This window comes from Ciconia boyciana, chromosome 7 (genome assembly GCF_034638445.1).
Source record: "Ciconia boyciana chromosome 7, ASM3463844v1, whole genome shotgun sequence".
Classification (NCBI taxonomy): Eukaryota; Metazoa; Chordata; class Aves; order Ciconiiformes; family Ciconiidae; genus Ciconia; species Ciconia boyciana.
In genome coordinates, this window is record NC_132940.1 from 16,467,533 (window position 1) to 16,579,224 (window position 111,692).

Consider the following 111,692-nt stretch of genomic DNA (forward strand, 5'->3'; position numbering starts at 1 on the left):
ACAACAGAGATTACGCAAAAATATCAGGATTTGTAGGTTGGCCTAACTTAGCTATAATTTACAGAGCCAGGAATCACCGACAGCATGCAAAGAATAGCAATGAAATATGAAATGGTAATTCATGTTACATTTCAGTTATATGCCTAAAAGCATTTTAAATGACTTCTGATCTTAGGAAGCTTTTCTGTATAAAACAAAAAGCCAAAATAATTTCATGAAAAATACCTAATATCATCTTACTGCTCACACGCTGTTTCGGGAACATGGTTACATCTTGTCAGGGGTGTGGCAGCAGTGTCCACATCCTGCCGCTGAGGGCACTGCAGAGCAACAACCAACCTCCAAATTCACATCCTACGTGGCTGGAAAGCTGCAGCTTCATTAACATTATTACGAGAAGCAGAAGTCTGAAGCCATCATCCACCACCAGCTGGATACTATAGATTTAAACAATTATTGTAAGTTCTGTATTGGTCAATTCTGATCTTCAAGTTCCGCAATTCCCATGCCCCTGCTGTGCTGTTTTAGACATCTCACCCTTACAGCAGGGGACCAGATGATGCAGAGCTGTTTAGGTGGTAAGAGCTACAGTACTGTGTTACACAAAAAAAAAAAAATCACAGAAGCAAACACAGCAAGAGCTGAATTGGAAGTTTCTCCCCTTCCAATAATTTCTCTCTCTTAGCAGCTGAAATCTACCTTTGCCAGAAATTGCATTACCAACTGCACAAAGCATTTTAGGCTCTGCTTTGCATAGACGGATGAGCAGAAAATAGGTGTCAATAGATGGAAACTAGAAAGAGGCAGACTAAAAATCAGCAAAGATCTGGAACACCACTGTAGCTCTGGATCACTAATAAATATGGCCAAAATATAGGGGGAACAGATGGCAGATTTTCTTTTTAATAAACCTCTGTGTGTGTGTGTGTGTGTGTGTATATATATATATATATATATATGTATAAAATTTCTCCCAAACCTGACCTTCACTGGAGCACAGTATGACCATGAAAAGTATTCCCTGCTCAGGGATCAACCCTAACTGGTTTTTTATGCTGACATTATCACAATTTGAAGCAACAGGGCTCCAGTCTTGAGCACTAGCCCATTACTCTCAAAGGGTGCAGGCTAAAGCAATAAACTTCTGTGCAGCTGCAGTATATTAGGGCACTTCCTGAGCACATGAAGCTCTCAGCATAGACACACTCATTTGCTTACCACTTCAGAAACATCATCCCACCTACACAGCAGCCCTCATTTTTTTAGTTTCCCCTACTTTCAGTGAGTGGGAACCTAAAGGCAACACGTTCTCAGCCACGCAAACTCATTTCACCAAAACTTCCCAGAACTTTTGGTCTAGGACTGGTAGTTTCACTGTTTCACTGTTTGCATTCCTGCAAACCAGAGCATCGTGAGCGGGAGGTTTCTACTGACAAAAGAACGGAGCAGCAACAATTGTGAAATTACAGACCTTGCTCTAAATAAGAATGGTTCAATAACAACATTGCAGATTATATTGACCAATACATAACTTGTTAGTAAAGGATAAGCACCTTTTGTTCACAGGAATTGTACAAACTTTGTTTGTAAACCTTGAATCATATTTTGTCTCTGTGTGTACCACAGAGACATTCACGCTGGCATTCACACTGAAGTCAGCTTAATTCACACTGATAACCTAAACAATTTAATAGTTAAAATACCATTCCCGATTGATTGTGTACATACAATTACCACTGCGAGTCAAAAGAACAGTCAGTTCAACAATTCAAGATTTTTCACAAAAAAATATTTCATAGGAAATATCCTTTTTTTGTCTAGAACTATGTACAAAAATATAGATTCAGAAATCCATGAGGGTGGCTCGTTTAGATGCCTCTTGTGCAAATGCTCCTTCCTCAGCTGGGTTCCCTAGCCTGGCTGTATAACCCATGATGAATCTCATTTATTCAGAAAGAGGGAATATTCTTGTCGCATATTGGAAGTCAGCATTAGGAAAGTGAGTTCAGTCTAAAACTAAGTGATCCCTAAGGTCCTCCAGCAGCCTTTTTGAATTCAGCTTTTTAAACTATGCTAAACACCTGTTATTTCTACAGAATCAGTATACCCCCACTCTGCATAAAACTAGCCAAGATTATTTTGCAAGAGCCCATACTTTTGAAACAGGAGGTTCAGAAATGCTCTATTTCAATCTCAGACGTGAAGCATCCAGAGTCCTAAGTCTTGAACGCTTCGGCAGCCTCAGAATTATTAGTCTATGCTTCTTTCAAATGCTTATTTAGTCCAAAATTATTTGGAAAAAGGATGATGTCTTGGCTAGTAGTCAGAAAAACATATTTTTATTGAACAATCTATTCTTCCAGAATTCTGGATTTAAATATTTTGAGCAAAATTCATGTGTGTACACGTATGTAGACCTGTAAATATATATACATTTTGTCTTTCTTACATGCAGTCCCTACATTTAGAGTTTGGGCAGCTTATGCAGACACCTCTTCTAGTGGGAGTGAAAAACAGGTTGAAACCAATGCTTATGCACAGCTGGCAAAGAGATGTGAGAGCGGCTCTTCAGGGGCAGAGTCTGCAGGGTCACTCTCTGTGCATGGAGGTCTCAGATGAAGAGCTCCTTATTCCAACAGACATACCACAACAAACACACACAGGCTCAAAGCCTCAGGCACAGCCAAATCTTGCTGTATCTTTGCTTGGCTCTCCAGAGCCCAACATACTCTCACTCCCACACTGAGCATCTATCAGAGCTACCCTTTTGTTCGTCGCAGGGAACTTTCCCAGAATACTGAACTTTGAAATTAACTATTTTTTATTTTTACGTAGAAGTAAATAGGGACACATGCATTCAAAAATCCAGGCCATAGAACAACATAATTTTCTTTCCAGTGACCCACACAGCTAGCACTTCCTGGCTCCAGCAAGCCTTTCATGTGAGGTTTCTAACTATTAAAAACATACTATCATTTGTGTTGCCCTCTGGCCTCATTTAGATTCAAACTCACTCCTATTTTACACACATCTCATGTTTCATTTCTGTTAGTATGCATCATCCACATTCCTAATAAACATGATGGGATGCTGGTTTTGCTGCAGCAATTCTTCAACATCTCAATTTTTCCAGTTTTCCTGCTCTCTGACCCCCTCCATCCTTCCACGGGCCTGAAGACGTTATTTAGCTGACATTTTGTTGGACCCCCTTAAGCATATCCTAGTAAAGCCAATTTGGACTACAGGATCTTTTCAAGAGTCTTTGCAGAGTTCGGGACTCACCTGAGGGCATCCATGCTGTTGAACCATGCACAGCCACTGGCACAAGCTGCGCATCGGACCTCCGGCACCACCACCGCCCGAGGGCCCCAGTTCACAGTATGTCCTCCCAAACACAGGTCTACTGTGTGCAGTCAGTGTTACTGTACTGAAGAAATGTCTATTATTGGGACATCGGAAGTCACTGGAAAGTTTACAGCACTGAGATTCTACTGGCTGAGCAGAAAAATAGCTGCAACAAACTTGGATCTGTTTTATTTCAACATCTGGACTACACAGGAAATAAAACAAGGAGAAGGGAGTCAAGCCATTAATTCTCTCCTGCGCACAAAAGGGAGGAGAAAACTGCCCTTTTCAGCCTGGCACGGGACAGACTTTGTTGCTTATCTCCCCCTTCCCCTTGCCTGCTGCAGTAAGAGCTACCCTTGTTTCAGCCTACACAGATCCTAGGACAGGATCTAGCACTGCTCTAAATGAGGTCACAAGACCATGCCCCCAACACCTTTATGCCAGCTAAGGACCACAAGGTATAGTAATATATAAACAATGTAAACACTAACTTGCTAATAACCAATCCCAAATCCAAGTTATGAGAAATGACACAGGTAGGTTTTGGACACCGCAGATAAGTACTTGTAGTCTGAAAACACCCTTGTGCATTACAAATCCCTTATTCTTTTATTTTGAGGATTGCTTATCTCAAGTTTTGCTTAAAAAAAAAAAAAATCACAGTTACTAACTTAAAATGGACATAATATTTTAGGAAAGAGACTTCAAGGAACTTTCACAGGCTTACCTAAATAAGTATCTTTACATATCTGAGTGCATTTATTAGCTTTGGGGCTAAAAGAATTATTCAGCAGAATGAAACTGAATGTGAAATAAAAACAGTCTCTACACACTCAGGATGGTGCCAATCATTAATACTAAAAAAAAATGCACATTTCTAGGCTTACAAGATTTTTTCTCCCAAGTCAATCAAAAATATAGCTGATATACCAAGGCATTTAAGAAAACTAAAAATGTTAAGTACATTTTAATGACTTTAGCCAAAGAAAATTCATGAATGCAAAGTCTGCTGTTGAAAAAAGTTTCTAACAGGAAAAAAAGCAGCAATGTTTCAGCAAATATATAAACATGTATCCTAAATGCAATCATAATGAATGTGGAAACATATTGTACATAAACATCTGAAAAACAAAAATATGATCCATAAAACATACATCATCAATAGCCATAAACCTAACTAATAATTGCACCACATCCATCACATTCAGAGGCAGGTAAAATACAGACTCTAAAACACAGGACAATATGTTCCTGCTTACAATGTAAAATGGCCACTTGCCTTAAGCACGTACAGTGTGCCTATGTTGCTCTCTTTTGGTGAATGTGCAGTACTGACACAAATTACTCTGAGCAACAATTCCAGCCCTTAAAAAATATTTATTCAACTCTAATTCCAAAACCGATCTTACAAAGAACCCTTAGTTTCTGATTTTAAATGCTTTTGAAAAGCTGATTATTTTTTCATCATTTCTTCAGCTAAGAAATGGCTAATGATGCAAAACGTTAGCTGCTTTTGTCCTAGCTCCTTCATCAGGTTTAAGTCTTATATGCTCCAGGCTACTTTACCAAAGTGATCAATACCACATGTACATGCACAAAAATATTAATCAAAAATACATATGTTGAAAGGGAAGAATAATTTTGGAAAAAAGATTGATAAGTTGTTTTGGTTCTTTCATATGGCAATGGCAGCCATACTTTACTACTCTTGAGGTTAAGGCAGGAACAGCAAAGACCAGCAAACAGTATTCACTGAAAATTTCAGGGTAAATACAGTTATTTGTGCATAGTGGCAGAATAAACAGGATATGACAATTAAAACAAACCAATCCATTCACTTCATGCTGTAGCTCACTGAGAGAACCCCATCACTGTTCATACAGAAGAGACCTAGCATGGCATCCTACGCTTCCCTAGCACAGTATCATAGCCCTTCCCACTTTGTATACTCTCTTGCATCTCACCCTCAGTGGGCCTTCCTACCCTCACAAACCACCTGGTTTAAATTCTTCCTCACCTGACACCTTCTCACCAGCGATATCTCTAGGTCCTTGTTTTCCTCAGCTGTTGTCCTATTTTGTCTCCTCTGTGTTAGACTGTTTGTGTGTACATCTGTTGTGCTATAAAAACGTTTAATAATAATCCCTGTCCTTTCCACCTGGGCTGCACAGAACTGCAGTAATAATGTTTATAACTAATTCCATGTGGTAGTTATACAGGGCCAAGTAACCTTCAGGCTATTTCTCATTTGGGGCAAATAATCTAAATTAAAGAGATTAATCCTTAGGGTACACATGGGCTTACAAGTACTAAAAGAGGGCAAATACTTTTTCTCCATTTATTTTTTTGAATAAGTCTAATCAACAAAGGACAATCTTCTTAAAATAAGCACCTAAAATAAAGCATTCAAAGCTACATGTGTAAAAATAGGTGAGAATTATTCCTTATTAACAGAGAACACTTACAGTTCTCTTGGATTTCAGTGGTGCAAAATGAAATGCTTAACACCTTTAAATCCTTTCTCTTTTACTGAGATGTATTAATATGTTTTTGGCATGTAATTTTAGTCACCACAGTTTGAAAGCTTTGTCCTTTTTCTGTGAACAAGAAATAAAGAAAACCACAGATTTTGCATAATCATACAGAAAAGTAGCTACTGAAAAACTTACTGATATTTAGAAAAAAACTCATCTTTTACTATCTTTCAAAATGCTGTTTATCCTGCATGATCCAGATGTATCCACCTAATCTCTAAATCAATGGAAATCACACCAGGAGATGAGAGAGTTAAATCAGATGAGAGTTTCTGAGTATTCTTAAAACTTTCCTAAAAATCTGTGAGAGAAATTGTGTAGCTCAATACTGCATCCATACACAGAAGAGAGTAATAGCAGAAGAATTGCTGTGCCCATGCCATTTGATCAGTATTCCCACTACAGCTGCTGCCCCAGGAGTAACCAGAAGACGTTATACTTAATGCAGCTATTCTGATGAGTGAAATTTTAAACTAATTATTACATATAAATAGTGAAGAGAGATTAATGGAGCCATACTTCAGTCAAAAAATTCTGCCAAAGTCACGAATGGTGAAAACAAACCGAGTAATTCATAAACAGCACCACATCTCTGGAACAGAAATTTAGCTGTTTTAACTAACTGCATCATGTGTATCTTTGCAACACACAACAAAATCAAAACAATAGTGTATTTTGGGGAAAGGATATCAGATAAGCTGCAATAATGGAAACTGTTTGATATCAAGAGCACCACAATGAAAATCTGATGATATGAAAAACTGAGGTTATAACATTATAGAAGACAAAAGATGATCGCCAGTAACACAGAGAAAGATAAATTATCACAGTGCAAGCAACAATTTTCACAGAATCATAGAATGCTTTGGATTGGAAGGGACCTTAACAGGCCCTCTAGTCCAACCCCCCTGCAAGAGCAGGGACATCTTTAACTAGATCAGGTTGCTCAGAGCCCCATCCAACCTGACCTTGAATGTTTCCAGGGATGGGGCCTCCACTACCTCTCTGGGCAACCCGTTCCAGTGCCTCACCACCCTCATTGTAAAAAAATTCTTTCTTAAATCCAGTCTAAATCTGCCCTCCCTTAGTTTAAAACCATTGCTCCTTGTCCTGTCACAACAGGCTTTGCTAAAAAGTTTGTCCCCATCTTTTCTATAGGCCCCCTTTAAGTACTGGAAGGCTGCTATAAGGTCTCCCCGCAGCCTTCTCTTCTCCAGGCTGAACAACCCCAACTCTCTCAGCCTGTCCTCGTAGGAGAGGTGCTCCAGCCCTCGGATCATTTTCGTGGCCCTCCTCTGGACTCCCTCCAACATCTCCATGTCCTTCTTGTGTTGAGGGCTCCAGACCTGGACGCAGTACTGCAGGTAAGGTCTCACCAGAGCAGTGTAGAGGGGCAGAATCACCTCCCTCGACCTGCTGGCCACGCTTCTTTTGATGCAGCCCAGGATACGGTCGGCCTTCTGGGCTGCGAGCACACATTGTTGGCTCATGTCCAGCTTTTCGTCCATCAGTACCCCCAAGTCCTTTTCTGCAGGGCTGCTCTTGATCACATCATCCCCCAGCCTGTACTGAAACCGAGGACTGCCCTGACCCTGTAGGACCCTGCACCTGGCCTTGTTGAACCTCATGAGGTTCACACAGGCCCACTTCTCCAGCTTGTCCTTAGATTTTAAGATCTAACTATTGCTTATTTAAAGTATTATCTGCATTAAATAAAAATTAAAAAATCAGTTACTGATAATTCAAAAGTTTGAATTGGATATCAAACAAGCACATCTAGCATGAAACTTAAAACTGGCCCCAAATCAATAAATGTGAAGAGTTATGGGAGGACCCCGAGAAAGGGTCTGCTGCAGCCCTTCTCAGCCCCCTCCTCCTGCAAGCAGTTTCAGAACTCTGTCCATGAGGATGCAGCTGTAGGACCACATCTTGGATAGCAAAATGTACAGAGGAAACAATTCGAGTCAGCCCTAGTATTAAATCGCTACTACTTCAGAGTACCTCAGGGCAAAAACCAAGGAGGAGATACATGGGCTCAGTGCAAGGATGAACCTTGTGGATCACAGATGAAGAGTTTGGCATCTACGCTCACTGCTCATATGCTTTCACTGGGTACTCTTGCAATTTGCTATACAGCCATAATTCTTTGTTCCTCACTTGAATACTGCCTGCCAGCACCTCGACAAGGCTTGTGCAATCACTTTAAGTCAGGCAGAAGACAGTGCTGGAAAAAGTATATGAATCCCCACAAACTATTTGCAGAACAAACATTTTTAGCTTTCTGCTGCCCTCAGATACAGACTTGTCACTTGTGAGATCAACTACAACACAAGCAAGGACATTTTAAAATTGCACTGCAACATGCAAGAGCTCAATCTTTCAAACACTTGACAAGTTTAGGTCTAATGCTTGCTAACATGGGAAGAGTCACAGTGACGTCTATGCATCCCACCCTGAGTTTCGAAAACCACTTGTTCCACAGAATACCACCCACTGCTGCATCTCTCTGGAAATCAGCCCCGACAAACTGCAAGACAATTTTCAATTTTCTACTCAACACTATTAATTGTCTCTTGATTCCCTGGAAGGACCACCCCGTACAGCTCAGCATCCCAGCCCTCCTCCATTTCTGCCATCCTGCAAGCTAGCTCTAGAGAGCGGGAGAGAAACTGCCACAGCCCAGAGACCATGGGGAAGGGAGAATTACGGCTCCGTTCACCCTTTCAGGTTGGAGCTCTCTGCAGCTGGCAGGATGCAGCCTGTTACATCCATGACCCTTCACAGTTCAGACCGGTTAATACACTGTTGCTGATCTGAACTACACCTTAACTGAAACAATTTCAGTTACAGTTGAGCCCAAATGTGAACACAAGGCAGAAATTTGCTGGTTACAGTCCCTCGACACAGCTGATGTATCTGAGAGCAACTTTCTACCACTGAGGTTTTGTTAAGGGTCACACAGATTATTTAGCCTTTTAATTTACAGCTTACAGAATAAATGCAAGGTTAAATACCAAATCCCAATAACCCATAGTAAGTGGGGAAAAAATATCCTGAATACTGAGCTTTAAAAATTCAATTAAAAATATACATAAATAAATAGCCAATCACTGTTTTTGTAATTATTTTAACTTTGATATTTAAAATCTGCAAGTTGACTTATACCCTATTGCTACGGAAATCAAATCATTTTTACAGTTGATAAATACTCAAGTTTACTAGTTAATTAAATCCTTTTTGGATTTTTTTTTTCCTCTTTCAATTTTAAAGGAGAAAAAGTTTAAGCTTTTAATAGCAAAATGAAGCAGCATTATATAATTCTTTTACTTGATGTTCTTAATTGCAATTACTGGTTTAAGCTAGAGAACTCCTTTGGGGGGAGCCTGAGAAGAGTTTGAGTTTTTCTTCCTTAACTAGAGCAGTAATTAGAAAATACTTGGCTTTTCTATACCTCTGATAATCTGCCATTTTCTCTTCCAAACAACTGCAAACTACCCATAGCGCTAAGATTACATGAATTAGGTTTGCAAGTTAATCCCCAAATTATCTGTGACATACTTAGTTCATACAAGTTACATGTTAGTGTCGTTTCAGACTCCTAAGTAACACTAATATTTTATGTTGCATTATAAAAAGATACTAAAAAAGCAATCTTCATGTGATACCACACAACGCAAAATATGTAGGAAAAGCAAACTGCTTTTAAAAATTAATAAACTTAAGGATGCCACCTTTGATTTGTATTTTTGTGTGTGACAATTATAGGCTTGATCCTGAAAGTATTTTTTACTAAGTGCCACTCACTGTGCTTTGAAAAGAAGCCCCCATATTAGCAACTACTCAGCCTGAGAAATATTACAACCCAGTGGAGCCTGACTGAACTCGATTCAAAGCATACAGTTTTCCAGAAACCATCATGACAGATTTCCTTGCAACCTGACAGCCTAATACTGATAGCTTAAACCCATTCACTCCTGCTGCCCAGGCCCATCTCCTCAGCAGCTTGACTGACCACAGCTCTCAGCCTCCCAGAGCTCCCAGGAAGGGACAGCGGGGCAGTTGCAGAGCAGGGTTGGGTTTGCCTTTGGTTACCTCTGAGGGCAGAGACACCAACTCTGAAGGGCTTGGTGCATGCCTAGTTGTCTCGTAGTTCCTGTAGATGAATGCTTCTCAAACTACTGTCTGACAACATCTGATTGCACAAATGCTGCTGGCCCTTATATTCCACCTGCTAAAATAACATAAGATTTTTTTTAAAAAAATAATAATCCTTACTTGATATTAATTTGTAGAAAACTACTGTTATCTTAAGAATTGCTCCTCAGTTAACTAGGGCTAGGGTCGTTTGTACCATTTGATTAAAAACAGTGTCCACAGGAATTAAAGCTTTCAGAAGAAATTTTTCCCAGTAACCAATAAATATGAGTACAAAAAGGCTGGGGTCATTATTTCTAGACTGCTCTCTCACTTGACCTTGGCAACAAGAAAAAGGGAAGTTGGGAAAAATCTCCCTCCCTTCCCCAGCGATTTTGCAGAAAACAGTAATAATAATAATAGTTAAGAAAAATCATCATCAGTAGTGCTGAAGCAATTCCTTTATTGCCATGGCACCACAAAACCTTAGTCCTTTGTGCTGAAGGGCTTGAGGTTTGAAATGAATTATTTCACTGGTGTTTTGAACAAGCATATCCTGCACACTGAGACAGCTCTCCCTTCTCAGAAAGGAGAATTATTTTTTATAAGCTTGCCCATGCAGACTTACAGAACCAAAATACAAATGAAGACCAGCATTAGAGAGATGGAAGGAAGGGGACTTCCTACAGATGACAAACTCTCCCTGACGCAGGCCCTGCTATCAGTGCCTTTGCTATTGGAAATGCTGGCTACCATGTGCAGCAATACGGGTGACATTACTGACATCTGCTGAGGGCCAGAGGCGAGACAGAATGCTACGTAGGCAGTATGACTGCCTACAGTCTGCGGTACCTACAGGCTGCATTGGTGCTTTGCCGTATGGCTCAGTTGCTTTCAGATTTCCATATACAGTTCCCAGAACTAGAAATAATCTCAAAACTCAGTAGTCTAAGACTGACACAACCAACCTGTGAAACCATTTCTCCCCACAGCATAGCAAAACTTGGTATTAAATTTTATGGGGTACAGACCCAAGAAGGGAGTATTGCTAGACTCCAATTACTACACTATATTGAAGAGTGATGGTTCACCAGTAGATGTGCAATGAAAGTGAAGTTGTTTCTGAAAGATACAATGTTTTCTTTAAAAAGAGTAAAGCACAATGGCACAACACAGTAAAGTACAATTTATTGTTGATTAAATAATTACAGTACAGTGCTATACTTCCTGCTGACAATCTGCAAGCTAAACTGCAACTCAGGTGAGATATAAATTTCTAAATAACAAAAATGCTGACACAACAATATGCATATTAGCGTTACTGGATGTTGTTACCATTGTTGATACAAAAAAAGATATACAGTTGTCCTCCTAGAATTGTAAAACAGGTTATATGGCAGCCAACTAAAAAGTGCATACCAGTTTTACTTACTTGACTTGACTGCAATAGCCAGTAAAGCTATCCCCACCATGTTGTTGCAGCCTGTACAGGAGAAAAAAATTACTGTGAAATAGATCCCATCATTCTAAAAGCTCATCTGAGAGCCAAGCTTCTTCCAAACATGCATGTTTCTCAAGTAAGTGTAGCCATCCAATTACTTCAGCTTTCTAATCCTAAGTAGGTTTCCTATTATCGCTAATAATACATGTATTTGTGCACTTGAAAGAAGATATATAACAGGCAGAGATGTTACAAAGTATATTAATTGGATAGTGTTTGGGCAAATCAAACATTTTCTATAAAAATATTTGTATCCAAACACAGTTAAGAACATATACTGGGATAATTTGAACACTGATTCACATTAGATGATCATTCATATCACTATTAAAGCTTTTTCCTCAAACCCAGATTTGTTAACATTTGGAAATTACAAGACGTACAATGCTCACTGTTTCCTCCACCTGAGCAGGCTGGGGGTGGGGGAAGGAAGGGAAGAAAAACTGCACACTTTCACAGTTCAGAAAGAACAGTCTGTGTTAGCGGCACCTTCCTCTACCACAGCAAACAGCCACACTACTCCGACAGCTCTAATGACGCGCGCAAGCAAGGTACCAGCAGCTTGTGAGCTGGTAAGTATAGAACTACTGCACTGCACACTGCTTTTTCAAAAAAATTCTCTTGCTACCTATGTTCCCATTATTCACCAGTTGTGACCAGTGCTGTCATACTCAGTGGGACACTTGTGGAGCAAAGCATTTAGCTTCTTGGTATGTCAAAAGGCATGTCAAGGCTGAAGGAAGTTAGGGAGCTGTCTCCAGTTCACGTCCCCTGTTTCAAAACAAAACCAGAGGATGCGGTGACCGGAGAGGAATGCACACTCTGAAACCACTACCAACAAAAATAAAGGTATGCACAAACTCTGTGCTTGGCGTGCAACGCAGCAAAGTTTAGTGCACCCCAAGTGTAACCCAACCACACAGCTGCAGGCAATCATGCTGATTAATCTGGCAAATCATCCCACAAATTAAGTAAACTAAAGATCGGAAAGATGCTGTCGGGTCCAGCTTACCAATGCTGGTAGAAATTATTTTAAGTGCCGGATAAACTTATTTTTCACTATGCCAGTAAGCTTTCTCAATTGCTTCTGGTTGTATAATGTATTAAACACCAAAGCAACCAACAACGTGACTAAACTTAAACCGCCCTATAGCATATTTGTCTAGTACTATGTCATCTTGATGCAGCTACTTTATTCATTCTCTGAATCAGAATAAAAGAAATCAGATGGCTCAAACCCTACACAATTGTGAAAAAAAGCTCACTCCCATGAACAGCACAGCCCCTGCACAGGGAGGGAAGAGGCTGTGTGCCCAATGACCTTACTCAGCAGAACGCCCACAACCACCTAATAGGGCTGAACAGAAAAGGCTAGCTGGGCTGGAAGAAAGTCCAACTCTTCCAAGCCTCGTGTATCTCTGAGATTGCTGACTATTTATCCACATGGTCAGTTACTAAAAATATGTCTATACTGCACAATGCCCCCTAATTCATTAGGTACCAGAGAAAGTACAGATCTCTGAACAGAACTATTTACCCTACTTCTCATTAGTAATATTTAGTCATTTGACTAATTTACTGCCTTTGTAAGCGATATTGCATATTGGTTATTTTACCAAACACACACTTGTACTACTGAAACCTGCAGCTGTACGTGGCCCACAAGTCTCTGGCAGAGCAAGCAATGTCAGAACCACAAGGAATTGACTTCAGCAAGAGCCGAGACCATTCGGCACTCAGCAGAGAGGACCCTACACGCAAGGGCTGCTTGGGGCACAGGTGCACGCTCCTGGAAGCACATACTGAGTTCTCATCTCTGTCTATTCTTGTGCTAGATGCACCATGGATGAGTATCGCCAAGTCCACTTGTGTGTCACTCAGAGCTCTATTTCTCTTTGCAAAGTAAATTAATCCCATCCCTCTTGTGCAATGACAACTAGAGTGCTTCTCATAGCTGAGTCAGGTCAAGAAATCTGTGCCCTGCATAGAAGTTCGCAATGCAGGTACTGCATGACTTTTTTTTAATCTTGAAATGGAAAGCTTCTATTTAGAAAATACAGTCCTCTATGTCCTTCTGAGAAGCTTCTAAGAGAGACAGTGGTTTGTGGGGAATTGTGGCAGGAACACCTGCATGGGTATAATGCTATAAATGGTCAGATGACACTATGCCACTCAGTTAAAAATCATGCATAGCATTACATGAAACAGTCTTTTGTTCTGCTGTGACAGAGCAAATCATTTCCACAAAGATGGGCACAAGGAAAACCTTTAATGTGAAACCTACTCCAGGATAATGTATTTTCTTACCAGCTGTCTTGACTTCTCACAGACTTTTTAGGCTCTGCTCTACTTCATGATTGCCACCCTCAGCCTTCAAAGCCAGTGCTTCGCAGCGAGTGAACTGCCTATGCTGCCAAACCCCGCTGCAGCAGGACAGTGCGTGACGATGCTCAGCAAAACCACCTGTTTTGCCTGACAGCAGCCGTGAGCAGTGGTTTGATGAGGGTGCAGCAGGAAAGGCAGGTATGGGTCACTTGCCCATGCTCAGACTGTTGTGCAGCCACCTGAGCCAGTATGGCATACTGAGTAGATTCTGGACATCCGTGTCAGCCACCATTTCAGCCAGGTACAGGCTTCACTTGGCCCTGTGGTGCTAAGAGCAGGCAGGCCTGTTCAGAGGGCACTGAGGGGCCATACGCAGCAGTTTTAACTGTATTATATTATCGTATGAGTAATAACATCTGTGGTGAAAGGAGGGTAGTTCTCCTTACTAAGTAAATGTTGCCTTTTGTTTTAAAAGAAGAAATGAAGATACATTAAAAAAACCACCAAGAATGTATCTGTCTTGCTCCCCCACGAGCAGAATCTTCTCCTGTTCCATATACGTAAATGGTAAAATTATCCCTGATTTCCTTGAGTCCTAAAGTGCTACAGGTATTTACACACCAACAAAGACTCTTCTACATTAACAAGCAATTTCAACAACATAGGGAACTGCACAGAGGTGGCTGGCAGAGAACAAAGAACGCAGATACAGAATAACAACTAATGCATGGGAATTTTACCACATACAGAAAAAATTACAAATGTTTTTAGCAAATGCTGGAGTGAAAGATTTCCCAATAAGTATGCCATTTAACCGCAAATTATTTTCTCCTGAAAATGGGAAGAAATGCAACAGCTTTGAGTTAACTATTTTAACACTGCATGCAAAGCTAACTTACAAATACTCACATTTGCTAACACTGAAATTAGATGTTACAACCGTCAATACAATTCAGCCTTTTCACTTGAATACACAGGAAAAGTCAAAAACTGTAAACTTATGGTTTTATATTTAAAAGTGAATTTGTTCTAGAACTCCTAGCCCAGCTAAGGAACCACTCAGATGTAGTTTTAAAAGCTGATTAATTTGTTTACTTTCCTGTACAGACAATCAACAATTAGGGACTAATTTTCCCATAAGAAGGATAAGATATTCCTTTTGAGACAGGACATTAACCCAAGGCTGAGGTCTACCAAATGGGTATCCTTATGAGGTATTTTAAGCAACATTTCCTTTAACATTACTTCAGCAAAGCAATGCTTTTGGAAAACTATTTTCCTTGCTCTTCGGACTTTGTATTTGGACTCCCAAGCTTGTTACCAAGACCCAGAGAAGCACTTTCTTTTAAGCAGAAAACTCCACATCCTCAGGCACAGAACAGGTCCAGCTGCGTTGAGAACATGGCAAGGTACAGATTTACACAGGCAAGGTACAGATTTGGACCTGCAGCATCCCGCTGTGGAAAGCCACGCCCTTTCTGGTCAGCCCTGGAAGCCCGTTTCACAGTCCCAATGAACACAACTTCTGCAGACTTCAGCAGGTATTTTTCTCCAGTAAAGACGAGAAGAGCAGATGCCATCAGGCCATGCTCTCACAAGAGCAGAGCTGTTTTGCACCACAAATAAAGCATGAAGTCTTTGTAAGGCTTCATAATCAGCATTTCTGAGCCCATCCCTACAGCTGCTCATCCTGCCCTCGCACTAGCGCAGTATGAGAACTGGGGCACGAAGCAGCGAAACAGCATCCACACTGCGATGGTCGCTCCAGAGCAGGCTCCTTCTACTCAACACATGAGCTTGCCGTAACTGCGCCATTATCAACGTGAGTTTATTTCAGGACAGCAGACGTGGGGGACAGGCATCTTTTATGGCGATTACGGTTACCCACAGCCCCGCGCTTCATGCTCTCGTGCTACCCAAGGAGCTGCGGTAGAAGTTGCCACCACACCAACGAAGCCCAGTGACTGAAGCCCCCCGGAGCCTTACCGCCGCTCCGCAGCTGCCCCTTACCTGCTGCTGCCTCCCGCAGCCACGCGGGGCCGGCGGCAGCCCGGGGAATGGAGGGGAGCGCCCGCGCTCGGCTGTCGGGCTCCGCTCCCGCCACCAGGCGGCAGGAAGGCCCGGCGACGCCAGGCCGGCGGGCCGCCACTGCCTACGCTTCCAGTCCGCTCTGAACAAAGTAATTATAACAACAACGTAACAGAAAACAAACATCTCCAGCAAAGGGCAGTACCTTCGACGAGTACCAAACGCCAGCGGGTTTCTGGAAGGTCAGTTATTAACCAAACTTAGCGAGGGAACCCAACCGCTCTCCGCTTTCCTCACAGGCGCCGCGAGGAAGCCAACCTCACACCTCCGCGGCAGCCAGCGGGGCGCTTCCCGCCGAGGGCGGGGCTGCCGGCGGGGGGCAGGGCTGCCGGCGGGGGGCGGGGCTGCCGGCGGGGGGCGGGGCTGCCGGCGCAGGTGCGCTGGTGCTCCCGCCCCGTTTCCCAGGGAGGCCGCAGCAGGCACCCACCGGCTTTTGTTACCTCCAAACGCACCGCTCCTACGCTTAGCTTAGCTTAGCGCTACCGAGCATCTTATTTCTGCATTGCAGGGATACTTGTTAAGGTACTAAGATTGTCGGGCACCCTTACAGAATGCATTACCTTACTTCATTCCTGTCTTCAACGGGTAAAGATCACCCTATGGTAAAAATATTATCTATGTTCTTTTCCTTACAATTACAACTCTCATACGACTTGGAAATACACTTGAGATCCTGTTGTACCATGGAAGGCATTTAGGAGGTTGGTCTCACCGCCATGTTTGATTAATTAGTTGCTTCCTGAGTAAAGGTTTGATAGTGGGGCTAAGACCAGGGATCAGCAGATCTGCTGGTCATCAGGCTGAAGGTTCGGCCGCAGTGGTGCTTGCAAAAGCCCAAGGCAGAAATAATTACTATTTAAAGGCACATTTACTGGGACCCCTTATCTGATCAGAAGGAAAGGAGTAAATGCTTCCACCTACAGCACTATCTGGAGTCGGACCGTAGGTGCAGCCCATAATTCACCCGCAGACCATACGCACTTGTTCTGAGGAGCTGGCAGGAAAGTGCAGCATTACATTTATTGAAAGTATTGATTCACACGTTACTAGGAACACAGTACCACTTTAGGAAAGGTTATCAGAAATATGAATATATTAAGTAACGTCAGACATAAACCAAGCATCTGGTCCACTTTTGTACATGCTAAATGTATTTTTTTTTCTAGATCTGTCCATACCACACAGGTATGGCTAGTAGCCCTCGTTCTGCTGGCAGAGTATTCTATACAGATCAACCTGTCCGAGCACTGGCTTCTGAGAACAGAGATCATAATGTAGTTTAAAAGAAGAAAAAGAGTTTAAAAAAAAAGGCATGTGAACCTACTATCCTAAGGCTCTGTTTGAGTCTGGCAAGCTAAGCTGGAAGCTGGTTTTATCCTTACAGCCAAAAGCAGAATACAATGGAAGCATCCCCCAAGAAGAGAGAATTTACAGCTTTTATTAGGTCTTACAGCTGACCATAGTATGCTTTATCAGTAGTCACTGTATGGACCAAGAGAGATACACAATTAATGTGAACATACTATATTACTAAACTAGTATTACCACAAAAATGAAAAATACTTTTCCAGACCAGAAGACTGCTTAAATCTGGCTAATCTCAAGAGGTGTTTTTAAATTGTTTACAAATAGTCTCATTATCATATATCCTGCAGTTCTAGAGCTGAGGCACTACAGCACAGGCATCAAAAATCTCACCCAAATTCCCAGTTTTATATATGCTATGAGTAAAATCTAAAAAAATCATTTCCAGACAACTTCAGTCTCAAATCTCTTAAGTCTCTTAAATTTGTCTTAAATCTCTGGATATCAAAAACCTCTAACATACTTGGCTCCTGAGGATAATTAGCCCCCAAATTATTTTTCTAAGTATATCTGAAATATATTGATAATTTACAAACACGTTTCAGGGTTACATGATTGGTAAGTAAACAAGTCTTTGGTAAATAATAACTACTCTGTTCATTACTCAGTTAAAAAACTTAATTCATTTTTAAATCTAGATTAACTGATTTTTTTCAATAATTATTTCTATAATGAATAAGGCTCATATGGCACAATGCTGAGTGGGATGAATGGGTGTATGTAGCAAAACCTGAATGATGTTTTCAGGTTACAAGTCCTGTTAATAGTAGGTTCCTGCTCTGGCTCATTTTCTTTTTGTGCCCTTCAGCCAGGCCCAGGAAGCTGAATCTGAATGACAGCTTTCTAATGAATTAGATTTCCAACATTTAAAGGTGTCAGCAATCTAGAAAATACTGTCCATTGCAAGGATACATTCTACAGTAGGGACTGGATTGTATGCTAAAAACTACAACAAACCAATTAGATTAAGGTTGAAATAATACATTATAGCTGCAGTATTTCCTAAAAATGTCTGCTTTACCACTTGTGCAGTAAAACAGAAAAACTATGCACTATGCCTGCTTGTGCAAGTTGGAGATGACTGCTTGCTCCCAAAGGAAACCTAAAGGCACAGGACATAGGTAATGTGAATGAAAATCTGGTAGCAAAAAATGGCTTCTGTTTTATTACAAGAATCCAATTAGAAACTGAATGCCTAAACTGATATTTTTACTGTTTGTGTACTAAATGCCTTCACTTTGGCTAAAAGATACTATACCATGTCCTTTAAGAAAAACAGCAGCATTAAATAGATCTTGTAATTTCAGAGGAGAAATAAAAATATGTCTGCTTTAGGTTTGGTTTACAGAGTTTTGGGGATTATTTTAAACATGTCCAAGAAACGATCAGATTATTTTTGATGACTGTTGCAGTTTTACTGTTCTACTACAGTTTTTTTAATCATCTTCCTTGTTAAAGGATCAATTACATTTCAGACAATAAATAGTATACTTTACAATAAATAATATTCAAGTCAAAGTATTGTACTTATAAAATAATGTAACACTGTAATAGGATCTTCAAGATCAATTCAATTTTATATATTCTGCAGCAAAAATAACATTTCTAGTAGGAATTACTTATAAACCTAGCAAGATCTACACATTCACATGTGTGTGTAAACAACTTAACAAGGTTTATTATGTTTCCAGAAAAGCTATGCTTTTACAGTAGGTTTTCAGCTAAATGTTTTATCATAATATGGTAGTAAATATATAACAGTGCTTATATTTAGCTTCATCACAAATTTTAATTTGAAAAAAAAAATGGAGTGTGGTTATTTACAAAGAACAGCAACTTTCCTTTTGCTTCACAAGTGACTGTATCTGTGTGTAAACAAAATGTTAGGGCGAGGCATTCCAGACGAACTGCAGCTAAGGTTGGATGAGGATGATTTCATGATGAACAGTGAAGGTCCTGGCAATAAATACCTAGAAAGGATAGGAAAAATATAGCAGAGTTTACAGGTAAAGTGACATTCAAGAGCAAAAGAATTAGTTGTTCATGCACCATACCTTAAAATCATTGTATGCAAGAAATTATGTACAATAAATAGTATTTATAAAACACACAAGGCATTAGGCATTAGCTAACTCAGGAAACAGATCTAAACTCAGGGAAACTCTTAGCAAAATTTTGAGATGTTGTATGAGGATCAAGCATCTTTCCAGTCCTTTATGTTTAAAGCAAGCAGATAAATAAAACAATGGCATCCTGTGTAACACCCATTAATACTTCACCCATTGTTCTCTGTTACTATAGTACTATTTATTCAATTTAAACTGGGTAAAAACTGCAGTTGATGTTAACCAGCTTATAAAAAGTTAAGTTGTAAAAAAAGTGGATTAGGGAAAAAACAGAAATTTTCAGCTTTGGTTTCCAGCTCTCATTCTCTAAAAATAGACACGTTATCATCACTACTCTAGTAAAGCAAGAAACAATGATGCTACAACCTAGTAAGTCACATTAGTGACTATTTACTTTTTAAATTCAGGCAACTATATAGCCTGTATGTTATGTAATACTACAAACAATAATTTATCATATACCTAATATTTATTCTTAAATCTTTTTTCATGTTATCATTTCCTAATAGTTAATTGCAGAAGTCATTAGATGAGCACAGTAAGTGTCCAAAAATAACATCCACACTAAATCAGAATTTCATAATGAATTATGTCAATGTTAGGATGGACTAACACAACATATTGTATAAATTATTGCTTAAAAATTGTTGCATCATTCTAGTGAATCATACTGATTAATGATGAATAAAAGACTGATCCTACTAATCACATGGATAGAAACAGCATCACACTGTCAATGGGAGACAATCTATATAAGAAAGTACACACACTTGGTTTGTTTAAGCTTTGAGAAAAGCTGCTATTATAAAAATATTATCACCAATATATTTTTTAACCAATTTACAAAAAAATAAAGTCTGACTTGGTATGCGCTGGTGGTGAGCTTGACAGTTCACTATGTCACCAGACTGAGTCCTACGTTTGCTTGACGATACAGTAAAAAAAACTAATGCTTCCCAGAGAATATGCCATGTAATAGATAAGATTATTTAGCAAGCTGTAAGGATCTAGCAGTAGATGGTATTTTTTTAAATTTTGTAACACAGGTGAATTTATCAAAACATTAAAAGTCTGACTTTTTACATGGTTTGACTTTAGCTATTATTTTAAAGATATTTTGGTATAGTTTTTGAGCTCTCTTATTGTTTTCTTTACACTTTTAATTTTGTGAGGAAAAAAACAACATTAATACACATTTACATTAATACTCCTATTCATTCTCTTCATGACATATAGTGGATTTACAGTTAGGAGACGGGACTGAGAACAAAATTGAAAAGTGAAAAAAGAACTCTGTGTCTGCTTTCATTATCTTTTTCTCTCTCCCTGTAAAAATAATTTTTGCCAGCTAAAGAGGTATCTATTTGTAATCTTTGAAAGCTTTAGTTTCACAAACATTTGTTTCGTAAACACAAACAAAACAAAAAATTGGTTTGTGCTCAGAAAAAACAAAGTTCTTCAAATTAGATTTTTTTAAAGTCTTGAAAAAAATTGACTCCTTGTACATTCATTAAATTATACTCTGATGTCTTCTTGCACCTCACACAACTTTACAGAGTCAAGAAAACTATTATTAGTAGTGCAGATTCTTATAACATTTAAAAACAGAAACCTATAAGAAAAGTGAAATAGCATTGTGGTTCTCCCATTTCTAGAAAAATAGTTCATTACCTTACAATTGTGGGGCATAATGGGCAAGAGCACTTATTTCCATACGTATCTTTCATTTCACAAATTCAGAATATCATAGTTAACTACCATATTGCTGTATCCACAGTATAGATATAACATTTGTGGAGATTAATATAAAAACCTGTTACTTCAATCAGAGTTGTCATGACACTCCATTGCTGAAGACATACTGATATTTAGAATATAGAGGGCTTAGATTCCTCTAGCCTGTGAAATTTATGAATAAACTTCTATTCAGCATCCAAAGAAACACAGAAACTGGAGATGAGAAAGTTCTCTTGGACCATCCCTTTCACTGCTTTCCAAATGCAAGCCTGTTAGCTGCAGCACATTAGAGTAATCCGATCAGTTTGAATAGTTTGTGGTTGGTCATGATGAAAAATTTTCTGCAGTATTAACAGTAAAAGCAATAAAAACTTCAAGGTTGAAGATTTTCTAGTCTTAGCTAATCCAGATGACTTTACCATACTCCTGCTATAGCTCAGAAGATGTTAATATTGAATATGATTTGTTTTGTGGCTAACATACCTCTCCTTTTGCTGTGACCAAACAAATTCAGTTTCTGGTTGGTTTTAAATTACGTTAGAGTGCCTTAAGATCCATATGACAAAAACAAATGGGTTCAGTGTATCAAATAACTAGTCTGAGATACAGTAAGTAAGAGATTAGGTCATAAAATAAGTTTAACAGATAATATATCAAAGGTTTGCTTTTCACATAATATTTAACTCGTAAAGCCCTCCTATGAAATAATGTCTGTAAGATTTTTTTATATAAACAAAGCAATTGTAAGTTTATATACATAATCATTCAAATTGCCATTATGGATAGAATTTGGAACCTAAGTAATTTGAAACTTACATTTAATTCTCCACCTACGACTGTTAAATTGCAGACCATTGACTCCCACAGTTGGAGCATGTTCAGTAATCCCTATACTGACAATATTATAATCCCTATTGTATCCGGTTGGAGAACTAAACCAGCCAATGGAGAATCACGTAAGTGCCAAATAATTTTTTTACTATATGATGCTGTTTTGCAAGGTTTGAAAATACATTTATGCTCTGTAAGATGAAATAATAAAATTTTCAATCTGTAGGTTTTGGAAATCAACTTTGCAAAACTGTGCAATACAGTAAATCAGATGGCACTTACCTGACCCTTGACTGGAGCTGTACCCCTACAGCATCCCACTGTGAATGTGAAGTCAGAAGTATCGTACATGTTAGGATACCTCTAGGAATGCAAATCTGGAATCAGTGACTTTGAGGGATCTGAGAAGGGGAAGAAAGGAAATTTTCAGTTCACTTGATGGAAAGCCTTTGCTGCAGCTACTTGGGCAGTAGGCAACGAAGACTTTAATAAGTGTAGTTTCACGCAAAATGCGTATATCTAGTCTTCTTTAGTAGCACTTCATGAGTGGGCTAGAAAGATGAGAACAATAGAAACTCAGGATCAAGGGAAATGTTGGGAGTTTTGCCTTTTTTTTTTTTAAATACATAGTGAACTAGGCTAAGAGAAGTGTAGGGGTAGCGACATAGACTGAAACCTGTTCTAATATTATCCTTTATACTTATAATTTAGGAAAAGAATACTGAAATGTATACCTTGTATCATCCCAGTGGGGGCTAATCCCAGTTGGGGATCCTCTTGAATCTGATGAATATTTGTAAACCACCAGCAGGCAGTGTTTACAAAGCTGTACTATTCGTTGGCAACACTGGAGTTGCTCAGGAGTCACCACCTCTGTGCTTTTACTGAATATGGTTTCCCAAGAGCTCCTGTTATGGAAAAAGACACCACTTCATGTCTTCTATCACAGATTGCAATCTGAGTGCTTTACTGCTTTATATCAGATTTAACAACAGAGGAACAAGAGAAAAAGCATGACCTTGCCTGTTTACAGGAAAGGTCTATACTATTTAACACAAAAATGCTGGCAGATGCTGAGTCCAAAACACAAATTAAGAAGTTAATCTTCATATGTGAAAGGTCCACAGACATTTTTCACTTGGTTTGCTCCCTAAAGCTTTTTATAGGGCCATTACTTAGGTTTAGCACGTAAAGATTTACTGTCAGATAATTGTATATGTGTCTTACAACAGGAATAACAAAAAACACTTATTATTTTTAACAGGCTACCACCTGAATGCGAATGTGATGTGATATTAAAGGAATTAATAAAAATGATAAATTATTTCTAAATGTCTACACAGCATAATAATACTCATCTTCTAATTAAAGTACATGATACTAAGAAACAACTATGAAATCAATTTACAGGAGGTTAGTATGTGCTCTGCTTCCTTATCCAAATAATCATATGAGGAGAGTTTCTCAGTTTAGTCATTCAAATACTACTTACTATTCCATCTGGTCAGATGGGGTTGATCTTCTACAATTAAGTGCAACTTGAGAAGTGTATCTATAGAAGCATTCCTTTTTGAAATGCAGACCATCACAGAATCATAGAATCGTTTAGGATGGAAAAGACCTTTAAGATCATCAAGTCCAACCATGAACCTAGCACTGCCAAGTCCACCACTAAACCATGTCCCTAAGCACACAGAAGTAGTACCAGTCCTATGAAGGAAAGCAGCTGGAAGACACTCTGATTTGTTAGCATTTACTATAAATCTCCTTGTAAACCCCTGCTACCTGCTAGCAGCAGAAGGTGCTTTTGTTTTCTTAAAAAGCCATTTCTCTTCCCAAAAAAACCCAAACCCTACCATACCAATGTAAACCAGGTATGTTTTACCACAGAAGATGACAATAGTTCTTTGCATACACCTTAACACTTCTGTTTGTGCAAAATTCTGACCAGATTACAGATCATTACATCTGTTTTAAAGGCAACATCGTCCCTGCGAAGACTTTTTTTTAGTCAAAACATTGTCCAGTAGCACAGATGGTTTGTAAGCTTGAGGTTTTTTCTTTGTTTATGGAAGCAGCACTTCATAGAGTGAGGAAAATTTACTGCATCTGGCTTCAACATAACATCCAGGATTATTTAGCCTTGTCCACTGAGATCAGCAGTAGATTTCACATCCCTGGTGTAGGAAGTTTGTCCTTAAAACGTCAAAGAATCAGCAAGCTTACTTCTGCCTAGTGAGACTTTTAAAATTACGCTGTATTAGGATGGAATTATGAAATTTAATGACTAAAAGATAAGCTGTATGTATAGCTAACTGATTTTTCAGCCTGGCTCCGCAGTCTAGCTAATACGTTCCAGCTGAAACTGTTCAGTCCTGCAGAATTTCCACTGCCCACATAATTTTCAAGTGATGCAAGCATTTCTCATTAACTATTACCCATTTAATGAATTGTTTAAGAAATATTTGTTTATAAAGCATCAAAACTATTTCATAAACAGCATAATTCTACTACTTGAAGAGCTACTGTTTTCTTTAATATATTTTTCTCAGTATTGTTTCCTGTCTGGAAATTTTCCACATGTATTTGGAAATCCTTTTTACATGGAAATTAATCTATTGTCTTCATTCTTTCCTCATGAAGTCATGTGATAGTTGGTAGAAAGCAGCAAGATGAAGTTCTAAGTATTACATTCATTCAACAGATTCATAGTGCTACACATAATTATATTCTAATGCAATCCATGTATTTCCAAAATCTTGTGGAAGAAACTCTCCTGATAAATTCCTTAAGTTCTGGGCTTTGAGGTCTGTGATCACTTTCCTACAGTTATGAGGGATTTTATGACTGAAGAATAATATGTGACCTGCCGTAACTATGGCCGATTATGAACATAGTGGTATACAGTTACCCTAATAACAAAGATTGAGATTTGGAAATACATATGTGAATTTTAATGAGCTTTCATATAAATGTGCCTGTGCAACCTCCTCCATGTGCTACACAGATTCAGTTCATACTCCATTATACTGCAGTCAACAGGGATCAGAGTACTGTTACCTAAGGAAGCTTAATTTGTTATGCTGTAACTTTAGTTTCCATACATTAGTAAGAAATCATGGAGCCCTCACCAGATTCAAAAAAAGAGTATTATGCTGGATTGTGCAATATTGTCAATTATATATTATTCTTTTTATAACCATCTGAAGTCAGCTGGTTCTACCAGTTTTCTCTTATTAATTTTAATTGTTTATTATACAGTAAAACAAATGTAGCTTTATGAAACCATATACCTCGCGGTTATTTCACTGAGGTTTTCTTTGTTTCTTTGTTCATTCTTTTTGCTAAAATAGCATATGCCTAGCAGAGATCTAACCAGCAAGAGGAAACCTTAAGGCTATTAGCTCTGTTCTTCTCCCAAGACATGTATCTTGCAAATACTCAAAGTACTATACTCAGTATATTTTCATATACTCATGTTGTTTCTGAATTAGTACCTTAATACCCCTTCCCAACATGTTTCCTCAAATTCTACACATGCCCTATGTTTATCCCAATCTGTTCTTTAAAATGGCACAATGAACTCTAAGGAAGAGCGATGAGAAGTTGGCCCCTCTGCTACAGAGGTGCTGTCACGAGTTGTCTGTTGTGTATTACATGGCGAGAAGGATGCTTCTAACTGAATAAATAACATACTGGGAAGGTACAAACAGCCTTTCTGTTTTCTTCTGTGAATTCTGTATTAAGTATATTACATGCAGAGTGATCTCTACACATACTAGATATTTGTGTATTACTTTTACAGTATTTTTAGAATCTTTTACATAGCAACTCCTCTTACAAGGGACTGGAGCTTTGTCAAAGAATTTAGCTCCACTTTGGAGTCAGCAGAGTCTTGTTCTGCATGAATGAAATTATTGCAAGATAAGAAATCCTACTCTACATCGAACTCTTCTGCTGGCTCAAAAACTCCTCCCAAGCCAAGTGAGCAGCAGAGTTGTTAAAGGCTTTGAACAAAAAACATTATTTGTAGAGGAAAAAAAATCCAAAATAAAAATTTTCATGCATATTAGAAGATTTGCACACTTAAATTCAAAATAATAACAGCATTATTAAAAGGGAAGGTAATTATTATATTTTATGACAATAAAAATTGAGCTTGGATTCAAGAATTCACACACCTCTGCTGGCATGAAGAAGGGACCCTGCAGCTGCTGAGGATTACACGAAAAAGTGTTTCAGATTGGAAACACAGAAACCTTTTCTCACCCTACTTTAACTTCTGGAGTGTGCTACATTCCCAATACCTACATCTAGCAAATCTTAAGGCTGACATCTGCATGTTCCCACAGCCTGTCTCAGTGAAAAAAATGTGAAGACTCCTAATGGCTTGCACAACAACAAGCCTTCATCGGTGAGAAGGTAATGGTAAAAAAGCCCAAAAAACTGATGACGTTCTGGATACTCTCAGATCCCTCTTCTTCTTGTTATCCATTTTGTTGGGAAACCATTAACAAGTGCATTACATACATTCTCTACATATGACAAATATGTGAAGTACATACTGACCTGATTCTTTTGTACATACAATATCCATCAGCATACTATGTGTATTTGTTGTTCCTTTTCAATAAATCTCTTAGAACACCTTATGCAAGCTAATCAAAACCCCTCCTATTCTTTATACACTGTAGATACTTACAGAGAAAATGACTTTTTGTATGCAATGTATTACATATTTACACATTTGTATTCTTATTTTATGAAGAAATTTGGTGGGTGGGGTGGGGAGGGGGAGATTATTTTATACCTATGATCTGATCCTCCAAACCTATCCTTACATGAATGCCTTTGATTTCAGGAATGGAAATTTTGAAGTGTAGGATATTGAACTTCTAATATATGGCCTGATCTTTTTTCCCCCATAGAAAACTTGTATTTGCTACCCAAAGCAAAAACATCTGCTTACCTCAGTGTGGCCATTTCCCATTCTGCATATACTTAAATTCCTACCAGTGTGAGAAACAGTGAATGTAATCAAGCACAGAAATTTGAACTCATTATTTGTAAATCACAGAACTGATATTGCGTTTGGCATGAGATATCAGCTGCACTTGTGACTGAATTCTTCCCTTGTAAGTCTTGAGCTCAAATAGATATGACAATGATTTCTGTTGATGGTAAGTCCACATTTGACACAGTGGTCTGGCCTCAAAATTGTGCACCATCCAATGAAAGAGTTGACCTAAAGCTCAAGATATTTTGAAAATTAGATTTTTTTTCCTTAGATTATTATATTTTTAAATACATTACTAAATGTCTGATTCCATTACTGAAATGGTTGGCCTAGATTATTAGATTTCTAATCATACTATATCTTTAGATGGTTTTAAAACAAGTTCAATGTATTACAGCATTTTCTTGAATGAAAATGAGAAACAAAGTATGCTAGCATTGATTGTGAATTTATGAAGAAGACTAAGATAAGAAAAATAGGCTTACCCTGAATTACAGAAACAGTTCCATAGACCTTGACCATGGCTCCAAAGCAAGCGATTAAATACACGGTTAAAGAGACGGTACAGATGTAAATTTTCAATGTCTGGAGCCTTCCAGACATGCTGTAGAACTGCACGAACACTTGTCTTGACTATATCCAAAACCTAGGAAAGAGTATTCCAAGCAAATCAAAGCAAAAGCATATTGCAAAGCCTAAAACCAACTGTTTGCTGATTCACTGCACACACACACAAACCCACGCACACAGATGACTGCATAGCTATAAATTCCCACAGATGTCTATGTTTCATTTCCATGCATTCATCAAACTTTTATGATACGCTTCTTCTGTCAATAACATTTTGCAAAACCAAATCAAAATATTTCATTTTTATTACAGAAAAGTTGATTTCTACTTTTGTCAGTCTGTTCAATACTAGCTCATTTAAATGACAAAAAGAGTTTTAAAAGAAACAAAATGGACACAATTACAGACTAGAAGCAACATAATTAACAACCCAAATATTATATACTTGAAGATTATTTCTTCTTTTCCCCCTCCCTTTTAAAATATCATCTATTTTATAAAGATCTAAAATGTCCTGAAAAGCTACAAGCTGCTTTTGATTTAAAGTCTGTTCAATCTCAGTGTTACCCTAGATCAAACCATTTTAGTTTACGTTTCATGCAGGAAACAGTGTAGTGAAATCAATAAGTAAGAAAATAACCACCCAGATACTTAAAACAGCAATGTTTATAGAAATGCAATGGATTTATTATATATGGACTACATTTAAATGCAAATGTGTAAAGATGTGGGTAAACAAAACGTTAAGCTGCATTCAGTATAGTACTGAGACTTTTACCCAGTCAGTCTTAGCTACTCAGTGCACACACACACTTATAGGCAGTTGCGCATCCAACTCATCAGAATCCTCTTTGATGCACCTTTGCACATCCCACTGAATTGGGACATGGAAGGTGAGATTCATCTTGCCTGCTTTTAAACGTCTCTATGTTCTCTCAAGTCAGGCCTCTAGGTTCCCTCCATAATCACTGGAGAGAAGCAGGCTCCAGAGTGTCTTGGCTTCGGTCTATTTAGATACTATCAGTACAACGGGGAATAGTTTTGTGACCGAAGTAGTATTTAGGCCCCATATTGGCACTCTGAACAGTGTAAAATCTGTCCTAAAAAAAGTCTATGGTGCATGTAACCTATTAACAAAAAAGTCAACATGATTTCCTGTAAAGGAGACACCCTTGCTGTCTCTTTTGCAAAACAGCAACTTCCAAAAAACCAGTCAGACTCAAGTGGGTGGTGAACCGATGGAGGTATTCATTTGCTTGGTGTAAGATGTTGCAAATTCTAAGATTTAGAAGGTACAATACTTGCCCAGGAAACTTTCAGATGTGCATGACAAACTGATTCACACTTTAAACATCTGACTCTGAAACGGTGAAGAGGATTTACTAAAACAGTAAAGTATGGAAGCATGGTGTAGAACTTCGATTTTTTGGTCCTGCATAACAAACTGGTTTTTGTAAACAGTCTGATTAGACATGATGAAGGAAACAAAGCATAAATAAACAAAATGCTTGCAATAGCACAATGGAGCTGTGTAGTAAAGACAAATGCTTAATGGGCAGAAAATCTATAGATGCCTAAAAATGACAACCTCGATGAAATATGTCATTTACATGTTATTTAAGCTCTTTTTTGAAGACCTAAAATTAGTCTGCATGCATAGGTCTTGCACTAATTCCATTCACTTATGCACCCAGTGTGAACACAATGCTGTGCTTTCTGTTAGGAATCTTTACGAATGCAGGTGTCTAACAAACTAAAACCACACCCATGGTCTCTTCCCCCCAAAGAGTGAGATAAAAAGAGTAGTAAATTGTAACCTAAGAATAGTGATCTTGTTTAGTGACTACAGGAGCTAAACCCAGCTTTTGGACTGCCCCACACTTGTGGAACGGGTCCAGATTTTCAGACATTCCCTTAGCAGTGTTAGCCTGCTGTCGTAATGCTTCTCAAGCAGCCTTTTCCTTGTGTCTTGCCTGATTAAGGCTTTCCCACACAAATGGCCAGTAGCTGTGATTGTATACATCCATTTGAAACAACTAAGTCCCTAAATTACATAAAGGATCGACCATACATTTCTTTGCAATGTTACACTGACTAACAGCAATTTATCTCCCTGTGTAAAACAGAACAATTCTACCCCTTATAGATTCTCTCACTAGTACAAAAGACACGTACAAAGAACTATGATGCCAACGTGCAGCATTTTCTTTTACTTTAGCACCTGCAGCTGAAGAAAACTAAGGACTGAACCTTGCATCTTGGAGCAAGCTGCAGACTGCCAGGTACTCTGGAAAAAAAACTTTCTTGCTGTTTTCACTGCATTGATATTGCCAATATGCCAGAGGGGAAAACATCTCAGTTAATTGTTCTTAATTTGCAAACATGGCTTCAATCACCCATTTAAGAAAAGAGACAAGGCATTGCACAAGAGCTGGAACTTCATGAAACCTACATCCCCATTTTTCTAAGTTAATTTCCCTAGTTTGCCTTCATCTTTTTGTTTACTTTAAGTTACATCATTTACTTTAACATAACCAATTATCTAGGTGTAACAGAACAAGATGTTATGGAAGAGCGTATTCAAAACAAGATGTACAGACTCTCTGGTAACCATCAAAACACTTTTAAAGAAATTATGTAAAGTGATGTAACACAAAGCAGTCACAACTCCTCCCATAGAAAAGTCTCTTTTTCCTAAAAGTCTTGGGAGACTAAATTTCATTTTAGCATGTATCGATTTCATCAGTTTACTCTGAACTTGCTTCTAAATGCCTCCTGTACCGCTGCTATAATGCCGGAATATTAGACACTAAGAATATGAGCAGGAGTTTAATTTTTCTACATCATGTTGAATAATTCTTAAGAAAATATACCTGTCAGAGATTAACATTGTGAAATCTAGTACATTGCCCAGGTATTTTCTTCTCGTGTTTTAGAACGTCCCAGTAAGTATAGTGAAGGGGACTGAGTTTCTGGTTTGTATTTCACAAAGTTGCAGAAGGTACCTTTGAGACAGATTCCTTACTTGCATAAATACTCTCCACCTTGAGCTCGCTTCTCCTTTAACTGCCTCACTGGAATATAAAACATACTTCTTTCAAATCAACAAAAGCTTACACATTTGGCAGCCCTGAGCTGCAATGTCATTGTCAAATTTAATCCATTTTTACAAACCACCCTTCTAAGAATAACTATCTGATTGCTTGAAGGGACTGAGGTTAAAAGCAGTTTCCAAAAAAAAAAAAGGGGGGGGCGGGCACAAATCATTTCCACTGCAAGCAAAGGTGAAGGGCCCACTACTGCTTCAGGAATTATAAGTCTCCTAAATTGTAAAAGATGCCCTTACAAGAAGAGCCAAGAAATCCACATTTCTGATTGTGCAGCTTTTGCTAATAATGACCTGGCATATCAACCTGTATCATCCTGACTTTGTACATGTGCCCTTGGTTTTACATGACTGTCAGTCAAATAAAGGACAGAACCACCCTTTATTGCAGGCTTTCTGAAATAATGCTTAAAGGAAAAAATTCTGACTAGATTAAAAAAAAAACAAACCAAACCAAACAAACAAAAACCCAGACAGACACAGGTAAATTAAGCCAGATGGCCAAAAGGAGAGGATTTATCACTCTCCCTGTGACAATTCCTCCCCATAGTTTTGGGGAATGACCTATGGGAAACAGTTGAAAGAGACACTTTAACCAGTCTTGTGTGAAAGCCCTGTATCTCAATTGCAACGATGGGCCCACTCTGGTGACTTCTTTCCACACCTGTGGCATCACAGATGCCACAAGTAATTCTAAAGAAAGTATTCACAAGTAAAAAAAGTAATTCTAGCAACACAACCCCCACCAGTTCCAACTGTCCCAAAGATTCCTGCTGAGAAAATGAGATCTCCATTGCAGCAGCAGTGTGAATTTTGGGCCCTGTTATCTAGGTATGTATACAACTACCTATCCCTCCCTCCCTCCCTCCTAGCAGCTCCTCCTCCACAGCACCATTTTCTACAAGCCCCCAGTAACTCTCTTTGGTTTTGGGCAAAAGGCTACAACTGCCATATACACACCACAGAAAAGACCTATGTGCATGTATATTGGGATTACAGCATTCTTTCCTGTAATTAAAAAGAAATATGAGATCATTTTAAACAAAGGACTATTCAGCAGAATGGCTGTAGGTATCAAACAAAATTACACAATTTCAGCCAATGAAGTTGGTTGCTCTACTGATTCATGTCAATGGCACAAGAAATAATTCTGCTAAATTATCGATCTGTGCTGCCATTTGACATGGTTTGAAAAGAATTTTGATTAAACTATAGCCTCCCACATTTCCAAATTCTTCTTCAGTTTGCAATGTCAAATTTAGTTTTAGAAAGCTGTGTGGACACATTTTCCATTTAATATCTGAATAGTCAAACTTGAATAGTTTGAATAGTTAGAATAGAATTTGAATAGTTTGAATAGAAAGAATAGTTAACTTGAATAGTCAAATATATATCTATCATATGACATCACATTAAATGGACATGTTGCCTCTGTCCACTATGAAAATACAAGCATTTAATGCAATATTCAATAAAATACAGTTTGAAAGACTGAGGATCATACTGCTGATTTTATAAAAAGTAATTTGAGATGAGGATCTGAAAGCATTCTTCCTTTCTTCTATAACAATCTACCAACCTTTTACAATTATAATATTTATCATGTATGCAGCATTTTGATTAAGTTACTTTCTTTCATGGTCTATAAAAATAGATTGTGAAATTGAGACACACAGAGATTAAATGCCTGGAACTGATATGCTAATCCACATAATGTGTCAGTGACTGAGGCAGAGAAAGACCCAAATTACTGCTTTAGGGGCACCAAAGTATTAATAATAGATATAATTTCTGCTACATTAAGGAAAATAAATATTACACTGGGAAGATGATTTTGACTGACATACGACATACAGATATAACTGACATACTACCGTATGTCAGGTTTTAAACAGATTAAAAACTCTTTAGATGCACAACAGTAGCTCCTAGATAGCAGGCGAGTGAAGACAGAACAATAAACAAATATAATTAGTCCTTTGCAAGACTAAACAGTTACTTCAACATGAGAACAATGTCAATAATCTTTGCTTGGCAGGTCTATTTTTTATTCAACATGATCTGTTGCAATACTGTGGGTCAAAGACTCAAATAATCAAGTGCAGTATCACTAACTCTAATGGACTTTTAATATGCCTGGTCTGAAACTGCTGACTGGTTTATCCCTTATCAATCAAATCTGCTGAATCAATACACTTCTAAGAATGTTTGCTAAAAATTACGTACGTGAGCACTAATCATTTATTTGTTTGCTTTTCTTTCAAGAGACTAATTTTTTAAGAAATTGTTTTTGAAATTATATTCCAGGATAATTATCCTTGTCTAAATATGGAGCAACATAATTTCTTGCAATGGAATTAATTCATATATATGTTAGTATTAACAGCCAGTATTTTAGCATCTCAAGTCACTCCCAGCTACTGCTAAACACCACTAGAAACACTGCTGTGCGTCTACTTCGGATGATCTTCAGAAAACGAAATATATGTCACTTACTTTTCGTTGCTTTACAGAATCCAGTTTTACCAACCAATAGGATGCCACTTTTGTTTTATGATACTTCCAATTATCCATAATCTGTAGTCATTGCGAAACACAGATAAAAAATACACATAAAAACAACTGAAATCTGGCATTTCATTCATGAACGTTCCTAACGCTAAAAAGCATGAGCATCTAAAAGACCTCTGTGAAAATAACTTTTCTCTAAAAGAAATAAAAAAATATTTGCAAATTTATGTGGGGCAACATTTGCAAAGACGTGCAATCTTTCAGTTTAATCCTACTCTCTTTTCCACCTGATTCTGACAGTCATACACTACAAAGTAAGTAGAAATTTGCCTTGACTGATTCAGCTCAGATTCCCTGAATACAGCAGTAAGTTCAATAATGCATAACTGTTAATCTATTTAAATAGTGAGGTTTTTTGCTGCAGAAAGGACATCAGACATACCTTGAAAACATCCTTTCTATAAATGATCATATACAAACTGCAATACTCTCCTTTTATGATGTCTAAGTGCTTTCAAAATAGCTCGAGCTATGAACATACATTTTTATTTTCATTTTGTTGTTTTATCTTTCTATTCCATTCCAGACCTACGACAAGTTCTGCCTCACTTACAACTAATATACCATTACTTGTTTCCTTCCATGATGAAATGTTGTTTCCCATCAGAAACTGCTTAAGGCCAAATTTATAAAATAATTCTGCAGTAAGAAAGTGCATTTATAACCATGCTAACATTGTATAAGAAAGCACCACTAGATGGAGTGCATACACACACACTCCCATACATACAGAAATGCACACACACTCTCATGTGTCTGAAGGAGAAAATTTTAATGAAGCATTTTATTTCTGATTCTGAGAAACTAAATATGCTAGTTATTAATGCTATCTTCCAGAATCACCCAAATCAACCGTCATTACAGGAGAATTCCTTTCCACTGGGATGAAGTTGCACAGATTACTAGAGACACAATCAACATTTTGAAAGCTCACAGAGCAAAGGACACTTCTGACCAGATAATGAATGAGATTAATTTTAACACACTGCGGACTGTGCTTACTACATCAGAATACAGGTGTTAATTTAAATTACTAGATCCCTCCATATCTCTACGAGACAGAAAAGAACTCTCTTCATTTTTTTTTTCTTTTCCAAGCTGGTGTTAGTTTCTTTGCACTAGATATTTAAAAGGGATTTAGATACCATGTATTTTCTGCTTATATATCTGAATATTAGGTGTTGCTTTTTAATTGCCCTTTAATTGCCCTTGGGCATTGTTTCACAAGTCTTTGATACCAAATGATGAGACTCACGACAATGCTGGACATAAGAAAGGGTAAGCTGGCAAACTAGAAGAGCCAAAAAGAGTCTAACTGGTGTTCTTTATGACTAGCAAACTTCCAATTTGCCTTGCAGCATACCATTCTGAGTTCTCTAGTATGCCTATTCAAGAGCAAGTTAAACATGTCAGGATCTGTTCTAACAATATCAGATGAAATATAAACTGTTAATGAATTGTAACATTCTCCTTAGCTTACTTAAAAGTTTGAACTTTCTCCACAATGAAAAACTGAATTTTCCTAACCTTCCTGATTGTTTCTCATGTATTTTATAAAGACATAGGAATGTTCTCAGTGCTGCTCTTCTAAGGTCAGAAAGTATGCAAAGCTCCAAGGCTTTTGAAATCTTTTTAATTATCCTGAGTTATGGAAGTTTCAAGGCCACAGGAGCTCATGAATCATAACTTGAGCTTTCTACTTTCCTTCATTTTAGTGGCCTAAACAGTGTAATTCTTCTTTTTTATTTATAGATACTTACATCTTCTATAATTAATTCTGATTCTTCATCTGTTTTACCTGGGAACTTCATTCTCATGTCATTGATAATGAGAAGAGTCTCTTTTGTCAAAGCAACTTCTTGCTCTTTTGTTTTCTGTTGCAGCAAAGACTCACTCTAAAAACCAATATGAGGCAGAGGAAAAATTTCAGGCGTGTCATTAGATCACATTACAAAGATGTTTCCTTGACAAAAATAAATTCTAAATAGGGTGACATAAAATACATTATTAAAGTGGATAGACCTAACTAATATACACACATATGCCTCATGTACACTAGTGCATCACCACTACTTACAGTTGTCAAGAAATTCAGGAAAAACAGTTCAAATGTACGTTTGTTTGAAACAGAATGAGCAAATATATATTTGCTATTTATGATGCACACCATTTAAAATACAAATTTCAACTTTAGAAAACAGACTTTCAATTTAAATTCAACATAATGAAAAGAAATTATTAGTCATAAAAAACTTCCTTTCAGTTCTTCACTGCAACAATTTAACAGAAACTGCCAATTATATGTCATTGTGCCAAGAATTCAGGAAGCATTAAAAAGTAAGGACACTGCTCCTACTTTGGTCAGTGGGGGTTCTGACAGTGTCTTTGACTGTCTAGGATTTTGTTTAAAATATCAGTGCTTTTTATACCAACACCAACTTGAACCTCTACAGTGTCTGTGTAAGACCATCTCTGGAGGGGTTTGGGGTTTTCTTTAAATCTTAGACACTAGTTAGAAGTATTTCTGATCCTCTTTCTTTACTTTTGCGTACTTCTGCATTTGCAAGATCAAGTGGGCTTAATTTTATGTTTTTTTCAAGAGTGAAATGCAAAATTTTTAGGCATTTTAAATCTTTGTATTTTGTAAGAACTACAATACTTACTTAAGGATATTTTTGCTTAAGTAAGTGATAAATATTTTCAAGCATAATAAAATATTTTGCTATACGATATATAATAATGTGGCTGAAATAAGATAGCAAATATTTCCAAATCCACTTTTGTTTATAACTGGTGTAATAACGTGTCTGTAATTCCCAACTGTAAATGGCTTATTCTAAACTTAGTTTCCATACCTTTAGTACATTTGGATCTCAGCAGCCTCCAAAAACGGCAATACACTGCTCTTTTCTTGCCCGAAGGATAGATAAACTAATACTTTATTAAGCATAAATGATTTCTTCTTAGTAAGTTACAGTTTATCAATTTTAATTTTATTCTAGCAGTAATATATAGTATATTATTCTTAGTTGCAAAAATAATTATGAACAGAGTCCCATTCACAATACAGTGCTAAATTACAAGTAGTTCTTATCCATTCTGTAAGTAATTTTAGTCACATTATTTTAAGAAGCATAATCTAAGCTCTATCACCTCACATAGTTGTTCTGCATATCAAGATCATTTCTGTGGTGAAGCTTTCTCAATGGAAAAGAGAGTATGGTTTCTTACTAATGTTAATTTAAGTGAGTAGACCATTTTTAATGTCAGATGGTAAGAGACTTTTTAATCTTTCAGTAATTTGTATTTGATATAGAGTTAATGTGAATAGAAAAATCTATATTAGCCCTGTCTCATTAAACTCTCAGAGTACATCTTGATGATAAAAGGGTACTTTTTAAACTTGAGATAGCTAATGTGATAAAAAATACGTTTAACACGTTGTGGTGAAGACACAATCTTAATGTCTTCCCAATTCTATTAGCTGACTTTAAAGATGGAAAACCATGTTAAGGAGTATTTCACAAGATGTCAGCACACAATTTTAAAAGGATCCTTTTTCATCATTTAGACAAAGCCTCACAGGCAAAGCAGACAATGAGTGTTCTACCAGATAAAAATGATTATTAGAGATAGTAAATACTATGAAGCAAGTTAATTATCATTACAAAAGGATTTCTCACAATCAAAGCTCAGCACAATAGAGAAAGGCTGCAAATACGGATTAAAAGTGCCAATTTGTTTTGCCCCATCTCCAGATGAATTATTTGGGTGTTGAAATATACAGGTCAGGCACCAAAGCATGAATGCACTGGCACCAACACCCAGTACAATACTGAATGAGGTTGGGGACCAATCCCAGCAAATGCTGCGTAGGGATAAGCGGGTATGTGGTCCACCATGCAAATACAAAAGCATAAATGCCTGGGTTGTGAAGGAGATACCAAAGATTATGACAGTCTGGTCACAAAAGGAAAAAGTATATGGTTCAGAAGTACATTGTGAAATTACAACTAACCACATAAATTCCAAACACCTAAAGGTTTTTAATCTGATCTATTTATTCTATTAATTATTTAGTTAGACCACGTGAGTCTAAATGCTTGTCTGTCTCAGGGACAGGCTTCAAAATGAAAGAAGTTTTATCTTCACTTTAAAAAAAATGATGGCTTCCAAGACAGTTATTTTAGTGGCAAATCCTAAAGACAGCAAGAACTATCTATAAATTTTAAATTGTTCTCTTTGGAAGTAGAGCTCTACTGCAGTGGTATAGTATGTGCAAATTAGGTACAGTAGGTTGAAAATTAATTACATCTTCTTCTACAATGGACACCCATACAAAGTCTTACTGATGTTTTATTCTGGTACAATGTATTTACCCTTGGAGTATATACTGGTTTTGAAATATTTATGTATTTTTGTTACTGTAAAGATTTTGAAGGTAGGTACATCCTTATTTCAGAACCAGCAGTCCCCAGACAAACCACAGAAACTTTTTAGAAGAGATAAAAATTCTTTCTATCTTCAAAAAACTATTTAGGAGAGCAGGTTTCCAGTGACAAAAATGCTAAGATTTCCATTTGCACAAAATATCACATGTGTATTGCTGCACCAGAAACACTGAAACATCACAGCTAGCACTCACTGTAAGTCATATGCAGGTCTAGAGATCTTATATTCCTGAGTTTCCATCAAAATAGCATTGACTACAGTACCTCAGATTTTCCCAACATTGTAAAAATTAGTAATGTATTTATTGCGTTTTAGAGAAATGCGACACATTTTGAATGTAACTGCTATGTTAACTCACCCCTGAAGTGTTCATAGTTCCCAAGCTGGGTGTCTGAGAGACTCTGGCTGAAGATGGGCTGCGATTTAAAGAATGAGACCTATTCACTGAGGATGCACGCTGGATTTGCAGAGATGCTTTGGCTGAAAAGGGACGTTGCTCAGCTGCTTGAGACTGCATAGTCAATATTGATATTGAACGAGGGCAGCTTACAGAACGCCTTATTGGACCTGTGGATGATGTGGGGGACGAATATGATGGAGATTTTATATTTTTAATCGAAGGTTTCCAGTTCATTCTACCTGCAGACAAATTAATTGAATTATGCAATTACTTATTATTCTTTTAACACCCATTTTTCAGTCTTTGTCACTAACAACATGTATGACCAACGTGTGTGCATATATGTTGTACTATAATGTATGTTGACTAACAATGATATATGTAGCAGTCAGTCATGTCAGATCCTCTAATAATATATACTTTACATACTCTATAAGAACATTTATTTCTTCCTCATAGTAAGCTTTAATCAGGTAGACTCCAGTCCTCTATAACATGCATCAGATTTATGACAGAGTCCATATGCCCTATAGGTCAAAAAGTACATGGCTACTGTGTGTGGCTTCCTGACTGTAAGAATATGGAAGCAGGAGAGAAAATTTGATTGATGGATCCCACATTTGCAGATCTGGTCTCCCTCATCTGCTCCTGCATAGCTGTACAGTTTTTTAATTCAGTCTTCTGCTAAATAAAGGACGTTGCTATGAAAAATAAAATTTCAGAAGCAGTGTTATATGTGTGCAATTACATGATGAAATTCTTTGAGACAATACACTGCTAAAAAATAATATGCTGTATCTACCATGTTCAACAGAACACACTCACACTATCCTCTGAAGCAAGCAAGAAAACAATCACAAAAAAAATCTGTAGAGGGATCTCTTCTGGAATATATTACCTTCTATGTCTCCAGATATATTTCTTTATCCTTTCTACATTCCAGCAAATTCAAGCTTAATAGGACTACCTTTTACAGGGAAAAAATAACAACCTGCTCAAAAAAAAAAAAATATCTAAGAGCAAAGAGGAACATTCACACCATTTCCAAGTGTAGCCCGAGTGTATTTTTCTCTTTAGCATTCTTGGCAAAAGAATATTCATTTTTTCCTTTTTTTAAAATTAATTTTCATTAATTTAGAAAAGATTTGAAAGAAGATGAAACAAGCAAACTAGTATTTAACCCTGAGTTACAAATGTTGATACATTCTAAAATACTGAAGCATTTTATATAATTCATCGTGAATGCCAGACTTACTTGGAAAAGTGATCATTTAACTTACCTGATCGTTCTAAAGATTTGTATTTATTTTCTTCAAGATCATATGAAACTTTTTTCTCTTTTTTTTCATTGTGATCTTCCTTTTCAGTTTCTTCTCCTGATTCTGACATACTGCTACCACTATCACAGCTACTATCACTATTGTAGTTCTTCAGTTTTCTTAAGGGCTGTGCACTTTCTGGCATTGAACACAAGGGCTAAAGAAAAAGAAAAAAAAAAAAGAAAAACCACCCAAGAAATTAAATTCCTTCATAATCCCAAAATAACACTTTACTATCACACTAGGTCCCTGATTTAGGCAGGTTCATTTGTACATATTTAAACCCTTCCAAATTAGATTGGAAGTTTGTCCTTAATTTTCAAACAAATGCTTAAATATTTCATTAAATTCACTACACAGTAATCCTAATCTTTCTCACATGAAGAGCAGCATAACATAGTAAGGGGAAAAAAATCATTTTATTTCAAGTATGACTTACACTACCAGACATATTGAACTATATTTTCACATCATAAGTCAAGGGATACAGAATACCATTTACAATCAGTTTCAATCCCTCACTGATATTTGCAATAACTGAAGCTATAGTTCAACAATGATCAATGTGAAGTAAAGAAATATATCAGGGAACTTTGGCTGGTACACTTGTGAAAGAGAAAGTGATTAACCCACATCCTGCAGAAAGCAGAAACTGGAAGAATATAGCAAGCTATGCGAGGTGTATTTGGCGTCCCATATGCACATGGGATTCAGTGTCATTAGGTAATTAATCTTGCGCTATTATTACCAGGGATACTGCATGACAAAAAGCAAAAAGTAGGAGACAGAGAAACTGATGCAAGAACATAAACTACAAATGAAAATTTTTCTTCTTCCATCTACCATCAGGCAGACAAGAAAAATGCAGTATCCTCCATTATGTCTATTACCCTAAGAAGGCTCATGTGGTCACTGTTTTTTCCTACATTTTCTTTCTTTCCAGTAACTCTCAGCTATAAGAAGCTATGGTGATGGCCTCATCTTCCTAGTCATCTAATGGACTGCAATTAAAACTCGGACTTAAAAAAATTAATATCGTAATTTCTGAACATATTTTGGGCCAGAGTGAAATAGAAGAACTCTCAGGGTGAATTTAAATTGCCCTATTATCTTAGCATAATGTAATGTATCAAGATTTATTGTGAAGGGCAATAGAACAAAGCCCCAAAGACACTAGTTCTGCAAGATACACTTTATGACTAAACATAGTCTACCTAAACTTCTGTTCCAGCCAAGGAAGAAAAGAGATTTCTGCCACTAACTTAAAAGCGACAGTATGTTTATGCAAGCCCCAGCTGTTAGACCAGATAAGGAAGAGTTGAAGAAGTACAGTGCATTGAGGAGAGCCCTGGCAATTGTCCAGATTACACAAAGAATATTTTGATATCTATTTACCTGCCAAAAGGACAAATTAAGGTGCCTCAACACTTACTGCTTTCTCAAAAATAGCTGTCCTAATCATGAAATGCTGTGTATCATGGAGATATATTGATCAGACATTCCTCATGAGTTATACAAAGTATAATAAACACTTTCAATCAAAACTCACAGGGGCTTTAAGGTAAATCTCATTCCCACTTATCATATGCATGTTCCTTACACATTCTACACTAAACAATAAGAACATCCTGACCAAGACTTCACATCAACTAACAAAGAAGAACAAAAAGGTCAAAGAAATTACAAAAAGCAATAATGACAAATAATAGCTAGATCTGGGTTTAAACTGACCTCTTAAAATAAGAGATATTTGATTGCTTAGCAATTCTAATCACCTTGATTCTTCCCTTACACTAACCTCATTTTTGTTTGATTAAACTCATCTGATTTTATATCAGAAGAATAAAAATAAAAGTAATTGCTCATTTCCTCTAAAATATGTTATTTTATTTCCTTAGTTCTTTTTTCTGCACAAACAGGTGCAATGCAATAAACACGTGTAAACCTTACCGTGTGTAAGGATAAGGTGCCCTCTAGAGGCTACAAATAAACCAGACATTTCCAGAATGTATTTCTCAATGTAAGTAGAATTCAGTAGTATTTTAATTGCGGCAAAAATGCCTTCATTCTGGGAAATTCTTGACTTGTTTTCTACTCTGAGCTCCTAATCACGTTCATATAAAAATAAGGCTGAAATTCCTAGCAAATATGGAATAGTTGTTATATGCAAAGCTTATTTATACACACACACCACTCTACCCCTCAGATACATGTAGGTATGTATATATGTATAGATACGTTTCTACGTATGGAGGAGGATGAGGAGGAACATCCCTCTCTCTCCTAACTATTCCAGCTGTTCTGTATAGAGTTTTCTGAGTCCCAATTGTTCCTTTTTCCAAGGAAGAGAGTGCGCCCAAGGCAGAGCATCTGAATTCCTAACAGTAGCTTCTGTCAGCAGGCCAGCCACTGACTTTTAAGAGAGGACAGGACTTTATGACCTTCTGAAAGAACTTTCATGTTGGGTAACATGACGTGAAAAGTACTGTTCCTTCAGGTTCGTTTTCTCTATCAGATCTTACATGTGTTACTTTTTTGATACATTAATGAATCTTTATTTGTAGGATTTTATGATTACAAGAAGATGAGTTTTACAGCCTTCCTTTTGATTTCATCAATTTTATGGCAAAAAAAAAAAAGTGGAAATTTTGGTCATACGCAATTTTCTTTCTCCCGTAAGTGCAAACAATATTGTACTAGTAGAGCAGCTTGTAAGCTATGGAATCCATTTGCCTGCTATAAAAGAAAACCAAGTCATGTAGTCTCACTCATAAATTGATCAAACTTCATATTAAAACTAATTAAGACAGACTTCTCAATTTGGGCTCAGTACCCTATTAAATGTTTATGGCCTCCAGCTTGGGAGTGGCTCATGTGCAACCAGTGTAGCTATAGTATAGATCAAGTCTGTGTGCATACAGTCAACCAGATAGATGCTCTCTGAGGGCTGCTGGGAAAAGACAGGCTTCTGGAAAAAGGAAAAACGTGACTGAGATGTTGAACTTGAATTAAGTGACCCATGTTAAAGAACTGAAAACAAAACCTCAAGAAAAAGAATCCCTGAAGAATGTGGGTTGAGCGTGTTACTAGGGTGGACTGGATTTTTTTTTTTCTCTTCTTTAAATGAATCCATCACTGTTAAAGCACTGGCTCACAAAATCCCCATATTTGTAATGAGGTTCCTGCAAATCTATCTTAATACCAGATTGGGTACGCAGATCCTCTTTCCAGTATGCACATCTGTAATAAGATGTAGCTCGTTGGATTCTTGCACATATATAAAGTACCCCTGCAAGCTCAGGACAATTGTCAGCTTTCATTTCGTACAGAAATTCCCAGATTTGTACACCATGTTCTCAGAAACGTAAAATGCTGTAAAAAATTTACATGCATCCATAAACAAATCCATCAGAGCTCAGGAACATAAATTCAGGCTCTTCTAAGCAGACTTGACCTAAAACGTTTGCAGGATATAAGAAACTTACTTATTTTAGCCAAGCCCGAACTATTTATCTTTACCGGCTTACAGAGATATGCAGTGTATTTAAGGCAAAGACTTGCATGAGCTATGCACACAACCAGAAAGAATTAAGCTAAAAATAATATACATTTACTTTAAAAGCAGGTTTTGGATACGAAACAGGCTCCAAGATATACTGTACAACCCTTTTAGTAAGTAAGCAAGCTATAGATACATCATAATTATAATTAATCCTTTGAGCTTCCATAGTGCCTCTTATCCCATCTCAAAATTCCTTAGTGGAACTAATCAATTAAAGATGCAAGCATTCTTTTGAGATAGGCTATGGATATAAAAATCATTTCACACACTGAAATCAAGCAATCTCTTGTACAACAGTTGTTACCATGCTCGACAATTCCTCAAAATAGCTTAGAGAAGAAAAGAAGGATCTCATATCCAGTTAAAATTTTAATGGGATTTAGTTGGACAAATGGTAGTTATGCTCCTCTTCATACTTCAAAAATAACCAGGCTAACAACAGTCTGAGGAAGAAAACTTCCACCAGGATCAACTAACTAAATTCCCCACTTAAAATTCTCAGATTACTTCTGTACAGAGTGAAATAAAAAATTGGTATCTAAAAGTCAAATACCTTAGGTCCTCGCTGCCTGGTGCATTTTCCCATTAGTTTTTCATCATCTATTTCACATTGCTCCAGAAGATCCAAAATGTCCTCCTCCTAGAAAAGGGAATTTTGCTACAATTAATTCAAAGCAGAACATATCCTATCCTTCCAAAGTTCAAGCACCAACTGGTAGGAATTTGAAATTACTTTGATTACTAATTCCTGAAATAAGACTATGAATTCCTCCACAGGAGGATATAAAAGTATTTCTTCTGATGCATGCATCTCTGCTTGCAATCAACATGAAATTGAAAGTTAAAATCAAGTGTTAACATTTATTAAAGTCTGAAGAAAGGGTTGAACAAAGATTCCTGTAAAACTGCTGGATGATGCCAACTACAAAGACAGGAAATTATTTCTCAGATTTCAAATTAAGTCACATTAGTTGGTTATTTTAAATGTAGCCATTTTCCTACTGTTTATCTCTGACTACATAAGTAGACAATCAGGCAGAGTTTTTGGATGCCTTAAATTAGTGGAGCTGGTTTTATGAATCTCTCATTCCAGTCCATACGAGTGGATGAATAGGCTGGGGACATTACTGGAGGAAGAAGGAGGCAATTACCAGCTCAAAAGCAGTTTCTGCCAACCTCTGGTTTGGCCAGGGGTAAGGCTGAGGATCAGGGAAATGGTAAAGTAGCTTAAAGCCATCTAGCCTGTCTCCACCCTGGGTCCACTGCAGTTCATCCAGATTCAAGGATCTGGCCCACAAGCTGCACAAAGAATAATAATAAAATGATGGAAACATTATCAAATGCTATTTATTAGCCATCACACGTGATTATCATGAAACTAATCCACAAGGTCATGAATTCCAAGATAAATAACTCCTAAAGCCAATACTTTTTGTGCTTCAGTACCTTCATTCTTTTTAAAGGGTTATTCATTTCTCGCTGAAGGGAAGCTGCTCTCCCAGCAAGAAACGTCTGGAAAGCAGTGGCTAACAAACTCTCATACTTTTCAAGTAATGTCTTATCATCAGGAGGGTAAATTCGCCTAAAATAGGAAAAAAAAAAAAAAATGAGTTTAAGATAGAAGCTGAGCTACTTATCACACTAGGAACAAAAGTAATGCAGCTAATTCACAGTCTCTTCTATAATGCATACGCATCCCATCTATAATAATTATATAATATCGTATCATAAAATATATACTCTGAACATTGCTCTTTAAATCTAATTTTAACTCAGTGAACACATTCATGTTTAAACCAGCAATTAGCCAGTCAAAAGAAATACCATGCAGGTCATTCCAGGGATATACCAAAACTGTTTTGCAGTACCCTGAAATTTCAGTGGGTGTGAATGACACATGCAGGTGGGAATGATTCATGAAATATTAACAAAATATTGCATGTAAAACGCAGAGCCATAAAATAATTTGTATTAGCAATAAAAGGACACAAAACAGGGAAAATCTGAACAATTGCTTTGAGTTAATGGGCATGATGTAAATTAAAGATTGAATATGTACTGCACTTGAATGCTAAATCCTCCAAAAAAATGAACAGGAAGAAATAGATACTATAAGAAAAAATAATTGTTCTGGTACACGGACGTACAGGGTGACTTGATTTTCCATTAGAGCAGCTATGCCATTATTCTCTAAAATCACAGGTAAGGAGATTATGACAATATCAGAAGCAGGACTTGGTGATTTATTCATGCTCATCAAGCAACAATGGGCTTTGAAGACAATCACTCCAATCCATTTGTCATGAATGCCTGAAACACAGCCAGAAATGATGAAGGTGGAAGACTAATTTCTAATGTGTTGTAAGGAGTAATCCCTAAGTTAATGCTGCCTGCACTGTACAAAGCATAGGAACCATTTATATATTGACTGGCCTTATGTGACTTTTATGTTTCTGTGGATCTTTTGTGAACTTTTTACAAGGCTCCTTCTCCTTCTTCCTTTTCAGTCTTTTCCTCCTTGAAAAGGTATCTTTCATGATTATTTTGTTGCAATGAAAAAAGGATGGTTATGATCCGATTAGACTCAGGGCAGTTCTACAGCAAACTGAAGATGGTTCCAGTTTGCATAAAATACCTGTAGGAGCTCTAATCTAGTTGCAGTTAACACTTTTTAATGGTGTTGATTCTACTGCTGAAAAAGTGCCATTGAACAATACTTTAAAGAAACGATATTCATTTTAATATATGTAGAAATATACTGCAGCTAAGGGCCATTTCAAAGTCATATACATCCTTTTCAGTTCCTCATAAATTCACAAATGCTTGAAAGCATGGCTCCTACTTTGACCACCCCAGGACTCCTACTGGAATCAGTGGGCTAGTTGTGCTTGCAGACAGACACTTGACTAAGCCAACTGCTGAACTTGACATCCATAGATTAAATCAAAGCCTGCTGAGGTTGATGGAGGTTTCTCTGGATTTTTATTCAGAAAGCAATATTAATCCATGCAGCAATACTAGCACCCAAAATTTCCATGATTCTATGCCAATGCCCAACAGAAGCTAGTCCTGCTCTGCAGGAGAACATCACAAGGAGAAAATACTGTATAATGCTTAGATAAAATTTCTCTGCATCTCTAGCCAAGATTCCTTTACTTCTCAGGCTCTGCTGATTCTTCAGCCTTTTTGCAAACACATGGTAATAAGAAAACACAAAGCTGTTCTGCCCTTTTACATGTGCACATTCCTCAAGAAACAACACCACTTTTTCCTGAGGGAAAAAAAAAAAAATATTTTTCTATTTTTATTGATTTACATTAACCAAAAAGCTAAGTAAAGAGAACACTTGGCTCATTTTCAGTCAAGAACTGAATAAGCAACCTAAAATGTGATCACTTAAAAAGTTAGACTTTAAAGTTATCAAAAAAGCAAAACGTATTAAAGCATCATGACATTTTTCTTTCTTATAGTCTAAGTAGCATGAAAATAACTGCTTCATCGGGGGGGGGTATTTACTAGTTCAGCTCCACATATGTCAAGAAAGGATATAATTAAAACTGGGAATGTTAAAGAAAGACTTTTTGTAAGCAAAATATTAATTCATCAAAAATGAAAATTTCACAGAAACATCCATCTGTTTAAATGAGAACTTTACTGGGAATTATAGAACATCTGCTCAAAAAAGCAGAAATGAAGAACAGCAGTAAAGGCATTCTGACTAATTCAAAATAAAAGATGTGAACCCAGACGTCCCACGTCCTGGATGAAAGTTATAAAGAGTGGGCAAACGCTCCCACCATCTCTTCCTAGCCATACTCCACTCCCTTTCATCAAATACTCATAGGCCTTACTTTCACTTCTCACTGAAGCAAATACCAAGAAATAATAATAATAATAAAAACGTCATAAAACAAAAATCTTGTTTTCTAGCCAATGCCTATTACAACCAGTAAGTTATAACCTCCTTTTGAATGAATTTTACCGAGGAATCTGAAGATACTGATGTTTAAGCCTACTAAAATCCAAAATCAAAGTGCAGAAATATGAATATAGTATTTCAAATGCCATTCTATCAAAAATGATGGAAGCACCAATAAAGTTTCTTAACTTTTGGCAAGCCTCATAGATAACATTCAGATTTGAATTTTTATAGGGGAATACTCACACCCCTATATAGTCCCCTGCTAGAGATAAGAATCATCATATGTGATTATAGAACAGGTCCATAATGACAGTCATGGTTCTTGGTACACTGAATGTGAACAATCATGTCTTTCAAGCAAATGTCTTGCACAAACACTAGAGTGATTGACATCATATAAATTCCCAAGTGCATGCAAAAATTTGAAATCAAAAAAACAACTATCTGAAAAAAAAAACTTTACTACCTGGTGTACATGTATCTATTTTCTATAAATGCCTACACATTTTTGGCAGAAAATCACCATCTACCATAAATACTTGTTTCCATTATTCCTAAAGAATGCATTGAATACTTCCTATTAATACAGTCAAAAATAGATACCTGTAGTTCCCCATGTGTCTATTTTCATGCTCCTCTTTGGAAATCTGTTTACGTACTTGTGCAAGTCTTTCCTTCTACAAATCAAGAAAATTACAATTAAAAGAATGAGAGCATAAGCCCTGGGCAAGAAACAGCACATTTTTTCCTTCCTACCAGTTCTTCTTTTCTTCTTTCCAGTGTGTGGCGCTGCTTCTCCCAGTCTGAGGAACCTGGCAACAGTTTTTTCATTGAACCTTGACCATACAGTCTTTTTTGAGCCTCAGCCTTCTGTTGAGCTAAATTTCTCCTTTTATCACTTGTCCTGAAACACAGATTATATTAAGGTATGTCAATCCAATGCAGCTGAGATGAGATGCACTTTCACCTCAAGTATATCATCTGCATTTTTCAGTCAGTCATGTGTGGTTTATGATATAAAATTGGAATTGAAACACTCATTGAGAATTTTTTTAAAATATTAACTTTTATGGCCACAATACTTTCACACTTTAAGGCGTACTGTAATGACTCTGTACCATAATTTAATGTACAAACATGGCTGTATCTATTTTCCTGAAGTGTAGATTTTCTCCAACATATCCCAACTACAATGTTTTCCTGTAGAGGGCTATGCAGTTGAGTGTATTGAGGGCATTGAGGTGCTGGAGCGTGTCCAGAGAAGTGCAACGAAGCTGGTGAAGGGTGTAGAGCACAAGTCTTATGAGGAGCACCTGAGGGAACTGGGGTTGTTTAGTCTGGAGAAGTGGAGGCTGTGGGGAGACCTTATCATTCTCTACAACTGCCTGAAAGGAGGTTGTAGTGAGGTGGGTGTCGGTCTCTTCTCCCAAGTTACTAGCGATAGGACAAGAGGAAATGGCCTCAAGTTGTGTCAGGAGAGGTTTAGATTGGATATTAGGAAAAATTTCTTTACTGAAAAGGTGGTCAAGCATTGGAACAGGCTGCCCAGAGAGGTGGTGGAGTCACCATCCCCGGAGGAGTTCAAAAAACGTGTAGATGTGGACTTGAGGACATGGTTTAGTAGTCATGGAGGTGCTGGGTTGACGGTTGGACTAGATGATCTTAGAGGTCTTTTCCAACCTGAATGATTCTATGATTCTATGGCTTTTGACTGTATGTGAAACTATTGCCAAAGCAAATTTCCTGTGTGGCCACGTGCCCATGACTGCACTCATATCCCCACTTTGAGACCTGTTGGAAAAATCATTAAAAAAAGTACAAAAGTGACTATTACCACTCATTTTTTGCAAGCATATGAGCAAGAAGAAAAAATAATTTGGGTTAATTTCAATAGCACAACTGACAGCAAGGGAAACATTTACATTTTGAAAATATGAAGCTGGAAAAAAAGGTCTTCATTTCTCCTAGTCCAGTTCAAATTAAAAAAAAAAATAATAATAATCAAAGCAACAGAGAGAGAGCCAGACTGAAGAAAAGACGACAAGTTTACCGTATGTTGAGAAGCTTTAATGCATTTAGCAGAACACCTCTTTTTACATCATAGTCTATTTTTTGATCAGTTCCAAAGCTTGGGGCACGATTAATCTGAAAAAAAATGAGATACAGCAGACTCAGGAATGTTCACCTTCACTGGGAACACATCTATTGTAACAGGCTTTGGAGAAACCATTCTTTCAAATATAGCAGAGATTAAGAGCATACATGTTGAGAAGCTCATTTCCATTTGTATTTTTTAAAAAATAGAGCACTGAGTATCACACATACTGGCAGCCAGGCAATGTACCTTTCAGCCACCAAGCCATCCAGACACTTACAACGAACACCATTCAAGTACTGGCACTGTAAATCCAGTCTAATCTATTCTTGGTTGCTGCAACCAGAAAATTTACCACACAAAGTGCTGTTAAACACGTTATAACAGACTATGTGCCATGCTATGGTAGTCCAGCACAGGAAAAGTTAAAACTCTTCCCTAGTTCCCAGTCTGAAAGCAACTTTGAATACTTCTCTAAAAGGTAACAATTATATAAGGACAGACAGAGGCTCTAATTCAAGGTCTTCTCAAGTATATTTAAATAACTATTCAGATAGATCTCCGGGTGTTGCTGTAAAGTGTAAGTTATTAAATCAGTACATAGTGTGAAAACATAAAATCATTAACAGTCTCTGTAACAAACAGCTTATAAGCTAAGTACAAGATAAGACATTAAAAATGTTACCATAAATATTGAGGAACAAGGGAAATGCAACTTGCAATCAGTGAGACCAAATCACACACTTAACAGCCAGGAGTCTCAACCAACCACCATATAACCACTGCCAAGCTTTGGAGCCCCTGCAGAAGAACATCAGCTTTTGGAAAGCTTTGAGGAGGGATAATGAAGTAGCTGCATGAACACTTCTAGGAACACCTTCCAGGCTGGTATAAAAATTTACACATAACCAATGGGTGCTAATGAGAGGCAGGAAACTCACCTTGAAAGTGAATGAGCAGCGCTGGTTACAGAAGGGACAGACACTAAAGAGCTGCAGAAGTGAAAACTAACACCTTGTGACCCATGCAAATAAGAAGTGGGATACAGAGACAGCATGTTCAAAGCAGAGGGCACAAGCAGTTCATTAAAATTGTGTTTTAACACTTTTGATACATTAGAGTATTGTAGAGCCTCTACAGTTGTTGGGCAAAGAACTATTCTGGCTGGTGAGCCACCAACTGTCCTATTGCTGAGTCCCAGCTTCCCCATCACTTATGCTTATAGCCAAAGGACACCTTTTGGCTTTGAGAATCAGCTTGTTTGCTGGTTTTGCAGACAGGCTGGCAAAGTGAGCAATGAGATCTGATGCTGAAAGAAAAATTACGAAAATTCAGCAGAAATAGTGAAAAAGTGTATACATTTTTTTTTTTTAAGACTTTCATCCAAATATTTAATTGACCAACCTCCTTAGATTGACCTGTTTGTCTCCTATCACATCACAAAGGCTAAATTTTTTTTTCTATACTGTGATAGTACAAACATTTATCGATATTAATTTTTTTAAAAATGTGAATGTTCCAGTTTCAGCTAAGCAAACATGTAAACATTCAGCGAAACGAACACAAAGATTAAAAACCCAGTTCTCCAGCATTCATTAGAGAATACTGGCAGTTGACAAGACCACAGACACATTGCGTCTCATTTTCAATATGCAGTTTAAACAAAACACTTTAACTAGAGCTGCATTTATTAAATACAGCTGATAACTGAAATAACTTGGAAATTATTTTAAGTTGGAAATGATTGATTAAATTGGAATGATTGATTAAGTTGGAAATGATTGATTAAATACAGCTGATAACTGAAATAAATTGGAAATTATTATAAATTGGAAATTATTTTGAGATATCACATTGTCTAATCCAGGAAGGGTTTATGTACGTTTAAAAACATATGCATGAAGATCCAATATGGAGCCTTACGCTTCAGTCCAGCAAATACCTAAGTACACAAAAAGCTCACTGGACTGAAAACAGAGACATAAAATCAAGCCCCAACTCCTTATTCAGGAGAAATGTTAGGTATTGAACAAAATTATATTCTGTACCATGTACTGAATTTTTTTACTCCGTATAAACATGTAGCAACTAACAATACTCTACTTTGAAATAATGTTTTGTATGCATTAAAAATAGGGGAACAGACAGAAATATATTTATTAAAACTTCCAATAAATTAATTTCTAATTTTTTATGTACACAGAATCCTTAAATCCAGTGAGACTACGGTTAGATAGGAGGACTTATTTGGAACATGTAAAATGCTGTATTGGTCCAATACTGAATTCGTAGAGATGCACAGACACATGTTTACACAGCGCTGAAGCATCCAACTTGAGAGCATACAAAAGTGCACACTGTTGTATTTATATTTGGTTTAGGTACTTCCTAGATCTACAACAATTTGAAGTACAATATTTGGCATAAATTCTGCATTAATAAAAATGTTATAAATATGTGTTACTTATATGAGCACCAGTGAGAATTACCACTATGAAAGGTGTAAAATAATTTAAATAACAGTTTCTCTCCTACAGGGTGAATTTTGCCAAAAATCTACATCTGGCACTTCTGAACAAACAAAACCATACTGACTGTGTTTATTAAGCAGAAAATTAAAGTGGGGGTAGGAAAGATGTAAGAAGGCATTTGAAATGCTATTATGAAGCAAAATGCTATTATGAGACATTACACAACTACTCCACACTAAGGTCACTTTAATGCAGTCATTTAAGGGGCTGAAAAGCTATGGCATTCATAGTTAAAACTGGAGCACTGCTGTACCACCTGCATCCTCAATTTTTTGACATACCATTCATAACTAATGTTTGAGATCCCAATCCTGCTGTGACCTCAGTCCTGAAGAGTAACCAGCAGGGCAGTAAAAACAGTGATCCAGTTCTGGATAGCTATTGCAGACTTGGCTTAGTGCAATATGTTCCAGGTAGCAGTAGATGCAGGTCCAGTACAAATAAAATCCGAGCCACTGGGTACATCAGAAAGTTAATACATAGAAAGCAGGGGTGAATTTAAAGTTCATTAGCTATTCCATACTAATTGTCTATGTGTATACTTCAACTGCCTCTTGATTTAGTATGATGATGTGCAAGAATGCTTCACTAACAAACTTCTCTCTTTAACCCTCTTCATCTGTTCCATGCATCTCCCTTCTCACAACAGAAACTTCAAGAGGCAGTCTTGACAGCTGACCTTAAATTTCAGCTGAAAAGTTTACTTATCGCTAAGCGTAGATGGAGTTATGGGAGGTATAAAAATGGGGAATATCTTAATCCAGCATTGCTACCCAAAACTTCATAACCTGAACCCACTGTGTAAGTCTCTGATGTGCAAAACCACCCATACTCTTGATGTAGATCTGCAAGAAATCATAATTGAATCACAAAACAAAGGGGTTAATCCACAAATAACATTTTTAGAGCAGAAAAACCCTCTTCAATGCCAGAGAAAAACCAAGCAGCAGATAATCTAATCTCCAGAGCATACAGATAATATGTTCCCTGCAAAGAGCACAACTAACTAAACTGGCTACCACATTTTACAGTCTCAACACACTATGCCTTTTCAAGGCTCCACTCACTTGTTCTCAGAGGTAACTAATGCCTTTTTCCTTAACAGCGTCTCCATATTATAGACTACCTGGGACCCCACTCGAAGGAATAAAATACCTACATGCTTCTTCTAGCTGAATACCTTCCATGATCAGCACTACTCTTAAACTAGCAGCTATCTAGTGGAATCTACTCATGACAGATTTTATAACACTTATTCTGGAGCTATGGCAGTGTCATCCATTAGGTTTCTTTGGATAAACTATGTTCAAAACTTCAAATTTTCTAATCTGTTGTATACAGCAATGCACAGAAAAGAAAAATTGCTTAATAAACAAATACAGTATTCCTCTATATAGACTCCTGGACTCAATGTTTCTCACATCTATTATTTTTACAATATCACACTTTATCTCCCAAATACCTGCTTTACTGGTGACGATACTTTAGCTTCTTTACTTTCTATGACTTTTCAATAGCTATAGAACTAAATTGTTCACATAGGTTTTTAATTCCTCCAATTGAAATCTTCAATGTTGGTTTCATAATTAAAATTTCACTGAATATAGCACATACAATTAATCAAACTGCTTGTAAGCACAGCAATTGTGTAGCTCAGTGTATTTCATAATTACATACTTGTCAGTAGAGGACCTCATATCTGTAATGCTTAAATTAAGCTGCATAAGTTGAAGTACCTCCTGTCAAGGCTCCCATCCACAGTTACATTTGTAAAGAATTCTGATTTTACAAAAATTAAACTCTGTAAACGTGTAAGAGACACTATTTTCTTCTTCACCAAGACATAGGATAAATTTCAGCCTGGCATTTCACCTCTTTACTAAAACAGTCGAAGAGCATATTCTCACCACCCACTGCTGCAGCCTACTAGTATGGAGTAGGAAAAGAAATTTTCCACTATCTGTCACGCATACCTATTGAGAAAACCTTTCAAATATAGAGAGAGATTACATGAATGACTTTATAAACCTAAAATCAATTGAATAAAATATCACATCCTTTCAATAACAGGGATTTAATCTCTGTTCAATCTGTAGGACAGCATGAATGTTTTGGAAGGGATCTCATTCTTTATTAAAGTGATTGAGATTGCTAACAATAGAATTCAAAAAGCAAAAGAAATTTATAAGCCATAAAAAGCCTATTACACAGAATGCTGTTAGTGGCTATCATTGAGCCAATCTTTGATTAGAGACAATCATGAAGTTCATTCTAATCACTTATTTCTAAACTTTACAAATTGTGAGAGTGCCAACCCCTTTTCTTAGCTTAAGCAGAAGGCTGTTTTTCCATGGCAGTTTAATACAAACCCAAGCTGTCATACTCTGCCTACTTCATTGTCTTGGCACCAGGTTCACAGAGAGTGAGGAAGCCTATCCCAATAATCCACATTAAGATTAACCTCATCAAACATTATTTTTCATTGGTCCTTGATCATCTCAGGAAGGAATCCTACAAGCACCAGTGCCATCACAGGGAGGGGGCAGGGAGCACGCCTTCCACAAGGTCAGGAGGAAGGCAGAGATCTTGCAGCCAGTACATTGATCAGTTTAAGCACCACAGAATTGCCTCATACAGATGCCGTTTCACATTTAACCTAGACCAGTGCGACTGCAGGCTGCCAGAACGGACTGGTGCTGCCCCTCTCTTAGTCCTGCCTTCATGCCACTTCCTCTTCCCTGCACCAGAGCAAGCACTGTGAAGTCCCTACGTGAGGAAGTTCTGCAGGCTGACTCAGTGTAAAATTATGGTTTGCTTGGAATGCTAAATGAGACATTCATCCAAACAGCAACCAGAAACATCTCATCCAATAGACATGACCACCAGATAGAGGCAAGTTGCTAGGCCAGATCTGTGGGCAACTGCCCACAGTAATACAATATTATATGTTAAATCAAACTGCAGTCTTTTTCACTCTTTCCTGGAAAAGTGGGAAGAGTAGGAGTTACTACTGAAGGCAAATATTGAGCCAGTTAAACCCATGTGTGCTTAGTGGATTCACTGCTACTGTTTGAGAGCAAAGAGAACCCATGTACAAGTGTCAGAGAGAGGAAAAAGCCAGCAGACAGCAGGAGAAGGAGCCCCAAAAACGGCTCTCCAAGGCAACAGAGGGAGAGGCTGCCTGGGCACAAAAATCACTGAAAGGAAGTCATCTTTGTTACACACACATAAAATTAAAAAGAAGGAAAGGATTGAACGAAAGAGCTTGATGAGTAGTCTCATCAGTTGCTCTTCCTAAGGGTAACTGGAAAGGTTCTAAATATTGCTAAACTCTTAGGTCAAGGAACAATTGAGCTTTTACAGCTTTTATTTTATACATATGTATATATACACTCACTACATAATTTAAATGCTGACCTTGCTGAAGACCATGGGAGGGCAGCATTAATGGTGCTCTGTGCTCACCTAACTGACTGTTAATGCCTATACGCCGCTCCTTTGTTAACACTGCCTCATTGACTGATATAAAAGTGCTTTGTGAAACACATACAGGTTTTACTGAAGAATATGAGTAAAACAGGTGCTCTCCATTGCAAACCTACAAAGAAAATAAATTGTTCCTTTTCAGACTTACAATAAGCTGCAATAGAGGTTTTAAGAAAATGTTAGCTAAATATTTGAAAAATCCAACGCTTTTATAGAGATGTATTTTCAGGTTCATTATGTTTTCACAGACTCTTGCAAGTAGAAGAATGGGAATTTCCCACACTTAAAATTTATATTTACAAAGCTCAGAATTCCTTTGTTAAAGTTATTAAGTACTTATTTCTGCACATACTGTTAACAATTCTACTTTACACAATAATGTAACTATTGTAATATTACTTTTCATACTATTCTTATTTGGACTTCATATAACTTAAGCGAGACACTGGAGTGAGAAGTGAGCCCTTCTTCTCAACAGAGTAACAGGGCAGGCTGCTCACCCTGGCATCAGAGATTGCTGGACTGTGATTCAGTAAGAAACAACGTGAACTCTCAGGTTCTCTACTTATTTTAAATAAGCCGAAATTTGATTTACAACATTTTTATGTATTTTGAAATGTGCCAGAAAATAGAATACTTTGAGTTTCTGTTCTGTTCAGAGCAAAGAAAACATCACAGTCTTCCCAGTAGATATTCGTATAATAAATACACATACTCTTGAAACAGCAGTCCAAGAGCTGTGCCTGATCATGTAAGGTGAACACTTCCTTCAAACAGAATGCTTCTAAATCCTCTTAACTCTTGTGACTGTTAAAAGCAACCTGAATATCGCAGGGGATTGTCTGTACCTGACAAAATTACTCAAAATGTTCTCCATCCACTGTCTGAATATAATTCATGTGCTCTGTGGAAAGCTGACACATTATGCAGGTGGCAGAGTATTTTATTTTTTTTTACAGTTCTAAATTATAAAGGAACAATGGCCAGCCTACAGTAAAATCCAAATGGGCTTATATCTGTGTGGAAACCACAGGGGCATAACAAATTTGGGGGCCCACAATGCCAGTTCAGTTACTTTTCTGATGAGAATCTCACCTTAAGTTCTTTGTATGAAGAAAAGTTTAAGCTTTTTCCCCTTGACAAGTAATTTGCAGCACATCTGCTTTGCATAGTCATCTATGTGCATTTATCAGAGCATCAACAAGAGACATATTTCCCAATTTTGAAACAATAACAGAAATCCCAAAAGATCATGCAGAAAGGTCTTCTAGGTATTTGTTTCTCTTATTCTCTTTTTCTTCATTCAGACAACCTTTTGACATCATGCCCCTATGCACTATTCCTGAATTTTTCCAGACATTTCACTGTGCATCTCTGAGGAGAGCCTGATTGTCTTCTCTCAAAGCCCACTTCAGGTCTGCAGTTAGATCACACAAAGCCCTCCCTTTCCAGGTGAAGCAAACCTAGTTCACCCTCATACAGCATGTGCTCCAGCCCTCTAAGCACCTTAGGACCTTTCCGCTGAACTCACTCCAGTTTGTCCATGTCTCTCCCTTACTCTGGGGGATAAAACCGGACAGAATATTCCAGATGTGGCATCACAGGTACCAAATAGATCATTGCCATCAACATGCAGGTCCAGTTAGCCAACATCACTGTAAGTACACATTGTTGACTCATGCTCAACACTTTGAGAGAGATAAAGGTGTGACTGAATCTGGTTTATTTTGCTGAAGGTTGGTCATTTTCTACAAGCCATGTTGCTGACTGAGATGCAGAACTTTATCTCAAAAAAAAAAGATTAAATTTATGCAGCAACTTTATGAAAAATGGTATCACAGAAACAATTCAAGTGCCAATGAAATGCAATGAGATACATTTGAAATGTATTTCCTCATGGCAGTAGTCTAAGTAGTACAAGAAATGCAAATACCACTGCCCTATATATTCAGCTGTTTGATATCTGCATATAATTTTACTCATGTAAGGGGCTAAATACTGGCTATATGGAACAAAGTGTCTTGCTTTGTCAAACGTGATCATGGGTGAGAAATCTTGGGCAAAAACACTGTGTTAAGAAAATTGTTTTTCCCTTAAAATATCCCTTAAAAGAAACTACTGTCCCTTATTTTTTCATGTGGCTATCCTTTATTTCCAGACAAGAAATATAGTTGCTGACTAATCTGTAAGACAGCAGCGTTGTAAAGGGATCTTGATAACATACCAGTGATACTGTCACAATAGGTATTCATAATAACTGGCTACCAAACCATTGTATATGTCTGCCGAGAGATGATAATTTAGAGTTCAATGACCCGAGAACCAGAACAGACACATGACTAGGTTGTGTTAATATAACATCAGTAATTTTATCAGGAAGGCACATCTTGAAGATTGTTGTCAAAAACAGGATTGTATGAGCGGCCCCAAAAGTACAAGCAAATGATGATAGCGAAGGCCTTGAAAATCCAGAGACTCTGAGATATACACTGATCACAGTGGCCAAGTAGCGTTCACTACAGGAATGCAACCTTGTGAACTAGATAACAGCGGGTTTAGGAGAATCCACAGAGCAGAATCCAGGAAATGTAAAACAAACCACTTATGGTAAAACTTGGAGACAACGCAAAATTGCTGGCCAGTGAATGAACAGCCAGTAAGTGAATGTTGGCAGCAAATGAATAAAAACAACCTTATGCGAAGCTAAGGGCAAAGAGGAAGAAACCTTCACCATCAACAATGTGTTCCTCCTGGTACACAAGACACTGACAACTTGCTGTAACCACCTACCCACCTTTTTTTGGAGAAGTAGATCTCTCCCGCCCCTTGTTGGCCTTTGGATCTACAGAGGCACAGGCAGGGTAAGCATAACACAAGAGAAAGGAGTAGATAACACAAAGCTTGTGTATGTGAGCTTTAACTACTTTATTAATAGGAATTAGCAGTAATTGGATACTTTGGCCTAAGATGTCCAAAGTCCTTTTAACTGGATGGATAACAAAGTTTTGAATAGATTTTGCTAGTTCAGTTACACTAAATAATAAATTTGTGGATCTGTTTATAAGGTGAGTTTCTCTCACCCACATAAATCACAAGGGAAGTTGGATACCCTGCACTTGAAGCAGTTATTAAAATGGGATCTTTCATCCAAGGATCACAACTTTGTGACCCCAACTGGACATAATGAGGTTGAACAAGGCTGGAGTCCATCCAAGAACTTCAACTGTATGATTTTCCTATGTACATAAAGTAAACTAGCTTGGAAATTTTGGTCAAAAAGAGGAAAACTGGATTTTCTGGGTACAGAAGGGAGATCTAGGTAGTAGTTGCTACTCAAAAAGGATGGAGGCTGCTGGGACTGCACAGATGCTTGCCAGAAACATTTGGTGCCACAAGAGGGCAATCACGCATTTCCCACAGCCCTCACTTCGGTAGAAGGTTCCGGAAGTTCAGTAGCATCAAGGAGCAGGAGAGCTACATTGCATCAGGGCAACATAAACAGAAGTCATCTCAGGAAAGCAGAGTCATTATAATGTTGCACAATTTATTTCTTATAATAGTTTATTAAGCTATCTTTATAACAGAAAAGCTACATGAGCTACGGAAACATGAAACTAGATTTACCATCCTAATCCTATTTTGGCAATTTTCCCATAACACTGGGAACATTCGGAGCCTTGTGATTAGTACTTGTTACCACTGTTAGAAGGAATGATTCACTCCCCTAAGGGGGGTTTGGCAAGAAGGAAATGGTGGAAAAAGAAAAGGATGGAAAGCTGAGGAAGAAGCCAGAACTGGCTTAGAAAAAAAAATAATTAGATACACATATATACACCCACACTGTGTATATATTATGTATAGTGTGTATGTATATACACTGCATATTTGATCTTTACTACACTACAAATACTATACATACAGTGTGCATACATATACATACTGTGTGTGTGTTCTGAGTGTGCTGCAAAAAACATGAACAAGCACAGTAAAATTTAGTGGATGAGTATAGAAACTGAATTACTAAGTTTCAAAGTTTGAAATTTCTGTTAGTTTAGTTCAATGTCTGGCAAAATAACTTGAAGGATACCTGTATCACCAAAAGCAGAAAAGGAAGTAACTAGACTTCGGTATTTAAAAAAAGAATAACCAGGTACACAACTCCAAGTCCTGAAGTATTCTCCAGCAACCCAAAACACCAGAGCAGCATTTACTACTTTATGAGATCACCCCCTCACAAACAAGGCATCTGGGATAGTATGATTCTCCTCTGAGACCCATTATCATAAATGGTGACTCAAACCCCCTAAAATCTCCATACTGCATGTAAACATCCATGGAGACAGAGGGGTGTCCTTCAGAACAGATTCACTATACAGGTTGATTCACCAGCTCTCATAGAAGAGGTCTGTCACCATTTGCTACAAGGCTGGATGAAATGCATACACAGACCAACTTCAGTCTGTACTTAAACAACTACATACACTTATATGCAATCTACAGGCAACCTATAGATGATAATCTGGAAGTGCAGAGCTAAATCAAAGGGACAGTAGGCTTTGCTTGACAAAAGGAGAATATGTCAACACAGTACAGACCAAGTTCATGTCATGTGCTGCTTTTGGCTAGCACATCAAAGCCAGCAAATATGCCTAATGTCTGCATGGCAACAGTGAAGGAATTTATATTTTTCTAATTAAAATTATACTGAACCCCTGAGAGAAATAATCATGACAAAACAACTGTTGACAGTATTCATGGCTGGAGAACAAGGTTATAATTCAATAAATTAATTGTGTACGTTTTGCTCATCAGTAGCCAAATCATATTTATGATTTATTGTCAATAGACAGATTTTTAATACATTTTGCTTTTTTCCTCCAGCTGTACAGCCTCCCAACCAGTTAACATAATGATGTAAGACAATCTGAAAAAAGGCAAGTGAACTCCACGTATATGTTATTAATAGTGTAATTAAAGAGACACAACAGACAAACCTCCAGCGTTCCTGGTTGAAAATGTGTTCAAGCACCACTTAAGCTTAACTGTACCACTAACATGTCAGAGGAGAAACATTGCTTCCAGTCCATTCATGCCAACTGTTTGACAGTGTTTCATGTATACTGAATTAGTTTCCTCTGTTTATGTGGGTGCTTTTAAAAGCCACAGAAGAGGAAAAGAACACATATCCCAAAAAATAAAATTAAGACCATACATTCACAAAAGTTGCCAGAGCCATATACAGAGCCATACTCATGAAGGAAATCTACGTAGCACCCAATTGCTATAAACAAAGTCCTTCAGCTACAATTACAACTGGATTAACATCATATTTCTCATTAAAACTTTCAAAAACATCTGAAATGCAACATTCCTCCAGGAAGACAATTACCTTTATCTGAGTCTCCAAAAATCACTACAAGGCAGTGTTTCCATATGGATGCTGCAGAAAAAGCACCATCTATGTACTCGACAACAGTACCTCCTCCAATGCACAGATTTTCTTCTGAAGTTTTCTTACACAGATAGGGATTCAGCTGGGGCTTAGTTAACTTTACTCTTAAAAATTTACTTTACATTTGTTTAAAGAGGTTTACCTCTAGGAGCCATGGTTTTAGTTTTCTGTCCAGCAGAATATCAAATCCCAGGACTTCAAAGCAGACACTGTCACTTCCTGGTGCTTGCCCTGGCCTGCACATGCGATAAGCATGAAGAACATGTGGCTCTGCAACTATGAGAGTCTTCACTACTAACTCCTGTAGGGATTTTTTTCAGAAAAATTCATCAGGAGAGAAGACACCAGTATATATTGAATTAATGAGTTTCACACTTTAATCTTTTAAATTTCATTAAAGTATCTACTAAAAAAAGATTTAAAATACCAAATAAATGGTCTATAATAATTAAACTATTCCTATGGAGTAACAGATACATTTTTTAATATAGCTTTAAATTATATTGTTATACTTCCCACAGTACCTACGTACTTTTAGATATGTAATCAATGCTAAGGGTATATTGGGAACAAAGTATAGTATAGCAAATCTTCACCACTTCATTTTGCACTATAGTTTTCAATAAATATTCTCAGAATCATGTACGGATGATGCCTAAGCTCTAACTATCTTAGGCCTATTCCTCACCTAAAGATGCCTGTAACATAACCACTGACTTCAATGGCGCAGGTTCCAGTCCACAGATATATGCAATGCTGACTGCAATTTTGTAAATATTCACAGATAAAATTCACTTTATACTCTAGAAAAGTCTCCAAGAATTTAAATGGGATGGTTCATTTGTATCATACTACTAATGTGAACAACTCTTTGAAAGTGCTTTTGTTCCTCAGAAAAAGTTTAACATTAAATTTCTCATCAAACTCTGAACTTAGCCTTCCAAAAACCATAATCATCATTTATAGTATGTCCTTTGTGACATGCATTGCTGAGAATTCGGATTAATAAAGTTTCAAAAATGATTCTGGATTCCACTAAAGCAGATGGCAGAAGCAATTAATTTTCTAAGAATATACATACACAAAATAAAGAAAAGTGTATTAATTTTATCTTACTGAAATATCACTCCAGAATTTGGAGACATCAAGATTATTTGTTTCTAGAAACTCAGTAAACCATTTTATGGAGCGTTTGCTTCCTTTGTCTTCTGTTTCATCCCGTTCAAAGCGTTCGTTATGTTTATTGACAGAGTAGTTAGTCAGATGCATATACAATTGACTCTAAAAAAAGGGAGAAAATACATTAAAAAACCCCCTTAAATACAACTCTAGAATGGTCAATTCAAAAGAATTAGAAGAAAAAAAAAAATGAGAATTCAATAATGACATAGTCAAACAGTTCATATTTGCAAATAACACTATGTGAAGATTTAGTGTTTCTGATTCTCGGAGATTTCATCTACTGAAAGTTCTAGCCTTCTTAGAACAAAACCTGTGCTCCTATTTAAGCCAGTTGCAGTCAAGTGATCAACATCTGGTTAGGCAATATATCTGCCATTTTTACAGGTCTGTATGTAAACAACTACCTAAAAAAGTGAAGAGCAATTATCATAACTTACAGAATGATTACATTCCACAAGAAGCAAACAATAAAGATGGTATTTTGAAGTGCTACTTTAAAAGTGCTAAAAAATACTCTGGCATCTGTTTCATAGACAATCCCACATTTCAGTTTTCACTGTAGTTTATTTATGAGAAATGTTCTCATGATAGTGATACTTTAAAATATCTTTTACATATAAACTCATCTGCCATGTTGATATCTGCCAAAATTGCTCATTTTTGACTGGCTGGTAGCCATACAGAGAGAGGTAAATTTCAAGATATACATTACATAAAGGAGTGAGTGCTATAGTTCCTTCATGGAGCAAAATGTCATCAGCAATAGATTCATGTTATCAGTTGCATTTAAAAAAAAAAAAAATTTACTTTTCCAAGGCCAATTTATAAATCATGATTTATATGTTTACATTACCTCCCAGTACAGATATTAATTCAGCTTTCCACCTATACTACCATGATGACTTTCCTCATCACAGTGACAGTTCTCTGTCATGTTTGATTCCTTACTTGAGTGTAGTTGATATTCTAAGCTGACCATAAGCCTTCTGTGACAATTCCTTTTTGATAAGATAGCCAATAGATAACACAAGCCTTCTGCTGTCATTTATCTCACTGCACTTACTTATGTTTAAAAAACTTAATGAAATCAACAAAACCAATCAACTTAATTGCAGGCTAGTTAACAAATATATTGTATTTGATATGTCCCATGGCTTCCAATTACTGCTTTGAGAATCATTCTGAAACCTATTGGTTTTGAGTCGTTAAAAATGTCATCTTTCCATGAAATTCAAATTATTTTAGACAAAAGCAATTACTTTTTCAGACTACAAAAAATGAAGGGGTTTTTTTTTTTAATAACATTTGTTAAACATCTGAACTAATCTTTAGTCTGAAGTTATCTGGAACAATGTCACTGTGGAACAATGTCATCCAAAGAACAATGTCATTAGTGATAAGCCAGGTTATTTCATACAATAGACAAACTACAACATGAACAGTTGTGAGAACACAGAAACAACTGCCTGTTCTGTTTATCCACTCAGAGCATATTTCAGTGCTGCTAATGCTGAGATCAGTAACAACAAAAAAATATTAAAAGCAAACTATTCCAAATATAATATTGGAACTCTTCCAAATATACCATTTGTACTGGCCTCCAAATTATACCTGCATTGTTCAAAGGAGCACTAAAAGACAGTCACAATTTTAAGTGACAAGTAAGGAAAAAAGCTTTCCATGTGTTGTCTATCGCATAATTACACTGAAGCAGCTCTAAAAGTATATGGTATGGAAAGGGAAAGGTACAGTGGCAACAGAGTACAGAGTGAGGTATAAAAACTTCAAATCTACTGATGCTTCCTAATGCTTCAAATCTGCTTCTTTCTTAACAGACATCTGCATTTTGGTCTGTGCCAGAAGAGAGCGGTTACACATCTCAACAGGCAAAGATGTTATACAGTGAACAGGACGATTAAAGTGTCCAAAAACTTTAGCATGTCCCTTACCACTTCTTGGTTCTCTGCAACTTTATAGGCAGCCCTGCTGTACCATCCTAAAGTTGCCAACTACTTACTTCTTTCCCTGCTGATGCAGTCACTGATAAACAGCACCAGCAGCAGATTCCCTCACGTTCAAGGATTGTAGTGACCACTCTCAAGAACTGGTCTTTATATCACTGTTTTTCTGTTTTCTGCATAGGTTCCCAACACAATGGCTGAAACACTGCAGGTTCCTCAGCAGAAGCTCTAAACTTCAGGGATGTTAAACAATGATCTAGCAGGAGATAAACCTTATCCTCCCTGCTACTCCACCCCAAACTGAGTCTCAGATAAATATAAAAGCAATGTAACTGTTCTTGAAGTGATTATCTTTACTTCATTTTTTCTGGGTCAAATGTCAATAATTGACATCTTTTGCTTTCTTTCAGGAAATATTTAAGCTCTTTAGCATACATACATGCAAAGTCATATAAAATTTTTATACATAAGCAATAATATGGCTATACTTGTGATTTTGATAGAAAAGCATGAGTTAAATAAGTTTCATTTTCATTTTTTCTCTTCAATGACAACACAAAAAGTCAGCCAGATGAATACCAAATTAAATCTCATGTCACAATTTATTTTATTTTACCTCCTCCAAACACTACACAGGTAAAACTCTACATGCACAAGCAATAAATTGGAATGAACTCCAACTTACCAAATTTGAGTCACTGGGGGGATGATACTTTTCTGTGCCCATTCTCACCAGTCCATCATGATATAAAAATACTTTTAATGGATCACAGGAGGTTACAAGAATATACACACGTAAATCAAACTTGTAGCCTTCCATAAGAAATGGTTTGTCAAGGTATTCCTGAACAATCAAGTGATCTTGAGCTTGTAACTTTTCTCCATTTCTTATTAAAGAGATCCTGGTAAAAACAAAAGTTATTTTGAAAAGATGGAACTTTGACATTACTCGTTGAAATAGATTTTCATGGTCACCCAGCCACGTAGTCAGGCTAAAGTCTACCTGGAGAAAGAGACTTGCATATCTGATTTGTAGGGCAGAGAAAAAGTGCCATGGCTTTTGGTTTCCCGTACTTTATGGTGCTTCACTGGATGAAAAAAGGCAATGAGCCATTTCAAAATAAGTTTCTGCTTCCTTTGATTCAACAATTTGTAATAATGGGTTCCCTCTACACTTAGAAATTGTTTGGCAGAATGACCAGCCTCCAGCTTTTGTGATTATTCTTCCCCAAGCAGCTCTAAAAATAGGCTTCCAGTCTTTCTTTGTCACAACTTCTGCCCAGGTACAGGCTGCAAAGAACTTTCAGTGCTAACCTGACTCGTGATGATGTTTGCAAAGCAGGACACTGATCAGTACAACTAAGGATGGCATAGATTAAGCTTGGTATTTCTGTATTCCAGTTTCCCCACATCAGAATGAAAAATGGTTTATATACAGACTATAAACTGGCAGCACCTAACTACACAGACTTTTAAATAACTGTAATAGCTAATATTTTTCAGTGTATCGTTATTAACCCTGAATTCCCAGACATCCCCTGTTGCCTTAATCTTACCCTCTATTATTTATGATACATTTCAGTGTTCTGGTGCTGAATACTCCTAATACACTGAAGTACTTTCCAGGCATTTCTCTGAAATATGCTGCTACCTCTCCATTCAGCTTATCTTTGCCCTTATCAAGAGGATTGAAAAATAAGGAAATGGAAAAGTTTGCGGGCTTTACTTTTACAGTAATTCTGATATATTTTTAATAACTAAAAGCTTTACTATACTGTATAATCCAAATTGATATTAAAAGCAATAAAAGTTCAAACTGAAATATCTAAAAACAAGAACAGAGTTAAGAATGAAATTGGGATATTTATCTCGTCGTTTTTTCCTGTGCAGCCCTGTCACAGGCTAAGCCATTTCAACTCAACTGCAGGTTGCAGTCTCTGCAGGGGTGTCCCTCCACCATGGGTGTCACCTCTTGCCAAGACCGCACCTCCAGCCGCATCCCCAACAGTGTCTCCTCTGTTTCTCCTACACCTCGTGACTGCCACTCTTAAACATGTTTGTGCTTCTCTGACTGGCTACAGTTTTGGCATGCAATGGGGTGGTGGGGCTGGTTTCAGAGCTGTGGAAGATCCTGACTTTCTCCCATACATGACACCCCTGTAGCCCCCAGCCACCAAAACCCTGCCATTTATGCCCAATACAATCTCACCCCGTAAGTCTAAGCACAACAGATTAATAAATATATTCTTTAGATAAATTTGCAATAAAAATAATCTGACCTTAAGAATTATTTGAGCCTCATCAGAAAATGCATTCTCTAATTATGCCACCTTTGGAACAACATTAAAATACTACTTCCATTTAGCTTTGTATTTTAGCTGTTTCTGCTTGTTAAGCCTTCATCCAGTACATGAACTTTCTTACACTGATCATACAACTTTAACTACAAACTTCTGACTAACACACAGCTTCTGCTAATGTAAATAGCACTGGATTTCACCTTTAATGGGTAAGAAGACTGAAGTTAGCATGCAACTTACCCATGTCCCATTGCACCATTAGCTGGTTTGACTATGAAAGTTTTCTGTCTACGTTTCTTCTTCAGTTCTTTTACATAGTTCTGAAACTGTGTGTATTCTGCAGGGAAGATCCATGTTCGAGGAATAAAACTATACTCCTGAGGCTGACTCTTGATCATTCTGCAAAAAAGTGTAACTGAGTTAAAATCTTTTAACTATTTTGATGTATCAATCCTCAGGATTAAAAAGCATTTACAATAATTTGGCAAGGAAATTTTTTTAGCAAAATGCTGTAATATGAAACCAAACTTCTGCTGCTGTTTAAGAATAGTTAGAGGTCTATATCATACTCATATGCATACTTTAAGAAAAACAAAACCAGACTATCTTGTGCATTTTTGCTTATTATCATATCATATTTGCTTATTATGTTACTGCCATCCATCTCACTTCTTGGCATCCATCTCACCTGTTATAGTTTTTGTCCAGTTACTCAGCTGATTTAATGCTATTCCTATTCTTAGAAATATTAAACTTACAATAGACCATGTGATTATAGATCTTTTCCTACCTAATAGACTCCTGGACTCCTGTATTCCTCTTTTTATTCTTTTTTTTTCCCCCTGGGAGGGGTGAGGATATCTGGCAAGTTTCATATTGGTATGTATTTGGGGATGTATGAGGATCAACACAGATTAAAAAAAGATGACCTGGGATATTTGGAGTTTCTTCATGGGCACAAAGAAATATTAATAACAAGGAATGAATTTAAAATTAAAATGGAAGCAAGTTAAGAAGAGTTTTTTGTTTCTTTCTAGTCTTTTGAAAGAATTTCAAAAGTAAGGAATTGTAGTAAATATACTTTGACACAGACCAAGCAACTGCTCATGCACCTCCAATATAGGGCAAAACACAGAAGCTTGGATTTGTGTTTGGTACCAACGTATTGTGACTGAGATTCCCTGAGCACCTTATTTAGTCAAAAGAAAGCAAAGAAATGCAAAGCAAGACAAGGGGGGAAAAAAAAGAAGAACTAAAACAAAAGTAAGGTTAAGATATCATAGGGAACAATCTCTGAAACTGAATCTTGTTAAAGGATGCAGCAAGGTCCTGATCTCCCTACTTTAATAGCTGTGGCAGCTGAGGTAGTGAGCGTATGTCGTTTTATAGCTCTGCTGTCTGAATACAGAAAAGAAATAGAAGAGGAAAAATGGTAGAGAATTCAGTTAGCAGAAGTTTATCACCCAAACCTGTGTATCTGGCAGATAGGAAGCATATACCCACACCAGACTGGCAGTATGGGCTACATACCTATGGGTTAGCTTTAAACAAAGTAGCTGTAATACTGGTTAACAGCCAAGTTATAGGAGCAATGTGGACTTGGTGGTACTATGCAACTAGTACACCATAGTTCCCAGCAGAATAAATTTAGTCTTTGCTGAGTTAAATACTGGCGCAGCTAGCTTGTTTCAGGTACTCAGAATACCTGAAACTTCATACATAACCTCATATGAAATTACTTCAGGTAACTCAAAACTATTCTGTAACATAGGGTGGACATATCTAAAATACAAATATCCACAGACCAACAGAAAGTGACTGGTTGTTTAAAAAGAAATTAAGTGAAATAGGAAGCTCCCCAACTTTGATTTAAAAAAAAAAAAGGCACTGATGAATTTTAATACTTTTTAATTAATTACAGATTTAGGTATACTTCTACTTTTGTAATGGAAACTAATAGCATCGGGATAACTTAAATGTAAGAGACTTACAATATCATTTTGATTTTTCATTTCTACTATGAGCCTACATAATACTCCTGATGCAGCATAAGACACTTTTTAAGTAGCTCAAACACTAATGGAAAAAACAGAGCTGCCAACCACATCTGTAAGGCTAGGACTGTAGCCAAGCCCTACTGGTATAATAGATACACTGTCACCAAATTGTTTAGCCAACTACCCAACAAAGACTCTGCAGAAACCACAATAGCTGTAGTAGTCTTGAAGTACTGCATGCGGTTCAGTGCTTCTGCAGCTTCATTGTAACTATTATTTTTACAAATCTGGTTTGATGAAAGCCACCAAATATTCACAAAAAAGTTTTAAAAAACATAAACAGATATTATAATTCATGGTTCATGCATATTTTTAAACTACTCTCCATCTGCTATATATTTACAAATGTTATTACCTTGCTAACTGAATAGCTTACCTAGCCAGAAATTATCCTATTTTCAGGCAGAAAGCAATTTCTGTGTTAGTTTCCACCCCTCTGCAAATTATTCATCATATGCATCTTGAAGTGTTACATGATAGAGCCTTGCCATTTAACTTACTCACACGTTTCAATACACATACTCCCTACTCAATGAATATAGCCTCATGGTATTCTAGATATATTAATATTTTGTGACTGCAAGTACATCAGTTTATATGCCTTCTTCTATCTTATGCATAACTGGTAGACTACAAACACTTAATAATATGAAGCGGAACACTTAACTATTGTTTAGAAGTTCTGGTGCTCACTAAAACTTTCAACAAAAGAATTCAGCTCTGTTCTTTCCCTGCTTGGCCCTATTCAGAAATGGCTTAGAAAGATCATCAAGTAGCTTGCGGAATCAAGACCTACTCCATTACAATAGCCCTATTTTCCAGCACATCTGCTATCCACTACTATGGGTAACCACTTCTTCACTGTGCTGCTCTATCCTTTAGCCTTTGCAGTCCTTACCAGGAGGTCTGAGAATTAAACAGCAAGTTATTGTTCTTCTGAGTGCTATTTTAGCTCATGGATGTGGTCAGACTGTGCTCTTGTTTCTCAAAGTGCTTTTTGTGCAAAAGAATCAAAGGTGTTGAACAAAACAGAGGTTACTGAAGACATGACTTGTCAGTCTAATAACGCAGGTTCCCCTGCCTAGGTTTCACGATCCTCTGACTTTTAAAGTATGAAAGGAGGTTAGTGGGTAGATATGGATGAGAACGATTCTTGGTCCATGATCAGTTCACAAACCTTTTAAATGTAAACAACAAAGGTGTTGCAAAAAAGACCATCTCATACATGGGTCTGTTCCCCTTCTCATTCATCCTGTACACCTTCTCCCCCACTTACTGGTATTACAGTATTCATTCTGTAACCACACTTATCCTGCACATGAGGAGATCTCATCTAAGAGACCATTTACAGAAATTAAGATCTAGGTGGCCCTACAATGGCACCTCTATTTTTTTTTCTTTTCTGTGTTCTGATTATTCCCCTTGAAAACGATGCTTGTGCCTCCTTTTGTTCTCAATTACATTCCTGCTTCTATCTGTTCCATTACTCTGTGTCCCTACACTTTTTGTGCTGTGTTGTCTTCTTTCGTAATTACACACGCTACATATTACACTGCTCCCTTCCATCCTTCTGCATGTGAAAACCACATTGACCCATGATCCAGAGTGCCTGGATATTGGCTGTAAGAGGAATTCCTGAAGTGCAAGTCCTCCTGAATAGCATTTGCCTCTCAGAGTCCAGTAGATTTGTTCTTTTGCTCCGTTCCCAACAGCTTGCATAAAATGGAAGGGTGAGATCAGTGTAACAACAAAGGTAGAAGTAGAAGAAAAAGAAGAGTCTACTCTCCACCAATTCTCAGCAGTTGTTTCATGAACTCTCAACAGTACAAAGCCCACGGCTACTCTGTACGAGTCACTATCAGGAATAGAAAAGATTGCATGCAGCAGAAAAGCAAGAGAACAGAATTAGTGTTTCTGCACTGTCTAGTTCAAATAAATGTTAAGACAGAACAGCAGCTGTATGGAACAAAATCCTCCACTCTACAGACAAGAGCCTGCCCAACCACGTATCACAACTGACTTGTGATTTCATATACATATGTCTGTTTCTCAAGCAGTCTCAAGGCATATCATTTTGATTTTTATAAATTATGAATACTAAGTATTGAATTGTGAGGCTTGTACTGTGAAAAACAGACTGATTAAAACCCTGCTATATCTACTGATATTAAGTGAAGTCACAACATAGACATATTTGACCCAGAGTTATTGTATCAGAGAAATTATTCCCATCTTATCTGTAATATGTGCAATCTGTGTATTGAGTACCTTTAAACTGTGTTTCAAACTCAGAATTCAGTAGGTTGAGAAAGGTATAATCAGACTGTATTTGAAAACAATGTGTGCATGATAACAATAGCCTTTTGTCCATTCTGCACATTTTTTTAAAATCACAGAACTGTAGCAATACACAGGGATACTACCGCCTACCAAGCTGACCAATGTTGTCCCACTGTTTCCAGGACCTCTCCAAACAGCCGTTTGCCTCCATGTACTATCTCTATGTTTTTACTTAAAGTCTGGAAGGGGCAGTGAAAAGTGCTTGTGTAGCATGTATTGACACAAGGGAGTTCTGGCCCACACATAGGACATGTAGACACCATAGCAATGCACATAGTATTTTCATCATAATAGTTGCATACATTCTACGTGCTATGTGTTGCAGTTACAAAACAGAAAAGAGAGAGAGACAGATGAGATATCACATAAATTACATTAACATATGAAAATAAATTCTGTTCTGGTAACAGGAAATGCAGTGTAGGTAATGTTGGAGGCCAAAAGATTAACTATATTAATAATTGCTCTTTAAACTAATTTAGATTAGAAGAATTAAATATTCACACACATTTATCCCTAAACTTTTCCTATTACCAGGCTGTTGAATCATTATTTAGTATTGTTTTCTTACAGGTCTTACTCACAGATTCTCAGCTAGGATAATTCCTCAGAACTCAGTTATTCCACTAGAGTGAGGAGAATTTATAATTAGACAAATGAGCCTCTCTGACTTATTTCTTACATAAACAGTAAGATGCTTCACATTTTTTAAATTTGATATACACAAAAATATAGTCATTAATTATTTTAAACAACTAATATCCATCCACATACTAATTATTTTTTCTGTTCTACCATTACAGGATATATGCTTCAGTGTATTATGTATTAAGGGTATTATACAATAATTTAAGGCTCTCCTACATTCTGCAATGTGTAGACAGAGAACTGAACCCACATCATTTTCCACTGAAGTCAGTTGGAGAGATACAGTAGCCCACTCCGATGCTACAGATCCAGAACCAAAGCCAAAGTTATTAAGGAACTTTGGAAATTATTCTTGATCCTCTCATAGCCCCTTAGTAGAAATAAACAAACCTTACAAGCAATAATTCAGTATTGTACTGCATTAAGCACTGGCTGAAAAACTTCTTAATATTAAAAGAAAGATTACTTAGTCATGTTTCTTGCCAGAAAATCCTTTCTGCAGATCTCTCCCATTCCTGGAAAATGGTTGATTCTCTGAGGAAGGAGAAAAGAAAGAAAGTTAGTTGGTTGGTACTTCTTAGTTTTCCTGGCATACCTAATACAATAATTTAAAATGTTCAACTGCATGCTCAGGCAAACATAGTCAGCGTTATACATAAATTATTTAAGATAATATCTTACATTATACTATGTATTCTTGGCAATACTAAAGATACTGTAAGTTGTATTCTCCTCCACCAACATGAGTATGCCCATTGATTTCATTTCAGACATGAAAGGAGACTATTATAATCTTATTCACAAAGCTATCTAGGAAAAAAGAATGCTATCACAAAGTAGTGGTAAAAAAGGGAATTATTTATTCACAGAAACTGTGGAGAGAGCTCTGCTTGTTAACTTACTGCTTAAAAGCTTATAAGCAACTTATAAATGATGTTTTGCACCTTCTTTCAAACTCTGATCACTCACAACACCCACTGGCAGACAAAAACTTGAAAGAACAGCCCCAAATATTTAAACACCAGATTCCAAGTGGTGTGAACAAATAACTCTGGAAAAGAGAATAGGATTTTAAAATATGCAGTGGTATAGCCTGATTGCAGTCTGGTTGGTGGTGTTTTGTTGGGTTTTTTTTTCTCTCCATACAAATGTAACCGACCAAACATGACACGTTACTGAACGCTTCAGAGTGAAGCGGTTCACTGAAACATGTCAGAAATCCTAACTACCACTCTACCTGATAGTTCCGAAGTTCAGCAATCTTTTCTTGTTGCACAGCAGAATCACTCCATATAAGGTTAGCCGTTTCATCTTCATCACGCGTTTTCACAAATCCCATTTCTCGTATTACTACACGTACTACAGAGAAACAACATACTTAAGGAATATTTTGAATCTCTAAAATAGATTAATTTTCAAAATTTAAAAAAATCAATTAAGATTTTAAACACTTCCAATATTCAACCCTTTGTCAGAGAACAATGGTAGCATACAAGCTATTACTTATCCTGCAATATTTCCATCAGTCTATTGCAAACCTGTCATTACAACATTGCAGCACCTTGCACTGAGGCTGGAATCAGAGCACAATCACTGACAGGAACTGTAAAGAGCTTCAGGGCCTATCACAATCATCTAGTAAAAGTCCACTTGCACAGCTTTTAGACTTAATCTTGGCTATCACATATGTTAATTTTAAAACAGTGATGACTATAAATGTCACTGCAGACAGGCAACAAGAATGCCTCCTTAGTCAAGGTACAGTAGTTACAAAAGCAAGTGCATATGTTATTTTAATATAAAAAAAGATAAAAGACTGATTATATGCCAGGCATAACTCAGATTCTAGGAAAAAAGATTTTTCTGAAGTAGTCCCAAGCATCAAAATACAAAACTTTACTAAAGTTTGAGAAACCTCTGTATAATAATCAGAGTATTTAACATTAAATTTACACTGTTCATCTTTCAAGGCTTTAAGTAAACTTCCAAACACATGCATAATTCTTAATTAGAGGGTTTTTCCACAGCCTTCTTGATTACTTAAGCTTTTGCATTTCAAGGCCCTTCCCTGAGTAACAAACGGGGAGTAATAGATGCACAGTGTTCAAAGCTATCAACAAAATGTTACAAAAAAACCCCAAAGGTTTCTTACAAAAGAAAACCTTCTGGAAATGTCTCACCGTCAGCTTGATGCCAAGTCCATTAATTCACCCCATTAGTTAGTAATTCACTCATGTCAATGGCTATTAGGATGTAAACAAAATATGTAACTTCCTACCAATTTCATATTTTGTGCCAGCGACATTTGCAGTGATGACTCCATTCTTCTTCTTTCTGACTTTTCTTTTAATTGTGCTTTGATAGGGTAGTTCCGAACTCAAAGTCAGAGAAGCAGTTCCATGGTTATCTTTGAAAAATAATGTTGTAATTATCAACATCTTTATATCTCAAATAACGTATACAAATGAACTAAGAATACAAACATTGACTTCGTTGCAACTTAGCGGTACAAGCATACTGAATAATTAATAGGCTATATTAAAAATCCAAGACTAGCATACCTCCCTCATTAGGCAAGGATGGCATTATAACCTAGGATAGTGCAGAAGCGGGGCCCAAATTCCGTTCCAAGTTCCCAGAAAATGATGGAGCTGTCAAAGCCAAATTATTTAAAGCTCCAGTCATACCATTTCAGTCTCTGGTTGTAGCAAATACTAGTTCTGGAATGGATAGATATCTGTGTTAAAAAAATATAAGAGAAACTTTGTTACAGAGAAATCCTGAAAAAATATAAACAGCAGAAAACAAAATATGGAAATGCTTTTAATAAAAAGTCAAAAGTAATGCTTATTTTAAAAGATTGATCAAGTTATTGTAAATACAAAACTTTGCTCATTACAATTCAATTGTTTTGTTTCTGGGAAAAATAATTTTGCGGTATTCATTTTCAAAATGAGACTTTTTCAAAATTTCATTCATTTTCAAAATTTTCTTATTTTCATTTGTGTATGGGAGATTTTGGACATGAAAATAGGTAACACTGAATTCAATCAATACTGCAAACTTTTACCTCCACAAAGCTCTCTGAATTTATAGCAATTTTAAACCATATTTTAATTAAAAATTTAAAGTCATACACACTGTATTATGTGTTTTCAGGTACCAAATGGGAAATAACTAAAATCACCTTAAAAATCTTTTTCCGCTTTTTCATTTTTCAACATTTTTTAAAGCAATTCTCCAATAATCACTTGGTAACACATGGCTGCAGTTTCATGACCACTTCATGACACAACGGACATCATTTCAAAGACATTTTGGGTTGGCAAGTATGTAAACTGTCAGTTTCTAAAATTAGTAATTATTTGCATAAACTGGTATTTTTCACGTCTACACTGATGCAAAAGTTCAAATTTTTTTCTCAACGAACACACTACGACATGTGAAAGTCACACATATTAAAAAGTTTTTTAGGTCCAGCTTAAGCACATAAGAACAATGGGCTTAACTATTAGGAAAAAACAACAGGAATAAAATTCCTTTGAACACACTGCTACATGACTTCAGGTGTGCAGCACTGTTACAACAAAGTCTGCAAGGAAACAAATACTGTCTTTGGCAGGCTGCCTTAAACAAATCTACAAGTTTTCAAAACATATACAATATAAGTTACTGATTTTTAAATGCTTTCCTTTCTTTTCTGCAATTATATGTGTGGCTAAAGTTCCTCACACTAGCTTTAGATTAGCTTATATTGCCACTTGTCGTAATTGCAAAACTTATTTAAAATAGCTTTATATAGAGCACAAGGAATTTATTCTGCTATAAATAGCAGCAAATTACAGTAGTGTCAAATTCAGACATGACTTATGATGGGAAACATATTTGGTCATAAGATTGGACAAGATGTGCATTAGCAAAATTACCAAAACATTACCTATAAATCCTCATTTTTTATTTGTGTGTGTGTGTACACATGTCAGAGAAAGAGAGAGATACAATTATATGCTGGACAAGTCACCCTCTTGGTAAGAAAATATAAAAGCAGATACCTTGAGCTGCAAGATCTTATTTCCTTTCAAGACAGAAATTTACCCTTAACAGTCCATTAACACAAAAGGATAAAAAGAACAGATTATGGTTCTTTCATGACTGTTACCAATGCACTAGGGGCCAAATTCTGCTTTATAATAAGACAACCGAATCTCCCTCATGTGCATTTAGTGGAGGGCCACAAATTAACACTAAAACATGACCCTGTGTATTTATCTAGAAAGTAAGAACAGGAGGTGTTTTATACACAGATACAACGTTCGACAGCATAGTAGTAACTCCCAGCCACACCTATTTGCAATATACTTTGCTGAACCAGAACTCCCTAAGAAAATCCCCTCAAATTGAACTAAAACTGGCAGGTCATTTTGAAGCGTTAATGTTTTGGATGCCATCACCTGAGAAGGTGGCCTGAAAGTCCTCCTGCCCCTTGGCCTACTAAAATTAGACACAGAGATGGGAAAGCAAAGCATTCATCCTCCTTAAAACCACTGTGAAGGAAAAGCAGTGCTGAGCACAACGACTCACTGAATATTGCATGTTATCTGTTTCTCAAGCTAAGAATACCACCAGAGTACAAGACATGTTTAATTCCTGGGAATTATACTGAAGTACGTCTGTTAGCCAATTAAGGACTCCTATGCACATACACAAATGCCTAGCAGTTGTTCCTCTGCTGTACTGGCTAAAAACTTTTAACAAATTTGGAAGAATGTCAAGACAACTAATATTTCCCTGGGAGAAACGCCAGCCCTTACTAATACAGCATGATTTAGAAGCTATGACATGGTAATAAAAACCAAGCAGCTCATGGAGCTTTCATTCAGCTTATAATCACAGAAAAGTATCTGCCCAAAGTTACAATAACACGTTGTATTCTGAAGGTGGACCATAAAGCTCCAAATGGCACTGAGTTGTTGAATTACTGGTTTTCTTTATATAGAAACTATTCTACTCTTTAGAGAAGACTACTCTTTCAGGTTTAAATAGAAAGCACCAACACTCAAGGTCTGTGACTTTCAACCAGTCAACTTTTTAGCACACATACATGAGTTGATGGTAAAGATTTATGGTCAACTTTAGAGTATTCTATGGACAATTAGTAGTTTGGCCATATGGAAAACAAAGTAATTGGACTAACTCTCACAAAAATCTCTGCAAACTGATCATTGAAGTAACACTTCTTGACAAGATTATGGATGACAATTTTCATTATCACAGCTGAAGCATGCACTCCTCGAATTATGTCAAATCTTGTTACAAAGACACACGCAGTCTATTTGTCAAATCCTGATTTAAATGGAATTCTTCAACGACAAAAGGGATCATTACTATACTCGGTATTCAAACTTACTCTAGGATTTTGACTGTTCACAGCACTGTACTATGCCAATAAACTGTAGTCTGCCTTAAGCTTGTATATAATAATTCAAAATTGTTTTACAGTTGCTTCACTTCTCTCAAGTCATCCATCTCCAAACAACTATTTCACTGAATACCAAAACACCAGCAGTTCTAAATTAGAAGTAGTTTTCCAAAACATTTTACACAGGATGCAGTCCTTTCCTTTGTTCCTACAGGAACCATCTCCTTTCCAAAGGGCAAATACAGGTCCAATGAAATTGGACAGTCTCGGCTTTTCTTCCCATCATGTCAAGTGCCAGATGAGAGGTACAGCATCTCATCTGGGGGAATACATTGCCCAGAGCACTAGCTGTGAGTTGTAGGCTAAGCCATGGGAGCAGCAGACTTGCTCCTGCGTAGACCTCCATGCTTCATATGTCCCCAGTGCAATACCACGAGAAGTTCCAATTGTGCAGCAAGAAAAGCTAAGACCAGGCTACTGAGGAAGCTGCAGTCCTCCCAAGTAAACTGCAACTGTTCCTCAGACTACACTTTAGATGAGCAGTTCTCTAACTAGGGGAATGGGTCACTTTGGAGAGACAGGAATACATCTCAGAGCAACAAATGAAGGGCTGTTGCTGAGGGGAGGGAGCTGGAAGGAGAGGGGCGCACACTGAGAGAGCACTGCGATGCCACACTGCAATGCCACAGGCCCTGGCAGCCACGAGCTCCCACATATCTTTCCTCTTCTTGACTTCTGTACAGCAGAAATCACCCCAGAGTTACTTCGTTCTCTGACCCAGGTCCTCCCCAGGCACCTTTTTCTAGTTCACATCTCTTGATTTGTTATTATTGCCCAGCCCTACTCCCAGTCAGAGCACAGTTGTCTCAGGCATGCTGAAGGAAAAAGATTAGCAGCGCAGACCACTTTGCGGGCAGCCTCTGCCGCTCCTACGGCGTCACCAGTTACAGGGCAAAGCTTATTGCAGGGCCCACCGGATCATGCAACAGTAATAGCAGCAGCATTGTCGGGTTATGAATACACCAAATTCCAAGTCAGTTCTTATAACCGTGACAAGCTTTTACTTACAAGCATAACCTATAACCTGCATTCAGCTACAACAACGTAGAGGCGTCTCTCTCTAAGAGATTGCTTTTAATAACATGGAAGAAAGTATTTGATTTCCAAAGTGGGACTGATGGAGCTTGCTTAACCTTGGCAAGTCAGCTATCAGGAATCTCTGAATTCACTCTCAGACAGAAAAGGATCACAGTTCCTGCTGTATATACCATTTCCCTCCTGAAATCATGATACACAGAAACTGGTGAAGGTTTGTTGCTCACCCATACTGATTCAAGGGATGCTGAACAAAAGTGGTTAACCTATACATGGAGAAAGCCTTGTGAAGAAGAAATGAATGCATCTTCATCAGGTTAGCATATTCTTATACAAACAAGCACTTTGAATAGAAGTGTTCTACAGGGAAAAAAGATGAGATGTTATCTTTACTGTTGCCTGGCAAAGGTGTGACAGCGCCAGCAAGAGATACACTGCATGCAATCCTGTCCTAGAAAGAGACAGAAAACAACAAGGAAAAAAAAAGGGAAAAAAAAAAAAAGATGGTTTTTTCCTCCAGGGACAGTGGAGGTAGGGTGCTCTTGCTGGAGAGGGAAGTGTTGCACACAGGCAGGGACCAAAGCAGACACTTGAGTCCATCTAAGGGAACAGTCTGAGCAAGGTACGAGGGTGCCTGGGTGAAGAGCAGGGGACAGTGGGAAGAAGTGGTTTCATAGTTAATGGAATGATCCATGTTTATTTTATAAAAAGTTGTAATATGTTGTACAAAGGAAAGAATTAAGAGTATTTTTTGCTGTTACACAAATTAAGTGTATAATAAGAAGTTAGTAAATTGCCTGAAAAGTATTATTCTGGCCTAGATTATATAGAAGTATTTTTTAACAAACCCCTCTCTTATTACCTAAGTTATTTGCTCCATACTGCTCACAAGTGACCTCAGCCTTTCATGATCCTTCACTTTACATCCTGATGCAGTGTGGAGCTGAAAAGGTCATTTTTAACCTCTAAATAGGAATTGCATGCCATCAGACCCTTTTTTTTCCCCAAAGAGTAAGCATCCCAGAAAAAGGTTGAATTAATCAGATCAAAATAGAGAAGGGGGAGTCAAATTCAAACTTAAAATAAAGTGGTGCAACTTGAGAATCTATTCCAAAGAAGACTCAAGTCAATGAGATTCTTCAAGCTAACTTGGATCATACCAGTAACTATGAAACCACTACTGTGTACCCTGACAAAAAGAGACTAGATTGCATATGCACATTTAAAATAGATTTAATCTAATAGATTCTACCATTCTTAATGCTTAAATCATTTACTATCAAAATACTCTATGTTCCAAAGCAGAGACAACACTGTATCACTCAATGCGCTGTTTTTAATGTGAAACTCTTCCTTCCTTCTAGCTATTGTGACACTACTGGTGACCAGTTTGAAAAGCTCCATGGGTTATGCATGTGCTTAACTTTACATATATGAACTGAAAATGTGGCTTCAGAGCTTAAGCCATGGCACATACAACAAGACCCCCAAAGACAACTAACATCTCTTAAGTGTCTTCATATTCACCTAGGTGAAATGCTACAAAAACTAGATTGTCAGTTTTATTTTAATTTCCTGCATTCTTTGTGTACAGACAAGTAATCACTCACCAACAGTGGAATATTTTAGAATAGATTTTAAAACCAGCAGACTGCTTTCCTCTGAGCCTATTAATGTAATTTACTCAGTGCTGTCAAAAGTGTCTGGAAACGCACAGTAGCTGGGAAGAAATCCACAAAGCTCCTGACATAAGGAGCTTTCACTCTGAAATGGAGACACACTGAAGATACAGTTACAGAACTTGGCAGAGGACCACAGGGATGGAAGGACAACATTTACAGCACTGCAATCCCCACTCCCCAATTAGCTGGAAAATTAAAATAACAAAAATTTCACAGAAACATGAAAAAGAAAGAAGTGAAAATAGTCTTCAGAGCATTGACCTAGCAAACATCCAAGCTCTGTTTTTTTCAGCCTGACCTAAATAATTAAGTTTTTTGCTCCCTTAGATCTTAAGAGTGTGAAAGTCTGGATACACCATAGTGAGGGGTCTGCTATTTATTACAGTTATACAAAACTATAATCTACTGTTGATCTGGAATTAAGCTATAAAATGCAGATTCAAAATGAGATTAAGACATTAACACAAATTATAATAGAGAAAAATGCCTTCTTCACTACCACCCTCAAATAGCAAGGTAATAACACCTTGCAATAATTAAACTGCAGAATTAAAAGCATCATAACCTTTCATGATTTTTTTAAATATGTGTCTTGACAAAAAGTATGTTGAAGTGTTCGTGCTACAACCAAGCATAGCTGAGCAGTTTTATTGTAACATGCTAAAAAAACAATTTGGTGGCAAATTCTCACTCCTACAGAGAAATGCAAAAAGCAATCCTCATTTTGAGGCTCAATGTGTCAAAGTGATAAGCTTGTTTTCAAAAGGCTATCTGTCAGCTGGCTTAAAAATGCATACACATTAGGGTTTGGTTCAAAATATTCTGAAGTCAAAGGAAATTATTAATTTTAACAGCCTTTGCTCTCGCCATCAAATGAGATGAGATGTTTATTCAGCAGTTCTTTCAGATAAAGTGAATGTACAGAGCTCTCAGGTGCTTGATTTACTAAATGAACAGCTACAAGCTACACAAGAATACAAACAGCATGATTTACACAACTTAAAACTTTTTTAAATCATGCAGTTCTGTAAAACAATGAAATAGTTTATCCAAATGGACAGTATTTCTAAAACTTCCAAAATTTCTCTAAACTACCAAACAAACTACCAAAACAACCAAACCAAGCTACAGTAACAGCACTCTACCTCTGATTCTGTAAGTTACAGTCACTTAGTGTAGTTTAACCTTACAGCTGCCATTTCCCATTCAAGATCCCAATCAGTAAAGGCCCTAGAATCAATCTTAGCCTTCTGCAACACAGCTTATATAATAAACATAATTTTACAACACCTATTTAGTAATACTCAAAGCATAAACTATCCTGACCCTTCCAGTCTATCTTCAAAACACAATGCAAAACAGAGTCTGCGTCACAGTTGTGAACCTGTATCTTTTGCTGGAGAACAAAAAAAGTGTGTTATCTGAAACGGTTGGAGTCTGGTCAGAAGACCACCCTCTCAGTGCCAGCTCCGAGACCCAGCCACATGCGTTGGCACAGAGCCTTGGGAACTTTGCAGTCTCAGCTCATGGGAGATTTTCTTTTGGTCTTTCCTGACTTTGCACTTCACAGCTTTGGGTTGGGTTTTTTCATTGTTTATTATCACAAAAGGTCTATGAAATGATAAGTATATATCCCTGATTCAGAAAACAGGAAATGTATTAGAAGCTGTTAAGATGGTGAAAGTGTCACAACATAAGTGTTTCAAAGGAATTAATCACTTCGTACCCATCATATACAGAGATCAGAATTGGGCACAGAAGCAATTTGTTTTTCTTTTCAGCGTTGCCTTGAAGCAATATTGCTTCTTTTTGCATTCATCCATTTTCCAAAAGGAAACTTCAAGTCCTTGGCCAAATTTAAATCAATGTCAAAGCTTTCAAAGCTGAAGATTGATTTTTCTCTTTAAAAAATGACCTCCAAAGTGTCTTTCATAGCAGAGCACACAATGTTGGCTCATTCTCACCCTTCAAAAGCCCTTTCTAATGTGATAACATATTTCAGACTGTTAGCAAATTGAGTAGTATAGACTTTCATAGTTATGTTCTGAATATCGAGAGGGCCATCATAGAAAGCAAGACAGAATTAGAAGACTACAATAAAAAGACTTCAAAAAATGCTTGAACCTTTTTCTTGCTCAGTAAAACACAGGAAATATATTCATTGACAAGGCAAGTGAAAAGAACCCGTATGAGTTGCAAATTCATAATTCATAAATAATATGCAGGGAACTTTTAATAAACATCATTTAGCATTCATAATGGCAAGGAAAAATATTAACAAAATAGCCCAAACAACCCAAAGTGCAACTGTTTTTATACAGTAAAATCTTAATTTCAGAAAATATATATCTGCATCACTCAACACTATAAAAATATCAGCTTTAATGTTCTACTCTGTCAGCAAAAAGCATAGACAATGCATAGGTCTCGTACTACTGTTCACCACTTCAGTAAGTGTTGGTAACACCATAAATCTGTCAGCAGGACAGCATTTCACTAACTCTAGAACAGAAAGTATTCCTAGCCCTTGATCACAGTAAGTTCCACTGAACACTGCTGAATGGAAACCCATCTCTATTTATTGTAACTACCCACCCTCAGCAACACCAACAATCATTCCACCTTCATTTAAAATAGTGTTGGAGTTATCTAGGCATTTTGAGCCTAGAAACATACACTATGTTAGAGTGCATTGGCCACATCAGCTCTGCAAGCAACAGCTGAGTGGCACGATACCTACCACCCACAGGAGGGCTGGACCCCTATCACCTCAAATTAAGCATTCCCTTGAAAACAAACAGCTGAAGGACCCTTGTTTGATTTGTCTTGGGGACCATGAGTGCAGGAAGCTATGCTGACTGCCAGACTGCCCCACGCTAAGGGTCAATGCTCTTTGTGGTGAGGCAGCCATGGCCGCTAATGAGAGAAACAGAGATGATAATGTGCAATAAAGACTATGTGTAATGGTAATATTGAAGTCTGACATTAGCAGTGTGGTTTCGGTAGGGGAAAGGGTAAACAAGAGAGAGTTAGGAGAGGAATTGAGTTGCGGCACCTGTGGGAACATCTGTGCTCTGCTTCTGACTTTGCGGTGTGCCATCCATGCTCTTCATTACAGCAAGTCAACATACACCAACATGTATCACAGGGTGTTTTAAATTGTGTACACCACACACTAATCACTGTTGGAATTAAACTATTCCTTTCTTTTTCTATCATTCTCTTCTCAAAAGATTTATTTCTCTAGCAAGAGCTAGAGATCTTAGGCATCTACAAGATAGGACAATTTAACATTTTACATATATCAGCATAGTTGTCTTAGTAGAACAGAAAAAGCACTAATAGTTTAATGAAGCTGATACATTTGCAATGATTCCTTATATTATAAATAGCCCTTGGGGGGAGATTTACTAAGGATCTTGGAGAAGAAAAAAAAAAAAAAGGTGGGGGGGTATCTTTAGAAGGTTCTCCCTCACACATCCAAGTCTCCCTCCCTTGCTTCAAGTTGGTGGCATTGGCTTGGTGTGAAAACAGCCTCAAGTTCAGGAATACAAGAACACAAATATGGTTAAAATCATTTCTACAGACCTCTGGGTATTGCAAGAGCCACATGTTAGCCCCACATGAAGTATGCCCCATTACATCTCATATTTTACAGGCCTACTATTCATAGATCTATTTCAGCATCTCTAGATGAGGACTGCAGTCATCACACATGGCCCACTATGACTCTGATTGAGGATTACATCACCCTAATTCACATGCTGCCACATAACAATGTTTTCTAGTTTAGCAACAAGGACCACGCTCCCACAGCAGCCTGAAATGTAAGTCAGCAGACATTAGCCTGCAGTTTCAGCACCTGATGTGAAAACGTTAGACAAAAATCAGGCCCTGAATAAGCTACCAAGTGCACTCACAAGAAACATCTATTCAAAGTCTTCTTGACCATGAAAGTACAGGAAAGATGCTCATACATGATCACCGAATTGTTTATCATATTATACTGACACTTCCAATCAATTTGCTCAGCTCCACTGAGAATACTCATATGCTTGTATGAGAGTAGGTAGACCTCTAATATTTTAATGACCGTGCCATATACTTCTACTCTGTAAAGAATAAATGACAGTCAGAAATACTCGCGGTTGGCCTACAGTACCACTAAGACTACTGCAACCAACACCCAGTGCTAGTAGTATTTTACAAACAACTGAAAGCCAGCCAGAAACTCCAGCAGCTACAAAACATTTCAGCAAAAACGTGCTTTCCTCCCCACAGCTAAGTATGTGGGGCTCAATGGAGTACCACTGATTTGAAATTATTTTTGCAAATGAAAACAGGAGAAAATCAGCAGTTTCAAAAGGATGCAAGTCCTCAGAAGCTTCTCTAACTGGAATTGACCCAATTTATAAAAATTCCTTTAAAAGGCTGGATTGGCTCCAAACCCTCCATGTCACGCTATTTTTATCCATTGCAGGGGATCTAAATAGAGTCACTATCCTCATCAGTAATGAGACAAGACTCCAGCATGCTAGTATAGGAATATTTTGTGTTTATATTCCTTACCTGTAGAGAAATACAGCATGTAGTCAGAAAGCCTAGAAAAATAACAGGCCTTAAATATTGACCCTAAACTGAACACTTTGAATACCCAAAACAAGAGAGAAAAATGAAGTGCATCAGACTTTATACACACTAGCTTTAATTTTTGCTTAAAAGAACAAAGCATGAGAATAGCCTATCAAAAAGTAATTTTCCGGGATATGCTTGAACTCAGAGGATCAGAATAACGTACAGAATGAATGATATGTACAGCATTACTAATGCAACCCTGTAGTATTGAACCGTTTATTTATTGAGTAATCATACATTGCCTCTGAGGTACAGAGACCATACTGACATTGGCATCATAGCTTTTAATGCAGTTTAAAACAACTCCAGAATTTGTGGAGATAACTGCCCCAAGTATGCCTATTTGCCTTCATGACTTTAATCACAGCAGCAGCACAGTTCCAAGTTTGGAACAATATCACAGTTAGCCCTGTCCTCATCCATCTTGGTCAGCTCCCAAAAAGCAACACGTAAAAGCAATTGGCTCTGGATTGTGTGTTTAGTTGGTTTTTTGTTTTGGTTTTTTTTTTAAAAAAAAAAAGGGCATTGTGTGTTGGTTAAGAGCTACACTTGAGAAATGTACTGAAATAAAAGCCTTCAGCCACAAGCTAGGGCAGTGGGATATTCAATTCATTTAGCAGGGCTCAGTTTGATTTTTCACTGCTTTAATCTTGTTTTTTTTAAAGGTGCATTCTTAATGAAGCAGAAAGGCATAAACTTATACAGTCAAATACATGTTGGCTGCAAAGTTAACTGGTTTTCAAATATTCAAAAGAAACAAAGACATTAATTTCTTACCATGTTATAGCAACACATACCACCCCCACCCAAAATAAAACATGACTGAGAACTGATCCACACACTCTTTTTTTTAATCATCATATTATCTTAGGCTGAAAATTATGTTTATGGTTTTGTGCTTCTGACTCTCTCAGACGTATCATACCCTTCATATTATAAAAGATTTTTTTGTAGCCAGAGAGTATTATATTTACCTGATGACCACAAGATAAGGAAAAAAGAAACGCACCAAACTGAGCCAAATGCATTTATAAATACAAAGGTATGGAAAAGTTACAACACGCCTATTAACCAAAAGAATAAATCTTTCAGTAAATATTTAATGCAAAGTGTTAGTACAAATGAGAATGAAGGAGAAGACCACTGATAACCCAAACAGAAAGAAATGGAGAATAAACTGGGATTCATAGCTGGTTATTGATCCAGGACTCTGAATATTATTTCACAAATATGAAACTTCTTCCCAATTTTTTATGCTCCTTTGATTGAAAAGAAAGAGCTTTTCTCCAGGAAATTTCACAGTTCCATCATTCAGAAGGAATGTACACAAAGTACAAAATTTGTCTCAAGTCTATAGTGTAAATGAGATCACGCCATATGTAACAGGATCTTCTCAGTAGCCCAGTGAAGTAAATAGACATTTTTATTGACTTGTGTGGACTTTATATCATAGTGTTTCAGTTCCAGAACAGCCTTGCTGGTGGCACAATTCAGGAATATAATTAAGACACAGACTCACTTGGTAACAAGACCAACCCATGTCTCATCCATGTCAAAACTACAGTCCATTTAAATCAAACCTTCAGCACAGTAGAGATTACAGCTAAAAATAACTGAGTTGCCTTTGAATTTCTCTCTTTCTCGACAAAGATTATAAGCTCCAAGTATCACTTTCAGAACTGCTTGGCTGTCTAGCGGCAGTGCTTCATATTTCATAGCTCGTGTAGGATGCACAGGGTCAGAAACAGAAATTACTGTGCAGGCGATATATAGATATATCGGCACAGAAAAAGCTTCATGCTGTTCTCCAGAAGCATATTTTCTCTAGCTAATGGATCAAGATTTCAGAAGTTGCTCCTGAATCTAGTTCTCTTTATTATAAGGGAAGATAAACTGCAAGCTCAAGGATGGATAAGAACATAAAAACAGAGAAAAGGTGCAAGAATCCTGGAAAAAGAACTCATTCCAAAATATGTTGTGGACAGAATGCATAAGCATTCAAACTAAAGGTAATGTATTTCAATTAACATATTCTGCAATAGAGAGCAACAGTGAAAAAAGAAACAACTTAGCAGCAGCATGTGGCAGGATGATATACCAAATTCTTCGGCATACAAATTACTGATAAGAGTGCAAAATGTTTATTTATCATGGATTTAACTGACAAGATTACATACTGCAGAATAAACAGTCATACCAGGACCTCCCACTGATATGGAAACAGATTTAAAATAATTCTGCAGTAGAAATAGCAAAATGAAATCACTTACCGTTAGTGTTGCACTGCTGAAACTATCTGAAGAGTCAGCCCTCTGGAAACAGATTTTTCTATCAATAATTGACAGCTGATACAGTTTCAGGCAGCGCTGGTACACCAGGGAAAGACATGCTGCAGCAGCAGCTCCTTCCCATTTAGCCTATCCCTAGCACTTTTTATATCTCTTTCTTAACCCTTTCTAGGTATTTTCCCCCTGTGTTTTGGGTGAAAAGAGAAAGGCATGATACATGATATAAGAAAAGAATGCATTATTTCCCACTTTACTTAGAGTGTGACAAGAGCCGTGGGAAGAAAGTCAGTAGGATTTAGTCATAACAATAAGCTAAAATGAAGTAAAATCTAAAAACAGAAAATGACTCAGTGACTGGGAAGGAGTTATACCAGAGACATGAGGTACTGTAACCAGAACAATGATTTCTCCAAATGTAGAATTAAGAGGTCAAGACCACAATAATATAAAATAGTAGCAGAGAAGTAAGCTAAAGAAGATGAATAGTTCATAAATTGCTATAAGAAAAATGGTTATGATTCTCTTCCAGCCTTGGACAAATGAGATTCAGGTTTTGAAATCAAACCTATTTGGTTTCAGTGAGGCCATGATTAAAACCTTATAGGACAATTTTTAAACCAAATGAAATCTTAAGTGAAGTGATAGAAAGAGAAATGTTACTTCCTTTCCTGGGATAACTCTTTCTGCAGTATTCTGAAACCGTTCACATTTCTTAAATTTGGTTGTTTTCTTTTACAATGTCCATTTATATCAGTGAGAAATTGTTTTCTGACATCAGTTCACAAGATGACTTTTCTTTGTCGTATTATTTTTCTTTTTCCTTAAGAAAAGGTTGGTCTGATCTGACAGCTCAGTACATTTTAATAAGGGTGGACTGTGGACCACGGAGGCCATATGACAATAAAAAGTTTGGAAGATTCTTTTGTTCAAAGGGGTTGTTTCTCCTCACAGAAAAAAACTGGAGAAAACTCTGGAGAAATCAACTGCATTCCATTATGTTGTGTCAGTTTTACAGCAGTCAGGCCCATTACATGTGCCAGACAAGACCAACTGCACCGCCGCTACTGGCACACCTGTCCTACAAAGACAAAGTATGGTGGAGAGGCAGATTCTAGTGAGATGGAGAAGGATATATTCACATAAAGTGGTTGTAGTCCCACTAGCTGTAATGCCATCCTTCAGGAATCATATACAGGTAGAATGAAGCTGGGAGCAGAATGTGCAAAGGCTACAATATATGTAAATGACATTTCCTCTTACTTCCTCTCCCCTTAGTTTACAGATTGTAAGAGTAGATGTTCTCTCTGAACAACAGAGAATGCCTCTCTTGCTTGCCCATTCAAGTGAAATAGAAAATCAAACAAATGTGCATATTTGCACCATGAGTACAAAGAAATAAGGCTCTGAAAATTCAATAGCTCTACCACAGTTCGTTGCCGTTTTCCCCAGTTCATAAGAATTATGGTTCTCCCTTTCACACAAATCAGTAGGGGAAAAACACTACAATGAAATCCCACAGATGACATTGCAAGCACATTTATTCCTCAAATATAAAGACACAACAGTGGATTCATCTGTATAAATGTAGACCCCTACAATGTAAATTTTGAGCTGGTTTCTCTGGGGTGCCTTCACAGGTAGCCTACATATAGCCAGTGTAGGCAGCTGCAGGTATCTGGATTGTAGATGTATAAACATTGGTGAGATTAATCCCATCCAAGTTGCTCAGCGTGAAAATCTCACTCTACATAAACAAAAACCGACCAAACAAATGAAAAAAACAACCCATCAAGGATTAAGGCCTCTACTTGGGCCATGATTGGACAGGTATATCTTCCAAAACTGAAGAGATTAATTCAAGGACTTTGAAACAGTGGGAAATTATAGGAGGAAACTCAGTGCAACCAACTGAGACACAATTTCCTGTGGAAGCACAGAACTGGTAGTGAAATCTGGACATCTCTCCTGAAGTCTCTTCCCACAGACTCCTCATACTGTCTTGGTTCCAATTTTCTTACATCCAGCTGTTGTAGATAATCAGCCTCAACTGGACCATTAATCCGTTATCCTCAAACAGCTGGAACAGCATTATGCATGCATGTCCCACGACTGACTGAGAGGTATTTCTTCTTTATCAATGAAACTAAACCGTGTGTTGACTATCTGTATCAGACATTCCCAACCACCTACTCGCAAGAATATATATTTTTATTTTCATTTCTCATAAATTTTCTTCGGTGTTTTCTGAGAAAATTAAATACTTGCTTCCTATATGTGTTTGTATTCCTGAGTGTTGCTTTTGGCAGAAAGGCCACAATGTCCTTTCATTTTCTCTTCATACCTAGAGACAACAGAAGAAGTAATACATAGGCTTTTTTAAGCGACTGCTTGGGATCATTAACTGCATCATTTCTCAACTGGTGTCCAGAATTTCAAATCTAATGCTGTATTGTTCCCTCACTTTTCTTCTATTTCTTCACTTGCGGACGTTGCTCTGGGTCAATATCCTACAAGATTCCCAACTCTACTAAAGATCTTGCCACAGTCCAAAACAGCACTGATTCCTGTCTCATCATGCAGTAACGCTTTATTTTACTTACTGAATATATCCTCTCCATCCTCAGAAGCATTCTTTTCAGAAAATGCTTCCATTTTTAAAATGGTACAAAACGTACCAAAGTCATGTTCTAATATGACTCTTGTTCATTTTTAAGCAAAAAATCTTTTATTCAAATTAATGCCTTATTGTTAATGCTCACTAGTAATTTATAATCTTTCAAAGACTTCAGGTTGACATAAAGATAAAAAGTTAGGATAATATTATATCCCTCTAAAAAGCCACATGAAATAAAATGCAATAAAAAAGGGTGTTTCTTCCTCGGTGAATAAACTGCACATCTTTCAGATCTCTTCCATCAATAATTCATTTAAAGTGTTTTAGCACAGTTCTCCCACCCCGCACCCCACCAAGATAAGCTTGGAAGGATAAAACAATATAACAAATTCACAGAAATTTAATGTTCAACAAACACTAAACACATGACAATCACCCACAAAAGCAAAGAAAATGCAGACTTCCATCACATAGCTCTGTTCTATACTTTTCAAGAAAAGTCCATTCTGAGCAAGCAAATAAGAGCAATTTCCCCATCAAATCTCACAATCCTCTGCCCTGTCAGTCCACTCTTTTTTGTGTTCATAAACAGTATCTAGATCTTTGCCTCTTCACCTGCATGAATTCAGTACCAAGATTCTGATTTCATTTTCTCATGCTATACTCCAATGCTTCCACTGCACCCTATAGGTATATTACTGTGCTGGTTTTCAAGTGCTAAAAATAAAACAAACACATGTCAACCCAAGGACAAAGCTGGAAGGAAACATACTTTAATGTAACCAAAGAAGAATATATTTAGCATTTTGCTACTAAGCAAGGATGAAAATAAACTTGTCAACACATCGCTGTGTCTAACTGTGAAGCCCATACCCCCCTCAATTCTTTCTGTAGCATTTATTATATATGAAAAGTGGATATAGTCTTTCTTTCTTCTTAAGAGTGACTGTTAGTACTCTGTTACTACTGCTGGCCAGAAGGGGCTTCTGAACTGCAGCATAAAGCACTTCCATCCTTTTAGGCAGTCAGTTTTTCTATCAATTAGCAGTAATGCAGCCATCTAAGGTGCATTTGAGCAGTGGTGCATATTAGACTTCAATCTGATAACCTTCCAAAACCAAATACAAGCATAAGTGGGAATTGGCATGCCACTTACTCCACAGAAAGGAAAGTGAAAAGTGAGTCCTAAATCAGACTGTTATTTTATTTTGTACATCTTTCATTATTATTGTTAATTTGGGCTGTCCATAAAGCAGTATTGTTTCTGTGTCCCCAGAGATGAATGCTCTTCAAAAAACATGTGATTATATTCTTAAATATTGCCTTTGAAGCAAATATTTTTTTTAAATTAATACCTATATTTTTAACATTTTAAACTACTTGGACTTATATTTTTAACATTGGGAAAATAAATATTACAACTATATACATTGGTCTTCATTTTGGAGACCCTGTATTCGGACTAAAACTGATACTGCAGGCAAGAACCATTATGCCTGCTTCATTTAGTCCTTTAAAACACAAAACCAAAAATCTATTCTATTATGTTAGAGCTTGTTTCCTGCCTGGTGTATGGAATTCAAGGCAAGAGCAAAAATGTCAATAAGCGAGTATAAATTGATGTGGTAGCATTTTAAAACTATTTTGTACAGCTGTATGAACATTTCAGAGAGAAGGCAAGGAAGAACATCGGGAACAAGCAAAAAGCTAAGATTTTAACCCCTACAGAACCTGCATCCACCACCACAAAGAAGAGTATCCAGTAGATTGAGGCACTAGAGAACCTCCTGGTCTGAAAAAGCTTCTGGGTCCAAGAGGGGTGCTACTGTGGAACAGGAAGATTTGCTCTAATACCCAACAGATTCAAAGGTGTGACCGTATGTCTCAACATTTTTTCTCCCATATCTGTTCTCAATTACAGATGATTCTCTTACCCATCAGTGTAGTAGATAGTGAATTCCATTATAAATTTAAAATACATTAGTATTTTAAATATTAATGTTAAAAAGGCTCTTTGGTTCCAGTAAACTTTAAAGGAAGCTCGTAATGTCTGCAAAAGGAGTAGTTGCAAAGTACCATTCTGGCAGGGTTTTAGTTGAGTGTTAATGGAGCTCTAAAGAGCTTCCTCATGCTTAATAAGGGCCATTTGAATCCTACTGCCGAAGTCAAACGGCCTCAGTTAACTTCCTAGGTGCGTACAAAATAAAAGTGAATCTGAGGCTAAATATTCTAAAGTTCACAAGGGAAAACCAGAATCCAGCTAATATCCCCCAATACGTATGCTGTGGTACTTGCAACAAATTTTCTTAACTTTGACAGTTTGCATGCATCTTTCCAAATAAATGAACTCCCACTATCTTCATACAGACTCTAGCCTAGGGAAAATACCACTATTCCCTCCCCCTCAGATCATTATAGAGTCACTGTGTCAACTCTGGATAATGGAAATACCTCATCAAAAAGGTAGAAGACTGACAAGCATTCATCTTTTTCTTCAGGGACTGATACAAAGCATATCTATACAATTCAGTGTTTTTATGATTTAGGATTGGCTCAAAAGTCACAACACTTCAAGGCAGCAATAATGCTCAAAATTTTCTGAAGGTTTGCAGAAACTTACAGATATGAGAAATAAGCATTGTTGATTTCAATAAGCTGTCTTTACAGTGATAAAATTATAGCGCAAAACCAAAAAACATTAGTGACTCACATATCAAAAAATTATCTTGCAACATGTTGTCATGCTCATTTTTTAAGACAAGACAGAAGCTTTATAAAAGTAGATGCAAGGTAGCTTGGGAAATGTTATCAATTTCTCTATTTCAGACGTAAAGTTTTCGTTTCAAGTTTCTTGGTTTTCTAAGAGTTTCCATCCTTAAATTAATAATGTGTTCTCAATTTGTATGAGACATCTGCAAGTATCTATTAAATGTAAAAATACTCCTTAATACAACATTAAAACACAGGGAAGAAAAAAAGAAAAAAAACTCAGAACGTTAGAAAATGGGGAAGTTCAAGAAATTACTCATTTGCCATATGTATTCTACAGAGATTTTTAAAACTTATAATAAATATCCACAGATGGAGATTCAAATCAAGAAATCATATTTCAGTCTTTCTTGATGCTGACAATTCAGAGCAAGCACATTTAGCAGTCAGCATTACTCTGCCACATTTCACCTTCAAAAATATATTTATGGCTTTCATTATCAATGTGCAGTATTATAAAGATCTTATAAAAAATCCTAACTATACAAAAGATGGTTTAGTGTCTTAACTGCTTGTTGACCAATTCATCTCCTAGTTCTTCAGACTTGTCCACAACTTAATCTACATTGCCAATTTAACACTGTCAGCTTTGGCAAAGCACGGGAACAAACCCTTATTTGATTGCAAACCTGAGCCTCAGATTAATAAAATGATTGCTAGATTACTGGAATAATTACCTAATAACTGCTGACAGGCTTGATCTCCTGGTCTCTTCTAACACTCCCAAATTGGTGGGCAGATCCTTTTGGGAGTATGTGGAATGTATCCAAATCATCAGAAATACAGAAAGGTGGCGTTTTTCTAAAAAAAAAAAAAAAAAAAAATTGACAACCATTGTTCTAGACTTTTTTGCATAATACTGCCAATACCTACAGGTGAAAAACACATTATTTCCTTATAAAAGAAATTCCATATTCTGTATTAAATAGTCAATGTAATTTTCTGAAACTCTATAACATTTGTCTTCAGAGAATCTGGCTTCAAAAATAATACTTCCATATGTCAGTGTAGACATTATACCTACCACATATGAAAACCCCTACCATAATAACTGCTTCTGTCATTGTTTGTTCAAAGTAGCATTGACACACATCCTATTTCTATTAAAAGCTACACCCTAGTACTTAAAACAGGGGCAAAAGCTTCTACTGATGCCAAGTCACTGTATATTTTGAGATACTCTGTAGAATTTGGGGGACAACCAGTTCCCACACAGAAAAGTGCTTCTAGTCTTTCAATTGTGAAAACAACCAGCAGGATTTCTCCAAGTATTATTTAGACAGGTACTAAATTATTTAGACAGGTACATAAAATTAATGAAGGATTAAGGCAGAAAAGTATACTGAACCGGGAGGGGTGGGGGAGGGGGGAGGCGTTGCTTGGTTGGTTTAGGGGCTTTTTCAGTAGGAATAATAACTAATTTTGGTACTCAAACTCCAAATAGATAAGAAAGGCACAAAAGCGATCAACACTGAGCCCTGAAGTCAGTTTCACAGAGTTCAGCAGCATGTTCAAATTCCAGCACCAATCGCTTTTCCCTTTTGCTTACAATTACGTGTGGTTTCAATAGCAGAAACTCAAAAAGATCCCACAGATTATGGACTTTCAACTAAGTGCAGAAAGTAGAGGAAGATATTTGACTTGCATCTCCAGAGATTTAACTCGTTCTACATTTTAGCCTCCGCTGGGTACTACTGCCAACAGACGATCCCATTTTAACCTTAACTGGCTCCGAAGAGATCTGGCCGTACATGCGATACGACCTGCACACACGATGGACGTCGCACGCAAAATTTGGGGGGAAGAGAAAATCAGTATCTTTAATGCTGAAACGCCTCCTTGTTCCGTATTCCTCACACTGCGACACGCACGCAGCCACCCTCCCCTCCCAGCACGAGGGCTGCCCGCTGCATTCAGGAAACTTCCCGAGGGGCCGCTGCCCGCCGGCACCGCGCGGTCCCGCCCGCACCTGCGCCGCAGCCCCGCTCTGCCCGCGCCCGGGGCCCCGCCGCCGCCCCAGGTGAGGGCTGCAGGACCGGGCGCGGGCTCTGCGGACACTTCTCCGCAGCCCGCACTGCCCTCGGGCCGGGCACCCGAGAAGCAGCGGGGGCTGGCGGCCCTTCCCCGCGCTCCCGACCCGGAGCATCGCCCCGAGCCGGCGACAGACCCCGCTCCCGTACGGCTCGAGGCGGGACCCGCACCCCCCCGGCTGCCCAGCACCCCTGCCCGCTCCCCGCTACTCGCAGCCCCCGGGCTAGGCAGGGCTGCCCTTCCCCGCCGCCCCTCCTTCGCGGGCGGCGATGCTGAATCACCACGGGCAGCCGCTCCGCCGCCTCTCCCCGGGGACGGCGCCCCCGCGCCCGGCAGCCTGTCCCCCGCAGGGGCGGTAGGCGGCGGGCCGAGGGGCGGCGGGTGAGGCGAAGCGCGGGCGGAGAGAGCGAGCGCCCCGCCGCTCCCTCACGGTTACCTGTGGGGGCGGGCGGTGGGAGGCCCCCGAGCACTCCGGTCCTCCCGGGCGGCGCGGGGGAGCCGCGGGGCCAGGCCGGGCGGAGCGTGCTGCGCCTCCCGGGCGGCAGCATCCGAGCCGGCGCCTGCCGAGCCGGGCACTAGCGGGAGGAGGAGCGGGAGGTTACGCGCGGAGCTGGGAGAAACCATTCCCCGCGAGGGGGCACCGCCGGTGGCCGGCCAGGCGGGGCGAGGAGGACGGGCCCTCCCACGCAGGTACGTGCGAGGAGAGCGCCTGAGGAGAGGCGGGCGGTGTCCGCGGAGCGGGGCAGGCAGCGCCGGGGGCGGGGGCCAGCCCCGCCGAGCCGCCGGTCTCCCCCTCCCCGCTCGCGGTGGGAGCGGCCCGCGCTGTCTCCCTGCCCGAGGACGCGAGCGGAGGACCTAGCAACCGCGCGGGCAGCGCCCCGCCAGCCCGGGCCAGCGAGCGGCCGCCGGGAGGCGCGGGCACGCTCCCCGCTCCCCTTCGTGGCCGGGCGCGGCCGTCTGCCTTCAGCCCCTCAGAGCCGGGCCTCCCGGCCGCCGCGGGGCGTGGGGACCCCGGGGCCTGGCTCCGGCTGTCGGGGAAGTGCCTCGGAACCCCTGCGGGGGACTGCCGTGGGCGGGGAGGGGCGCAGGCCGGGGCAGCGCCAGTCGGGCACTGCCGCCTGGCCTGGGAGCACCGAGCGGACATCGCCGTGAGGGGCGGGCAGCCTCCCCGGGCGCCCGCGGGACTCGGTGGCGGCCGCGGGCACCTCCTGCCCGCGCGGGAGCGGCGGGTTGCGCCCGGGCAGGTGGAGGGGCCTGGGGCACCGCCAGAGCGCGGCCCCGGGAGCTGCCAGCGGTTATTTGCGGACAGACTGCCGCTTTGGTGGGACCTGTCGTCACCGGCTGAAACCCCTGGGTCTGTGCTGATTTATGCGCGTTTTCAAACCATTTTTTCCCCTTCCCCTTTGGTCTTTTAAGCAATGTTTTTCCTCCTGCGTGCATAACTGCTGTTTGCCACTCTGAAAGAGCCGTTTCAGTCTTTTGCATCCTAGCATAAGGCACATGACCTAATCAGATAAATGCATTAAAGATTAAAAAAAAAAAGGAGAAACATTTGTCAAATAAAGAGTTTAAAGAATGTTATCAAAAGAATTTAAAAAAAATTTAAAACCCTTTTTTTTTTAAATAAATAAAAGCCCAACTGAAATTTAATCTGTTATCTCAATAGATTATGTAGTATCCTGTCTGTTTATCAAGGTTAGGAGCCAGATTCACAAGCAGTGGAAATCACCACTGCATTGGGTTTAGGCTGATTTATGCTTGCCATGGAACTAGCTGTAATCTTTTGTTGACTTATTCTGGTTGCTAATGTTTGGGTTTTCTTCTGTTTTATGAATTAATTAACTTACTTCATTCATACTATTACATTCTTACATCACACATTCCTCACTACTACATACCTTTAAAATCAATTTCGGTCTACCCTTTTCTGCACAGCCTCTTGGCTAAAATAGGCCTTCCATGAGAATCTCTACAACTACCTTTCTAAGGCAGTTAGAAATAAATATATTCAGTAGGCTTATTTTAAAGTTTTCTTTTTCTTGGTCAGAAAGAACTGGAACAGAGAAAGTTGACAATGTTAAATTATGTGAAGGAAGTTCGTTGACAATTTAATTGCAATTTGATCAGCATTATGGTTTTCGTTCTACTTTAACGTCTTGCAAGGTAAGCTGATATTTTAATAGGAACAGATTGTGGGCTTCTTGCAAATACTAGAATGATTGTTAAGGACAGAAAGCCACATGAAAAATCCTTTAGGGAATCCTAGAGAGATGTCAGACTGTTTTCTCATGCGTGGTATGATGGATTTGTAGCTTGTAAAGTTGAAGAATTTCTTACTTTTTACAGACATGGTATTTTTCATTGGGTTTGATTACAGTTTACATTGTGGTTTTTACTGACACAGAGAAATTATCATTTATTTACCATTCAAACCTTTGTTACACTTGTCAGAAAAAGAAACAGAGGTATAATTTCTGCCCACAAACATGTAATCTTATGGAAATTCATATGCTTGTTTGTGTAGGTAAGTGTTTGTAGGAACAGATCTAAACTTTAATGAAAGAAATCTCATGCTAAAGCAGAGACAATGGGATCTAAGCTTGTCCCCATGTAAGCATTCTTTATTTTTCTCACAGCTATGAGAAAGCTGTGTTACAGGATGCTCTTAGGGAAAGGTTTGATTTTCTTTCCGTTAGTCATTTGGAATGCTGCCACTGACTGCAGATGAAACCGTTTACAAGGTTTACATGCATTGCATGTTATCTCCAGGTCAAAGCTTGCTTCCGGCCCACAGCAGATCCTGCCTGCTTTGTTTTAGCTGTATGTCTGCATTCTGTACCCTAAAAATCAGGTCTCTACACCCCAAAGTCTGAGGTGGACCTCTCCGCTGAGCGAATTATGTTAGATAGTGGGAAGAGCAGCAAATCACAAATGGGAGTTTATGATGAGAGATTTTACCCAGCTGTTGCTTTATACTTCGCAGGCAAACCTGGAGCTTGGCAATGCGACTGTGCCCTGCTCTGCTCCTGGGAAGCTTTTTCTAACAGCCTCGCTTCCAAGGTGCAGCTAATGCTTCCCCTTTCCAGAGGAAGGCTGGTACAAACGGATGCCCGTCTCAGCTGGGAAATCACAACCTATGACACAGCCTCCCAGCAAAGACCAGAGCCTGACAGCACAAATGCTTTTTCTCATCTCCATTCCTGGGAGGTGGGAGGCATTAATCTCTTCCAGAATGTGCTTTTAGTTGTTGTTTCCCAGAAGCAGATCAGATTTACTTTTTTTAATGTGATCTGCATTCTGAATCACTCTGAAAGTAGATGGTACGCGCTAGCTCCATGTTGAAACGTTAGAGCTAACAAAATGTAGTAAGAAACCAAAACAGGGTATTAAATACACAGATGCTTGATTAGGAGCATTAAATAGAGTTTTATTTTTAATATTGAGCTAGTTTAAACATTGAACATTGATGCACTTGAGACAACAGATGTGCCTAGATAATTATTGTAAATAGAACTAGCAATAAAAATACCTTTTATGGCATGAAGATAATCTTATGAATTTCACAAATAAACAAACATAGGCAAAAGAGAAAACTAGAGATCAGGAAGAATGCTTTCTCAGAAATCTACATATTTCTATGAATTTTCTTAGGTTTTTTTCCTGTGTTTCCATCCAGGGATCTTGGGTACCATTATGACTTTTAATTGTTATAGTAGAAGAATGATGTGGGCAATCAGATCAATCCTATCTTTCAGAGAAAGGCTGGTTATTTATTTGAGCACAGTTCCCTATTTCACCTTTCCTGTTATTAGTAACATACTCCCTGAATAATTATGAGCACTGTAATGCTGCATATATGTAATCCATCTCAAAGTCAGTAAATATAATTTCTTCATATTACAAAGAGGATAATTAAATTCTCTAAAGAATATTGGTCTTTGAACAAAGTCACAAAATAGGCTTTGAAATGCAAACCTATTTCTCCTGTCCACTCAACCATCAGCTTACAGAGGTGCAGTAGGATGCACAGTCTGATATGGTACAGAAAACTTGAAGTGGCATTTTGCCTCTGCTTTTGAAACAGGTTGTATCTTCATGCAACTGTTAGTGCTGGGGAATGCCGAAAAGACAGAGTTTCAAAACATTAAAAGTAACAATCATGAAGGTTAAAAGCTTTGAACCAGAACGAGCATGTAGCTGTATAATATGAAACTTAGCTATTCCAAGCATGTTTTCTTCTGTTTGCACGACATTCGTCTTGGAATATATTTATGAAGTAGTTAATTATGCTTTTCTGAACAGGTGTATTTTCCCACTTGCTATAAAACTATGTCCAAACATAGTCTGTGCAGTCAAAAATCACCCATTTCCTAGCGACCGACTAGAAAACATTACCAATGAAGAAACAAGGTTCAGCTCAAGTTCCCTCCCTATGCTTTATATTCCCTCAGGATTCTCACTACAAGACTTCTCAGCCCAACCATATTTTTTGCTTCAAAGAGCAACACCCATTTCTTTTATAATAAGCCATCTGCTCAGTGCGTTAGCAAAATCCATGCAACAACCTCCCAGCACCACCAACACCTGCTAATAGGGGATGGTGTTTCAGGCAGATGCTGCCAGCCTGTCACAGCTTCTTATCTCCTATCTCTCTAATCTTCAGAGTACTCTCTGGGATTATCTCCTGGAAATCAAATGCCCAGCAAGATGGCTTATTATTTTTTTAATATATCAGCAAACATGTGCTTGATTGAGTTCATTGCTGCTGTAAACATCTTTTATTATACAGATCAATGTGAATTTACAAGCTGTAGCAGTATGATACTGACATAAGGTAGCATTTCATATACAATAACTTTTTATAGTCCTGATTACTCCAAACATGCTCTGTGTGAAATTCAGTACTGATGTAAGCAGATACTGTAACACCAAGGGTATCCATAGACTACAGTCAATTACACTCAAGCTTCATGGGGCCCCTTTGGTTCAGGCATGTTTTTGAACAGCTTTAAGACATGAGCACTTCTATTTTTAACTACACAAAAATATCATTTCAGGGTGTCTTTATCTGTTTAGTAATCAAAGCTTGGAGGTTCTTTTTCAAATAATCTCTCCAAGTTCCCATCTGTTGTCTGCTTCTGTTTAAGAAAAAGGGAGTCCCAGAACTTCAGCAGTTTGGAGAGGTGTTTCTTTTTGTTGAGCAGCCATCAAGCCAGTAGAAAAAAATTTCCACTGTATGAAGGCTGTAAGATCAAGCGAGGCATAAGCTGAAGGAAAGTGGAAATTTATTTCTGCTGGTCAACTAAGTTAATGTGGTCATCCAGGAAATAAAAACAGTTTTCATAAATATTCACAAATTGGGGTAAGATCATACAATGTTACTAAAGGCTACCTACGCTATTGCTGGCCTGCAGGCCCAGTAGCAGGGTGTGAGCAGCTCTCCTTTGCAGTTTGACATAGGAGTTAAACCATTATTTAAGCAATATGGTCAGGAATCACTGAGAAGAAAAATGGGAATGAGAGAGATTTCTGCCCCAGCAAAATGGTGCCGTTTCTCATGTAGTTAATGTGTTTTTTCGTAGTATAAAAGTTCTCAGCATCTGTTCAATCCACACCTTACCAGGTATAACTGAAAATAGTTTCACACAGGTTTATTGAAGTAAGCCTGAAGTGATGAGTTCATTAGTTAGATGTATTGCAATGTGAGAACAATTGTGTTATATTGTATTACTATCACCATAACCATTTTTAAGGAAGATAATTGGTATCTAAGCTTTATGACCTAAAGAAGCTCTAAATCTTTTGAAGATGTTGATTCAATTGACAGAGAAAAGTCTGCACTCATTTTCATTATTAGGGTCTCTCGCTGCTTTGTTAAATTTGGGAGAAAAAGAATTAAATCCTTTTGCATGTAATATTAGAATTTGTTTAGCTAGGTTACTATACCTTTGTCATAAGCAAAGCTTTTATTCACTTGACAATACTGTACAAGAACTACTCTCACAACATTCCTAGCAGGTAAATATTACACATCTCCATTAAGGAAATAGATATAGATTCAAATTTATTCCAATGCTGTTGGTTCAATGTCATGTCAGCAATGGATTTGTGCCTATCAGATAAGTACATTGTCAAGAGACACACAGGAGATAATGATATGAAATATGTAACAAGGTTGAGAAAATCTATTTTCAGCATTCATCTAATTTACTTCACACTTTGTATGCTGCTTGGAACATGACCTCTGGAGTTGCTGGCAGAGCAAAGTGCACAAGTCCTCCCAGATCCCATTCGTGTGCTCAATATATAGTTTAAAATCAATTTGTTTTCATACAATATCTTCAGAATTTGTGTTGTCCAGAGTATTCCTACAGTAGAGTTAACTAGCAAATCTGTTTCTGAAATCTTAGTTTCAAATCAAGTCTTTACATTAGCTAAACTACAGAGAACTTCACATGAAAAATATTGTATTTCTGTAGTATGTAAAGGACTACTGAAGAGTTGATCTTTACTAAAATAAAACTGTATGCAGAATATTAATCTGAAGTTTGGATTTCATTAATGTGCACCATTAAAACAGTGAAATATGTTAGTTCCTCACTGTTTCTACACACAGGTTGCTCAAAAAATCCTAGGTGGTATGAGAACCTCTTATTTGGGCCTACCATTGTACCTCAAAGCAGTTTACAGCTGCATGGATAACAGGTTTTGGGTTGTTGGGGAAAGCATTTTTCTTTTATACAACTGTAAATTAATTTTGCAATGGTGACAAATGTTTCTCAGTGACAGGACTATAGAATCCTTTTAGATTTTTTTTTCTAGTATATATGCTTCATTTTTTTCACCTACAAAATAGAAATAATACTTACAGCCTTCTTTACAAAGGCATGTTAGATTTATCTGTACCGTGTGGTACACTGATAAAATATTTCCATATTCATAGTCATTTCGTTACTAGGTAGATACTTGAGAGAAGCCAACATAATGAAATGACAATAAAGTTAATACTGCCTTCTCCAGGGCAGCAAGATAGAGAAATTTCATTAACAGTGGAAAAATCTTCCTAATACCAGTACTGCAAGATGCACTGGGCTGCAAAATGCAAAGACATCTAAGTACATGTACTGAATTCTGATCCATCAGGGCTGACTTGCTTATACATAGAGTCAGATGCTCAGGTGCCCCTACACTGCAATTCAGTTTCCTGGAGTGCCTGTTAGCCTGGCAAGGTGGGCGGCACGAAGTCAGCACACATCACTTCTCACCCATTCAAACTGGGATGTCCCAGCAGAGGACATAACAGTGACAGAAGTGGTAAGATACTTTTGCAGAGAGAAAGTGGAAGTTACTGTAGCAGGGACAAGGACTAGCCATTTGCATTTATAGGAATACTTCAGTCTAGAATTACAGTAGCCTCTTTTGCAACATGTAGTAAATCTTATAAAATCTGAGTTTGTGCCATACAGCAGTAAGTAATGCAGGATCAGTATCTATTTCACAGAATCATATAGGTTGGAAAAGACCTTTAAGATCATTAAATCCAACCGTAAACCTAACACTAACCAAGGCCACCACTATCCCATGTCCCTAAGCACCTCATCCAAACGTCTTTTAAATACCTCCAGGGATGGCAACTCAACCACTTCCCTGGGCAGCCTGTTCCAATGCTTGATAACCCTTTCAGTGAAGTAAAATTTCCTAATATCCAGTCTAAACCTCCCCTGGCACAACTTGAGGCCATTTCCTCTCATCCTATCACTTGTTACCTGGGAGAAGAGACCAACCCCCACCTCGCTACAGCCTCCTTTCAGGTAGTTGTACAGAGCGATAAGGTCTCCCCTCAGCCTCCTTTTCTCCAGGCTAAACAACCCCAGTTCCCTCAGCCGCTCCTCATCAGACTTCTGCTCTAGACCCTTCACCAGCTTCGTTGCCCTTCTCTGGACACGCTCCAGCACCTCAATGTCTCTCTTGTAGTGAGGGGCCCAAAACTGAACACAGGATTCAAGGTGTGGCATCACCAGTGCTGAGTACAGGGGCATGAGCACTTCCCTAGTCCTGCTGGCCACACTATTTCTGATACAAGCCAGGATGCCATTGGCCTTCTTGGCCACCTGGGCACACTGCTGGCTCATATTCAGGTGGCTGTCGACCAACACCCCCAGGTCCTTCTCTGCCAGGCAGCTTTCCAGCCACTCTTCCCCAAGCCTGTAGCGTTGCATGGGGTTGCTGTGGCCCAAGTGCAGGACCTTGCACTTAGCCTTGTTGAACCCCATACAATTGACCTCGGCCCATCGATCCAGCCTGTCCAGATCCCTCTGTAGAGCCTTCCTACCCTCAAGCAGATCAACACTCCTGCACAACTTGGTGTCATCTGCAAACTTACTGAGGGTGCACTCGATCCCTTCATCCAGATCATTGATAAAGATATTAAACAGGACTGGCCCCGATACAGAGCCCTGAGGAGCACCGCTTGTGACTGGCCACCAACTGGAGTAAACTCCATTCACCACCACTCTTTGGGCCCAGCCATCCAAACAGTTCTTTACCCAGCAAAGAGTATACCCGTCCAAACCATGAGCAGGCAGTTTCTCCAGGAGAATTCTGTGGGAAACCCTGTCAAAGGCTTAACTGAAGAAATACAAGAAATACAGAACAAGGAATACTGTGCAAGAAATACATAGCATTATTTAACATAGGAACATAACATAGGAAGGCACTGAATGGAAGTACTCACTGGATCTGGGCTATAGGCAGCAGTCTGAGTCTTCTGCAAAGTAAATGAACCTTTAAAAGTTCAGATTTGTATTACAAAGGTGCAACATGTCAGAAGGCAGCATGAACAGGGCTGCTTGCTGAGAGAACATGAGCCAAGAGAGATCCCACAGGCACAGGGACCAGCCCCATAGTACCCAAGCAACACAAGCCTGGAGATGGTGGACAGACCCAGCCAAGAGCCCATATCATAAGGCAGTATCATGGCGATGAGGCAGGGCCAAGGTCAGGCCAGGAAGTCAGTCCACAGGCAAGGATAAGGTCCAGCAATTGCCAGGCAGATCCATAGTGATGAGGCAGGGCTGACACCAAGGTAGGAAGCCATCCCATGGGCTAGGGGGGAGGACCAACAGAGGCCAAGGTCAGGGCCAGGCTATGACTGTACAGGAGCTCAGCACTCCTCCAGTGCAGCTCCAACAAGAACTGAGGACTCAGGGCTGAACCTAAATAGAGGTCCTGCACCCATGACTGTGGGGGAGGCTCCAGGTGAGGCTGGTCAGGGCCATTAAGGCTTATTAATACCCTCAGTGCCCTGACACAATGGGATTCAGAGGAACTTGGAATTTGAGCATTTCTTCTTTGAAATTCTGTAGTGCAGATTGTAGGTGTTTTCATTTTGTGTTATCTTTCACAAGGAACTTTTTTACTGTATATCTCATATGAACTTAATCAGTATTTGTCTGGATAGGTATGTGAGGTTTAATTCAGACTGTAGAAGGAACTTCCCTGTTCAGCAACTGTTTACCTAACCCTTTCAATCAAATCTTGCTTGCTATTTACAACAGGAATTTCTGGTTCTATAAAAGATAAACTAAAGGGGTTAACTCACAGGAGAACTAAGAATACCCCAACATAGGTAATATCTTCTACAGACTGAATAATGTCTATTTGCTCTTGTCCTGTTATTTTTAGAGACTGAAAATTTGTCTTTATTGTATAGCATTCACCAACTGGAACTATTAACAGATTATAAAATAAACTGAAATGTGTGGAGTGAGGACTTGTGGAATAGCACACTATGAAATGATCTCACTGAGTTTATGTGGAATTCCAATGCAAAAAATAGCTCATGTCTTGAAAGTTGTTTTATCCCTCTTCAAGGTAATGAGTAGGATGCAAATATAGAAAGGATAGCCTGATAATAACCCTCATTTCTTTAAAGCACCATGCTTCTGTTTAAAAATAAAAGAGTTTTTCAGCTGATGATCCAGAGCAGACAGTGGCAGATTATGGGTTTGCTACTCTCCAAGTGCCATCCCACCCCTATGTTGAACTAAAAGTCTATTGCAACTAAGTTGGTAGAAGAGAAATGACTCAGTACAACTTCACATTTTATAAAAAATGCAACGGAATCAGCAGGTCCATGAAGACTTGACGAGATTTTACCATCCAAAATTCCATGCACAGTTACACAAGATTTAAATTCATGTTCAATTTAAGTGTTCTGCTTTTTTCCCTGTTTTGGCTCAGTTATATACTCTGGTTACTTTGCTCTCATTTGAAAGACTTTGTGAGACTTAAGAGGATATGAATTTGGATTACATAAACAAGAAATGCTTTAAATGCCTTTTTCTCTCTCAGAAAAATGAACAGAAGAATGACATTCACAGGATTCAAACAAAAGTTCCAAATAACTTAATATTCATTTGTGAGATTCAGTCAATAAAGTTACTCTTTCAGACTTTTTTTCATCATTTAATCACAAACCCACAGGTTTTATATGTGAAATAATATGACATTGTGCCATGAGTTTTTCATAGCTAAAGTTTAAGAGGTGTATTTTTATATCGAGTACAAGTTACAGAGCTACAATGATAACAAGAACTAAATGGAGATTTTAATCTTAAATATTACAGACATAAAATGGAGGTCAAAGCTAACTTGTTGTTCATGTATGACCCAGTTCACCTGTCTGTATAACTCCCAGAGACAGCAATTATTTTGTAGACAGCAATGAAAGGGAGGGATATATAGGAAGAATATCACATTTTAAATCTGGAAAAGTAGTAGTGTAGTAACATATATAGCAGTAATAGTAATAATTTTCTGAAGCAACTCATTGTAATGAAACACTGCTAGAAGAGGAGACAAACTAGATAAACTTTTAATCTCATTTTCAAAACATTATCTGGGAAAAAAAATTGAGTTCTGAAATACCAGGGACACAGAACTGCCAGATTGTTGGTTTTTTAATTCTTCAGGATTGTGTGTAAGAAAGAACCTGCTGTTTCATATCAGTAAGAACAAGCTTTTAAATATTTATCAGCTACCTAATATTTAACCCCTCTATTTATCATGTCTAATTGGCAACTCATATTGCAAAGGGTAACATTTGTACTCTTATTTGAATTTCCCCAGTATTTTTATTCAGCTTTCTAATAGGCTTTTCACCTTTCTAAAGCTATCACCTCAAAAGGCACAATAAAAACACACTATCAAAATAAAATTACAAGCAGTTGTCACTTTTGTATAGTCAAAGTCTTCTTTCTCATATTCTTCTTTCATTATATATAAATATGTAATCAGTAAATATTTATGCCACAACAGAAAGCAATATAGAAAACAAGCAAAAAAGCTGCTGCCAGAAAACATGTTTATTTTTGCCATGTATCACAAATTAAAACAGACCATAAAAGCATGAAGCATTCCAAAAGAAATGTGCAAAATAAGTCTCTGCAAAAGCATATGTCTTCTCATACAGGTACAGATACACAGGATCCACCCCTTCCAAAACAACCTAGTTTTTCCTCAAGGTCCCCAGCTTTTTGAAGACCACATGTTGTTCCACTGATGTTTACAGGGGTTGTCCTAAGCAACCAGATAAACCAGAGGGATTTAAAGGGGCCTGTCTTGTCTGTGCTATAGGCTCCAAAATCACAAAAAGGAAAGGAACTTTGCAGAGCGCCCTGCCTATGGAGAAACGCACAGCCTGGGGTAGGAGGATCCCTCAAATTCTTCACTACTACTTGTTGGAGCAAAGAAACAAAAGACTGCTACAATTATACTTTAGATAGACATGAGGATTTTTGGGTTTGGTTCAGAGTATGGATTGTAATTTTTGTGAATATAATAGATAATATTAACATTAACTCAGAGCCATCAGGGAGTGAGTAGAGAGCTCCACACACCGAGCAGACACGCAGGCAGGGATGAAGCTGGACCGCGCGTGCATTGCTGAGATTGCAAGAAAAATCACAGGTTCTCCTAGTCATAAGCAGCACTTTTTCTCTCCAAATGAAATAGGTTACCTGCCCTACTATTTTCTGTCTTAAAAGACCATATTGCATATTTTCCTGTTGAATGAGGCAAGTTCTACAAGTTCTCTTCCATAATGACTTTATCTATTTTCCTTTCTCTGCACATGTATGTGCTCCAGTTCTTCTGGCTTTGTTTTCCTCTCCCTTTACCATTTGCAAACCCCCTTCTCTTCTGTCCTGCACTATTTCATTCCTTTACCAGTTACCATGCTCTCCTCTCCACAGCAGGGTGAAGCTGCCGTCCCCGAGGGGTTCTGCTGCTTGCCCCATACCTCCTCCAGCCTTTCTCCTCCCTCCTCCCTTGAAATCCCAGCTGCCATGGGGCTGCCGCTCTCCAACACCACTGAAACCTTCAGAAGCTTCAGACTTCATCTGTCTGTCTCACCCTGAGACAGACAGATGAAAAAGCACTGCATAAATAAGTATTGGCATTGATTGCATTATTAATATTTGCATGTTAAAGGATCATTATACAAAATGCTTAGCTGCCCCTTCAAACAGGTAGCGGATAGAAAGGAAAGATCCCTCCCCTGTCATCCATAGGGAAAGTGCTTTTAACTGAAGGAGAAAAACGTAACCTGCATTTATCATTCCTAAGAAATTATAGAAATAAATTATTTACCCAGGAGAACTGTTTCTAACATGTCTTTTGTGCCCATTCAGGATACCGTCCTATGCCAACCTTGAGGGAATGGATATGGCTAATTATACTCTTGTCTCTGCAATACGTTGATGGAATGCTATGGTAGAAATGAAAGAGAGCATGTAAGCAAAGTATTTTCTTTAAGATAGTTTATGAGAAGTAACAGCTGCAAAAATAGAAAACCAACCCAGGCCCAGTGTTGCAGATAACATCCTGATGTCACTGATGGCAAAAGTGCAATTGAGTATGAAGAAAGCAGGATTTCATTCAAAACTTCACAAAAATACTTTTCTCCTCTGCAATGGCTTTTATGGCCTTTGCCTCTGCATGTATGTGCTCAGGAATCAGAAATCTCAACTGTGGTTTGTCTTTTCAGTAATGACCAGGTAGGGCCCCAGCTGATTTAGACACGCCTGCATCTTTATGTTCAACCCTATTAAGGAAAATAAGATCTAATGTCCCAATTATTTGGATGAAGCAAGGGATGCCAAACACCAGCAAAGTGTGCTGCTGAATTTCATTAGCTTTGTGAACTCTTTTTTTTAATTTTAGAATATAAAGAAGTAAAACTAGGGGGAACAAAAGAAAATTATGTTTAAATCAGAGGATAATTTTTACTGTGATAAAAATAAAGTAGACAGAAGTGAATATTTCTGAGGAGAGATATCAAAGGACAAAAAAGCAGCTGACTCAAGCGATCTACACATAAAATCCCATCACCTCTGAGTTAAAATGTTACACCTGGACATAACATAAATAAGTGCAGACATTATCCCTAACACGGTCAGACTTCTATACAGCCTCTATTAGAGACCTTGATTGATTGTCTTTACCAGAAAGTATTTGAAAGAAATTACAGCATTGGAAACAAGAAATGCCTGAGGGTAATTTTTATATGTAGACATTTATTGGTTAATATATTACTTGGGAATGGATCTGCCCTTTGCATAAAATTGAATGAATGGGGTTCTTTCATGTAAATGTGATGATTAAAATGGTAATACCTAATACCAATTAAAAAGCCCAGTCTTTCACATTCCTGTGAAAAAAACTGTATTTCATATGGTTACCATCGTTTAACATGGATTAAAAAAAATAAAAGTTTCACTGGAAGCACTACATTTATTTCTACTATTATTAGAAAATGAGCTCAACATTTCAGATGTGAAACTGAGTTTAAAGAAAATCTGGCTTGGACTAAATGCAAGTGGAAGTCAAAGATCTCTGCTTCATGAGATAAAAAAATGCTGGAAAACATTCAATTTCTCTCTCTTGGTGGATCAGTCATGCATCTATCAAATATACAGAACATCTACTAATATCAAAGCACATTCTGCCAATGGCTTCTCAGATTCTGCAGTTGAGAGGAAAAAGCTTTTACATTGACATTTGCATTACAACCATTTGATATAGCCGCTTCTTCTTTGTGTTGCTGAGGATTAATAAATTCTTCTTGGCTAGCACCATAGATATTTCTCCTTCTAGCTTTGTCAGTCAAACACAAACCAAAAATAGATCTACAAATATTAAGTAAACTGTCTAAGTTGGTTTCTTGTCTGCTTTTTTTTCAGATGCAAAGTGGCTTTTACTGTTTGTTTCTTGCATGGATTTTTTTTTCCAACAGATTCACATCTATGAATATGATACTATAATTTTCTTTGCTTAGTATTTCTCATAATGAAGGTTACTGGTGTAAATGTTCCTTTAGAGGTTTAGCTTTCTGGCTTGTAAGCATGAGGAAAAGGCACTGCAGACATGCATGATTAAAGAACATCTACTGTAATCCTCTGAGCCTGAAACGACTCCTCATTCATGGCACTAGCCATAAAAAGAAATCAAAGAAAGACAGCGAGAAGAAATTGGAGCATTTAAATGCTCAAACTCTGGAAATACCAGAAACTACTGGAAAAGAAGGCAAGAACACTTCAATGTACATCTGAAAGCAGTACGTGTTATTTAAAAGCAAGTCAACCAGAAGGAGGTTTTCCTTCTGAAAATAGCAAGTGCTGATGCATTTAATAGCAAGTGCTGATGCATTTGGCGTATTTAACAGTTTTCAGCAATCCAAGCAAAGTAGGATATTCATGAAGCTTTACAAAAAATTGAGGAGTATTGCATTCTAAATAAAAAGGAAGCATATGAAAGTTATATGCTTTGAACCTGAAGGTTTTAAAGTATTTTGTAGTTTATAAGATTGGAGAGACAATTTTATCTGTTACAGGTGTTACGATAAAGTATGGAATTAGCTTGCCTTAGGGTAAGATCTAATGAAGATTTGTAGGTTAAAAAAACCCTTCTAATATTAAAAAGCCACTGGTTTTCAACAGAAAGGGAAGCAAATAATACAGAAACAGACTCCTGGGAGAAGCAGACTCCAGATGAGACAATTCAGAATCTGCCAAGAAACTGGTACTCGAATAAGTGTTGGACTGGACACTGCTCTGACAGCTTAGATATGACCAAGAGCTCAAAATAGCATAAGACAAAGATATTAGAGGCAGAAAAGCATGCAGAGCTTGAAATCATAAGCAAGGAATAACAACACAAATAAAGCAGATGGGAAAAGCCAAACGTTAAGCAAAAGCTCGTATTAATTTGACTGCAAGCGCCAGGGGTCTGAACCATGAACAAACTGCATGTTGCTGACACCTCTGCCCTGGATGACTGTTTTCTTAAGAACCAAGGATACTTGCAGAAAAAGATAGTGTGTGCAGAAGAAATAATAACCATGAGAGCAAATGGGACGAGTATTTCTAGGAACTGTGCTGTAACCCTAAGAGAAAATCAACAGGTTGTAGAAAGATAAATGGGTAAAATTCCAGGTTTAGGAAAGTGATTTTGTTTCTGTTTAAAAAATATGCTTCTAGATATAAGTAATAAACCAGGGAAAACAGTCTGATTTTCTATTTTTAGATGGCACTACTAAAGATATTACAGCTGAAGAGCTGATTATGCATTAAAAAGCTTTTTAGCTAGATTTCTTTACCCAATACCCCGACATGTGACAGTGGGACACACTTTACAGGACATGCATTTGAGCATACAGTGAGAATACAGTGAAGCTTAGATTTAGATATGTGACTACTAGTCCTCATCATTCCTAATTTATTGGGTGCAGAGTATGTACAAAAGCCTGGCGAACTCTGTGTGTGAACGTTCTTAGTTAGAATTAAAGTGACCTTCATTTAACATAGCCTGTTTCACTTCCAGAGTGAGTTAGGCTAAATTGAATTAAGGTCATTTTTAATTCTGAAGAAAAATACATACTGAGGCATTTAATATAGCTTAGTCTACTTTAAATTAACAGCTGTAATTAACTTGGAGATCTCTGTAGAAAAGACCTAAAAAGAGAAATTAAAAAATACCACTATTTTTGTTTTTAATCTTCTTTATTCTGTAAAAGGTAAGTGATTCAGAGTCTCAATATACAGTAAGAACAAACAAACATCAGTATAATATTGATCACCTTTCAATTATGGTAAGCATGCAGATAATGAAGTCAACTACCCTGAAAGTGTTTTACTATATAGTTTTTTAAACAGCTATGCATTTGAATACTTTGACTACACAAGTAGTATTTCTATTCAAATCTGTGTGACTAGACTAGAATCTGATGTCAGACAACTATACCATCAATTTTAATTTAAGTTTCATTCCTTCTATAGCTCATGCAGCAATCCAAATACATTGCTGAACTACTAAAAATACAAGAACAAAATGTGCAATTACCTTTTTTTTGTTTTTTCGCTACTCGATTTTTGTACCCAATCAACTATTCAGAAGTGCAGCAAATCAAGATAATATAAAATATCTTGCTTTTCTTAGGCTGTGTAATCTATCATGGATTCAAAAAATTTGGAACATCTGTGTAGGAAAGCAAAGGACTTCTCTTGATGTGGGTAAGGAAACTTTTAAAATGAGCCTGATGGCAGCCAGACACCCACAAAAGGATCACAAAGTCAGTTACAGAGGCAGGTCAGTAGGAATGCTACTGAGAGGCAGGACTTTTCCGTAACAGTAATTAGCAATTTCTTCTGAATCACCAATTTGCAGGCAGTATCTTCTACAAATATGTAATAACCTGCAGAAAAATTATAAGCAACTGAAAAAAGTGCTGCTTGGCTGATAGCAAGAGACTACACCCCCGCTCCTGAGTGATCATAGGACATAAAGGCCAAGAACTGAGCAGCTGGACTTGGCCATTAAGGAAGTCTGTAGTTTATCTCTGCGAAAAATATGTCTACTCAGCAGGACATGGATCACAAGACAGCACCTGCCACCTCCTATGAATGAATATATAGCCACTATCCATAGAAAATTTGACAAATGCTGTCTTGTCAAGGGGCAATACTGACAGCAAAAGCATAGCCCAAACATACCTGTTCCTTTAAAGTATGTTTAAAACATCAGAAAAAAACCCCCACCTTGCAACTTTTTGGCTCTTGAGAGGTTTGTGGTGAAATAAGTGTAGTAAAAAATCAATAAGGGAATATATAAACCCTTTGCTTTGATGTTTACATGGTTTTTTTGACCAGTGGCTGCCTTGGGAAACATCTAATGCCAAAAAGGGAAGGGTGACAGTGGTGAAGTGTTGGCTGCTGGTGTAAACTTCCTTTGGAACTTCTTGCTTTAAGTGTACCTAGTCACACTGAAGGAAGCCCAGGTTACCCTTAATTAAGATTCCCTCCTTCTTTGTACCAAAAAGTCCCTCAGAATTGTAACAGTCACAGTGTGCAGAACACTTTCCTGAGGCTCCAGATTCCTTCTGGACTCACAGTTGGAGGGCATCAAAGAACATTTTTCAGGAGACCTGGCAGAGCAAGTTGTTGGCCAAGTTGCTCTAGTTTCATTGTGCATTCGGAGGCTGGCAATCTCAGATATTGTGGAAACACGATGTAAGGCCTTTCACTCCTCTCTGTGAGGATGGGTCCTCAACAGGAATGAATTGGGCATCAGTGGATTTGGTCTTACGTGCACAAGGATGCACTTCATCACTCTCTGTATAGCTAGTGCAGGGAGCAGGGGGAATTGCCGTACTCCAGCTTTCATCCTTTCCCTTAGCACATCTACATGACATAATTGATATATTCTTGGCAGGTCTGAAATTATGCTGCAGTGATGAATATTCCTGTTTCTGGGTCAGAAGCTGTAAAATTTGGAAAATAACTTCCATATTCACCAAGAGATACACATGCTTCTTGGCACGTTAGCAACCTGCTAGAAAAACATCCCACGCTGGCAGAGCAGGGGTTAGCTGAGAGCAGGAAATGTGCCAGTAGTCTGGAACAACCTGAAAGGAAACCAAAGAGTTAAATGCCAAATATGTCAGTCTGTTTAGGAGTAGAGAAGGAGGCTGCCGGGGTATTCAGATATGCAGGAATGTGGGATTTGGGGAATAGCAGTCAAATCCGGTATTCAAACCCTGCAATTTACAGACCCTGCTGCAATGGTAAGGCAGGATGGCCATATAAAGAGAATTACAACTAAGGCAGGTACATATTCATAACCTGAGCAGAGCCTACATCCT

At 37.9% G+C, this 111,692-nt stretch overlaps 1 protein-coding gene across 7 annotated transcripts; it reads right to left on the reverse strand.

The window, feature by feature from the left end:
- Positions 1 to 16,973: 16,973 nt before the first annotated feature.
- Positions 16,974 to 94,175, reverse strand: TTLL7 (tubulin tyrosine ligase like 7). 7 transcript variants are annotated; one of them, XR_012043499.1, is made up of 23 exons: positions 93,930 to 94,173; positions 92,140 to 92,263; positions 73,522 to 73,697; positions 73,239 to 73,367; positions 72,198 to 72,319; positions 71,427 to 71,494; positions 66,156 to 66,314; positions 64,301 to 64,517; positions 61,589 to 61,753; positions 60,615 to 60,773; positions 48,959 to 49,053; positions 47,665 to 47,812; positions 47,512 to 47,585; positions 44,433 to 44,568; positions 43,540 to 43,626; positions 39,386 to 39,581; positions 38,064 to 38,344; positions 35,014 to 35,148; positions 33,179 to 33,259; positions 27,492 to 27,652; positions 22,724 to 22,897; positions 22,272 to 22,390; positions 16,974 to 19,265 (listed from the first exon to the last, which is right to left on the reverse strand). XR_012043499.1 is itself a non-coding variant. In XM_072868304.1 (22 exons), the coding sequence occupies exons 3-22, from the start codon at positions 73,544 to 73,546 to the stop codon at positions 19,145 to 19,147; spliced, it is 2,661 nt and encodes an 886-aa protein (XP_072724405.1). In that variant the 5' UTR covers positions 73,547 to 73,697; positions 92,140 to 92,263; positions 93,930 to 94,174; the 3' UTR covers positions 16,974 to 19,144. The 7 variants fall into 7 exon arrangements, 6 of the variants coding, with proteins under 6 accessions (XP_072724405.1, XP_072724408.1, XP_072724406.1 ...); XM_072868304.1 differs by lacking the exon at positions 22,272 to 22,390 and having other exon boundaries at positions 38,064 to 38,272; positions 93,930 to 94,174; XM_072868302.1 differs by lacking the exon at positions 22,272 to 22,390 and having other exon boundaries at positions 16,975 to 19,265; positions 93,930 to 94,172.
- Positions 94,176 to 111,692: the final 17,517 nt, after the last annotated feature.

Bases quoted from the DNA above. Each gene is read 5' to 3' on its own strand.
- TTLL7 (XM_072868302.1), bottom strand. From the start codon at position 73,546: ATGCCATCCTTGCCTAATGAGGGAG. The intron at 44,569-47,511 runs GTATCTATTTTT...TTCCTATTTTAG, and splicing joins AGACACATGGGGAACTACAG to GCGAATTTACCCTCCTGATG. The intron at 43,627-44,432 runs GTACTGAAGCAC...TCCCTTTTCTAG, and splicing joins ACCCTTTAAAAAGAATGAAG to GAGGAGGACATTTTGGATCT.